Source organism: Penicillium antarcticum (genome assembly GCF_028974205.1).
Source record: "Penicillium antarcticum strain IBT 31339 chromosome Unknown utg000010l_segment0_segment0, whole genome shotgun sequence".
Classification (NCBI taxonomy): domain Eukaryota; kingdom Fungi; phylum Ascomycota; class Eurotiomycetes; order Eurotiales; family Aspergillaceae; genus Penicillium; species Penicillium antarcticum.
In genome coordinates this window covers 872,715-990,887 of record NW_026695308.1, presented here as the reverse complement: position 1 = coordinate 990,887, position 118,173 = coordinate 872,715, and the positions used below count along the sequence as shown (strand labels likewise).

General features: G+C 43.8%; 23 protein-coding genes across 23 annotated transcripts; 10 read left to right on the top strand and 13 right to left on the bottom strand.

Moving 5' to 3' along the window:
• Positions 1-2,385: 2,385 nt before the first annotated feature.
• Positions 2,386-3,775, top strand: N7508_011234 (uncharacterized protein; the record flags this gene model as incomplete). The annotated part of the gene is made up of 5 exons (XM_058469294.1): positions 2,386-2,636; positions 2,825-2,936; positions 2,991-3,323; positions 3,485-3,657; positions 3,712-3,775. 5 exons carry the CDS (start codon positions 2,386-2,388, stop codon positions 3,773-3,775), a joined length of 933 nt encoding a protein of 310 aa, XP_058314272.1.
• A 4,861-nt stretch (positions 3,776-8,636) lies between these two features.
• On the top strand, positions 8,637-10,416 carry N7508_011233 (Hsp70 family protein; the record flags this gene model as incomplete). The annotated part of the gene is made up of 6 exons (XM_058469293.1): positions 8,637-9,278; positions 9,335-9,395; positions 9,452-9,545; positions 9,787-9,993; positions 10,055-10,223; positions 10,282-10,416. The coding sequence occupies 6 exons, from the start codon at positions 8,637-8,639 to the stop codon at positions 10,414-10,416; spliced, it is 1,308 nt and encodes a 435-aa protein (XP_058314271.1).
• Positions 10,417-10,573: 157 nt separating this feature from the next.
• N7508_011232 (uncharacterized protein) lies at positions 10,574-10,775 on the top strand (the record flags this gene model as incomplete). The annotated part of the gene is given in 2 exon segments (XM_058469292.1): positions 10,574-10,663; positions 10,674-10,775. The coding sequence occupies 2 exon segments, from the start codon at positions 10,574-10,576 to the stop codon at positions 10,773-10,775; spliced, it is 192 nt and encodes a 63-aa protein (XP_058314270.1).
• A 2,701-nt stretch (positions 10,776-13,476) lies between these two features.
• N7508_011231 (uncharacterized protein) lies at positions 13,477-14,723 on the top strand (the record flags this gene model as incomplete). Its single annotated transcript, XM_058469291.1, has 2 exons — positions 13,477-13,942; positions 13,993-14,723. The coding sequence occupies 2 exons, from the start codon at positions 13,477-13,479 to the stop codon at positions 14,721-14,723; spliced, it is 1,197 nt and encodes a 398-aa protein (XP_058314269.1).
• A 1,673-nt stretch (positions 14,724-16,396) lies between these two features.
• N7508_011230 (uncharacterized protein) lies at positions 16,397-17,142 on the top strand (the record flags this gene model as incomplete). The annotated part of the gene is made up of 2 exons (XM_058469290.1): positions 16,397-16,960; positions 17,077-17,142. 2 exons carry the CDS (start codon positions 16,397-16,399, stop codon positions 17,140-17,142), a joined length of 630 nt encoding a protein of 209 aa, XP_058314268.1.
• A 2,202-nt stretch (positions 17,143-19,344) lies between these two features.
• On the top strand, positions 19,345-20,390 carry N7508_011229 (uncharacterized protein; the record flags this gene model as incomplete). The annotated part of the gene is made up of 3 exons (XM_058469289.1): positions 19,345-19,549; positions 19,616-20,182; positions 20,263-20,390. 3 exons carry the CDS (start codon positions 19,345-19,347, stop codon positions 20,388-20,390), a joined length of 900 nt encoding a protein of 299 aa, XP_058314267.1.
• Positions 20,391-21,000: 610 nt separating this feature from the next.
• Positions 21,001-22,484, bottom strand: N7508_011228 (uncharacterized protein; the record flags this gene model as incomplete). The annotated part of the gene is made up of 7 exons (XM_058469288.1): positions 21,001-21,275; positions 21,327-21,405; positions 21,454-21,810; positions 21,862-21,961; positions 22,014-22,057; positions 22,105-22,348; positions 22,390-22,484. The coding sequence occupies 7 exons, from the start codon at positions 22,482-22,484 to the stop codon at positions 21,001-21,003; spliced, it is 1,194 nt and encodes a 397-aa protein (XP_058314266.1).
• Positions 22,485-27,769: 5,285 nt separating this feature from the next.
• Positions 27,770-28,623, top strand: N7508_011227 (uncharacterized protein; the record flags this gene model as incomplete). Its single annotated transcript, XM_058469287.1, has 4 exons — positions 27,770-27,806; positions 27,859-28,142; positions 28,178-28,316; positions 28,367-28,623. 4 exons carry the CDS (start codon positions 27,770-27,772, stop codon positions 28,621-28,623), a joined length of 717 nt encoding a protein of 238 aa, XP_058314265.1.
• A 717-nt stretch (positions 28,624-29,340) lies between these two features.
• Positions 29,341-30,828, bottom strand: N7508_011226 (uncharacterized protein; the record flags this gene model as incomplete). The annotated part of the gene is made up of 5 exons (XM_058469286.1): positions 29,341-29,534; positions 29,587-29,755; positions 29,812-30,131; positions 30,178-30,527; positions 30,575-30,828. 5 exons carry the CDS (start codon positions 30,826-30,828, stop codon positions 29,341-29,343), a joined length of 1,287 nt encoding a protein of 428 aa, XP_058314264.1.
• Positions 30,829-31,376: 548 nt separating this feature from the next.
• Positions 31,377-32,032, bottom strand: N7508_011225 (uncharacterized protein). Its single transcript, XM_058469285.1, has 2 exons — positions 31,773-32,032; positions 31,377-31,712 (listed from the first exon to the last, which is right to left on the bottom strand). The coding sequence occupies exons 1-2, from the start codon at positions 31,925-31,927 to the stop codon at positions 31,562-31,564; spliced, it is 306 nt and encodes a 101-aa protein (XP_058314263.1). The 5' UTR covers positions 31,928-32,032; the 3' UTR covers positions 31,377-31,561.
• Positions 32,033-32,145: 113 nt separating this feature from the next.
• On the bottom strand, positions 32,146-32,451 carry N7508_011224 (Srpk; the record flags this gene model as incomplete). Its single annotated transcript, XM_058469284.1, has 2 exons — positions 32,146-32,186; positions 32,241-32,451. 2 exons carry the CDS (start codon positions 32,449-32,451, stop codon positions 32,146-32,148), a joined length of 252 nt encoding a protein of 83 aa, XP_058314262.1.
• Positions 32,452-33,080: 629 nt separating this feature from the next.
• Positions 33,081-33,528, top strand: N7508_011223 (uncharacterized protein; the record flags this gene model as incomplete). Its single annotated transcript, XM_058469283.1, has 2 exons — positions 33,081-33,290; positions 33,340-33,528. 2 exons carry the CDS (start codon positions 33,081-33,083, stop codon positions 33,526-33,528), a joined length of 399 nt encoding a protein of 132 aa, XP_058314261.1.
• A 60-nt stretch (positions 33,529-33,588) lies between these two features.
• Positions 33,589-35,672, bottom strand: N7508_011222 (uncharacterized protein; the record flags this gene model as incomplete). Its single annotated transcript, XM_058469282.1, has 2 exons — positions 33,589-34,682; positions 34,736-35,672. The coding sequence occupies 2 exons, from the start codon at positions 35,670-35,672 to the stop codon at positions 33,589-33,591; spliced, it is 2,031 nt and encodes a 676-aa protein (XP_058314260.1).
• Positions 35,673-36,235: 563 nt separating this feature from the next.
• N7508_011221 (uncharacterized protein) lies at positions 36,236-36,475 on the bottom strand (the record flags this gene model as incomplete). Its single annotated transcript, XM_058469281.1, has 1 exon — positions 36,236-36,475. One exon carries the CDS (start codon positions 36,473-36,475, stop codon positions 36,236-36,238), a length of 240 nt encoding a protein of 79 aa, XP_058314259.1.
• A 752-nt stretch (positions 36,476-37,227) lies between these two features.
• N7508_011220 (uncharacterized protein) lies at positions 37,228-37,530 on the top strand (the record flags this gene model as incomplete). Its single annotated transcript, XM_058469280.1, has 1 exon — positions 37,228-37,530. The coding sequence occupies one exon, from the start codon at positions 37,228-37,230 to the stop codon at positions 37,528-37,530; it is 303 nt and encodes a 100-aa protein (XP_058314258.1).
• A 6,859-nt stretch (positions 37,531-44,389) lies between these two features.
• On the top strand, positions 44,390-44,632 carry N7508_011219 (uncharacterized protein; the record flags this gene model as incomplete). The annotated part of the gene is made up of 1 exon (XM_058469279.1): positions 44,390-44,632. The coding sequence occupies one exon, from the start codon at positions 44,390-44,392 to the stop codon at positions 44,630-44,632; it is 243 nt and encodes an 80-aa protein (XP_058314257.1).
• A 2,524-nt stretch (positions 44,633-47,156) lies between these two features.
• Positions 47,157-47,538, bottom strand: N7508_011218 (uncharacterized protein; the record flags this gene model as incomplete). Its single annotated transcript, XM_058469278.1, has 2 exons — positions 47,157-47,277; positions 47,345-47,538. The coding sequence occupies 2 exons, from the start codon at positions 47,536-47,538 to the stop codon at positions 47,157-47,159; spliced, it is 315 nt and encodes a 104-aa protein (XP_058314256.1).
• Positions 47,539-47,857: 319 nt separating this feature from the next.
• Positions 47,858-49,016, bottom strand: N7508_011217 (uncharacterized protein; the record flags this gene model as incomplete). Its single annotated transcript, XM_058469277.1, has 2 exons — positions 47,858-48,558; positions 48,608-49,016. The coding sequence occupies 2 exons, from the start codon at positions 49,014-49,016 to the stop codon at positions 47,858-47,860; spliced, it is 1,110 nt and encodes a 369-aa protein (XP_058314255.1).
• Positions 49,017-52,366: 3,350 nt separating this feature from the next.
• N7508_011216 (uncharacterized protein) lies at positions 52,367-56,698 on the bottom strand (the record flags this gene model as incomplete). The annotated part of the gene is made up of 1 exon (XM_058469276.1): positions 52,367-56,698. One exon carries the CDS (start codon positions 56,696-56,698, stop codon positions 52,367-52,369), a length of 4,332 nt encoding a protein of 1,443 aa, XP_058314254.1.
• A 4,318-nt stretch (positions 56,699-61,016) lies between these two features.
• On the bottom strand, positions 61,017-61,253 carry N7508_011215 (uncharacterized protein; the record flags this gene model as incomplete). The annotated part of the gene is made up of 2 exons (XM_058469275.1): positions 61,017-61,027; positions 61,085-61,253. 2 exons carry the CDS (start codon positions 61,251-61,253, stop codon positions 61,017-61,019), a joined length of 180 nt encoding a protein of 59 aa, XP_058314253.1.
• Positions 61,254-70,817: 9,564 nt separating this feature from the next.
• On the bottom strand, positions 70,818-71,054 carry N7508_011214 (uncharacterized protein; the record flags this gene model as incomplete). Its single annotated transcript, XM_058469274.1, has 2 exons — positions 70,818-70,828; positions 70,886-71,054. The coding sequence occupies 2 exons, from the start codon at positions 71,052-71,054 to the stop codon at positions 70,818-70,820; spliced, it is 180 nt and encodes a 59-aa protein (XP_058314252.1).
• An 8,805-nt stretch (positions 71,055-79,859) lies between these two features.
• On the bottom strand, positions 79,860-82,605 carry N7508_011213 (uncharacterized protein; the record flags this gene model as incomplete). The annotated part of the gene is made up of 3 exons (XM_058469273.1): positions 79,860-81,233; positions 81,287-82,006; positions 82,075-82,605. The coding sequence occupies 3 exons, from the start codon at positions 82,603-82,605 to the stop codon at positions 79,860-79,862; spliced, it is 2,625 nt and encodes an 874-aa protein (XP_058314251.1).
• A 15,112-nt stretch (positions 82,606-97,717) lies between these two features.
• Positions 97,718-100,463, bottom strand: N7508_011212 (uncharacterized protein; the record flags this gene model as incomplete). The annotated part of the gene is made up of 3 exons (XM_058469272.1): positions 97,718-99,091; positions 99,145-99,864; positions 99,933-100,463. The coding sequence occupies 3 exons, from the start codon at positions 100,461-100,463 to the stop codon at positions 97,718-97,720; spliced, it is 2,625 nt and encodes an 874-aa protein (XP_058314250.1).
• Positions 100,464-118,173: the final 17,710 nt, after the last annotated feature.

Below are 118,173 nucleotides of genomic sequence, written 5' to 3'. Positions count from 1 at the left end.
GGCCTGGCGGAGGGAGACCTCCTCAGGTAACGCTAAACGAGAGTGAAAAGCTGCGGGGCGTGGTGTACAATGGCAGCCACTGCGGCAGGGTCGGGGCCTGTCAAGAGACTGTCTGTATAGCCTGAGAGGACGGATGCGCGTGTCGGTGTACAAAAAAGCCGGGAGTCAACTACCCCACTCGCACTGGGGGACCTGAGATCGACCTTTGGTCGGTCGAAGCGGTGTCGTCCTAGTTGGCCTGCCCGTGATGTATGCTTAAGGAGCAAACTGAGAGACACCCAGGGTAAGAGGTGGTGAACCTCAAAAGACCAGAAGCCCCATTTATCGGGTGAAAAACGGCGTAGTGGTCTATGCAAGTAGACCTGTCGAAGCTACTTAATGTCTTTTGGGATCGACTCGAAGACCATGTCGCCCACTAGCCAGATGAGCGACGATAGCACAACGACCGCGTATGCCGCAGAGCTACGCGCGATCGAGATGGCACTGGAGTCAGTTGTGAACAGTACAGAGTCTCCGGGTCGCGCAAGCAAAGAATGGACTGGTCATCTTTGTCGACAGCCAGGCTGCGCTAAAAAAGCGCTCCGCCGACCTCGCATACCCTCAGGTCAAGTATACCTGGTAGGATGCCTGGACCTCATCCGTCGACTAGGCGGAGAAAGGAATCACAACCGAACTCAGGTGGATCCCCAGCGCACCAAGGAGTGCTGGGCAACGAGATCGTAGACCAGCACGCAAAAGATGCGGCTCAAAACCTGACGATCCACAAGACCCTCTCAATCGATACATCTGCCTCGCGGCAGCGACAAAGCGTCGATTCTGCCAAGAGGCGAGGATCGAGTGGGAGAGAGCACGGGCATCAGAGAAGAAACCGGTCGTCCGACCAGAAGGCTGATCGAGACACCGAACAAGAAAACACTGGAATACTGGTCGGGTTTACGCAAAGCAACCGCTTCCATCCTGATGCAATTGCGGACCGGGCGCATCGGACCGAATGCGAACCTGGCTTACATCAATCGGCGCGAGACCGCAAGATGCGACAGTGACTCCTGGGTAACCAGACCGTGAGACACGTCCTACTTGGAGTGCCCGTTGCATCAAGAAGAGCGCGATGAGATGCGTACCGCCCCGTCTGAGCAGGGCATCACGCTTTGTCACGAAGAATTGTTGACGCGCCTCGAGGCGCGCACAATTGTGGCAGAGTTCATGATCAGAGCCAATCTCCTGGGTCAGTCTCCAGGGCCTGGATCCAATAGCTCCTCGGAGCAGAGAAACAATGATCCCTATGGACAGTGTGACGGAAGGAGATGAATATTGCCTCGTTAGGAGTGCGGTGCCAGGTCCACTGTACTCCCTTGAATCGAACGTGGACCAGAAAGGTCTGCTGACAGCGGAAGAGGAGGTGGAGAAAGGGGAGAGCTGGGGTCAGAGGTGGGACCAGGGGTCCCAACGAAAGCGGTGAGGACCAGGAAAGTTCTATTTTCATGTGGGCCAAGTGGCTGTGGGTCATGCAGGGCCAAGTGGCTGTGGTCATGCGACCAAGTGGCTGTGGTTGAACACTTGCAGCCCGCTTTCTTTTGTCTTAGTTTATTCTACATTCGATATGGTCAGAGAAATGCTCAAAAGATGAGCCTCTCTCTATCATGTACAGGGCTGGATACCCATTTTTAGCCGTGGGCAGGCTCGATAGCACTCCCGCATAGCAGCATTTACATAGAGCAAGCTACATCGGGCAAATGAATTCATCATCATCATCATCATCATCAAATAATCTAGCTACAGCAGGTTTTGGGTTGGATGATCTGGGCTTTCAGGGGGTTTAATAGACTATATGGCAATACTAAATTGTGTTATTGACCGCCATTTTCAAAATATTATTTATTGTTGCACATTTGAATTTTCGAAATTATATTCGAGCCCGCGAGCCCAGAAAAGATAAGCGATTGATTCTCTCTACCCCGACCACTTGCTAAATCGTCTTTTTTTACTGTATAACATGGCTACGAGGGATTTCTTTATATACGAGACTGCTGCGCACAGACTATCCTTTCCAAATCTTAAAAGCAATAAACGTGACAATTTGACATATCTGCTGACCCACCGGATTGGGCAATCAAGGGGAATGCCGAGGATGGCATTGCCACATAATTTTAGAGAGCGTATCGTCTAAAACGTGAGACAGCAATCTGAACATTTCGCGGACTCACTGTAGGGCGTATCTCGAATCTTTCCGCTCACTCCGATTTTGATTGGCCCGGTTTGTCATCCCAGCCAATCAAACATAATAGATTCTCTTGTCTGATTCGTCAAATACCCACTAGCCTCGCGGCCGTCTACTTTCGCCAGGAATTCGGCGCCAACTATCTCGGCAAAGGACACGGAACGCTGATGAAATCTGAAGAGACTGGTACATTTGGCTCTCACGACAATGGCTTGGACACGACAAGCAATAAAACGTTTGCTTCCAGTGTTCAATCATGGCTTGACAGGTGTCCAAACACCCTCGAGTCAACCGTGTTCAGCGCGTTGTCCGAGAGCCCAGCCAGCCACCCACGGGAAAGCCTTGCTTCGCAGCCCCGATTGAAGAATTGCTATCCCCACGAGGACCAAATCGCGAGATTTGGACGTCAAATAGGAGAGTAAGTCGAGCATGCGACATTTGCCGTGAGCAAAAGGTCAAATGTAGCGGCCATCGGCCCGCATGTCAACGATGCCACGAAGGCGACATCACTTGCATCTACACGGACGGAAAGCGAGAGCAAGAAGCCAGGTTCAGTAGCCCAGTCTCAGAAATAATTTACGTATGATGGGCTGACACTATATTCAGAAAATCGGCGGTTCTCATGTCTCAGGTTCGGGTGTATGAGGACCTCTTACGTAGTCTGCATCCTCGTCTTGACCGTCAATCAGCAATACAAATTGAGAAGGTCATTAGTGAAGTAAGCTAACACGGGATAGATGAAACTTTCTGACAAGTATCTAATGATAATTAGTTTCCAGGCGCACCTTTGACATCCCCGAGCACAACCCCCGATAGCCAGCAAGTGCAGAGAAACCCTATACAGCCGACCGATCATACCATTGAGGACCTCAACCGTGACAGAAATACTCAGGTCGCAGGGCTCTTGGGTAGGCCATCAGAGGTAGCGTGGCTCTCTAGTCTCCAATGTGAAATGGACCAACACATGAAACCTGAGTATCCATTGAGAAAGTCGAAACAGATGCTGCTCTTGTCTGCCAACTACTTCCTCGACGGCTTACAGAGTCCTCTGGCCCATCTGGATGACTTTCCGGATTGGCCCACGGAAGAAGCTGCTAACCAATTGGTGTATGGTTACTTTCATGTTGTGCACGCGTCGTTTCCATTTGTTGGGAAGTTGTACTTTTTGAAACAATTTCGCGTTTTTTATGCGAATCCGGGAAAGCGACCGGGCTGGGCATGGATGGCAGATTTCAATCTAGTGTTGGCTATCGCAACACGTCATAGCTCTCTAATGAGAAAGGAACCGGAAGCTGGCACTGGCGCACACATGTATACTTCACAAGGGCTTGGCAGCTCTACACGAGGGATTCTGCTGAACGCGACCACCCAAATCTACAACAGGTGCAGGTCGAGTCCCTTATTTCACTATACATGCTTTCAATAGGCCATATCAATAGGTATGTGTATTCAACTTCTGCGCTTTGAAAATTCGGGACTGATGTGATGAACAGGGCGGTGGCGAATGTGCGGCGTCGCAATGAGATCAGCAGTGGCCATGGGAATCCATCTTCGTAGTGAGAGTGAAAGCATTTCTTACATATCCAAGGAGACAAGATATCGTCTTTGGTGGGCATTGTATTTGCTTGACATTCAACTATGCTCGATGACTGGACGCCCACCCAACATGAGCCTGGAATACTGCACGGCCTTTCTCCCAGCACCCCACCGAGAGGAGGACTTTCAAGGAAGACCGTGTTTCACAGTTCATTGCAGACGACGATACTCGGAAGGCTCTACTTGCATCTTTCATCTCACGAGCGTTCAAACCAGACGGGGAAGGGAATAAGCAACATGCAGAACCTTCGCTTCACTCAGCTATTAGCGAACGAGAAGACGATGATCCACCCATAGCCTTTGTGACAAACAGTGGTAAGCCTAACACGTCGCTATACTTTCTGTATCGTTTAAGCTTGACTTGCATTGGAAGAGCTGCCTTGGACGAAATCCACTCGCCTAGCACGGCATCTTATTCATGGGATGAGTTAGAAGGTACAATCGCGAGAAACAATGCATCTGCTGATAATTGGTTGGCCAAACTACCATCCATCTACCATTTCGAAAAGCCATCGCCGAATTGCCCATTTGTTCGTCAACGCACTAGCTTGGCGTTTCAATTCTACTCGATCAAGCTCATCATCCTTGAGCCGTGTTTGCGACGTGCGATCAAGGCATCGTTCTCATGCAGCAAACACTGTCATTCTATGGCCAGTATGTGCATGCAGGTAGCAGGAAGTGTCATCAACCTTCTTCCCGATAAAGCAGACGTCCGCTGGCTATATGGGGATTGCCCATGGTGGTCCATGGTCCACTACATTATGCAATGTTCTGCCATCCTCCTGGTCGGCCTTGTGGGTCAAATCGACCTCGGGGCATTTCAGAATGCGGCAATAGTGCACAACATCAAAAAGGCTTGCCGATGGTTATATGAAATGTCCAAAACCGATGATTATTCCAAGCGCTCCTGGGGTATCTATAGTGGTTTAGCTGCACGTCACAATCCAGATTTAGTGCTTGTATCAACTTCAATCAATTGACTTCATCATTGATATGATCAAATGATACCCTATCAATATCTGGTCTTTCCGTTGTCGAGCTACGGCTTCATATCACGACGGTAGTACAGTAGTTTGTAATACTACCAAGCAATTATACGCGATTCATACGAGTATTATGACGACGGCTCATTTATTGTACCTGAAATGTGGCGCGAGATAGAAATACGATGATCGCACGAGACGGCAGAACCATAGAAAATACCGGCCCAAGTTGCACGAATGGCTAAAAAAAGTCCACTTTCATGGCCGCAAAGACCGGGCCTTACCAGAGACGACATAGCGAGGCAGGTGCTAATGACTGGAAAGTTATTTCAGTTTGAGCGGTCAGCAAGGGCGTCAGCGCGACATATTCTGGATGACCCTTGGTCAAGTGAGCAAATTGCCAACGACAAGCGGTCATTATGTCGACATTTTGCGTGAGGTCGCTCGCAAGCGAGTGTCGGAACTTGCTGTCTTCCTGTAACTTGCTCAGCCAATGAGGGCATTGAAATCTCTGTCATTTATTACTTGCTATTTCTTGCTATTTATGCTATGCTCATCCTTAGTAATCCGCTCATTCGGAGTTACTATAATTCCGGTTCTCAATCCGTATTCATGAATGCAGCACTGACAGCGAGACTGTGCCTAAGGCATTTCTAGAATTTCTTCGATCTTCAAGCCTGCATGCCGAAAATGGCCTCTGGCGCTTTCTTCCTTTGCACCAACCACATCAATACACCATGTGAGGAAGGCATCAAAACCTTGTTCGGGATTTAACTCATAATATGTCCAATTGCGTTTAATAAAACTTTTAAGCTCAGCAAAGAACCCTTCAATTAGGTTCAAGTCCGGCGAGTAAGGCGGGAGATAAACCAATCTCACCCCGGCGTCCGCACACATCTGCGCAATCCGCTCTGAGTGATGAAATGATACATTATCCATGACCACAACAGATTTAGGCTCAGGCCATTTCCGCAGTGCTGAAGAAGCTGGGTTATGAAATCCTCGAACACAGTGGAGTCCGTTGAACCGCGGAAGACACGCGACAGAACGATTCCATCCTGGGCATATGCAGGCAAGATCTGATATCGCTGATCACGATGGAACTGTGCTACTTGCATTGGAGCCACGCCAAGTGGGGACCATCCTGTTCGCCTGAACCCAATTCGTTTATCGCATCCAGATTCACCAACATAAACTAGGTGATATGATTCAAATTCTGAAAGATTGTGCAAATAACATTCTCGCAGGTCCGCATTCCTCTCCATGGCTTGTTGTTGAGTGATCTTTCTAGACAAGCCTTTGGCAACCAGGGCTCTCCTGATGCTGGAGGCTGTAATTAAGGTCTGGAACTCATCTAAGAGAAAAAAAGCCATCTCATCGAGGTATAAGCCGGGTTTTTCGGATAGGTGGTCGCAGAGCGCTTCGATCATTAGCGGTGTCGCAGTCCGTTTCCGCGATATTTGAGTTGGAGGTGCGTGGACACTTCCAAATTGCAAGTTTCTGCGAATATTTATAATCGTAGTCTGGCTGCATTCAGCTTCTGCGGCCATCTGAGATGTGGTAAGTGACTGGCTCTCTATCAACTGTCGATTCCAAGAGATACGGTACACGCTAGTTCTACAATAGACCATTGATCGGCCTGTTATCATAGAAAATGAGTGTAAATTCTAGGACAAGCTGATGCTGCGCTATTTAACCAAAGCTCATGAAGCGGTGTATGGCTTGGCGAAGTAGCCATCTAGCAAATGAGTAAGCAAAATGGGTGCTGCTAAAACTCGAGTAAGCTAGTACTGTAACGACCACATTTCTTGACAAGTTAACGTGATTCCCAAGCGAGCGGGCATCCCAAGCGAGCGGGCACCCCACCTTAAATTTCCATCCCCCGAGCAACCCACTGTTTTCAATCACGCATCATGCCCCCCAAAACGAACTCAAAAAGCTCAAAAATTGCTTGAGCAAGAGGGCAAGATCCTACTGGCTATAAAATCTATTCAAAATGGTCAAATTACCACGATTGCTGCAGCAGCACGCTCTTTTGAGGTGCCCTGCTCTACTCTCCAAGCCCGGATCAATGGGAGAACCAATCGGTCTGATACACGGGCTAATGGCTATAAACTCACTAAAATTGAAGAAGAATCAATTAAGAGCTGGCTAATAAGCATGGATCAACGAGGTGCTGCTCTTACGATCAGTATGCTAGCAGATATGGCCAATTTATTGCTAAAAGAGCGCGGAGAGACCCCGGTTCAGAGAGTGGGCAAAAATTGGCCAACAAACTATCTAAATCGGCACTCCGAGCTTACTAGTCGATTCTCTCGCAAATATGACTATAAACGTGCTCTGATGGAGGACCCAAAGGTCATCACGGAGTGGTTTAACCTCTTTCAAAACACTATCATCAAGTATGGAATATTATCAGATGATATCTATAACTTTGATGAGTCAGGGTTTGCGATGGGAATCAGTGCGACGACTAAGATCATTACTCAGTCAGTGTATACTGGTCGGAGAGGTGTTTTACAACCTGGAAATCGTGAATGGGTGACTGTGGTTGAATCAATTGGCGCCTCTGGACACGCGCTTCCACCATACATAATCTTCAAGGGAAAAAACTTCATGTTACGATGGTTTGATGACCTTCCAAAACACTGGGCTATCAATCATAGTCCAAACGGATGGACGAGTGATGAAATAGGTGTTGATTGGCTCCAAAACACTTCATTCCGCATACAACAAATCAAACCAAAGGAAAATATCGTCTTTTGGTCCTTGATGGGCATAACAGTCATCTCACACCTCAATTTGATCAAATTTGCGCTCAAAACAACATCGTACCTATCTGTATGCCTGCGCATACTTCCCATCTTTTGCAGCCTCTTGATGTTGGTTGTTTTGCTGTTTTGAAGCGATCTTATGGGAGTCGGGTTGCAGGATATACCTGATTAGGCATCAATTCTATTGAAAAAGATGACTTCATTGATATCTTCCCTAAAGCCCGTGGCGATGCATTTAAAAAGACTATTATTCATAGCGCTTTCGCTGCTACTGGTCTTGTGCCATTTGACCCTGATCGGGTGTTGTCTCATCTCAATATTCAGCTTGCATCACCTACGCTCCCGGATCGTCCATTGTCACAGGGGTCAACCTCAGATAGCAATATCTCAACTGGTATCCCTCAGAACTCCAACCAACTAGCAAAACGCAAAGCTAGGATTGATTCGCAATTGAGTGGGGGTCAAATAAGCTATCTAGCCCTACAAAACGTGAACTTGCGCAATATCACAAAATGACAGTGAAGATGCTGCATACGGTCGTTTTACAGGGTGATGAGATCAAGAGATTACGGGCAGCGAATGCAAAACAAATGAAAAAAAGGGCCAAATCCACAAAGCGGCTATCCTACCAGGGTAGCCTGACAAGTGATACGGTCGCTAAAGTGAGTGGTGGTAGTGGTGATCAGATATATATATCTAATGCACCACCTGGTCCATCACTCCCAGAGGAGCCCCTCTTGCCTGTTTTACCCCCTGTACGTCGTCAAATTACCTGTTCTGGATGTAATCAGAAAGGGCATTCTTTTAATAAATGCTTTAAAGCATAGTTAAGTTAAATATATTCTGTTATGGTTGTTTAAATGGTGTTTAAAAATTGAAATTATTGATGGGGTGCCCGCTCGCTTGGGATGCCCGCTCGCTTGGGAATCACGTTATCAAGATTAGCTTGATTACATAATGTGCAAGTCATTGCTCGGGTTTCCGGTCTTTGCGAAGATGTTTGTTTGTTTTACCGCGGTCGCCAGAATCCTGCACGACATCGGACAGCGTCATTGCTAGCGCACCATGCATGGAGGGACCTCGAAACTGGTGGTTGCGGTTGATATTGGGACCACAAGCACCGTCGTTTGCTGGAAATGGTCGGACAGTAATGACTCCTACGTTCTCAAATTCCCTTCCGACGGTAACGCCAAGACCAACGAGGAATTAGAGGCCGTTCTTGGATGCTCGCAACAGAACTGGTACTACGGGGACGATGCTCGGTATCGGTCTGAGGTCGTTGTTTTTGAACACCCCAAATTGGCGGCTATGGGCCAACAGCCATACACAAAGCTGCTTGAGGAGGCTCTACGTGGGGCTACGGAGCAACGTGGGCTGGCGGTGACCTTAGGGGACTTGTACGAGAAAATTTTCTCGTACATCTGGGATACTCTCAAGGGACAATTTCTCAAAACACCGGAACGCGACCGCTACTGCGGTGATCGAAATTTCGACGAAATCCCCAAGCATTGCCGGGTAACATACCCGGTGCAGTACAATGCATGGCTCAGAATGATACTCGCCGATGCGGCAAAGAATGTGGGATTTCACGAGGTAGATGGAGTTCCGGAGCCTGTAGCAGCGGGCTATTTTGTTAGATCCGAAGCCACCCCCGTCTTGTCGGGCCTGAAAACTATCTTGATACTTGATTGTGGCGGTGGAAGTACTGTGCGACACGCGGGTTCCTATCAATGTTGATTACGTTTGGCTGATGGTGGTCACAGGATGCCGCGACGCTATCCTTTGACGATGAAGGACGAATCAAGCTGGTCTGTCCTACGGATGGTGAGAGCCACAGCATACACATCCTGCACGAGCCGCCGTGCTAACACGCGAGTTAGGGTTCAACGGCGGTAGCCAGATGATCAATGACGCTGTGCGCGATGCGCTGCAGGCACGGTTCCCAGATAATAACTACCTGAGGGACGACTCGCGGTGGGCGAAGCTCTCTCGCGAGATTGATGGACAAAAAACGACGATTTGAAGCCGAAAAGCCCGTCGAGATCGACCTCTTACTCGAGCGCGTATCGATAGACATGTGAGTGTTCTGGGAACAAAAGGTCTTCGAGACTCTGCACAACCCGTTGTGGGTATATCTCGAAACGAATAGATAGCAGGCGCTTTTCACTAAAATCCAAATTTCTGGGCCATGACACGCTAACTGGAACCTCGATAGTGCGGAAATGAAAACATTTTTCCACCCACTGGTCCAAAATACCCTAGCACTATTGCAGAAGCAAGCTACCAGTGCTTCCGAAAAAGGCTTCCCACCTACCATCTTCGTCATGACTGGCGGTCTGAGCCGAAATATCTGGGTTCGCGAGACGATTTTCAGTGAGGCTCGAAGACTGATACCTGGGATTGAATGTTCCTGTGAAATCGCGTAAGTCGGTCCTAACTCCCGCCACCAAAGATGGCGGATTATGTCTAATGCATCTTTCCAGGGCGGAGACTGTTGCCAGAGGAGCTCTTTACTATGCCCAAAACCCAGTCAAAGAGGAAACCGTGGCTAGGGTAGACCTGGGCCTGACTTACTTGGAGGATCGCTCCCCACGTGGAAGACCACTTGGAGGGGACCGGGTGGAAGAAGCGATCGCCTGGGTGATCGTGCGGGTACGATGCTCTTCTACTTTTTTTCGCAAATGTGGATATGTAATACTAACCGTGTTAGGGTCGAGCCGCAGGACCAGAGAGTCGCGTGGAACTTATCAAAATTGTCTATCGGGAGAGCTTGGAGCCTGCGAATAATATCATTTCCTCCAAAGTTTTTACGACAAGTGATCACTTCGATCAAGACCGAATCTGAAGCGAACACAAGGAACGAACTGGATTGTCCAATCACATATCCGATTCCGTCTAATCAATCGCATTTGGACTACAAAGGTATCATTGAGGGTAGGATTCCACACAATGAGTTATTTCCCCACGGAAGTAGCCACAAGAAAGTGGAAGCGCGATTCATCATGTCTGTCAAACCCAAGGGCCAGCTTCTTGAAGCCGTAGTCTATCTCAAGCGTGACAGCAACCCTCCGTTGGAAATTGGAACGAAGCTTGTGAGCGCAGCCAGCTGGGTTCCTAGATCAGAATTCGACGTCGAAACGGAACGCTACGATGGGCATCGAATGTTACCCATTTCTAGCCAAGAGCCAGGAACAGGGGGCGTGAAGCGAACACGGAAAAAAAAGATTTCGCTGGGTAGAAAAAATTACTATGATTCTCCTGTACCGCGACAAGGAAAGTCAAACTTTTCAGCGGCAACTGGACCTGGTCGAGAAAGTATCCATCCGTCTCCCACTGAGGAGATGCCACTGCCTCGTCCTTCCGCTGTTTTGTTCCGAAGACATCTGCCCTCAAGAGGGCGTAAACGTTCATTATCTCTTTAATATTAGTTTCACCATTACTCACAGATATTCTTTCCCGAACCCCCCTTCTTGGCAATATTCCAATACAACTGTAAATGACTGTAAATAATCGTACAGACATAACTTCCTTATCATACGGTCTTGACCCAGAACGTTGATCCTGCAGAAAAGCCAAACAGATGGATGTCTGCTCGTCTGGAGGCGTGACAGAATCTGAATCCCTGTTCCGTCAATCCATCACCCTCTGCATTATGGACGAGGTAGGTGTACCCCATAGAGACAGTACGGTTTTGAACTACGGTTAAAAGTATGCGCTGTTAAAAGTATCAACAGCACAGACTTCGGACACTTTGCTAAATGCTGCAAATGATCCTCAACAGAATATTTAGAACCCGAGGCATCAATTGAGCCCCAGTATACTGGGATGGATCGATAAACCCTAGACGAGCCTGTGCCATTGAATGTAATAGAATTAGAGATATGGACCGGGAAATCGCCGATACGTAATCAACCTGTTCGCCTGAAGCCAGTACGTGTGACACAACATTACTCGTTGATATTCTAGATGACACAACTACAGTCGCTAGTAAAATTGTCCTCACCAGGAATCTCAAGGAAATGAATCCCCAACAATATATGGGTCCACATCTACGGCAACTGGGTTCAAGTCATCTGCCTCTTTCACTTCTCACCAAAGCTAGCCCAGCAATCCGCAAGATGCCTTCCATACCAATTGATCCGTTTTTCCTTCCATAGTTCGTTTGAAGCCACCAAGTGACAAATTCTGCGCTCATGCCGACGGTATAAAGAAGGATTTCGTTGACACGGTCGGGTCTAGTACGCGTAATGTTGTTAGGCACTAGAGGTGCGAGCTGTGGAGGGAAGCGGTCGTTAGGTACTGAGTCGAACGTTCGTTAACTTTGAGATAGAAACGGAGTAGTGCATAGAGTGTCATCAGGGACAATAAATTGCAAAGTCTAATGAAACTCCCCTCGAAGTTCGAGGATGAGTAGATGCCAGAGAGCTCAGACATGATGATCAGAGTAAAAGAATTTAAATAGACCGCGTAAGGAAAAGGGGAAGAACATACAGGATTATTTGACACCAAAAGGTTGCGAATAACTGGGGGCTTCCGTTTACACTGGGCACGCGTAGATGAAAGTTGATCTATCGTCGAGTAACCCTACTTAATCATTTATCTTCACTTTTTATTGGGGATTGAGGGTCACTGCGGGTCGGTGAGGGTGATCCTCTGTAGGGAACAGAACGTCTAAGTCTATCCTTTGGAATGTTTAAACTAAATAAACCAACCATATCTCCAGGATATTTATACTAAGGACTAGACCTGGCTAGGCTTCCGCAAAGCCCAACTTTGGGCCCGGACCCTGGGCCCAAAGCCCAACCCACAGTGGGCCGGGGGTCGAACCTTTGGGCCCAAAGCCCACGATTGCATAAAAAGCTGGTCTTGGCGTTCATAAACCTACTGAGTCATTAAAATAAATGACTGTTTTTTTACAACTGTTCTGGTTTGTCTATTGAATATTGCTATTTCCTTCCGCCTTACATGTATATCAACCAGACAGCTGGTCATATCCATGGCAAGACAAACTCCAGCGACATTTCGGAAGTTATGGGTGTGAGATTCTCAGCAATCAAGTTGTATAATCGCATGCTTATGTATCGCAGCATAAAAATATTTTCAACCTCCCCTCCTTCACTGTCCCTTTTGTCAAAGATAAACAACGCTATCATTGTCGATATGATGGCCTCACACTAGGGCCCCCAGCTCACCACGGCATTGCGAATTTGCTGAATTTGATACTCTAAGCCTACCCACAGATTAGTCATCATATACTGGTCTCGAAGCATGTCTTAAATTGGATTAAATAGACTGGATAGACTGAATGTTTGGCTGATGGCCCCTTGATCGGTAATATATTGTCGAACTGAGGGGTGGTATTTTACCACTAAGAACAGGGATATTCATCAAGTACCCATTCTGTCTCTGTCTCTGTATGGTAAACGGGGTACGCTCGGCATACCAGCGTCGTAACACGCTAGGAACGACTCCTGAGATCTGATAACGCTTCAACAGCAAGATCCCGATAGAACAACATCAATGCATCTCAATGGGACACCTCAATACTAGCACATACCAGTATCTGTCAATCCGACAAGGTACATAATTCTCGTAAGCCTGAAAGAAGGATACCAATAATACAGCCCTCTTCTACGTACAATATGCATATCGCAAGATCGTCGATGTTTGTCATGTTTGTAGAACCGCAAGGTCTACCCACAACCTTGAGGGGCGGGGCGGGGCGGTTCGCGGTTCTTTGCGGGTCCATCTCGAGGCCTAGTCACGTTACTGTTCAGACCGCGATTCACTGGAATCTTACCGACTCCGCTTTCGTTGACCCGGCGACGTGGATTCCCCATGAACCACGACGCTAATCGCGCAGCTTCACCCCTGCACACTAAAAACACCGCCATGCGAATCTATAATGAGTGAAAGATCTTTTGTATCTGTTGTTGAATGGCTTTCTGGCCTTGAAAACCCCCTTGGCGAATCATCGCCATCTCTCACCACGCCTCCTCCAAACCCGACCGGCAAATATCATCACCCTTTGTCGCCGCCCGAGTCACGCAAACGATACGCCTCGATGGCGACCGACCCCGATCTGACACCAAAAAGGCGAAGGGTTGCGCTGCCTGCTGGCCATCACCTTGAAGGGACGCCGAGAGCAAACAGCGTTCGTGATGGAATACCCAACCTCCCAACAGCGTCGCCATCTCGATCGGATCGCTCTGAATCATGGTCTGAATCACAAGCCTCCGGACGGTCCTCGCCCTTGAAACGAATGGTTGCGATGGAATTGGCACCCAATGGACTCGAGACAAAGAGGATGGAATCCGGGGACCCTGGCATGCCTTCTGCGCTGGCCCAATTTTCCTCCGAACTCGATATGTGTAGCATTGGCGTTGGCGTGATATCGGATACTCTACAAGAGGCATTGCAGCAAGATCCCCGCTTTCGTCATTGTTTGCCTTTCATGTTCGCTTCCCCGCGGATCGTGATCAGTACGGACCAACGCCATCACTCGATCGCGTCGACTCGTTGGTCAAGAAATCCGTCAGATGCCAGGACTCGCAACAGGATGAGTCAGGATGGAATATGCTGGTGCACTGTCCACTGTTGGAGCAAGCCCTCGACAATATAGAAACGCAGAATCAATCAATCGGGTTTGAGCCATGCACCACCGCCAAGATCATACAAGAATACCTCCCTACAGGCTTCATGCCGAAAATGGTGGACTTTTGCATGTATGTGGATATAGGAACGGACAAGGCTACGCGTGATGTCAGCAAACGGCTTCGTCAAGAGCTGCCATGCGGTGTCATCAACCACACAGAGTTTCATGCTCTTCGGCAGCGACCCATCACCGTCAGCATTGAGACCAAAACGCCACGTGGAGCGCAACCTGCAGCGGCAGAATTACAAATAAGTACTTGGCACGCGGCACAGTGGAGACTACTCGAAGATCTTGTTGCTCGGACTGGTGGTTCCTTTGTAGACTTAACTTTTCTTCCTGCCGTCATTGTGAATGGGGATGAATGGAGCTTTGCCGCTACGACTAGAGAAGAACAAAACACGGTGCTTTGGCTTGAAAAAAGTTCGGGTCGACCAACAGCCATCACGGAGTGTATAAAACGGTCTGGGGATTGCAGCGCCTCGCAAAGTGGAGCATAGAGGTCTATTGGCCGTGGTATCGAAAGAATGCTTTGGGTCTTTGTGACGGGTGAATCAAAGCTACTTGATTGGTTGATAACGAGTAAGGTGATTTGTTTTAATAATACAAGATACCCCTATTGAATGGATGAAAACACACTGAGGATCGTGATTCTACCCAGTAATTCTTCTGCAGTGTAATCGATCGAGGTAGAAGCACTACCCTAGTGGCAATGGGCAGCGTGGCATTAGAGATACTGTCAGGATGAGGAATTGATGTACTGGCTGGTACTGAACATGTCCAATAGAATCAGGTGATTGATTGTAGGTGTTCAAGATCGGTTGAACGATCTCAGGGGTCTATACAAATAAGCTTCGGCGTGTTACAACACCATACCTCGAATGTGCCCGGAATACCGTACAAATACTAGGGGGAATTGGGTGAACGATGAATAAGCCTGTCCCAAAGGGACCTAGTGGTATTTGACCACTCTCTCAGTTCGTCAGATACTACCGAGACCATGAACAGCCATATCGCAGAGTATGATTGCCAAGCCAATCGTGTCCTTTCTACTGTACTATGCCGCACGGGAATGGGACCCATTCCACGCATTTCGTCCGTGCACCCCACGGTAAACCGTCCGGTGGACAGCAGGGACCTGTCCTGCCATTACACGCAAGTTGTCCGTGCGTTGTCAACCAATCGCAGCGGCCTATATCGCCGTTTCCCGCGCGTTCTTGTCAATTCGTCCGAGATATAGTCGAAAAAGCAATTTGCGTCTTCAAATGCGACGCGTCTCTGAGAATAGGGGCTATCGCGAAACATTTCGTCAAGAGTTCTACAAATTAGTTGTTACAGTATTCAATTCTTACAGTATTCAGTTCTATACCAACTAGGCCTCGGCAGAGCCCGCCCATGGGCGGGGGTATAGAGCCCACAGCCCATGAATGCATAATTTTTCCCAAAAGGATGGATAAAGTGCTGATTCAGCCAAATAAAATACTCATTGTTTACACTTGTTCTGGTCATAACAGCATCGACCACCCCAAAGCAACCCAAACTCCTGTGAAATTTCACGAAACGGTCAAGTATTCAGACTTTTCAAACTAGCTATCCATAATTCATTTCATTGGTCCATAGCTCTGAGTGCTTTAGTGGTGAGATAACATGCGGAGGTCCTAAAGCCATGAAAAACTGTGAAAAGATATATATTTCTGCGCTGCATTTGATAGCCTAGTGCCCATGCATGACCAAAAATTTGCATAATCCTGATCTTGTAAATGATTCCTAGTGAAACCTTCTAGAATTTACTATTTATTACAAACAAATTTACAATTCTAATCCCCTACCATATTGGTTGTGTTCATTCATTGCCTACTATTGTGTCTAAAGCCGAAAATCCTTGGGCTTTGGGACCGGGGGCATCTCTCTGACCTCTAATTGAGGGAAATGAGCGCATTCGTGGGCGGGCCCATGGGCCCGCCCATGAATAGTGGAGGTCCTTTGTTGACAATAGCCAATCAATATAACTAGCAACTATATGTCAAACGGCTCTATCAGCACTTTTAATTAAAAGTCAAAATTGCTTGCTCCTAGAACTGATGCGCCCCTAAGTCTCCGATTTGGACTTATTTACAGAAGAAAGGCGAGTTCTCTACCCTCTGATTTTCCTGTACCCTCAAGGTATCTCACCATGTCTCAATTCTCTGACGCTGGCCCCTCTTCCCAATATGAAGGTGATACAGATAATCTCTCCTTTCCTCGGTCTGACGATGCCTATCTCATTGCCACCGAGCGGCCAAGCAGTCAGCAAACAATCGTTTCAGTCTCAGGTTCACCCTTCCTTCGACCACCACCACCTTCGATTCCTCAGTGCCTTGAGCACGTTGGCCCCAGACGAACAAAGAACTTCATTCTTTATTCAATCATGAACAAGGTGGACTTTATGGAGTGGTGGCTCCAGACAATGGCGGCAGCTGAGAGAGATAATGCGCCGAAAGTCGATCCTAGACGCAAATTTGAGTGGGATGGAACCAGAAAGCACTCGACAAGCTGGGAAAATTTGGATCAGGTGGCACATATTTCCACGGGTACACCAAGCGTGATGTGTAAAAGATGCGGAAACATTCTTGATCACCCGAACTGGAGATCGAATGGAACAAAGTCTGTTAACCGGCATCGGACGACTAACAGGTGTAAATTAGCCTCCAGTCAAAAAGGCCAGCAAGCAAAACTACGTCAGCTTTTCAAGAAACCGGTATGTGCTATCTTCTAACCACTTACTTCAAAATTAATGATTTTAGGACTCTCATACTCGCAGTGAGGTTGAGAACTTCACCAAAGAGCAGTGGGAGCAGCAGATTATCCGAACAGTCACTGTACTCCGGCTTCCGTTCCAAGTTGTCGAAAATCCAGAACTACAAATGCTTTGCCGCCTAGCTCGGGCAGCACCATCAACCCCAGAATTTCCTTCAGCGAGAACTGTTCAACGTCGGCTACAGGAATCCGTGAATCAGGCGAACCAAATAGTCCTTGAAAAGCTTCCTCCAACTGCGAAGCTTTCTATTGCATTGGACTGCTGGACTTCACCATTTCAACAAGCATTTATGGCTATCACTGGCTACTTCATCGATCAAGACTGGAACTATCGTGAAATTCTTCTTGGGTTTGAGCCACTGCATGGAACACACTCAGGGGCAAATCTTAGCACTGTTCTTCTCGAAAGGCTTCAACATCACAAGATTGAGGGTCGAGTATTGGCTATCACAACAGACAATGCATCAAACAACAAAACCTTGCTGAAGAAAATACAAGAGACTTTATCAGCCCTCGAGCTTCATGATCAGTTGTCTATCATCCGGATTCCATGCCTCGCTCATGTTATCCAGCTGAGCCTGAAGAAACTCCTTGGCGAAATGAAAGCCAATCCAATAAACAAGGATCATAAAAGGGAATGGCCTGAAGCGCAAACCGAAGCCCTTCGTGCTGACCGACGACGCAAGGAGATTTCCGGTACCCTGAATAGGGTAAGACCTCTATTCTATGTCTCTTTATCTTGATTCATAAGGGAACATCTATTGATTTACTATTCCACTAGGTCCGTGGCCTCGCTATCTACATCAATGGAAGCCCTCAACGCCGGGAAGCATTCCTTAGTCTTCAGACTAAACCACCCAAGCTGGTTCCTATTCAAGGTGTCAGAACTCGCTGGAACTCGACCTACCTGATGCTCCGCCGTATTAAGAAATTGCAGCCAGTGATTGATAAATACTGCACGGAGTATAATCTCAGGGACTACGAGTTAGACAAGGAAGAGTGGCAACAAATTGATTATCTTGTTTACATCACACTGCCTTTCTATGAGTTTACAACTGCTCTCTGCCAGACTAAGGATGCCACTGTCCATGGTGTCTTTGCTATCTACCACCGCCTTTTTGAACACCTTGACGATTCAATCAGTCTGCTTCGGCGGAAAAAGGTTCACTGGAAACGATCGATGTTGACTGCCCTGCAAGCGGCAAGGGAAAAATTAGAGGATTATTATGGCAAGACGAGTGGGGATCATGGCAACCTTTACGCGATGGGTACGATTCTTGCGCCACAATACAAGCTACAATTCTTCACACAGCAGGAATGGTCAGATAATGACTATGAATGGCGAGACAAATATCATCAACACCTCAAAGATTACCTTGAACCCTACAAGCAACGTCTTTCTGATCTTCAATCCCCAAGAGCGCAGACACGAGTATCGAGGTTTCACCAAATCCTAACACAACCACGGTCTGAAAATCCAAACTCGATATCAAACTATCAGGATGAGCTTCAACGGTTTTTACAGAGAGGTAGGTGCTACTATATATCCTTTTGACAACACTCAGGACCTAATCCTATTATAACCTAGAACCGACTAATATTGAGCCTCTTCTATTCTGGAAGGATAATCAACATGAATTTCCAGTACTAGCAAGTGTTGCACGGGATATTCTCTCTATCCCTGCTACTGGTGCTGGTGTTGAGCGACTGATTAACTCTGCTCGGGATATCTGTCACTATCGTCGAGGCTCGCTCAAAGCAACAACAATCCAGGACCTTATGATGCACATGTGCACTACAAGGTTAGATATTGAGGAGGGACAACTTGGGCTTGCTAAGGAGTTCTGGAGCAATGAAGAGATCGACCTAGCAGAGGAAGAAAAGGATATCCCTCAAGATGATCCTATTGCTCTTATCAGTGACGATGAGGAAGATGATTCAGCATCTACCCAGTATCAGGTCACTATTGAGAAATTTAGCCAGCGCACCCTTAGCAAGAGGCGACGAAGTATTGTGCCTAGTGCGTCGGATTCTGAGAAGGGGAACATGGATGTTCAGGAACGACCTAGTGATGGAGAAGATGACGATGACGGTGATATTCCGTTGCCTCCTATTACCCAGAGGCGTACATCAGGGAGGATGCCGAAGCGAGCAAGACGGGACGAAGAGCTTTTTGTGTATTATGACCCTAGATAAGGAGTAAAATTTCAAATATAATGTCTTTAATCTGACTGCACTATATACAGTATATGATCCTCTCCCCTACTTGGGACTGAGTCTGTAATCCAAATACTCAAAAAAATTCAGCCAAAATTTGCATAACTTATGAATGTCACGGGCTGTTCTTGTCTGACCCACATTTGGGCTGTTGGGCCGCCCATCGTGGGCTCTGGGCGCGCCCACGACCCTTATGGCCCCGCCCATGGGCCCCAGACTAGAGCCCAGCCGCCCACACAGTACCGCCCATGGGTTGTGCCGAGGTCTAGCTATAACCACTGTTGCGAAAATATTGGCTTTATAGGGCTAAGTGGTATGTTTCCATTGATTGTTGCTTAAGCCTGTATTGACCTCAGGCTCACGCGTTCTGTCCTTTAAGGGTATGGTGGAGGGATGTCCAAAAAGATTGTGGCGCCAGCGGGCCATTTCTACCCAATCCCCGAAAATGTTTCATCAGAGGCGGCCTCGTTTATTGAACTGCTTGCTGTTGCGTGGCACTCAGTCAAAATTTCGCTTTTTGAACCTGGGAACTCGGTACTTATTGTGGGCGGTGGTACTATCGGACTAGGCTTATTGCAAGTGCTGAAGCTGCAGGGCGCCAAGAACATTATCGTGGCAGAGCTAATGGATAGTCGCAAAGACCTTTGTTTATATTATGGCGCAACCCATATAATCGATCCAAGGAATACGAATTTTGCCCAGCAGACACGTCACCTAACAGATGGAGTCGGCGCAAATATTATTTTCGACACAGCTGGCGTGGAGAAGGCACTCTTAATTGCGATCCCGGCTTGTCGTACTCAAGGCAAAATCGTCAATATTGCCGTGTGGGAGAAGCGTCCGTCCTTCCCCGTAAACCAGTTGATGTACAATGAGGTCTGGTATGTGGGTGCAGCATTGTACGATGAGGTTTCTTTCTTAGAAACAATTCAAGCCTTGAGCAAGGGTAAGTTGCGCAACGTCTTATCCCCATGAGCCTGGTTGGGGTGCTCGATCACTTCTATGAGATAATCTGACACAATCTAGGTCACCTGAACTCCGAAGCAATGATTACCGCACGTATCTGCCTCGATGAAATAGTAGAAAAAGGTTTTCAGGCTTTGCTAGAGCATCGTGATCATCACTGCAAGATCTTGGTGGATGTACAGTCCTGAAGAGGCAGCTTAGGGAATGTAATAGAAACGGATTGTGTATGTTATATACGTCTATCTTTCTATTGTAGTGGCTGAACGAGGCCGTAGTATATTGCCAGAGATCAAATGTCAGGTGATACCATAAGCTATTTTGACCAACTGGTCCCGGGGGGCGTCAAGAAGTCTATTATTACCCCTTATTTCAGGTGCTAATATAACATTTCTGAATATAACGAATATCTGGAGTATCAATACATCCGATCTCAGAGAAGTATTTGCAAGGAATGCCTGACATATAATTGTTGCCTGGATTATCACAAATTCTTTAGAAATGGCTCCTCTTCCTCGATCAGAGGGGAGGATCATTCAAGCTTCATCCACCGTCCCCATATGACAGAAGATCGAGTACCGTTGTCATCTACATAAGCTACTCCTACCTTGTGACTGAGAGCGGGAGTGGTTGGTTGTGTGCTTTCATCATTAATATCGACCCATCTGAGATGCCAGACTGCTATCTTACCACCCCCATTTCACCATGTCATTAAGGATGAAAACAATTGATTATAAGCCTAAAAGGTGTGTCCGAAGCCATGTCTCTTGCTTCCCGACGTCAGGAGTTGGATAGTAAATGCTAGCTACTTGTATCCATTTCATCAACAGAATTTGTCACTGCACTCGAGTTCTCGCTTGATTTGTCGTGAAAAGCGAGAATCGCCGAATATATGACCGTTCTCCACTCAGCAGTGGAGAGACCTGCTTCACAGTAATCCCAATTAAACTTCTCTGCCGCTGTAGGTTCGTCATGCGGATCATGATACGGTGCGAGATATTGTGTTTTGAGGGTTTCTTCTGCCGAGCAGCGCTTTTCTACGTCGATTTGAAGCATTCCCTCGAGCAAAGAAACCGCTGGATGAGGATTAATTGGGGTTGAAATGTAAAGGACATATCATGACGTACCATCCTCGTTCTTGGTAGGAATCAATTTTTTGAGAGGCTTCTTCGCTTGCTTCGGTAAAGAATGAATGAATTTCAGCGTCTAAAGCTGTCAGTGTCAGGCCCATAACTCGAACATGGTGTCACTTACATTTTCACTGCTCACATTTGCAATTATGTCTTCTGAAGGGCTTCCAAGTAGCTCTGTGATTACACAGTACTGGTCAATATGATTTTTTCCTGGAAACAATGGTCGTCCTATAATCATCTCGGCGAAAATGCAACCTGCACTCCAGATATCGACTTTCTCGTTATAGCGCTTCCAAGTAAGCATAATTTCTGGAGCTCTGTAGTATCGAGTCGAGACATAACCGGTCATACGGGAGTCCTGGGTGCGTGCTAGGCCGAAGTCACAAATCTTTAGGTCACAGTTCTCGTTAATCAAGATGTTGCTCGGTTTAAGATCGCGGTGTATGATGCCCGCTGAATGGATATATTTGAGTCCGCGCTTGTTTCATCTTAGCATTGAGGCTGATTGGATTAGTTCTGAGAACCTCACCATGATTTGATAAACGAAAAGTTGAGTGAACTGGCCGTCGACCTTTCTGGTCTTCAGCAGAGTGTGGAGATCTGTTACCATGAGTTCTGTCACGAGATAGCTTTACGCCTTTAGCTGTGGTCATGTAGAACAAGAGTGGGAGGAACTCGTACATCTGTTCGGAAGGCGAAACAAATATGTCCTGCATATTGATAATCTTTTACTGATTAAGCCACGATCCAAATACCAGGTTGGGTGACGAACATTCTCATGTTTAAGCTCGATAAGCAGCTTAATCTCGCGGAACATGTGTTTCGCAACTACTGCTGTCCTAAATGGGTCGCAAAGCTTTTTGACGGCGACTGTTCGATTTAAGATTTGATCTTTTGCTGAGCTTTGGTCGAAGGGCTCATCAGACATTGCATATGAGGTGATAGGAGTTGACAGCATACCAGACGAGACCAGATATCCCCATCCCAACGGGTTCCAACCCGTCGTACCTAGCTTGCTGTTCAGCATTCATCTGTTGGCCAGCGTAATGGGGCTAACCTCTGTGTGATTTCGAATCTCGAGCCCATGATGTCCTTACGCGTGAATTGGGCCAGCGATGGCGTCTCATACGGCACGCGATGGAGATCCAACATACTTAAAGATAGTTGTCATCACAGTATTCCAGAAGTGATTTGAAAAGATCTGAACCATGTGGTGACTTTCACCGCCATAGTTCTATATACAAGCGAAGATCAGTAAGCGGAAAAGGACTCCGATGGATACGAACAATATGATTCCTCACAGCCATGAGGTGGCAATCATCTATGACATCAGCGATTAGGTCAACGACTCTGTACCGGAATACCTGCGGAAATCAAATGTGCCCCACTCCGCAGATCGCCTCACATTATTGGTGGTTAAATCTTCCGAACCAGTCGAGACCCTCCATGCGTCCCTTTGACAGTCGCAAGAAGAGTGCTAATCGATAACGAGGTGTGTATTTCTCAATTCACAGGCTGTCGGGATGCGTGGCTCGGTAGTTAGGGTCGACAAATAATTTGAGGATGTAGACACGGGTCACATTGTCAATCAGTCCAGCTAAGAAACTTTGTAATAGGCTACTATCCTGTCTAGTGCGTCATGAAATAGATAAATTGATACTCTTAATTTTGTCGTGAAGCGAGAACTCCATTTCTTTTTCGGTAGATCAATGTAACAATCAAAGTTTTCGGCACAAATCACGGTGTCATGCTTCAAAAGCGCTAGCGAGGCTGTAGACAGGTCTGCGCTCTCCTCTCGGGCCTTTCCAAAGTAGGAAACTGCAACAAACCCGACTTGAAGATAGTTTGGGTTATGTTGTGATTTGTAGGTTGATCCGGTGATCCCCGCATCTTGCGTGCGCAAAGACCCCGTTTCTGAGCCTCCAGACTTCTTCTTTCAATTTGTTGACCACAGCTAGGAATGTTTCTCATTTTGTCGGCTCTTGGTGCAGTATACGCTAGATTTCCCCGCTCTCTTGCTTCCTTTGTAAGGGGCATCTGTTTGCTGTTACCCGATTCCGTTCGAGATACCGGGCCCTTTCTGGGGTGACAACTTCTTGGGCGTGCTGGAATTTTGAGCCGCGTCGCTGAAGAAACAGAGTACCACCCCAAAGACTGTCCCTCCCTTGCGTCGCCGCTCCGAGCCCGTCGCAGCCACTAATGCCACACCCGACTCTTATGTGGAGCTCGGCCAAGTGCAGCACATGACGTTCCTTGCTACATTGCCGTTTCTCAAAGGGAATAGTGAATAAAAGTATACTTGGGCAGGCTCCACAAAGCTTAGAAAACTTTTACCCTGAAACCCCTCACTTGGCACCCGGATCCGTACTAGCTGCCATCGGTTATGTACTTTGTCACCATATGATGGATAACGTGATTCCCAAGCGAGCGGGCATCCCAAGCGAGCGGGCACCCCATCAATAATTTCAATTTTTAAACACCATTTAAACAACCATAACAGAATATATTTAACTTAACTATGCTTTAAAGCATTTATTAAAAGAATGCCCTTTCTGATTACATCCAGAACAGGTAATTTGACGACGTACAGGGGGTAAAACAGGCAAGAGGGGCTCCTCTGGGAGTGATGGACCAGGTGGTGCATTAGATATATATATCTGATCACCACTACCACCACTCACTTTAGCGACCGTATCACTTGTCAGGCTACCCTGGTAGGATAGCCGCTTTGTGGATTTGGCCCTTTTTTTCATTTGTTTTGCATTCGCTGCCCGTAATCTCTTGATCTCATCACCCTGTAAAACGACCGTATGCAGCATCTTCACTGTCATTTTGTGATATTGCGCAAGTTCACGTTTTGTAGGGCTAGATAGCTTATTTGACCCCCCACTCAATTGCGAATCAATCCTAGCTTTGCGTTTTGCTAGTTGGTTGGAGTTCTGAGGGATACCAGTTGAGATATTGCTATCTGAGGTTGACCCCTGTGACAATGGACGATCCGGGAGCGTAGGTGATGCAAGCTGAATATTGAGATGAGACAACACCCGATCAGGGTCAAATGGCACAAGACCAGTAGCAGCGAAAGCGCTATGAATAATAGTCTTTTTAAATGCATCGCCACGGGCTTTAGGGAAGATATCAATGAAGTCATCTTTTTCAATAGAATTGATGCCTAATCGGGTATATCCTGCAACCCGACTCCCATAAGATCGCTTCAAAACAGCAAAACAACCAACATCAAGAGGCTGCAAAAGATGGGAAGTATGCGCAGGCATACAGATAGGTACGATGTTGTTTTGAGCGCAAATTTGATCAAATTGAGGTGTGAGATGACTGTTATGCCCATCAAGGACCAAAAGACGATATTTTCCTTTGGTTTGATTTGTTGTATGCGGAATGAAGTGTTTTTGGAGCCAATCAACACCTATTTCATCACTCGTCCATCCGTTTGGACTATGATTGATAGCCCAGTGTTTTGGAAGGTCATCAAACCATCGTAACATGAAGTTTTTTCCCTTGAAGATTATGTATGGTGGAAGCGCGTGTCCAGAGGCGCCAATTGATTCAACCACAGTCACCCATTCACGATTTCCAGGTTGTAAAACACCTCTCCGACCAGTATACACTGACTGAGTAATGATCTTAGTCGTCGCACTGATTCCCATCGCAAACCCTGACTCATCAAAGTTATAGATATCATCTGATAATATTCCATACTTGATGATAGTGTTTTGAAAGAGGTTAAACCACTCCGTGATGACCTTTGGGTCCTCCATCAGAGCACGTTTATAGTCATATTTGCGAGAGAATCGACTAGTAAGCTCGGAGTGCCGATTTAGATAGTTTGTTGGCCAATTTTTGCCCACTCTCTGAACCGGGGTCTCTCCGCGCTCTTTTAGCAATAAATTGGCCATATCTGCTAGCATACTGATCGTAAGAGCAGCACCTCGTTGATCCATGCTTATTAGCCAGCTCTTAATTGATTCTTCTTCAATTTTAGTGAGTTTATAGCCATTAGCCCGTGTATCAGACCGATTGGTTCTCCCATTGATCCGGGCTTGGAGAGTAGAGCGGGGCACCTCAAAAGAGCGTGCTGCTGCAGCAATCGTGGTAATTTGACCATTTTGAATAGATTTTATAGCCAGTAGGATCTTGCCCTCTTGCTCAAGCAATTTTTGAGCTTTTTGAGTTCGTTTTGGGGGCATGATGCGTGATTGAAAACAGTGGGTTGCTCGGGGGATGGAAATTTAAGGTGGGGTGCCCGCTCGCTTGGGATGCCCGCTCGCTTGGGAATCACGTTAACGTATTTCCCTACCGAGCGGGCCACCCAACGTAAATCGCTCGATTAATTAGACCTTCCTTCTTCAACCACCCACTATGCCACCAATTCGTACTCAATCCTCTCAAAACCGTACAGAGCAAGAGGGTAGGATCTTATTAGCTATTCAGAAGCAAGAAATCCTATCAATTCGTGATGCAGCGCGTCAGTTTAACGGGGTACTCTGCGGTGACGGCGAATTACCAGTTTTGGTTTAGCGTGCCTCTTTGGGTCTAGCTCCTTCCACGTGACTGACGTCGCCGTGCGTGTCTCTATAAAGTCGCCTTCATCGCCCCGACTGTTGCTCGCCGAACGTTTCGCCCGTTACGGCCCCTTTCTTGCTATCTGCGTCCTGTGTGCGTCCTGCCAGTGAGGCATTTTTGCCATTGATCTAGCTCGCCGAGCCCCACCGCCCCTCGGTCACCGGCGCGAACTGACCAGTCCTTTGCCCTCGTTCGGCCTCTCGAGCGCTCTGTGCGCAGCTTTGCCTCACCCATGTCCTTTTCTACGCAGAATCGCCGAACATGCTCGACATGAGGCAATTTTGCCTTTGGTCCGCCACGCCGAACCACGCCTCTGCCTCACGGACACGTTAGCCGGCCGGTCCATCGTCGATCCATTGCGCCCTTTTGGTTTTAGTCGCCCTAGACCCTCTGTGGACAATTGCCTGTGTGCGGCGGGTCCGTGGATCTGCCTTGGGGCGCAGTACGAGAGTGAGAGCCTTGTGGCTGATGGTGTCCAATCGATTTCGGACCGAGGGGAATGTTGGTTAAAACGCATCAATTGCATATTCGACCGGACGCTCCTCCCTACAATTCGCGCAAGCCAGCGATACAAGCGTCTGCGAAAGCTGGATAACATGATCAACTCCTCCTTTCCCTGCGCTTCATGATGTGAAGCTTCCACAGCGGCCATGTTGAGGCGCTCCAATGCTCCCCAGACCGTTTGCACGCCTCCGTTCCCCTCGATCCTTCGTACCGTCGTTCCATTTTCAGAAATAGCTGAGTGGAACTCAGCTCGCCAAGTACGCCTTGTCCTTGACGACCCCTTTGACGTGGTTATCCATTGGCAGACACGCTGAGATGGACGGATAAGACAGCAGGGGGTGAATCCTTCAACACGAGCTACCTGTGGGACTGGAGGCGATCAGGCAGCTTTGATCTCTCGGTGAGTACCTCATGAGCGTCTCATCCACAGCAATTGGTTACGTAATGACTGGCAAGTAGAGCTCAATTGACTGGACGCCTTGTGACCGAACTCATTGACTTCACGATCGATTGGCACAGAGGACCAGATAGAAGGACAAGGAACAGGTCATGCGGACTGGAGATGGAGGTAGCGTGTGTCTCCATGTTGGTCCGCTCTTCCGCGTTTCGTCTTTTGCCCCGAGTTATGGAGCGACTGGCGAGCAGAGCTCAATCAATCCAATGGTGATGACATTGGGCGCAGACGATGCGCGTACTTGCAGTTCTCCAGGAATAGCAGCATCATTATGGTATCATCTCGGGGTCGCGGTCGTCCTCATCCCGGAGATCTACGCAGTCCCGACCCATGTCATCGAAGGCGCTCTGTGTATCTGCGTCGCGCGGACTGGGGATGATGAGGGGGTCCTTAGTCTCCGTGTTGGACCGTTTTGCATGTTTCGTCTTCTGTCCTGGGCCACGGAACGACTGACAAACAGAGCTCAGTCGAAACGGTGGCGATGTTACTGGGCGAGGTCGATGAGCAGGAGTGCAGTCCTCCGTAAATAGCAACAGCGCTGTGTGATGTGGTCTTGGGCCAATGGACGAGTAAGCTGGTCATTCGTGTGGTACCTTTACTATGCACTGTGCATTGGACATGGAGACGATTGGCAGACAGGCCTCGTCTGGAAGCGATCCTGCTGAGCCTTGCCGTCTGAAGTTGAGACTTGGACTAACGTGCCCGCATCAGCCTGTAGGCTGAACAAGGCGCAACCGGTCAGAACGAAGGTATAAAGCCATGTATCCCGCACTCTGTTTCTCCGATAAAAAACAGTCAAGAATTGGATTAGGTCTTGAGTCTTGATCACAGCCCTCAGCCTTGCCGTACATCAATCATTAAGCATTCATTTCCGCCTCTTCTTCCCGCTCCAGTCAGTATGAGCTCTTTCACAAACAACGTGCACGAAGCCATCGGTGAGGGACCTTCCATAACCATTGTTTATTTTGCTAACTTGACATTGCGAAGTATCAATCCCCGATGAGCGTTCGGACTGGCCTACACTGGTCATACACGAACTCATCGATGCTCCTGAGTCAGGCACTGAGGCCAATCCCATAGTGATTGGAGATGATCCTGCTCCTTTGGGCTCGGCTTCCAACCCTATAGTGATTTATGTTGACGAGGATTGTGGCTATGATGAGGCAGAGCAGCTTGGTTCTGACGCCGACACTGAGGTCATGGCTACACCAGAATTCTGGGAGAAATTGATCGATGAAAACTTTCCTGCCCCAGCAGACGAGCGTGCAGACGTTAGCTCTCTTTCTGTTCTATCCCCACTCCACAGCTAACCTGCGAGTGTCCCGAAGAGCCTCGAATCCTTGAGCAGAATTGTCCCCGCCTGGATGATAAAGCAACCAAGGACAGAGCGCCTAAGGTGATGGAAGATCACTCCGTAGTTCTCTATGGCCAAAGTAGCCAAGCAGGTACGTGTTAGGCCCTAGCTCGTAACATGTTTTTCGTTGACCATTGCTAGAAGTTGATCAAAACAACTACGAAGACAATTCGCAACCGAGTTGCGGTGTGTTTGACACCTGCTCGAGAACGGATCAATTTCATACGCAGGAAACACTAAATGGCACCAATGAGTGTATTGCAAAAGAACCACAGCATGGCTCTTGTGGCAGATGGTCAACCAAACGCAATCTTTCAGATACCGATGGCCTCTCCCTTAAACCGAGACGATCTGAACGATTGATCAAAAGGGCCAGACAGTCAGTAACTCGAATGTGAACTCGTCTTGCGTTGGTTCGTTGCAATTTATGGCAATGCTCGTCTCCGTATTGTTTTTATCCTTTTTATCAATTCCGATTTTTCCTAACACCCCAAACTCATTCCAACTAGATGGCAAAATATTTATTGCTAGCATTGAGTCTGGAACAAAATGTGAATTTGATTTGACCAAGTTGGCCACGTCCTCCGTTTTCGTTGTTTGATGTCAATTTAGTGAGATGATTTGTCGTCATGCTTAGTGCCACATAAGGTAACCAACAGTGGTCCCAGTGAATGTGGACAGTAGCTAGATACTAGGGTCTTTATGATTGTTTATCGAATATTGATTTTTGTCGAGTTGTGCTGAGTTCCGATATTGGCTAAAGATATCCAGTACTTGGAAGCTGCCTGCTCGCATGAGAACTGCCCGATCTTACATGATTTCAAAAGTTGCTGAATTTTCACAAGTACTTTTTGCTGTTTCTTTTTTTTTTAGGAATATAGCTGACACTGGTTTAGCTGGGATAAAGAAGCATGCAGACACAAGATTGCCGAACCAACGGAGATAACGAGTGCCAGCCCTATTTGGAAAGTGTAGGAATGGTAGAATGATTACTCGGAACTATGTACATAAGATATATGCGTCGCCAGACTAATTCCGCAACAACGCCCCTCAGATATTAGCTTACCATCGCCGGGTTTGACGGAATAATCGCTGAACAAAGATGGAAGACAGCCTCATATTTGCGGATAATCATTATGAAGCCATGGATCCTGTAGTAGCTCCTTCGCCGTACTTCGCTCTTCGGGTTTCCATTTGATCATCCGGTTGACGAAGCTAATAAACATCCTCTTTTCTTCCCCATCAAACTTGGAGATGGTGCTTTCAAAGCTAAAGTTACTAGGGACAAGATCTTCCTTTTTGAGTGTTCCTGAAATGTAGTGTTAGTTATATATAAGATATTGATTGAAAGACTCACTTACCAGTAGCCGTATAAAACATTGATGTCCTCTTGCCGCGGCGAACAAAGTCTTTAGGGGCAGGACCCAAAAGCGACGTTATATACAAAAGATGCGTCTCGTCATCATAGAATTCAACGGTGCGTGGATCAACTGATTCAAACAGTGTCCGTCCTTCTAGAAAATCCCATAGCTTCATTCAATAGTTAGTTGTCTGTGCTAGTATGTTGAAGGGGGGATACTGTGTACCATAACTCCCAGACTCCATATATCAGCACTATACGTGTACCCTCTGTCAAGGATGACCTCTGGCGCACGATATACCTCCGCCTGGATACAGCCATCCTGAAGAATATCACCTTGGACTGCTAGGTCAAAGTCGACGACTTCAATCAGTCCGATGATGTCCTTTAGCGGTCCATAGTCCTTACGGGATAGATAGATGATGCGTCCGTCGTTGCAATGCTTCTGAGGTAGCGGGTTTTCAAACTCATCTCGAGCATTCTGGGATAAGAGCTCACGATCTTCCAGTCGTACCATGATGTTATCCGGCTTTAGGTCTGTTACTCCTGAATGAGAACCATATCGTTAACTAAGACAAATAAGAATTCTTACCGGTATGAATGATATGACATTCAGTGTGGAAATAATCAAGCGCTTGGAGTATTTCTTGGAGGATTATTTTGAAAATCTCCGGTGGCATCACGTGATCTTGCCATCGTTGGCAATATTTTCCCAGTGACTCACGTAAAGGTTCGAAGACGAGACATACATGACTCCCTGACATCCCCTCGACAGAAAACGAGTCAAGTAATTTTCGAACGAAACGCCAACCCTCATGTTGAGGGTTCGCTCTCGTTATATGTCGCAGAACCTCCAGCTCAACGCCACCAGCAGTTTTCCGTGCGTGGGAATTATTGGAGTTAATCTTAAGAGCCACATATCGCTCGTTCGACCAGCGCCACCTAAACTGTCAATATGTACCTCAAAATGTGATTAGGCTAATACGAACTGGTGAAGGTCCCTTGCAAGCCACACACTCGATCTGCTTCCGTGGCCAAGCTTGGTCGCAATTTGATACCGGTCATTAAGTATTTCACCGATCTGCGCCGGATAAAAATAGGCTGGTTCGTAGTAGGGAGAGTTCTCCTCTTCAATCAGCAAGGACGGGTCGATTCGGGATGGAAGGGCGGACGAAAATGCCCAGGGCGACTGGCGAAACGCCTTGAAGGGATGCATGAGAATATTAGGAAGATTCCGCGTCATTATGCTGCACAAAGCCAAAAAGACTGACACAGGTTCATATGGTTTTATAGAGAGAAGGGTGTAGTCAGAACTTGGAGCGAATATGGCTTGTTTTGGATCCCGTAGGCGGTGTAGTCCGAACTTTGAGCCTGAGTATGGCTAGTTTGGGATCCCGTAAGCTCGCGCCGCAAGTGGAACGCGGGCGGTTAAGGATTGGCTGGCTAGTCATATGTCGCATTATATCTTGTGCATTAGCGCAGCGCTAAAAATATGCGGGTCCAATCACTAGGGAGCTCATGTCAAAATCGCGGCAAAGGGCCCAGCATCAACTCTCTGTCAAAATACGAAGCACTTCAGCATACAGGGGCATAGTGCCCATGCTTTGAACAAAGTCTGTGGGCATGTCTGATAGCAGTATAGTACGGTGTTCTTTTTGACTCGGTCCTAATTTCACCATCAACACTGCTGCACAGAAAGAGAACTACCATTGACAACGACGAATGGGAAACTGCTACATATCCATTCTTCCACATCTATGAACATCAACAATCTGTTATATAAGAATGTCACAGCACGACTTATGATAAGGCTTCTTTGCCTCCTTCGAGATCCATGTTCACGCTATGGTTGGGTAAATTATACGTCAAATGACCTTGTCCACAGTAGGCCTGGTTCCCAGCAGCATTATACAAGCCCGTATCAACCACCCTATCATTCCGAGGTATACAAATTGTTGTCACTTCGCATTTGCAGCTTAGTCCTCTTGTGCTTTGTTGATACTGTCCTTGGAGTATATGATCGTTCCGTCGTGATATGCGTGGAGAGACGTAAGTCGGCGGTTGTCTTTGAACACTTGCCCAGACACGCGAGGCTTAGGGTCTGCTGGCGAGGTGTGTTCGTCGCCACTGAGATTCATTAGTACTCGGCGAATTCAGTAACACTGTGACACTCTTCGAGAGACATACGCAATTTCCACCTTATCAGCATCGACTAATTTCGGATTCTTGGCAAGTTTTGCTTTAATACGATCCTCGTATTGGGAGTTAGAGCCCGTCCCCTTCCATATGAATTTAAGGAGAGCGCGAGCTGTAGTCGAGAAGTTCCGACGTATCGATGACATTGCAAGTGAAGCTCGGAGATAGCGTGCGAGTAAGATGGAGACAAAATATAAGGAATATTAGACAGAATAAAATTTTGAGGATAATAAGAAATTAGTTGGTCGTCTCCAGGGCTGCATTGAGCCTTAAGTATTGCGGTGTTGCCATAGAAATAGACATTACCACGTCCTATGGAGCAAAGCAAAATCATAGACTCATAGTCCCAGATTATGACTAGGGATTAGTGAAGTTTCAGTAGGCGCTGTGTATGAGTATGTTCCACTAAAAAATAAGTAGCTTATAGGCTAACAATATGTGGATGTCAGCAGTGGCTACTATAATGTGGATTATTGAATTGTTCATCACGGGCCAGCCACGCAGTTGAATATGACCCATGTCCTAGCTCATGAACAACTCGATATCGACCGTGAAAGTGATCCCCGATTTGAATGGGGTGATAGCCCCCTGGTCGATAGTTCTCAAATCTCTCGACTCCCTCAAGAGGCTCGTAGACGAGACGTGTGTCAAAATCTTCGTTAGTCTCCATTAATTTGAATGCAGTTAGAGTCAACACGCAGCGGGGTTGCTGGTGATGAAGCAGTGGCATGTGTCCCTTACGAAGGACAGGAGAAATGACTAGGGAACATAAATAATGCGGGCGCAACAACCGAATGGCCAATGACAACAATTGACTCACCGTCGTATCACGCAGAGAATTTGAGCCAAAAGAAGTTCCATAAAGGAGATAAAAATATTTCACAGTTCTTTTGAGTTATGTCGCCGACGCGAGACTAATGCTCATGATGAAATGTAACGCGACACCATATAAGTATCGCCTTGCTCGAATGCATTGTGTGTATTCTTTAGTAGCTTTCAATAACAAAGGTGATATGGATCAATTCGCAGCGCCTACATCTCAGGTCTGGTGATGCGACATCACGTGCTTTCATGCCCAACTTCCGTTACCCCTCACAAGATACAAAATTGGTCTTTGCTGCCCCTCACTTCCATATCGACATTATCGTTCTAAATGGAAGCTACGACTTATGTCCCTTTCGTTACGTATTAAAGGTATGTGAAAGCGTAGTTTCCAATGTGACCTTTTTGTTGTTAATATATGAGGCTTGCATTGCCTCTTCCTAGTGACGGTCCCGCTAATCTTACACCCCTGACAACATGAATCCATCTAAAAGACCTCTCCCGCCTCTCGCGGAATCTATTCGCATCAAAATCAAATCGATGATTCCGGATTTATCTGGTGAACCTGCTGAGAATCATGCGGAACTTCTGAAAACGGAGGCAAACGGGAACAAGACGTACGGAGGAACATTACTTGCGGAACAGATCTCTCTCATGTCGGGCCAACTGCCTATTCCAGATCCAGAGGTATGTGTCTCGAGCACTCTAGTGGTAATGGAGATTAATGTTCGAATAGAACTGGCGTTGGCGTTTACTCTACTTCGCAGTTCCTACAACAGTCGGAACCGCGGGAAAGAAAGGATTTCTCATTCCACTTTCTGAGAATGTTATGCGCGAAGGGGCCTTGGAAGAGTGCTTTTACGTTGAGATCACTGATCCAGAGGTTCGCATGCACACAGCAGCTATATTTTTTGTACCCAAATGATCTCATGTAACAACAATTCTGTTCCTCTGATTCAAATAAATGAGACCAAGCCAACTACATTTACACTGCGGAGACTGGCAGTATGATCGGGCTATGTGGAGTAGCCATATTGTGGTTATGTTTCTCCAGTTGCATAGCAAGAGGACCATGTATTATCGGATTCTGTCTTTCCACAGCCGGTGTTGATTGGAACGGATAATGAAGTTGCGTATTTGATGGATGAACAAATCCTGCTGTGGATATTGGTTGACAAATGTCGTGAAATCTCGTCATATTGGTTTCACTTCGACATTGCTCCTCAGCTAATGCAGAAGCCTGCGCTGGCGGGATTTGTTGAAGCATGTCGTATATGTTGACTATGTTGGTATTTTCGAAGGACTCGAGATTCTGGGCCGGCAATATTTGCTGGATCATGTCATAAGCATTAACCATTCCGGTCGTCTGCATTTGTTGCTGCTCTCCGAGTGATATATATGTCTGTGGCAAAATTGGCTGGACCATGTCATAAACATTGACCATTCCGGTCGTCTGCATTTGTTGCTGCTCTCCGAGTGATGTACATATCTGTGGCAAAATTGGCTGGACCATGTCATAAATGTTGACCATTCCGGTCGTTTGCATTTGTTGCTGCTCTCCCTGTGACGATACGGCTTGTGCCATCTCAGGAACGTTGATCACGGGAGCGACACCAGCCTGAGGCGGATCCCCATTTGAAGGTAGGCGACAGACCTGCGCTGGGATTGGCAGAATTGGTTGCATCATATCCTGTACATCAACCATATTTATCATGCCGGCCGATGTCTGTTCGTGGTCAGGATTGCTGATACCACCGAGCCGGCTTGAGTTGCTGCTTTCCAATCGGTCTTGAAGTAGAGAACTCTCCAGGCCGATGCTTGAAGGAGACTCAGAAAAATTTGACCCAGGCTGTTCAAGCACCCTGTTGAACGAATCTGGACTCTTTTGTGGACTGTTGGGTGGGTGACTTTGAGTTTCATCAGAGTCAGGTGAAGACGGTTCTATAACACTCAGCCGATCCGAAAATGATTGTGATTCCGTGGAGCGGGTCGCAAGGCCATCAACAGAAGATTTGGGGCGTTTACGTGTCCGCTCGTTTAATTGTTGTTCGTCGAAGTCATCCCGAATATCGAGAAGTGCTGAAAAGAAAAGAAAATCAGTGACACATCAAATTCGAAGATATCAAACTCACTATTATAATATACCTGCATTTCATCCAGCCATTCTGAAGACTTTTGAATAACTTCTTTGATTGAAACTGGTAAAGAATGCTCCATCCTTGGTTCGTCCACCAATGCAGACAGATTCATTGAATCAGACTCCAGGAGGCGATCCAAGAACTCTGGGATCTCTTCGTGCTTCAGATATCGGAACGGCCTGACGGCAAGAGCTGTGAAGGCAGAAATTCCCGATGCACTCCCGTATTGCCCTGTCTCTTCAAGCCTTTCTCTAAGCAGTCGTTCCGTAACTAATTGTTTGATGCCACCTGAAATTGCTTGGATAGCTAAGACTTGGTCTTCCTTCTCAATTTCAAGTTCTTCTCTCACATATTCGGCGATCGTCCCCCCACGCCCTCTCTTGGCCTTGTCCTTTCCCCTTGAAGAGGCCACTTTGCAATAATTTTCGACATCCAAGTACCCGGCCTTCTCACCTTGAAGAACCAGAGATCGCTGAGCGAGGACTCTCAATAATTTGTATTTAGGTTCGGCCTGGGAAGAACCCTCAATCCTGCGAACATCGGCAATCCTTCTATCGCAAAATCGAGGGCGTTTGATACCCAGAACCTCGTTTGGTCGACGCTTCGTAGATTTCCACACCCAGGAAGCAGTTTTATTTAAGGTAGTGAGAAGATTCATCGAATGACTTGGTTTGCTTTTGTCTTGAACAGTTAAGGTGGGCTGCTCGACTGAAGATGGTAGTTGAGTGGAGGCGGCCCTCCCGGCTTCATGACTACCAGATCCATTGGCAATCGCTGTGAAAGCTGGGATAGATGAATCTGACTCTGGGAAATCAAGCTCATTTAGTCGCGCTTCAATATCTCGAAACGCTTCAATAGCTTCTTGTCTGTGATTTTGCAAGGCTTCAGGTGGCGCATTCCGAAGAACTTCAAGGGCTAAAGAGATGTCCATTGTGCTCGAGGGTGGTTGCGAGAAGCAACTTGCTGTTCCATAGTTGATTACGAAGGGGCGTCCGAAGCGACCGTACTGAAATATATGAGGTAATTCAAATTGCAGAGAACTCCTGCGCCTCTCAACCGGCTGAGAGGGGAACCCTGTCAGAGCCCTCTTTTTTTAGTATAGTCACAAAATGAGCAGCGAATAAAGTCAGAGTCGACATGTCGTCCAGAAAGCCTGGGCCATTTGGGTCAAGATCAAAAGCAATTATGTTGGTGATGTTGGGGGCCAAACGATTCCAGACCAAAGCTACGGTGTCCGGTTGGTATTTTTTCCATCCGTAGACATGTCTCATCGCATAGAGACGGCTCGCTTCTAGGAAGCTTACCAACCATTCATCTAGCGCCGGTTTTCATGTTGCGTGACGCTGCGTTTTGGGCGCAGCATCATACAGTAATACTGTGCGTTTATGACCTCACTAAACTGGCATGCAAACGTACCACCATCGAGTTGAAGGTGCGCAGGGCACTCGTAATTATTCTGGTAATCTGTTTCACGACTATTCTTGGCTACCCTTCTCACGTATAATCTTCCTCGCTGAAGTCATCGAAAATCCAATTTTCTCGAATCCTTGTTCTCTCCTCCTCTGTTTCAGCCGCATCGAGAGCGTCCGCTCTCAATTTTCTCTCGCACGCTTTTGCTTCGTCATAGTGTGCAACAGGCACCCACCCCTCATGTCCAACTCCAATAGCTTCCTGGCAAGCCTGATACTGCTCATCTGCCTCAGACTGCGCCTGTTCGAGTCGCAGACATTCCATCGACTCATCATCTGGTTCCTTGCCGCCGAAGTCTAGTTACATGCCCGTGGTGGGATCTAGAACCAGTAGTACAAGTATCGTATTTTATTGGTCAGAATATTGAGGGGACGTATCACCCAGCTGACCTCAGGTGGCCCAATAAAAAATCCGTGAATCATTACCGGATTGGTTGCTTAATTGTCGGATTGACAGATACTGGTATGTGCTAGTATTAAGGTGTCCCATTGAGATGCATTGATGTTGTTCTATCTGGATCTTGCTGTTGAAGCGTTAACAGATCTCAGGAGTCGTTCCTAGCGTGTTACGACGCTGGTATGCCGAGCGTACCCCGTTTACCATACAGAGACAGAGACAGAATGGGTACTTGATGAATATCCCTGTTCTTAGTGGTAAAATACCACCCCTCAGTTCGACATTAATATTTGACTGGTCAGAGTCTCAGAGCTAGATTTCACCCTAGCTCTGAACCACTGCCGGCAGTGGTTTCAAATAGGATCTGTCTCGTGTTTATAAAATACTAGGGCATTGAAAGTCCCAAACAGCCCCAGGTGAAAGTTTTCCAGTACTATAATTAGGAATAGTCTCTCTTGAGTCACAGACAGGAAAACCCAAAGTTGGAAATACCACGACAATATTCTACCCCTGGACTCTTTGTAAGATTCCTATGCGACAGTATCTTTGTTCATTTAAGAGAAGATATATCTATATCTATGAAATCTCCCTAATTACATCCATAATTATTTTCAGCTAGAATGGCAGCGCATCTGAATATGAATGACACGAGACCGGATCAAGCCCAGCAAATCGTGACCCTGGTTGATTACGCCATTAAGCTTCAAGACAAGAACGAGAAGGAAGTTGAATCTATGTCGAAGCTTCGAGACGAAGTACGAGAGCTTCAGGAGCAACTTCATCACGCCAATATAACCATACAATGTCAACGAGAAAATCATCTCTATGAGCGCGAAGCATGGATGGCTTTCTCTCGCCGGAATTGCTGTGACCGTCATTCAGCCACATTTTCCAAGTTTTTCAAAACTCAATTGCAGGTGTGATCAATAGCGGCTATAGGAACTATGACTACAGATTGCTGACCGCAGTTTTTGGCTTTTGAAGGTGGATCTCATCGACGGAGTTATCTTCAGAGAAATAAAAAATTTTCTGGGGTTTGTTGGGGTAGAAGCCGGCATTGAAGATCCTCACACTCTTTATGCTGTGTTCTATGTGCTTTTTAACGATAGTAATCCGGGTTATGTTAAGTGGAATCTCAATGAGACTCTGTTCCTGGACAATGTTTCTTGGGAACAACAAGAGACTCTTCATAAAAAGGCAAACAACGTGATTCCGGTCGCGTATAGAAAGTGGTTAGAGGCAGTTGGTTATCGCTCAGCGCTTAAGATATCTTTTAATACACTTGTCTGAGGATTACAAGCATGTAATTTGTGTTCAGGTGCTGCCTGCTTCCTGCTGCCTAATGTTGTGCGTACATACATTATCAGAACGGTGATATCCTATAAAAGAATCGAATTCACATTTTCGCATATTCCTATAGGTATTCATAATGTAGGTAACAGTAGGAAAGAGCTGTAGATAGTTTTCCCCTTCATCATAAGGTTCGTTCCCTCCATATTAACCGAAGTATGTCGCAGAAAATTTTGATTAGCATTATCTTTGTACAATTTGAAGGGCTGTGTCATGTGATTAACTGAACCATCGTGATAATTGCTATCTCTAGCACGTATCAAGTCAATTAAGACCAGAATCCTCAGCAGAGCTGTATGTCTGCCTATGGGGATTTGTTCATCTAGGAACATATAAATTGTTCCCTCTTCCCCCATCTGCATCGATAACGCAATTACATCTATATAATGGATGATTCTAAAGCTCCCTTCGTGAGAAGCCCATGAGACCTGAATCCCATACCTGCAGTCGAAGCCCAGAACAGTCCGCAATCTTTCGGCTCCTATGATTGGCAAAATCCACCTCCACGTCATGATTTCACTCTGTGGCAACACAATGAATGGGGGCAGCTGAGTATGTGTTATAGACTTTGCAGATATATACGAAGCTAATGAAAACAGTGCCCATTGTCATTTTCACAAATATTGGTGAACGCAGTTATGGTCTTATGTCCCAGCAACAACTTACAAATTGTTGCAACCGGTTATATAACACTAAGGGCGAGACCCTGTTTACCGCCCCTCAGATCTATGGGGCGATGATGACGATGTGCCCCGCTTCCGCGTTAAACGGCCAGGCTGGAAAGTCCCTTCGGGAACGTCTGAATTCCATGCTTCACGACAGCTGCCAATGCACAGAAGAACGATTTCTTTGTTATATTACAGCAAACCTTCAAAGCCGTGTGGTGCTTCGTTTGGATGGATCGAATATCCTGAGCTATCGTAGGACTGATCTACCAGAGCGATCAGGTATGCTCAAAGTTATCCGACACAAAGATGGAATATGGAGGATCGATATTGCGTGGGAAGACTTTTCCGGTTACGGAGCCATTGTGGGAGGCATTCAAAAGGTGATGGGATGCTTTAAGTGGGATCCCATAACAAACTATTCATGCACAGATGATTTGGTCTCAGAGGATATATCTGTATCATATGATATACGCTCGGAAACTGAGTGCGAGAAGGATCCGATGATTTGGTAGATGCTCATACATAGCTTACTTCTTTCTTTTTATTCTTCTTCTCTCTTGCGTTGCTTAGTTTTAGCATTTTTGATAGCAGAGATAATATACTACGTTGCTTCTTATATCGGTCAGTTCATGCCTAGTGCATGTATTGTCCAAGAGAATACTCTTATTCGCTGTCCTTTGCGAGCCAAGACAAAGAATCTGCTCAGCCCAAAGACATAATGATAGGACAAAAAACGCTTGGGCTATTGCAGGCCACGGCAAAGTGGCTTCCTAGTTCAATCCTATTGGCTAATAACACATTCAAATCGGACTCGATCTTCCGCAACTGACAACATAATGATCCTCCCTTGACGTTCCTCCATGATATTTAGGATTATCGGCTGATTATAAAGAGCAGCAGCCTAGCGTTAAATTTCCCTCTCTGCTTGATAATAGAATTTCTTAAAACGTTCCCGTATTTGTCAATATCATTTTGAGCAGTCAAGACGGACCAGGTGGTTATAAAGGGTCTATTTCTACTGCTTAGGCGGCCTTTGATTGCACATTGTCATTAAACCAAACATCCAGTTATGGTGAGTACCCGCCTCTCTCGCTGGTGACGATGACATGCTCACAAAGGAAGCCCGCTCCGCTTCACGTCCATCTCCTGTATGGGCCGGCAGGAATAGCTTTGAAAAAAATACTCTCTTTGAGAATTGAATCTCCGCCACTCTTGAGATTCAGTCCAGAAAACCCTAGTGGAGATGTTAGAAAGTTGCTAGATTTCTGTGACATTTTCAGGAGCAGAAGATCCCAGGAACCTCGTCTCGACGTCTACTTGGGAGATATATTACGCGTTCTCAGTTATGATACTGTTCTTATGCTAGCGCTGATGACTTGGCATTTTGATGCTTCATCTTCTGAAGCATCACCGGGCTTGATTGATTTCCTGAGATCGCCTTACGACAGTGTGAAGACAATGCTTCAGGAGAAATATCAAAGGATGAGTGGAACGAGCTCTTCAGACTTTGACTTTTCGCTTATCCTAAATTGAGTCTTTTCTGGTGATCAAGTGTGAATATGAAATGAATCGTATTTGCTTTGTTCAAAAGTAACCGAGCATTCTAAGGCGATTCCAAATCTTCAGGGAAGGAGGAACAGTACGAAAAGGGGCGACTTGGTATGTATGATCTATTCTTACACGCATATAATACATAGTGACCGACGTCTTAGATGTGGACAGCTCTGTCCAAATTGGTGGATTACTACTTGAACCTGACTCCTTTTCACAAGGTGAAGCCCTTTATGGAGTATAGATCTGCTATGTCAAATATTGTTAATACGTCAAAGTCAAGTAAATAATCGAGTATTATAGTTTCCGATCATGGTATCGGTGTGTCTGTTATACTTTACTTTATTATTGATTGGATGAATAGAAAACATATTATATTTTCCAAGCCAAGTGATAATTGTTGACTTAGGCTGAGTCCATAGGTCAAAACTAAAAACTATTCCATTTCAAACAGGGAGAGTTGATTCCCATATTTTCGGGGTATTCAAATAGATGAACAAGATACTCTACATTATCAAGACCAAGAACTTATAACAGTACACCTTTGATAGCAAGAAGAAATCCGAAAACACATTCAGATAAACAGCACTCATGTATCTCGCGATGAGACTTCTGAGTTTCTTCTTATGCAGAGATACACAAAATCCTAGCAGGGATACAGAAAGCCCAGCGCCCACTGTACGTTGCGATAGAACACCATATCCACTATCTTCATCAGCCCGATCTTCCGCAACATTGATTCTCCCTGGACATTCCTCTATGGAGATATATTTGCAATCACCTCAGAGAGCGTTTGTTCCATCAAATGAACATGGAGGGTATAACCCCGTCGCCCCCATGAGTTTAGAGGAGAATTCTTTCAACCGCACAGCACCTTTGGAGCCACTCCTCCCTTCTTAAGGCCTATTTCCAAATGTATGTCTTTCTCCCTTCTATTTTTCTCCCTTCTGTTTGGCATCATTCTCCCAGCCCCTCTAAATATCTCATCATAATGGGAATATGCACACATGAAAATCCCAAAGAGCCCTCGTGGAACATTGAAATATTTATCTTAATTACCCAGCCAAATATTGCCCATGGATCAATGCTAATTCAAAAGTAGCATTGGATTATACGCACGTCCTGCAAATCGCACAATAATCTACCGAACAGCAAATCGTGAGTCTAAGCCGGATTATCAAACCTATATTATCCATATTTATTCAATGATTTGACGAAAGCTTCTAGATTCTATCCAATGTGTTGGGAGGTGTATTATATCTACCTATCCTGTGGGGAGCGGGAGGAGTATGCATGCAGTTCTGTTTCGAGGATCCTTGCCAGGGAATAAAGAGACGATACCAGGAGCTTCGTAAACCCTGTGGGAATAAGAAATGCAATTACTGCACAAAGATACAAGATAATTAAGCATCGAGATATCGTGTGACTGAGAGTTGACTTTTGAACCATTTTTATGCCTGTTCTATATATCAGCAAGCGAAATTGGACGAATAATTACATTGGTGTGGGAAAACTATTCCGGCAACGGAGCCGTTGTGGGATGCATTCAACGCATGATGAGATGCGGGATCCTCTTAAAGAGTATCCACAAACAGATGATGAGCTCTCGGAGGATATATGATACATTCTCGGAGGCTGAGTGCGGGAAGGATCCGGTGATTTGATAGCGGAAAATAATGTACTACGTTGCTTCTCTCTCTATTTTCGCCGTCAATTCAGAAAATTAAAGTCTTTTCAACAAATTCCATTATCAAGCGGGGAAAGAAATATACCGCTAGGCTATTGCTCTTTACAATTCTGAAAACGGAAATTGACGACGTTGTTATCCAAATTAATCACTATTTCAATAAAAACGGTCGATTGGCCAGTATATAACCCCATTGGCGCTGTTCTGCTAGCCAAAAATCCTCATATCTACATCGCCAGATAGATCAGCTTGTCAGAAAACACTCATGGATTGTATTCCACCTTCCTCGCTACGAGGACTGCTCCCCAGCTGGATTAAGTCCTTTTTATTTATTCAAGACAACTCCCCGTCCGCCAGAGAAACTCAAGAGCAGGGCACAAAAGGCGGAAACAAAGAAACTGTGAACGACAATAGTATAATCCACTCCTCCGAATATATATCACTAATGTGCTCCCTTGCTAAATACGATTTGTCTTCCTTCCAGAACCCTTTTCTACCCCAATTCACCTTAAGTACCCTGAGAAGGCAAGGAGGCCAAATTCACTATCAATTGGCTATTTCAATCATATAGAGCCTTGTAAGTAAAGACCAGGTAGCTCAGCGGGCATTTCTGGAAATGCTGACAATGTAGATCTAAGCGATGTCCCAGCTACAAGGACCAGTCTTGAACGTTCAAATCCTCGACAAAATCGCTGAATTTAAGAGATACGACTGTACAGTTTGGACGCAAAACAATGTTTCTATGAAGTTCTATGTCAGGTACAACGACAACTCTAAAGGTTATGTTTATGGCTATCACTTTATTGATGGAATAGTGCCATCAATGTTTGACATGGTGAAACTTCACTTCAAGATTGAAAGAGCAAAAGATCTTATAGAAAAGGAGGAGTAGGACTATGTTAAGCGGAAATATGGTATTAAAAGAGAGAAAGTTTTAATTTTATGTCCCGGAAGGAACTTAAAAAACTAGTTGAGTGCTATTGTGCGATCAAATAATAGCGCAAGCCGAAGCCAAGAGAAATGTCTGTATTTCTATAAAATACTAGCTAATTTCTATTTTGTCGGAGTCGCAGGAGAACTTTATATTGTATTAATTATAAAAAATAGTCTGTAGTTCTATTATAAAAGCACCTTGACTTCCTAGTACATCAACCATCTGGAATCCAAAGAAAATAATTTCATCTATTCTTAATTATGGATGACGACACATTTGGCAACCTCCTAGTGTCCACCCTTGTGGGCTATTATATTTTCCTCATTTTCTGTTTTCTTATACTTCCGCTTACACTTCCGCTTTGGCCTATAGTAAGGTATTACTTCACTGGCCGTGTTTGTATGTCTGTTACGATTTTTTAAATTATCCAATTATCCTATTAAAGAAACTGATCATATCACAGGACTAAGATGTCTCTCAGTCTCTATCTAACTACTATATTGATATGTGGAACCTGTAAGTTCGAGAGTGATCTATATCGTTTACTCCTATTAATCAAGGAGTATAGTTGTTTTGGACCAATTGAACACTAAATGTTTATCACTCCAGAAATTGTTTTTTTCTTTTTCTGGTTTTTTGGTTGTTGGTAAATTGACAAACTAGAAGAATTTCCTGATTTGATTTGAATATTCTGGATATCAAAGGTGTACTTTATGCCCGAGGCACCAATTAACCAAGAGCCAACGAAAGCTATAAAGTGTCTCTTTTCCCAGGTAATTTTTCTGCGAAGCATTGCAGTCAATTGGCTTTTTACCTCTTTTTCCTAAGCCATGTCAATAACACCTCTCACTTCACGATTACCACGCCTTATAAGACAATTCTGTATGTTATTCTTTGATCTCACGTGTAGCAGATATCTAACTAACTATTTAGTCGATGAAATGGACAACCCCCAGTTCATGATTGAATACAGCGCTGTCACCTCGTACATCGTTTCTTTGACCCGATGTGATGATGGGCCCATTACTGCCCATTTACTATCCAGTATTCTTTCTCAGCATATAGGGTATGCCCCTTCGGCATTTATTGAGGATCTAGTGGGGCAGAGTGTTGGCAATACGGACTTGGAATGTATGGTCTTGCTATACAGTCTTCTGATGATGGATTTCCTGCCCCCCAGTGACATGCGCATATCAATCAACCGCATGATTTATTCGCATAGCGGGGAGGACCTTAAGCGTCATCTTGTGGATAATTTGGACAATAACGCTGGTGATTGGCTACAAAATCAGCTACAAAGAATTTTGTGATCGCTGTTAGCCCAACGATGTGAATTTGGCCACCGAATATCTAGCCGTTGATGAACAATTCTCTCTTTCTTTTCTTTTCAATTATGGAAGTACTAGATAAGGTATATTTTGCTTGAATAGTAGAGTTTTGATGTCAACATCACGTGGTCCCATTGAGCCCTAGCTGTCGCTACGTTGTGTTTATCAGACCGGCGCGTTGACCTGTAATTACACCAGACGAACAGCGAGCAAATCACACACTCGAAATGTTTATTAGGCTAAGTTTCTTGCTCAGCCGCCAGGATGTTCCTGGACCAGTTCGGCGGCCCTTTGCCCACTCTGGCTGAGACGAGCGAGCAAATCACCTGCGTCGAATCGTTGCCCTCTAGAGCCCCTCACGTCGACTGGAAGGTCAAAGAGCGTTTGCAGAAGCTGATACAGATCCCCCCATACGGCGACGCTGTGATCAAGAGGCGCCATCTTAAGCAATTTCCTTCTGATAGAGATGACTGTTCGAACCCTGTGTGCGGTAGTCGTACGGCATAGAAAGGTGTACATCAACTTGTAAGAGATCAGATCGGATAATAGCCATAAGATAAATACAGAACGGCAACATACATCTATTATCGAGTCTGAGGGGAATTTGGATTCAATTACACGAATTGAACCGGAATTCTTTCGAACAATAATGATATAGACTCCTAACATCCCGAGTTTCCGGGCAATGCGTGAGAGTAGCTTCGGCATTTTGACAAATTGTTCCTCAGTTGTGTATAAGACCAGAGGCATTATGTAGAGCTAGGGAGTTTAAATATTATTGCTGTGTCACGCATGATGGGCAGAAACCACTGTTCTGAGCAGAAAGTCGCGGGGAAATCGTGGTCATGGAAATCGTGGCCATGGAAATCGTGGTCATGGATATTGTGGTCACGGAAATCGTGGTCATGGCGTGTCGGCGCTTAGCATCCTAGAGGTGTCTCTACCATTCACCACCCCCGTACTTTATTAATAGGTATCGAGGGCAACAAGACCTAAATGTATAGGATTGAATGTCAATATCAAACGGCAAATAGGCATAGAGCCTTCCCATAATCTAATCCGTGTTGTCGTCAATGAGTGGGCCACAGAGTGTGCATGTTAGCGACCCCGCCACCAAATATTTCCATGAAGCAGATGACCCCAGTGACGGAGAATGAGTGGCGCAGGGGAAGTGCATTCTTAGCGCCTGCAATCTAGGCCGGCCGGTCGGTCGAAGAGCAGGTCCAGTTGCGGCTCCTCGCACGACCACATCTTTTCTGACGTGGCCGGAAGATAAACTCGAGGGGCATTCCCACCATGTGCAGTCAGTGAATTGAGGCTGCACCGGGTCCTTTACTTGAGCAAAATATTAGTCCACTGCCCCGTAGTGCGAACAAACCACAGTAGTTCCTTCTTTAGCTTCCGAAATTGCATAAATCGAAGGCCCCATGAACTTATATGGCATTGTACATAATTCCATTCCCTTGTCTAACTTTTAGCCGATATCTCGAGCGTAATTAAGCACCATCCTGTTCTATCATGAAAAGAATATATTATATTAAGCGGTATAGCATAGCGATCTCGAGCTACTAGATCCATACATTTCGACATCTGTTCTATACTAAGGCTAGTGGAATTGCACGACTTTTAAGCGATTTAGGTAGAAGTCGACCAATTCCTTACTCGGTCTTTATCTTGTTAACTCCATGCGTCTCTGCTGGCTCCCTAGGAGGTAGACAGGCCCATGCGCTTGGATAGTCGTATTCTTTGCACATATCTGAAAGGGCGAGCATAAATGGTTTTGTTTCCGGTTCTCCGGGCTGGGGAGTGTTTAACATGAAAAGGATTGTTTTCCACTTTGCGACAAAGGGCTGCCACTGGATTTGACCGAGGCCAAGATCTAAACCATTGGCAATGTTTCTGTCCATTAAGCGGCTATTGATTCTGTCAAGCTCCCTGATGGCGTCTCTTGCTGCTTTAGGTGGAATTTGGCTTTCTGAGATCGGGTTGTAAAAGCAAACAAATGGATTGTCGACCATGGTGAAATATAGGGTATATAGGTATGGAGTCGCTTTATGGCGTGCCTCTAGATGATATTGAGATAGTTTTGGTTTATCAAGTCTCTGTGAGCGACCTTTTATGTGGTTAGAGCCAGCATCAACGATCGTAGTGAAGAAGGCTTGCCTTCGGAAACTTTGACTGCTTTAGCCTTTTAATCGGCGTTCCGAATCTGGTCTTGATAGAGACCGGCCAGCATTTGGCCGAAGTTTGTAGGAAGGCTTTTCAACATTCTCGGTGTATTGAGAGGAGTTGAAAATAGCAGTGTCAACCTTAAATAACTGTTATGCGAGGAACATAAAAACCGTGGTCAACCACGGTTTTCAGACCACGGTTTCGCAAGCCGTGAGACTCTTCCTTGGTGGTCGCCTACATGATGAGCCCGTCGTATATATTTTTGCGTGGCCGGTGACTGAGTTCTACAATGGCTTTAACGTGCTAGGCGAGGATAAATTGCGGCTAGCTAACATCTTTCGCGAAAGGGTCCGTGAAGATCTTGCCAGGTGTGTCATCGAGGACGGAATGGCTCAAAGGTTTTTCTTCGCTCATGGGTCTGAGAGCTCTTTCCTAGATATGCAGACACTTCCGTATAACTTCGCAGGACTCAAGCGGGCCTTGAACCTTGGAAAAGAGGAGTGGGAGGCATGGAAGACCACGGCTCTTTAGAACTAGAATAAAATGAGGGGGGAAGGTGAGAGGGCTTTGGACTGAATAGATTGTGCAAATCCCATTTAGCTTCGGAATAAACCTTGTTACGAATATATTTATGTGCATATTGGACAATCATCCTTACTGGTGGTTGGGTTATGAAAGGCGATGAATGGATTCTCCAAGATAACTAAATAGAACACAGACATGTATTGAGTTCCTCCGTTGTGTTATTCAAGGTGCTCCATGGCAGCTTTATGGTTTTCCTTGTATGACCATCAACGTGGCTAGAAGTACTGTTACTATCCTCGAGTTGGAACTTATCTAGCGCATAGCCATTAACGACTCACAGCTCCTCTTCCCGCTGTGGAATTTGGGTAGCGGGTGCCTGTTTCGAAAAATCGAAGAAGGGCTGAGGAGCAGCGAAAGCGCCTGGGTAGAAATGATTGTTGGAACTGTGGTGGTAACTGGAATTGGGTAGGAGCTGATGGCTGTTGATATTGTGGTGAGAATGGGAATTGGGCAGAGGCTGACGGCTGTTGGAAATGAGGCACTTGCGGCGCATTCAGAGCAGGAGGAAACTGCTGAGGCATGGATGGGAACCACGGATAGAAATTTTGCTCCTTGTCGGGAAGTGCCAATGGTGCTCCTGATCTGTAATGACTATTCGCAACAGGGGAAAGGATTGCAAGTGCCTCTTTCACGGAGTATCCAGGGTCACCGATCATGTTTTCGGCAATCAGTCTGTCTGCCTCACGGGGTGCGAGTATCTTTTTGAGAGCAGACCGTGGAACACCTTCCCCCCGCAGCGGAGTGGTTGGCCCCTGGTGCCAAAAGCCAGCCACGATGAATGGAAGCCTGCTTTTTCCCGGTTCTAATTCTCCGACAGCCAGCCAGTTAAGACCTTATTGACCACCGGCTCTGACTTGATCGCGAAGTTCTCGGATATGTTGTTCTTCACGAAGTGTGCTTGGGATATTAGCCCTGGTAGCTCCGTCCAATGCCGGTTGACCCCCTGCGGCAGCGCTTGATACAAGCCGCACCCTACTACTGCGCACCTTCCACCACAAAGCGGGCACTTATTTTGCCAAGCCATTGAATCATGCGTATCGTTTCACCGCTTGATGTGTAGCCGGGATTTATAGAGCGCGTTGTCTTTCTTGGTACGATAGCGATTGTACGCGTCTGTCCACCAGTAGAATTCCAAAGCTGAATACTGTTTCCTGGTATGTCTGCGCCAGCCTGCGGCTGCGAATTGGCAGACGAATTGGCAGAAGACTCCGATGCGCCGAAATTGGCCCATTCATTTGGATAATGAAATTTCTCACACCATTGTAAATTCGCAGCGCTTTGCGTAGGTATCAGCTCCGGTTGCAGGAAAAATACTCTCCAGCGCCCAAATAAATCAGGGTACCGGATCGTCCCGAGATCAGGGTCTTTCTTCATTCGTTCGTTTCCAACCCTCATCTCGGCGTTGATGCTGTCAAGCGCGGCAACAGCGGCCTTGGCCTTTTCGTCTAGGCCTTCCAAGTTCGCCTGAGGATTCAGTCTTGTATTTTTTTCTAATGCAGAAAAAAGCACTTTGAGATGCGGGGTTGCTCGCTCATGCGCATCTTTGTGGTACGAGGATAGCCGGCCTTCAACATGTTCTACTGGGCGGCTCGCATCATTCCCGTAATAGAAATTAGTATGCCTATCGGCCTCGCCCGGGAGAAGACCTCCAGACTTTTCGCGAAATGATAATAGCTCTGATGTAATTAGTCAATATTCCAACGACATCTGTAACGGTACACATACTTTGGAAAGCCTTTTGAGCTTGAATCTTTTCCTCTCCGTGATATTTGTCGGGATGGAGAAGCGCTTGTAGCTTTCTGAAATCCACGGCAAACGGAAGAGCATTATCAAGTGCGTTCTTAAACGTGGTTGGGTCGTCAGATGCGTCAGAGATTGCTCTGATTATAAGCAATTTCTCGTTGTGACTGAGATCCTCCTCATCCTCCTCCATGTCAGTGTCTGCGGAACTAGATCTCTGATGCTGTTGGGGCTCGGGCGTGACAAGAGCGGGAGTCTGGGCAGGAGCTTGGGCGGCAGCCTGCACGGGTACATGACCCGTGGCTGTTCCCTGAGCTGGAGCCTGGGGTGTAGGGCGCTCAGTGTCTGGGGTTTCCAATTGTGCGCGAAAGTCTTTGAGATCGGGCGTCGGCATATTGTCTTTTCTCAATAAATTCTCCTTTTTTTTGGTGTTTCTTTTTTTCGTGAAGTCCGGGGGCAGGGGCAGCTGCTTTCAGATGTCTTTTTTTTTCTTTTTCTTTCAAATGACTTGATTGAGAGCAAGTAGGATAAGTAAAGTATTAAACGTGACAAAAGCCAATTGTTGCTGCCGTTCAAATGAGATCCGAACAGACTTAAATATATAGCCTCCAGTTAGCCTGACCACGATTTTAGAGATGACCACGGTTTTAGAGATGATCACGGTTTCGTCAGGGGATGTAGTGGGGCCAGTACTTCAGAAAAGAAAAGACAAGAAAAAGGTAACAAAAAATTCAAAATAAAATAAACAAGAGCAAGAAGACAACCTTAAAGAGTATATGAAAAGGACACATTCTTTTGCCGGGATGCCTCACGAAAAGAACTTCTGCTGGGCTGAATAGTTGCTCCGGTACCTTGCTGGCAAACTCACGAGCGAGCGTATTGAATGTCTCGTCATCATATTCATCGTTGCATTGCTTTTGGTTCGGCAATTGCGTGAAGACCGTGTGGAAGAGCTGAGTCGAAATGCTCTGATCGGCGAGTTTGAAGAGAGCGGAATAGGGTGCTTTAACTTGTGATCTTGACTGAAGTTCTCATACCTGGCAAGGTGCAGCTTTCTAGCAATTTCTTTGACAGGAATCTTTAGGGTTGTATATCCTCCACTATACATCAGGTTGTGGAAGGTAGTCAATCTGAACCATACTATTTTAGGCATAGTGACCTGCTACGGGCACTTATAGAATTGCCTCCTAACCTCGGACACTGGAAGCCGAAGTCAGTTGGAACATCACGAAACTGCTCTAGGGAGGGCAGTCAATCTGAACCATGTCATTTTAAGAACGTAATGCTCGGCTACGGTTCATCGAGTTGTCACCTTAGACTCGGTCATAGTCTCCCATCACATCGGTCAAATAGTCACACTCTCGGCCATCCACTTTCAGGATATCTTAATCCATGTAGATATTGTCCTCTATCCATAATTTTAGTGTCCATTCACTTTTAATAACACAATTCCTATGGAAAAAAGTAGCTCATATCAGAAAAACATCGGAATTTCCGGAGATAATAGGGCTCATCAAGGAGCTAAGAAGGGTGTTGGAACAAATAACCGCTAAAAATCTAGAATCAATAAGACTCAACTAAACTGAATATAGTATATAATTCATTTAAGTAGCATTGGTAAACCTATAGCATTCTGAACATATCATTCGCGACCTAGCAGGTTTCCAACCTCAATACAGATATATCAGGGATAGTGTGGGGGTAGCTTTGCCCATCCATATGGATATACGAATCTTTCAACATGGTTCAGCAGTTTCTCCTCCACTTCCTTCTCAACTTCCTGCCTATCTGACTGTAGAGGTGGATCAAAAGCCAAATGCCATAACTCACCAAATCTTTCCCACTCGATACAGAAAGGGCCCGTCTCTCCTCCAGCGTGCAATTCTTGCAATTCTCTCGATTGCATTCCCCCACTGATGCGATCGAGTTCCTTAATGGCTGCAGACGCTGCCGCAGAACGCTTTCTCTCTTTACTAAATGTCCTTTGGAGCGTCACTTTTGGGTTTTGGACAAATCCTTCGTACAGTATACGTAGATACGGGGTGGCTCTCTCAAAGGATTCATGATGATCCGGTCGCAATCTTTCCCGCGGCAACTTCACAACATGTACTGTGTCGTTGGATGTTGACTTGGGCGAGCTTTCGTGAGGCTTGGAAAAGGCCGCAGGGGCACCAAAATCTGTACCCCCAAATGAAGGCTTGGAAAAGGCCGCAGGTTTACCGATATTCGAACCCCCCAATGGAGGCTTGTAAAATGCCGCAGGGGCACCAAAAGCTGAACCCCCAAATGAAGGATTGGAAAGGGACGCAGGTTCACTGAAAAAACATGGCATGAAACAGTGAGGGCAGGTAAACCCCTGCATAGGCATACCAGAAGATGGAGACCCGTGCATTGATGATAATTTGGTATTTTATGAAAAAAGGAAATCAAGCTTTGCCGCCTTTCAGAGATTCAGACCGACTTAAATAGTGTAGTTGTGATTTACCTTGACCATGATTTCCAAGCTGACCACGGTTTTCTCGATCAAAGTGACCATTATTTTTCTTCGTTATGTCCACGGTTTTTAAGATCATGTGCGACTCACTTTATTCCGGAAGGATCGAAAGCATTCTCTGTCATAACTTGTTTTAATTTAATCGCTTCTCAGCATGCAGTACAGACGGATGGATGGATGGATGGATGGATGATATCATTTACCCTGACCTCTCGCAAAGCGATATACAGGCTACAACAACTATGTATCACCGTGTATGTACATGTCTGATGTTCCACTTCCTGAAAACGAACTTGGAGCCTCGTCAAGGCCTCTCGTGGCCTGTTTGCCGTTCATGTTGTTAGGCTGCCCTCATGGCGCGCGGCTTTTGAATCGTTGTGACGCCTCAGCGAAGTCTAGGACAGCTTTGACCGTCCTAGCCCGCGACACGGTGTCTGGTTTACCTTTCTCACCTTCAGTTGAGCCTCCCAGCAAACTTGATACGCTGTTAAACGCGTCCCCAGCTTCAGTCCTTAACTTTCGTCGAATTTCCCTCAAATTTGGGCAGTCCACCAGCACGTGGGTGTAGACCTCGACATAGAACCGCCAAGACTTGTCTTGGCGGTCCTAACCTTCGAACTCTAGGAACCGCCAAGAAATTTCTTCAGTATAAAACCTCCTAATAAGGAATTTATTTGCTTATGAATCGTGTTTAATGCACTTTTATACCACTTGGCGGTTCTCCTAGCGGTTCTCTTGGCGGTCCGGGTCTCAAATCATGGAACCGGAACCGGACCATGTCGAGGTCTACGTGGGTGACTGTTTTTTGCGCGCCACACACGCACTGATCGTTGTCGCGGAAGCTGAAGGTCTTGGCCCAAAAGACATTAAGTAGCTTCGACAGGTCTACTTGCATAGACCACTACCCCAGTTTTTCACCCGATAAATGAGGCTTCTGGTCTTTTGAGGTTCACCATGTTGTAGTTCAGAGGTATGAATTGAGTTGTTATTTCCGAGGGATACATGAGCCTATATATACAACAATGAGCCAAGTTGATTAGAAATCAACTTAGTCGTCTATATAGACACTTCGGAGCTAATTCCGACGGTACGGCTTGGTTCCTGATCTGCACCAGCCTCATATCACAACATTCCCCCTCAGGATCGCTTTGCTGGCAAGGCGATACTGGATTAACGCTGTGTAGGCAAGCCTCGGTAAAACCACTCAAAAACCTTCGTGGGAAAATAAAGTGGAAAGAGCGCCTGCGCTGTCACGTTTGTTGCCTCCGAGTCTCCAAGGCTTCGATTCCTAGAAGACTACAGAACTTGGCAAAAGCCGTAGGTCCCAACGGCTTGGTGAGACCGTCAGCGGCCTGTTCCTGAGTAGGAACATATTGAAGACCAATCTCGCCAGCATTCAGCACTGCTCGCTGATAATGGAATTTCACGTTGAAATGTTTGGTCCGTTTGTGGAACTCGGGATTGCGCGAGAGGGCAATAGCGGACTGGTTGTCAGCCATGATGTTGGTGACCGGGGACCGGTACATTTGCGTTTCTGCTAGGAAGGTGCGGAGCCACTGCAGATGTAGAAGGGCATTGTATTGTCCAATGTACTCGGCATGAGTCGTCGACGTGGCCACTTCCCCCTGTCTCTTGGACGACCAGGAGACTGGTGCGCCTGCAAGTTGGAACACATAGCCAGACGTGGAGTATGCCCCATCAGTGACGACGGAGCCACCGAAGTCGGCATCTGTGTATCCGATCAACTGACCACTGCGGTATGTAATGCGATGGCATTGCGTGGCTTTGACATAGCGAAGCAATCGCTGCAGGGCAACCTGATGGTGCGATTGCGGCTGAGACGTGAAGCGACTCAACGTGCCCAGCGCGAACGCAATGTCCGGCCGCGTTCCGACCATCAGATACATCAATGAACCGATGGCGGTTGCGTATCGTGCTTTTGTTTCCTCATCCGGAGGTTCTTCGTCTGGGCGGCGATTCAAGTCTTGCTTGGGATTCATAGGGGTAGATTTCGCCTGGCAGGTTTCCATGCCAAAGTCGGAAAGAACCTTTTGGATGTACTGTTGTTGGTGAATGGAAACGGCTCCGTCGGCATGGTAGTCTAATTGGATCCCGAGGAACGAACGTGGAGTTCCAAGGTCGTTCAATCGGAATTCTTTTTCCAGTGCTCGTTGCACTTGGTCTATCTCGTGCGAGGTTGATGCAGCAACGAGAAAGTCATCGACGTAGACGCAGATCACGCAATTGGATTTATAGAACACGCAGTTGTCCGATTGTGCCATGGTGAAGCCATGAGCGGCCAGAACGCGGTGGACGCATTGGTACCAAATCCGCGGGGCCTGCTTGAGTCCATACAAGGAACGACGAAGCCGGCAAACATATCCCGGTTCTTCGAAGCCTTCAGGCAACTCCATGTAGATGGAAGAGTCAACGTCACCATGTAAGAATGCAGTGACCGCATCAAATTGGTGAAGCTTCCATCCTCGTAACACGGCGCTGGCGATGATGCAGCGGACCGAGTCCATCCGTGACACCGCAGCAAATGTTTCATGGTAGTCGATGCCGTGCTTCTGCCGGTAGCCTTTGATGACCAGTCGCGCTTTGCGCGTTCCGTTGGTTTTGGTCTTAAAGACCCATTTGCAGCCGATCACATGATCTCCGGCGGGTACGTCTGTTCGTAGAACCTTTTCCCATGTTCCGTGTTCGAGAAGAGACGCATATTCTTTCTGGATGGCTGCCCACCATTCCAGTTGATTCGGGCACGACACGGCCTCGTGGAAAGTCGACGGATCGACTGTGCGCGCAGATGCAGTATTCAGTGCGCCTGCGGTGTACACTTTGCCAAGTGATTCCAGTAAGCGCCGTGAGGGTCTTCTTCTGCGGCCATAGATGGAATAGCCGAGGTCCTGTGTGGACTCTGCTTCCTGTTCGATTGGATTGACCGGTGGAAATGTTTCCACATGCTGAGATGGCGTTTTCAGTCGTTCAGCCAAACCTGGAGGCGATGCTGGTGGCGTAGGCAGTGCGCTAGATGGAGGTGGCACCACTGGTGAAAAGACAGGTGATGGAGGAGCGTTGTCCGGGAGGTCGTTGCCTGTTTCCCCCTCGATGAGTGGCGCCACTGGGGTCCTCTCATCGAACTCGACATCACGGGAAAATACTGTCTTACCTGAATGAATTTCATACAGCTTGTACTGGTTCGGTTCACTGTAACCTAGCAATCGGCACTCGGAGGATCTGGGTCCAAGTTTGGCTCGATGCTCTTTCGGGATCAACACCCATGCGCGGGAGCCAATCCGTCGCAGATGCAACAGCGAGGGCGGCTTCCCGTAAATGATTTCGTACGGGGTCTTCTTCTGCAAAATCGATGCTGGCGCGCGCAACTTCAGATAGACCACCGTGTCCACAAGCTCGGTCCACCAGGAAGGAGGAAGGTTCGCATCAGACAGGAGCGTGTTGATCCGCTCCCGGATAGTGCGATTCGTGCGTTCGGCCAGACCATTCTGTCCTTTGCAGTATGGTGGCGAGGTGTCAAACTCAACTCCCTGGGTCTCGAGGTGTGCTCCGATCGGCAGGTATTCTCTCCCGTTGTCGGTGAGGAACCTCTTGATCTGGGCACCGAACTGTCGGTGCACCCAGGCCGCAAATAGTCGGAACTTCTGGAGCGCTTCATGCTTCCATCTCATGGCATATGCCCACGAGCCACGAGAATAATCGTCAGTAAAGGTGATCACGTACCTGGAGCCATCTTTGGCGATCGGCATCTCCATGATGTCCGAATGGATCATTTCAAAGATTCTCGTTGAATGCAGACGTGGCCGTCTTGCACGGGAGTTCCTCTTCTGATGCTGCTTACCCGACATACACGCTGGGCACTGCGGCGTTGCCAGCAGCTGCGCCTGCGTTAGCGGTCGGTACGGAGTGCCGGTCTGCCGGAGGACCACCCTCAAGTCTCCCCGGTTCAGATGTCCCATCCGAGCGTGCCACAACGCTTCGGAGGCCTGGTCCACTCCTTTGCACGCATCTTCCTCGAGTATCACAGCTTCACCACCGAGTTCAGAGGTTGACGTTGCGCATTCTGCGTCACTTGACTCCTGAGGGTCGTCGACGTCCATGGCCACCGCCTGCGGTTCCAGGGAATCTGCATGGCCACAGGTCGCCGGCGCCCTCGCCAGTTGGACTCGCTCTCGAGATCTTCTGCTCACATGGCACCGCAGGATCAACAGATCCTCCTCCGCATGGTAGGCAGTCCCCACGGTCCGTCCTCGGCGTTGCACAAAGACGTTCTGTGGGTGCGCCACCACCGAGTAGCGGTCTCGCAACAGCTTCGGCACGCTGATCAGGTTCATCCCGACGCGTGGCGCGAAGTATACATTCTTTAACACCAGGGGTTGGTTGAACTTCCCCCGGAGCGTGAGCTTCACCGTACCAATCCCTTCGGCTTCCACTGGATCGCCCGCCGTGTCCAGCATCTCGCGGTGGGGCCGCAGACTGCTGAAGCAGCTCCGGTCCCAGCAGATGTGGCTGGTGGCGGCCGAGTCCAGGATCCACCGGGGTTGCGGTGCGTGGGTATAGAGGGTCGTCACCCTCGCCCTCACGATATTGATCCTCGGTCTCTTGGAAGTCGGCGGGCCCTGCCGATCTTCTCTCTGGCTTGACAGTATATTTTGCATGTTGTTTCTTGGTGAGCCGGAAGCACTCCGTTCAGCCTTCAGGGCATGGTCCCTAGGCGGGTGAATTTCGCGCTGTTTCTTCCAGCACTCCGCGACCACATGGCCGCGCTTCCTGCAGTAGGTACATTTCTTGGGATTTCTCTGCACTGCATTTATTGACGGTCCTGGGACTCCCTGCGGGGGCACGGGAGACTCCTTTCGTCGGACCGTCTGCTCGGCGTTGGACAGCCGATTTCCGATCGTGGTCGGGTTGACCGGATCCTTGTCATTCTGGATCGCATCCACAACCAGGATGTATTCCGGTCCGATCTGCGTGAGCAGAATTGCAATATGTGTCTTGTCACCGATTGATCCTGGAGCAATGGCATTCAATCGATGTACAAGCAGCCGTACGCGATCAACAAAATCACGCGCACTGGCACATCGTTCGCCGGTTGTCTCGCGAAGTTGAGCAAACAGTTCGCAGAAAGTGGCGAGTTCCATTCGCCGGTACCGTTCTTCAAGTTCATTCCAAAGGTCACGGGACGTCTCTAGTCCCGCGACATGAATGCTGATGTGGGGGGACAGGTACCGGAAGATGGTGTGGTAGGCCTCGGCTTCGCGGCGCGACCATTCACGGTGGCGCTCGAATGCCTGGACCTCCACTTCGAGGCGCGCTTCAATGGCTCGCTGCCTCACCGCCCCATTGAGGTGGGGCTCCACCAAGGGGTGGATGTCCGCCGTAATAGGTTTGGCGTACTTGAAGAGACAGTCGGGACGCTGAAGGTCGCCCGACACGACATCCCAGACCTGCCTGGCTTTGAGGTAGGAGGTCATGAGACGTTTCCAGGTCGCGAAGTTATCGCTTCCCGTCAGAGGTTCGATGGCCGTGACGGCTCGGTCAGGAGAGTCATGGACCAGAGCAGACATAGTGATGATTGCGAAAGCGGGGTAGATATATAATCAAGATTGATGAGATGATTCTCAGATGAGTAGAGACGGCAGCCGAGATTATGCTCCCGGGCTCATAACCTGTTGTAGTTCAGAGGTATGAATTGAGTTGTTATTTCCGAGGGATACATGAGCCTATATATACAACAATGAGCCAAGTTGATTAGAAATCAACTTAGTCGTCTATATAGACACTTCGGAGCTAATTCCGACGGTACGGCTTGGTTCCTGATCTGCACCAGCCTCATATCACAACACACCACACCTCTCACCCTGGGTGTCTCTCAGTTTGCTCCTTAAGCATACATCACGGGCGAGCCAACTAGGACGACACCGCTTCAACCGACCAATGTCGATCTCAGGCCCCCAGTGCGAGTGGGGTAGTTGACTCCCGGCTTTTTGTACACCGACACGCGCATCCGTCCTCTCGGGCTATACAGACAGTCTCTTGGCAGGCCCCGACCCTGCCGCAGTGGCTGCCATTGTACACCACGCCCCGCGAGAGCTTTCACTCTCGTTTCGCGTTACCTGAGGAGGTCTCCCTCCGCCAGGCCGACCGTGTCTTGCAGAAAGTCCTCCATACGCTCCATCCGGCAGTAACGTATTCGATAAGCGAGCTGACCACCCCATGCGAGCTGGCCACCCACCTATTAAATCTACCATTATTATTGAATTTTTCAACCACAACATAAATTCAGTAAAATTGAAGCTATTCAGACATCTCCGGGCACCTATTTCTCCTATGTCCTAGGTTTTTACAGAGGCTGCATCGTTGTGGTCTCCTCTTATTGGTCCGATTCGGCGTCGGCGATACAGCTCCATCTCGACCTGAGCTAGCTTCATGAACTATTTCCGGTCCTGAAACTATTGACATAGCCTCTAGAACCGATATTCCACCTTTATGAGCTATTCGCTTCCTCGTACGCTTCCTTTTCTGGGTTGTTTTCGCATTGGCGGCACGTAATTCGCGGTTTTCCTGGCGCATAATCGTAGCGCCATGTATAGCTAGATGGCAGCCTTTCACGATCTGCTCAAAGGCTTTTTCGGCGCGCGAGGGGTCCTCTTGTAGCATTTTCTTAATAGAGGAAGCTTGCCGGCGTACGCCCTTCACTGTATACGGGGTTTTCGGCGTAAAATTGCGGCTAGAATCGCTTCCTCGACTCGGAGGAGGTGGAGGAGTAATAAGGCGTATATTTAGCTTCGAAATCACGCGATTCGGATCAAAAGGAGCGATGCCAGCAGCTGCGAAGCTATTAAGAATAGTTTCCGGCTTAAATGCCTCTCTCCGGGCCCGAGGATAAGCTGTAAGGAAGTCGCATTTATCGATACGACTAATGCAAAGCTTCATTTGCGAGTCTACTAGCTCCCCGTACGCCCGTTTTAGTACCCCAAAACAGCCGATATCGAGAGGTTGTAGGAGGTGAGAGGAATGCGACGGCATACAGATTGGTATAATATCGTTTTGAGAGCAAATCGAGTCAAATTGAGGCGTAAGATGGCTGCCATGACCGTCGAGGATAAGAAGACGATACCTCCCCTTCGTCCGGCTTGTAGTCGATGGAATAAAAAGCTTTTGGAGCCAGTTAAGACCTATTTCATCGGTTGTCCATCCATTATTACTCAATTCGAAGCGCCAGTCTAATGGGAGGTTGGTATCCTTGAACCATGCCTCCATAAGGACCTTGCCTTTGAAAATGACGCATGGCGGAAGCACCCACCCTCCCGCACTAATAGCTTCAATTGAGGTCACCCATTCGCGGTTTCCAGGTTGCAAAACGGCTCTCCGACCGTACGTTCTCCTTGTAATAATCTTCGCAGTAGCCGTAAGGCCGAGGGCGAAGCCAGTTTCGTCGAAATTGTAGATATCGTCGCCGACAATGCCGTACTTTTCGATCGTAGCTTTCACGAAGTTAAACCACATTAAAATCGCCTTTTCATCCTCGCATTGAGCCCGCCGGTAGTCGTACGATCGCGAGAATCGAGTAGAGAGGTCAGGGTGCCGTTTAACGAAGTTTTCGACCCATTTTTCGCCGACAGTAATAGGTGGAGTTGACCCGCGCGCTTTAAGTAGTAAATCAGCTGCTTCTCGTACTGTACGAGGCCGAGGAGCAGCTCCACGATCGTCGAGTGAGAGGATCCAATTATAAAGCGATTCCTCCTCGAAAACAGTCAATTTATGGCTGTTGGCGCGAGTTTCGGCGCCATAGGTGATGCCATTAAGACGCGCCGAGAGCGTGGAGCGGGGGACATCAAAAACCGCTGCAGCTCTACGTACAGAGCTAAATTCTTGTTTCTGAATAGCTTCAATAGTAATAAGATCCTACCCTCTTGCTCTACACGTTTTTGAGAGCATTGAGAGCGAATTGGCGGCATGGTAGGTGGTTGAATAGAGACAGTCTAATTACGCGGCGCGTTTTTGATGGGGTGGCCAGCTCGCATGGGGTGGCCAGCTCGCATGGGGTGGCCAGCTCGCTTATCGAATACGTTATATCTTGTTAGGATAATTTATGAATAAAAATATTGAATACTTTAGTTATTGGACCTAATCATAAGCGTTTAAAACTATTACAGCTGGACTATATTCAATCAATGGTGATGATCTCACTACTAAATATACTCTTCCTGTAGCCGTAGTAGCTGTATGTATTAAAGCTGATGCTAGTGTAGGACTTTCTATAGCTTGAGGTAGTCAACTATGTAAACTAACTTGAAAATTTTAGCTTTAGCACCTTTTAATGAACATATATATATATAATTGTAATTATAATTTCATTATCATAATATGGTGCTAATACCGTACTAAAATCTATATTTTCAAAGGATCATAAAGTAGCAAACATGCCTACATTGAATAAACAATCACCTGCTCTATTAATTAATAGAGCTGATAAAGAACTTTGATTTGCTGCTATTCTAGTGATTCGGAAGTTTTATAATAAATATGAACTAACATGACTAAATTGTTTCCCGTTAAAAATAGCATAGATATGAACAAACTTAAATGACTAAAAACTGTAACGGGCCAGGGCCCGTATACATCACGTGCTAACCACGTGACTGTGCATATTTACACCGCTGCACGGCCACGTAGATCTTCTTTTCCTTAAGCTTTTGAAAGACAGCATGACGGCTTAGCTAGTTTGAATCAAGACTTGCTTCGACCCATCACATATCAAAAGCTTCTTTTCTACCCAACAAGACTAACGAACGAACGGCGTGGGCGACGGTGATATCATCTGCTTAGACCTCGCTTTGGGTCGGGTTTGGGTACGACTTCAGGAACCATACCCATGGGTCGGGTATGGACCCAAAACCCAAACCCAAACCCACGGGTTTACGGGTTCTTGGCGGGTACCCGCGGGTTACCCGCCAAGAACCCGTTGCAGCATAACTATCCTAAAATAGGCCGTGCCAAGATGGATAAAGCTGCTGATTAAGTCAATTAAATTACGGTTATTTACCTCTGTTCCAGTCACGTCTGCTGTTCTTCCCCGAAAGCCTCTCTTTCTTTTGTGAAATTTCAGGAAATTGCCTTGTTTTCAGAATAGTAAGTCGTGGACTCGTGGTAATGCTATAGACATTGCTCTCGGCGTTTTTCTATATAATTGTGGTAGTGAAAAAAATGCTTGTTGGAATACTGCTCTGTAGATAGGAAATATATATATGAGACGTGCAGTGAACTCAGTGGATATTTATAACAAAGGCATCAAAGTTCTGACGGCCGTCACAAAAAGGGTGCTATAGACCATAAGCAATCGCACTAGTACTTTTGACGGCCGTCAGTTAATACGCTTATTAAGTTATAGTGTTCTACAAAGCCTTCTATATACCGTACAAGCTTTTTTCGATGGCCGTCAGTACTTCGGGACCAACTTGAAGGGAATGTATTAAGTGTAGCGGGTAACCTATGGGTTTATGGGTTCTTGGCGGGCTAGACCTGGCACTTACCCGCGGGTGAACCTGAAGAACCTAACCTGAACCTCCATTTGGGCGGGTCAGGTTCTGGGTTTTCGAACCTGAGGGAGGTTCCAACCGAGGAACGAACCTCATCAGGTTCACCCGCGGGTGAACCTCAGGTTAAACAAACATGACAAACACCTAAAAAACGTGACTCGGGCTTAGTTGCATAAAATATGTCGAAACAGGCTGTATTCTATTGTAACTGCAAACCAAAATTTGATTACTGTATAGCCTTACAGAAGCATACTGTATGTCTTATATTGCATGTTATAGCTTTATCTTCGATAGGGCTTTTAGATATCAGTAATTCACACATTATATCTAGAACATAGATTTCTTAGACTTTACCTGTTAAAACTTAAACTATATATCCATCCAAGAGTCTCGACCTCTTCCGCATTCTACCTGATACACGCTGCTGCGTATCAGGTAATGGTAATGCTGAGGTCTCTTCTGGATCCGTAATGTCATCGGCATCAGAGTCTTCCTCGTCTTCAGAATTGATAGCCGGCCGCTTTCCAGCGGCAACGGCTGAGAGTGGTGCTATGGCCGGGGTATGAAGGTGCATCTCCATGTCTTCCTCAGTGTCACTGATAGCCTCGGCACAATGTGTTCCAATATGAAGTTCTTCGGACGAAGCTGCGATCTCTTGCTCTGAAAGATACTCTTGGAGAACCTGTCGCTGCTCCTCCTTGGTATCAAACCTTGTTGTACACATGTATAACATGATATCGCGGATAGTCTCTGGGCTCAACGACCCCCGGCGATAGTGGCAAATGTCCCGGGCAGAGTTGAAAAGACGCTCAACACCGGCACCAGTCGCTGGGATGGACATCACATCACGAGTAATGCTTGCAAGAATAGGGAACTCTCTCTCGTGGTTTCTCCAGAAGACCTGAGCGGATTCATTGACGGTGGCTAAGAACATTAGTATTATGATTTATATCGGCGGCTCACTCACTTACCACTCTGGAGGTACTTGGTAAGCTCATCCTGATATGGACTGGTTGATCGCTGTAAGGAATTGTCCTTAAGAATCCTTTCGAGCGCTGATTTGGCTGGGAACGATATACCATCCGATAGTGATATATTTGATGGTGTACGTAGGCGGTATTTCTCGAAAAGAGACTGGAGGCTCTGACGATATTCCTTTGTGTAGTCTTTTCCTGTGTCATCTGGGGCCCAATCACTTGTTGAAAAGAACTCCATTTTATTAGACGGATCTAGGATCGTTCCAATAGCATAGAGATCACCTTCAACAAGGTCCGTCATACTATAGTACTTTGACAGTTTATCTTTTGCAGCCTCAAGGGAGGAAAGCATAAGCTGTTTCCAGGCAACTCTCTTTCGACGAAGCTGATGCATCGATCTTTCGAGATGATCAAAGAGCCTGTTGTAAATACTAAAGATAAGGTGAATACTCGAGTCATTAGTCTGGCAGACTAGTGTGCTGTATGTGAAAAAGGGCTGGAGTATATGAAGTAGATAGTCAATCTGCCGCCACCCCTCCGCATTTAATGCAAAATAGGGTTGGTGATAGAGCGAACAGTACTCGTCAAAGGTGGTAGAAAGCCTTTTAGCCCGGCGGAGCATAAGAAACGTTGAATTCCACCGCGTACAAACATCTTGGATTGGAATAAGTTTTTGCCCATTGGACTCAAGTTTCAGAAATGCTTCTTTGCGTTGAGGACTTCCATTAATGAAAACCGCAAGGCCTCGAACCTGTCATAATAGTTAGCGTATTAAATATAGAGAATGTTATTCAAGAGAAGCCTACCTTGTTCAGGGTATCGGTGATATCTCGCTTCTGCTGGCGCGCACGCAGTGATCTAACACGATCCTCGGACCATTCCAATTCAGTGTTGTCATTTTTTGGCGAGGCCTTTATTTTACCAAGTAATTCAACCAGACTTAACTGGATGACATGAGCAAGACAGGGCACTTGAATAATCGTTGAATCCGTCTTTAGCTGTAGTTCATGGATTGAATTATTAATCGCAGTGATAAGCGTCTTGTTATTAGACGCATTATCAGTTGTTACCGCCAGTACACGATCAGTGATTTGATGATTCTGTAGAATCTGGAGAACAATTTTGCCAAGATTTACGCCAGAATGAGTTCCAGAAAGTGGCTCAAACCCAAGGAGGACCTCGCGATACTCCCATTCCTTGTCTAGGAAGTATCCTGTGATAGCCATGAACGCGTCCTGGAATGGTGAAGTCCAACAGTCCAGTGCGAGTGATAGCTTTGCACCAGGTGGAAGCGTTTGTAGTGTCTCCTGTTGATACTGTAGCACGAAACCCCGGAGGCGCTCGCGAATCACCTTTCTTGACGGAAAGCTAGGTGGTTCGGGTGCTAGCCGTGCGAAGGAAAAGAGGTCACGGAATTTTTGATGCTCGACAAACAGAAAGGGTAAATTCGATGTAGTGATTAGATCAAGAAGCATCTGCTCCCATACTTGTTGTGTAAAGGTAGGCGCTGGTCTTTTCCCGGCCTATAGGATAGTGAGTTCATCGTTAGTACCAATATAGGATTCAGACCCTGTAGAACATACCGCGTCACTAAGTAGTTGTCGGATACTACTAGCACCTTTCTTCGGTAGCTGCTTTCGGCACCTTGGCCCATCGAGATGTTTCTGCATCGATGAAGTTCCAGTATGATTTGTAGCTGGATGCGTGAGAACTGTGCAGCACTTATTACACATAACGCCTGGCTTGCCATCTTTGGCATTTGCAACTTGTTGGAACCCTTTCCAGCACTGTGCTCGACGGCTTGTTAGGTTCCCATCCCAGTTGATCCGCTTCGACTTGCCATAGCCAGTATCAAGCCACCACTTAACGAATTCCGCGGTCATTTCTGGCGCGCAAACAATGAATTCGTTAATACGATCGGGCTTGATTCGCGGTAGGGTGCTTGGGGCCTGATAAGCCACGCAAGATCGATAGTCTGGAAGGTCTGGAACTGAATCAAGCTGGCTTTCGGATAGTAGTTGGCTCTGGCTGTCGCGCTGGGATATGGAATCGTCGGGGAGAAGGTATTGGAGCGCGTCTAATGGTAAACCGTCCGTGGTATCGAAGCTAGACGACGTGTAGGCGCCGAAGGGCTGAGACATGATAGATTTAGTAAACCAGTAGAAGGTATGATTACTGAGGAGGAAGAGAATAAGAATCTTACTTATTCGTTCTTTCGAAAAGATGCGCGATATTCTTGGGGGATCCGTTTGACCCTGTTCTGCGTGCTAGAATTGATCTATCGTCTTTTATATCTACCGACCTGTGTCTGATTGGCTATTATAGTGGATCATTTTAGAAGAGAACCTCGCTTACCCGCATAGAACCTGAAAGTTAACCTCATCTATCCGTACAGAACCTAGAACTTAACCTGACTTACCCGCATAGAACCTGGAGGTTAACTTTAACTTAGGAAAATCGTCTTGTTTAAATGGCTAAGTCTAACGATGAGAATCTTTGAACTGGATTCACGACAGATGTAGATAATTTGACCTAAATCCTTCGAGACAAGTTCATAGAGGGAGGCATAACGATTTGTTTTGTATAAAAATGAGGGGATTTCATCTAAATTTTCGTGGTTTTCTCGATAACATGTAGTTCTGCTGGTCAAGATACACATGGGTTACAGTGTTCAAAATATATATATCTGCATCTTTACATGCAATTTCGCCGATGACCACTACTGACCACCTACCACGTCGATATCATCGAATATTACTTGTAATTTATCAGTGGCTTTGTCTTCTGTTTACTTCTGAACAATTATTTCCTCATAATTCACCACGTTGACAGAGTAATCAGACGAACGCCGGCAGGTCAACAAAACAGCTGTAAAAATCCGAGATGAATCATCACTTTTATCCAGCCAAAAGAGGAAAAGCGTCAAAAAATTATGCATATGCAGGTTCATGTAGGTTCATGAGGTTGAACCTCAACGACCCTCCTTGAGGTTAAGGTTAGGTCCAGGTTAAAAAGTTTGGAACCTAACCTCAAGAGGTTAGGTTCAGGTTCTGAGATTTGGAACCTATGGGCGGTTCAAAGCCAGGTCTAACTGTAGTTGAGTAATCTCGAGTTTGCAGAGATCTAGGTTCGTAGCTCAGATGTTCCTATTTCGGCTCTTAAATCCGAAAGATTGATTATGTGACTATCTGTATATATTAATTTTTTGCTCCTTTAAATCTAAAACCTGGAATGAGTAATCACAAGTGATATAACGTAATTCACAGGCGGAGTGGGCCACCGCAGAACACCATATTAAATGTTGATTTTGACAATCTTATATCTCAACAACTACAACTTTAGTCTAGCATAAGTATACTACTAAAGGTAGGCTCTCTCTATAATATATATGGATTTCAAAAGATTCTAAGATTCGCATAATAATAATACCATAAATTACGTCGTAATTTAGCCATATAAGCTAGAAATATATATATCGTGTATTTTCACCCCAGAATCTCCTAAATTTCACTTGGGTACTAAACCATATATGACCTTAAAGATTACCATCTAAACGGGTCCTGATAGTTGAGGTACAAGATTGTCAAAAACAGCATTTAACGTGATGTTCTGCGGTGGCCCATTCGCCCGTGAACTACGTTATAAATTTTTATAGTTAACTAAATTTTGAAGGTATTATCTAACAAACAACAAATTCTCCTTAATTAAAATCCATTGTTGTTTCGAAATAATCTAACACGATATGTGTCTTAACCTGTTTCCTCCTTAAGAAATATTCTTTAGTAACATACAGTTATACTTAAATTTAACTGAGACAAGATATGGTCTTATGGTTTTCAATATATGAATTACTTCAATGAAGAAATATATGTATGTAAATCTAACAGGCTATACCATACCAGCAAGCTATCATGGTTTTATAATTGAATCTTATATATTTAAAAAGAAAATTGGCACTATTTTCTAATTGTGATATATTTAACTATGACTTTTCGCTCATAATTTAAAAATTAAAACTAACACCAAATTTTAATATGTTTCTCATTTCCTTACGATTGTGTTATTCAATATAGAACTATCATTAATCTCCATTACTATAAAGCAAAAAGGAAATACAAGAATCTAAAACTATTGTGTTCTACAATAGTTCTGTTAAAAAATAATGCATTTCTTTAACTAATTGAAATAACTGAGCTACCTAGGTAGACTTTGAAAGGAATAAGGATAGCTATATAATGATAGTAGTATTGAACTAGGGTATGGAATTATGTGCCACATATAGCCTGAACTATACCCACCTAATATAATTACTTATATTAACAATGCAATTATTAATAATAAACAGGGAAGGCATTGTATAGATGGAATAGATATAACTTATATTGTTTAACATAACTTATATAAAGGCTACATTAATTTGTGCTAATCGCTTATATATGATTAATCTATTTTAATCTAAGGGGAATTTGAACCCCCGCACTGACAGTGAAAGTGCTATGCCTTTACCAGTCTTGACCATTACCCGGGTCTCTTGTTTTAGTAAAATAAGATTATGATACCTATTCCCGAGTTTTCCGAGTACAGAACAGAATATCTGTATCACGTCTTAAAGGCAGAGCATTAGATAGTATTTGTTGAAATTGGATGTCTACTGAATTGGGACGCATCAATATCAAGGCCAACGAGATTGTTTAAATCTGATCTTTCTCTCCATAAGTGAAAGACCCTATATAAATGAGAACCCTTCTCCTGATCCATACTCTGCTTGGTAGGTCTAATGCTGATCACTAGATTCATGCCTTATATGTCAGGCATCTAGCCTGGATGCGCCATGAATCTCAATAGTATTGAGCATAAACTTCATTATGAGCGCATATCTGATTAAAAAGAAATATAACTAGGTAAAACAAAATAATAGTACATGTCATTTATTAGATGATAAGTTATCATTTAATAAAGTAAACATAGCACCTATAATAGCTATATAGTAAACCATAGTACTAGCTAAGTAGAATTGACCGTAGAAAAATTCCCATGTAAAATGTTTAGAATAAAGTCCTGTGTCCTGCCATGAAAGGTACAACTATCAACCTTATTGAAGCTAACGTAATTCACATGCGAGCCGCCAATCCCCAAAACACATAGTAAATGCGTTAGATTGCAGCTTCATGTTTCAACCACGACAATTAAACTTAATTCCCACTGCTAGTGGATGTGTATCGATGAGCATTTATAGTAGCGCAAAGCATTTTTGAAGCAATCGAACACTTTTGGAGATGGCGGCACGCTTGTGAAATACGTTAATATAACTGAGTATGTCAGAGGTAAGAATTCTCTCAAACCACTGTATTTTCTAAAATCTTGAATTTCTGGTACAGCATCTAGAACTGATCCAGCACCTGAGAATAATTATGCTTTATCAAAAGCATAATTGATTGAGTGAAACAAAGCTTTATTATAAATATCTCAACGTATTCGATAAGCGAGCTGACCACCCCATGCGAGCTGGCCACCCACCTATTAAATCTACCATTATTATTGAATTTTTCAACCACAACATAAATTCAGTAAAATTGAAGCTATTCAGACATCTCCGGGCACCTATTTCTCCTATGTCCTAGGTTTTTACAGAGGCTGCATCGTTGTGGTCTCCTCTTATTGGTCCGATTCGGCGTCGGCGATACAGCTCCATCTCGACCTGAGCTAGCTTCATGAACTATTTCCGGTCCTGAAACTATTGACATAGCCTCTAGAACCGATATTCCACCTTTATGAGCTATTCGCTTCCTCGTACGCTTCCTTTTCTGGGTTGTTTTCGCATTGGCGGCACGTAATTCGCGGTTTTCCTGGCGCATAATCGTAGCGCCATGTATAGCTAGATGGCAGCCTTTCACGATCTGCTCAAAGGCTTTTTCGGCGCGCGAGGGGTCCTCTTGTAGCATTTTCTTAATAGAGGAAGCTTGCCGGCGTACGCCCTTCACTGTATACGGGGTTTTCGGCGTAAAATTGCGGCTAGAATCGCTTCCTCGACTCGGAGGAGGTGGAGGAGTAATAAGGCGTATATTTAGCTTCGAAATCACGCGATTCGGATCAAAAGGAGCGATGCCAGCAGCTGCGAAGCTATTAAGAATAGTTTCCGGCTTAAATGCCTCTCTCCGGGCCCGAGGATAAGCTGTAAGGAAGTCGCATTTATCGATACGACTAATGCAAAGCTTCATTTGCGAGTCTACTAGCTCCCCGTACGCCCGTTTTAGTACCCCAAAACAGCCGATATCGAGAGGTTGTAGGAGGTGAGAGGAATGCGACGGCATACAGATTGGTATAATATCGTTTTGAGAGCAAATCGAGTCAAATTGAGGCGTAAGATGGCTGCCATGACCGTCGAGGATAAGAAGACGATACCTCCCCTTCGTCCGGCTTGTAGTCGATGGAATAAAAAGCTTTTGGAGCCAGTTAAGACCTATTTCATCGGTTGTCCATCCATTATTACTCAATTCGAAGCGCCAGTCTAATGGGAGGTTGGTATCCTTGAACCATGCCTCCATAAGGACCTTGCCTTTGAAAATGACGCATGGCGGAAGCACCCACCCTCCCGCACTAATAGCTTCAATTGAGGTCACCCATTCGCGGTTTCCAGGTTGCAAAACGGCTCTCCGACCGTACGTTCTCCTTGTAATAATCTTCGCAGTAGCCGTAAGGCCGAGGGCGAAGCCAGTTTCGTCGAAATTGTAGATATCGTCGCCGACAATGCCGTACTTTTCGATCGTAGCTTTCACGAAGTTAAACCACATTAAAATCGCCTTTTCATCCTCGCATTGAGCCCGCCGGTAGTCGTACGATCGCGAGAATCGAGTAGAGAGGTCAGGGTGCCGTTTAACGAAGTTTTCGACCCATTTTTCGCCGACAGTAATAGGTGGAGTTGACCCGCGCGCTTTAAGTAGTAAATCAGCTGCTTCTCGTACTGTACGAGGCCGAGGAGCAGCTCCACGATCGTCGAGTGAGAGGATCCAATTATAAAGCGATTCCTCCTCGAAAACAGTCAATTTATGGCTGTTGGCGCGAGTTTCGGCGCCATAGGTGATGCCATTAAGACGCGCCGAGAGCGTGGAGCGGGGGACATCAAAAACCGCTGCAGCTCTACGTACAGAGCTAAATTCTTGTTTCTGAATAGCTTCAATAGTAATAAGATCCTACCCTCTTGCTCTACACGTTTTTGAGAGCATTGAGAGCGAATTGGCGGCATGGTAGGTGGTTGAATAGAGACAGTCTAATTACGCGGCGCGTTTTTGATGGGGTGGCCAGCTCGCATGGGGTGGCCAGCTCGCATGGGGTGGCCAGCTCGCTTATCGAATACGTTATATCTTGTTAGGATAATTTATGAATAAAAATATTGAATACTTTAGTTATTGGACCTAATCATAAGCGTTTAAAACTATTACAGCTGGACTATATTCAATCAATGGTGATGATCTCACTACTAAATATACTCTTCCTGTAGCCGTAGTAGCTGTATGTATTAAAGCTGATGCTAGTGTAGGACTTTCTATAGCTTGAGGTAGTCAACTATGTAAACTAACTTGAAAATTTTAGCTTTAGCACCTTTTAATGAACATATATATATATAATTGTAATTATAATTTCATTATCATAATATGGTGCTAATACCGTACTAAAATCTATATTTTCAAAGGATCATAAAGTAGCAAACATGCCTACATTGAATAAACAATCACCTGCTCTATTAATTAATAGAGCTGATAAAGAACTTTGATTTGCTGCTATTCTAGTGATTCGGAAGTTTTATAATAAATATGAACTAACATGACTAAATTGTTTCCCGTTAAAAATAGCATAGATATGAACAAACTTAAATGACTAAAAACTGTAACGGGCCAGGGCCCGTATACATCACGTGCTAACCACGTGACTGTGCATATTTACACCGCTGCACGGCCACGTAGATCTTCTTTTCCTTAAGCTTTTGAAAGACAGCATGACGGCTTAGCTAGTTTGAATCAAGACTTGCTTCGACCCATCACATATCAAAAGCTTCTTTTCTACCCAACAAGACTAACGAACGAACGGCGTGGGCGACGGTGATATCATCTGCTTAGACCTCGCTTTGGGTCGGGTTTGGGTACGACTTCAGGAACCATACCCATGGGTCGGGTATGGACCCAAAACCCAAACCCAAACCCACGGGTTTACGGGTTCTTGGCGGGTACCCGCGGGTTACCCGCCAAGAACCCGTTGCAGCATAACTATCCTAAAATAGGCCGTGCCAAGATGGATAAAGCTGCTGATTAAGTCAATTAAATTACGGTTATTTACCTCTGTTCCAGTCACGTCTGCTGTTCTTCCCCGAAAGCCTCTCTTTCTTTTGTGAAATTTCAGGAAATTGCCTTGTTTTCAGAATAGTAAGTCGTGGACTCGTGGTAATGCTATAGACATTGCTCTCGGCGTTTTTCTATATAATTGTGGTAGTGAAAAAAATGCTTGTTGGAATACTGCTCTGTAGATAGGAAATATATATATGAGACGTGCAGTGAACTCAGTGGATATTTATAACAAAGGCATCAAAGTTCTGACGGCCGTCACAAAAAGGGTGCTATAGACCATAAGCAATCGCACTAGTACTTTTGACGGCCGTCAGTTAATACGCTTATTAAGTTATAGTGTTCTACAAAGCCTTCTATATACCGTACAAGCTTTTTTCGATGGCCGTCAGTACTTCGGGACCAACTTGAAGGGAATGTATTAAGTGTAGCGGGTAACCTATGGGTTTATGGGTTCTTGGCGGGCTAGACCTGGCACTTACCCGCGGGTGAACCTGAAGAACCTAACCTGAACCTCCATTTGGGCGGGTCAGGTTCTGGGTTTTCGAACCTGAGGGAGGTTCCAACCGAGGAACGAACCTCATCAGGTTCACCCGCGGGTGAACCTCAGGTTAAACAAACATGACAAACACCTAAAAAACGTGACTCGGGCTTAGTTGCATAAAATATGTCGAAACAGGCTGTATTCTATTGTAACTGCAAACCAAAATTTGATTACTGTATAGCCTTACAGAAGCATACTGTATGTCTTATATTGCATGTTATAGCTTTATCTTCGATAGGGCTTTTAGATATCAGTAATTCACACATTATATCTAGAACATAGATTTCTTAGACTTTACCTGTTAAAACTTAAACTATATATCCATCCAAGAGTCTCGACCTCTTCCGCATTCTACCTGATACACGCTGCTGCGTATCAGGTAATGGTAATGCTGAGGTCTCTTCTGGATCCGTAATGTCATCGGCATCAGAGTCTTCCTCGTCTTCAGAATTGATAGCCGGCCGCTTTCCAGCGGCAACGGCTGAGAGTGGTGCTATGGCCGGGGTATGAAGGTGCATCTCCATGTCTTCCTCAGTGTCACTGATAGCCTCGGCACAATGTGTTCCAATATGAAGTTCTTCGGACGAAGCTGCGATCTCTTGCTCTGAAAGATACTCTTGGAGAACCTGTCGCTGCTCCTCCTTGGTATCAAACCTTGTTGTACACATGTATAACATGATATCGCGGATAGTCTCTGGGCTCAACGACCCCCGGCGATAGTGGCAAATGTCCCGGGCAGAGTTGAAAAGACGCTCAACACCGGCACCAGTCGCTGGGATGGACATCACATCACGAGTAATGCTTGCAAGAATAGGGAACTCTCTCTCGTGGTTTCTCCAGAAGACCTGAGCGGATTCATTGACGGTGGCTAAGAACATTAGTATTATGATTTATATCGGCGGCTCACTCACTTACCACTCTGGAGGTACTTGGTAAGCTCATCCTGATATGGACTGGTTGATCGCTGTAAGGAATTGTCCTTAAGAATCCTTTCGAGCGCTGATTTGGCTGGGAACGATATACCATCCGATAGTGATATATTTGATGGTGTACGTAGGCGGTATTTCTCGAAAAGAGACTGGAGGCTCTGACGATATTCCTTTGTGTAGTCTTTTCCTGTGTCATCTGGGGCCCAATCACTTGTTGAAAAGAACTCCATTTTATTAGACGGATCTAGGATCGTTCCAATAGCATAGAGATCACCTTCAACAAGGTCCGTCATACTATAGTACTTTGACAGTTTATCTTTTGCAGCCTCAAGGGAGGAAAGCATAAGCTGTTTCCAGGCAACTCTCTTTCGACGAAGCTGATGCATCGATCTTTCGAGATGATCAAAGAGCCTGTTGTAAATACTAAAGATAAGGTGAATACTCGAGTCATTAGTCTGGCAGACTAGTGTGCTGTATGTGAAAAAGGGCTGGAGTATATGAAGTAGATAGTCAATCTGCCGCCACCCCTCCGCATTTAATGCAAAATAGGGTTGGTGATAGAGCGAACAGTACTCGTCAAAGGTGGTAGAAAGCCTTTTAGCCCGGCGGAGCATAAGAAACGTTGAATTCCACCGCGTACAAACATCTTGGATTGGAATAAGTTTTTGCCCATTGGACTCAAGTTTCAGAAATGCTTCTTTGCGTTGAGGACTTCCATTAATGAAAACCGCAAGGCCTCGAACCTGTCATAATAGTTAGCGTATTAAATATAGAGAATGTTATTCAAGAGAAGCCTACCTTGTTCAGGGTATCGGTGATATCTCGCTTCTGCTGGCGCGCACGCAGTGATCTAACACGATCCTCGGACCATTCCAATTCAGTGTTGTCATTTTTTGGCGAGGCCTTTATTTTACCAAGTAATTCAACCAGACTTAACTGGATGACATGAGCAAGACAGGGCACTTGAATAATCGTTGAATCCGTCTTTAGCTGTAGTTCATGGATTGAATTATTAATCGCAGTGATAAGCGTCTTGTTATTAGACGCATTATCAGTTGTTACCGCCAGTACACGATCAGTGATTTGATGATTCTGTAGAATCTGGAGAACAATTTTGCCAAGATTTACGCCAGAATGAGTTCCAGAAAGTGGCTCAAACCCAAGGAGGACCTCGCGATACTCCCATTCCTTGTCTAGGAAGTATCCTGTGATAGCCATGAACGCGTCCTGGAATGGTGAAGTCCAACAGTCCAGTGCGAGTGATAGCTTTGCACCAGGTGGAAGCGTTTGTAGTGTCTCCTGTTGATACTGTAGCACGAAACCCCGGAGGCGCTCGCGAATCACCTTTCTTGACGGAAAGCTAGGTGGTTCGGGTGCTAGCCGTGCGAAGGAAAAGAGGTCACGGAATTTTTGATGCTCGACAAACAGAAAGGGTAAATTCGATGTAGTGATTAGATCAAGAAGCATCTGCTCCCATACTTGTTGTGTAAAGGTAGGCGCTGGTCTTTTCCCGGCCTATAGGATAGTGAGTTCATCGTTAGTACCAATATAGGATTCAGACCCTGTAGAACATACCGCGTCACTAAGTAGTTGTCGGATACTACTAGCACCTTTCTTCGGTAGCTGCTTTCGGCACCTTGGCCCATCGAGATGTTTCTGCATCGATGAAGTTCCAGTATGATTTGTAGCTGGATGCGTGAGAACTGTGCAGCACTTATTACACATAACGCCTGGCTTGCCATCTTTGGCATTTGCAACTTGTTGGAACCCTTTCCAGCACTGTGCTCGACGGCTTGTTAGGTTCCCATCCCAGTTGATCCGCTTCGACTTGCCATAGCCAGTATCAAGCCACCACTTAACGAATTCCGCGGTCATTTCTGGCGCGCAAACAATGAATTCGTTAATACGATCGGGCTTGATTCGCGGTAGGGTGCTTGGGGCCTGATAAGCCACGCAAGATCGATAGTCTGGAAGGTCTGGAACTGAATCAAGCTGGCTTTCGGATAGTAGTTGGCTCTGGCTGTCGCGCTGGGATATGGAATCGTCGGGGAGAAGGTATTGGAGCGCGTCTAATGGTAAACCGTCCGTGGTATCGAAGCTAGACGACGTGTAGGCGCCGAAGGGCTGAGACATGATAGATTTAGTAAACCAGTAGAAGGTATGATTACTGAGGAGGAAGAGAATAAGAATCTTACTTATTCGTTCTTTCGAAAAGATGCGCGATATTCTTGGGGGATCCGTTTGACCCTGTTCTGCGTGCTAGAATTGATCTATCGTCTTTTATATCTACCGACCTGTGTCTGATTGGCTATTATAGTGGATCATTTTAGAAGAGAACCTCGCTTACCCGCATAGAACCTGAAAGTTAACCTCATCTATCCGTACAGAACCTAGAACTTAACCTGACTTACCCGCATAGAACCTGGAGGTTAACTTTAACTTAGGAAAATCGTCTTGTTTAAATGGCTAAGTCTAACGATGAGAATCTTTGAACTGGATTCACGACAGATGTAGATAATTTGACCTAAATCCTTCGAGACAAGTTCATAGAGGGAGGCATAACGATTTGTTTTGTATAAAAATGAGGGGATTTCATCTAAATTTTCGTGGTTTTCTCGATAACATGTAGTTCTGCTGGTCAAGATACACATGGGTTACAGTGTTCAAAATATATATATCTGCATCTTTACATGCAATTTCGCCGATGACCACTACTGACCACCTACCACGTCGATATCATCGAATATTACTTGTAATTTATCAGTGGCTTTGTCTTCTGTTTACTTCTGAACAATTATTTCCTCATAATTCACCACGTTGACAGAGTAATCAGACGAACGCCGGCAGGTCAACAAAACAGCTGTAAAAATCCGAGATGAATCATCACTTTTATCCAGCCAAAAGAGGAAAAGCGTCAAAAAATTATGCATATGCAGGTTCATGTAGGTTCATGAGGTTGAACCTCAACGACCCTCCTTGAGGTTAAGGTTAGGTCCAGGTTAAAAAGTTTGGAACCTAACCTCAAGAGGTTAGGTTCAGGTTCTGAGATTTGGAACCTATGGGCGGTTCAAAGCCAGGTCTAACTGTAGTTGAGTAATCTCGAGTTTGCAGAGATCTAGGTTCGTAGCTCAGATGTTCCTATTTCGGCTCTTAAATCCGAAAGATTGATTATGTGACTATCTGTATATATTAATTTTTTGCTCCTTTAAATCTAAAACCTGGAATGAGTAATCACAAGTGATATAACGTAATTCACAGGCGGAGTGGGCCACCGCAGAACACCATATTAAATGTTGATTTTGACAATCTTATATCTCAACAACTACAACTTTAGTCTAGCATAAGTATACTACTAAAGGTAGGCTCTCTCTATAATATATATGGATTTCAAAAGATTCTAAGATTCGCATAATAATAATACCATAAATTACGTCGTAATTTAGCCATATAAGCTAGAAATATATATATCGTGTATTTTCACCCCAGAATCTCCTAAATTTCACTTGGGTACTAAACCATATATGACCTTAAAGATTACCATCTAAACGGGTCCTGATAGTTGAGGTACAAGATTGTCAAAAACAGCATTTAACGTGATGTTCTGCGGTGGCCCATTCGCCCGTGAACTACGTTATAAATTTTTATAGTTAACTAAATTTTGAAGGTATTATCTAACAAACAACAAATTCTCCTTAATTAAAATCCATTGTTGTTTCGAAATAATCTAACACGATATGTGTCTTAACCTGTTTCCTCCTTAAGAAATATTCTTTAGTAACATACAGTTATACTTAAATTTAACTGAGACAAGATATGGTCTTATGGTTTTCAATATATGAATTACTTCAATGAAGAAATATATGTATGTAAATCTAACAGGCTATACCATACCAGCAAGCTATCATGGTTTTATAATTGAATCTTATATATTTAAAAAGAAAATTGGCACTATTTTCTAATTGTGATATATTTAACTATGACTTTTCGCTCATAATTTAAAAATTAAAACTAACACCAAATTTTAATATGTTTCTCATTTCCTTACGATTGTGTTATTCAATATAGAACTATCATTAATCTCCATTACTATAAAGCAAAAAGGAAATACAAGAATCTAAAACTATTGTGTTCTACAATAGTTCTGTTAAAAAATAATGCATTTCTTTAACTAATTGAAATAACTGAGCTACCTAGGTAGACTTTGAAAGGAATAAGGATAGCTATATAATGATAGTAGTATTGAACTAGGGTATGGAATTATGTGCCACATATAGCCTGAACTATACCCACCTAATATAATTACTTATATTAACAATGCAATTATTAATAATAAACAGGGAAGGCATTGTATAGATGGAATAGATATAACTTATATTGTTTAACATAACTTATATAAAGGCTACATTAATTTGTGCTAATCGCTTATATATGATTAATCTATTTTAATCTAAGGGGAATTTGAACCCCCGCACTGACAGTGAAAGTGCTATGCCTTTACCAGTCTTGACCATTACCCGGGTCTCTTGTTTTAGTAAAATAAGATTATGATACCTATTCCCGAGTTTTCCGAGTACAGAACAGAATATCTGTATCACGTCTTAAAGGCAGAGCATTAGATAGTATTTGTTGAAATTGGATGTCTACTGAATTGGGACGCATCAATATCAAGGCCAACGAGATTGTTTAAATCTGATCTTTCTCTCCATAAGTGAAAGACCCTATATAAATGAGAACCCTTCTCCTGATCCATACTCTGCTTGGTAGGTCTAATGCTGATCACTAGATTCATGCCTTATATGTCAGGCATCTAGCCTGGATGCGCCATGAATCTCAATAGTATTGAGCATAAACTTCATTATGAGCGCATATCTGATTAAAAAGAAATATAACTAGGTAAAACAAAATAATAGTACATGTCATTTATTAGATGATAAGTTATCATTTAATAAAGTAAACATAGCACCTATAATAGCTATATAGTAAACCATAGTACTAGCTAAGTAGAATTGACCGTAGAAAAATTCCCATGTAAAATGTTTAGAATAAAGTCCTGTGTCCTGCCATGAAAGGTACAACTATCAACCTTATTGAAGCTAACGTAATTCACATGCGAGCCGCCAATCCCCAAAACACATAGTAAATGCGTTAGATTGCAGCTTCATGTTTCAACCACGACAATTAAACTTAATTCCCACTGCTAGTGGATGTGTATCGATGAGCATTTATAGTAGCGCAAAGCATTTTTGAAGCAATCGAACACTTTTGGAGATGGCGGCACGCTTGTGAAATACGTTAATATAACTGAGTATGTCAGAGGTAAGAATTCTCTCAAACCACTGTATTTTCTAAAATCTTGAATTTCTGGTACAGCATCTAGAACTGATCCAGCACCTGAGAATAATTATGCTTTATCAAAAGCATAATTGATTGAGTGAAACAAAGCTTTATTATAAATATCTCAACGTATTCGATAAGCGAGCTGACCACCCCATGCGAGCTGGCCACCCACCTATTAAATCTACCATTATTATTGAATTTTTCAACCACAACATAAATTCAGTAAAATTGAAGCTATTCAGACATCTCCGGGCACCTATTTCTCCTATGTCCTAGGTTTTTACAGAGGCTGCATCGTTGTGGTCTCCTCTTATTGGTCCGATTCGGCGTCGGCGATACAGCTCCATCTCGACCTGAGCTAGCTTCATGAACTATTTCCGGTCCTGAAACTATTGACATAGCCTCTAGAACCGATATTCCACCTTTATGAGCTATTCGCTTCCTCGTACGCTTCCTTTTCTGGGTTGTTTTCGCATTGGCGGCACGTAATTCGCGGTTTTCCTGGCGCATAATCGTAGCGCCATGTATAGCTAGATGGCAGCCTTTCACGATCTGCTCAAAGGCTTTTTCGGCGCGCGAGGGGTCCTCTTGTAGCATTTTCTTAATAGAGGAAGCTTGCCGGCGTACGCCCTTCACTGTATACGGGGTTTTCGGCGTAAAATTGCGGCTAGAATCGCTTCCTCGACTCGGAGGAGGTGGAGGAGTAATAAGGCGTATATTTAGCTTCGAAATCACGCGATTCGGATCAAAAGGAGCGATGCCAGCAGCTGCGAAGCTATTAAGAATAGTTTCCGGCTTAAATGCCTCTCTCCGGGCCCGAGGATAAGCTGTAAGGAAGTCGCATTTATCGATACGACTAATGCAAAGCTTCATTTGCGAGTCTACTAGCTCCCCGTACGCCCGTTTTAGTACCCCAAAACAGCCGATATCGAGAGGTTGTAGGAGGTGAGAGGAATGCGACGGCATACAGATTGGTATAATATCGTTTTGAGAGCAAATCGAGTCAAATTGAGGCGTAAGATGGCTGCCATGACCGTCGAGGATAAGAAGACGATACCTCCCCTTCGTCCGGCTTGTAGTCGATGGAATAAAAAGCTTTTGGAGCCAGTTAAGACCTATTTCATCGGTTGTCCATCCATTATTACTCAATTCGAAGCGCCAGTCTAATGGGAGGTTGGTATCCTTGAACCATGCCTCCATAAGGACCTTGCCTTTGAAAATGACGCATGGCGGAAGCACCCACCCTCCCGCACTAATAGCTTCAATTGAGGTCACCCATTCGCGGTTTCCAGGTTGCAAAACGGCTCTCCGACCGTACGTTCTCCTTGTAATAATCTTCGCAGTAGCCGTAAGGCCGAGGGCGAAGCCAGTTTCGTCGAAATTGTAGATATCGTCGCCGACAATGCCGTACTTTTCGATCGTAGCTTTCACGAAGTTAAACCACATTAAAATCGCCTTTTCATCCTCGCATTGAGCCCGCCGGTAGTCGTACGATCGCGAGAATCGAGTAGAGAGGTCAGGGTGCCGTTTAACGAAGTTTTCGACCCATTTTTCGCCGACAGTAATAGGTGGAGTTGACCCGCGCGCTTTAAGTAGTAAATCAGCTGCTTCTCGTACTGTACGAGGCCGAGGAGCAGCTCCACGATCGTCGAGTGAGAGGATCCAATTATAAAGCGATTCCTCCTCGAAAACAGTCAATTTATGGCTGTTGGCGCGAGTTTCGGCGCCATAGGTGATGCCATTAAGACGCGCCGAGAGCGTGGAGCGGGGGACATCAAAAACCGCTGCAGCTCTACGTACAGAGCTAAATTCTTGTTTCTGAATAGCTTCAATAGCTAATAAGATCCTACCCTCTTGCTCTACACGTTTTTGAGAGCATTGAGAGCGAATTGGCGGCATGATAGGTGGTTGAATAGAGACAGTCTAATTACGCGGCGCGTTTTTGATGGGGTGGCCAGCTCGCATGGGGTGGCCAGCTCGCTTATCGAATACGTTATATGTCGGTTGCTCTCCACTAACCAAGCTTGGTCCCCGGTGTCTGAACAGGATCGACGGGTTGCCCGTGGCGAAGCCTTAACGAGTCCTGCCGACTGCCACCAGTCAAATACCAATATTTTCCAGATTGCCCGTGTGTCTCCCAAGAGGGTGCCCGTGTCTCGGTGGTGCCCGTGTCCCGAAGAGCACTCGCCCTGAAGCTTGCCCGTGGCTGAGCCTTAACGAGGTCTCCAGCGAGCGCTCTCTCCGAGCCTTAACGAGTTCGAGTCTTAACGAGGCCTCTGGGCCTTGAACGAGGTCTGTCCGATATCAGCTTGACTGCCTGTGTCACCGGTTCACTACCGCCTCGCCGCATCTCGCACGATGCGATCCCAGACCGTATGCAAGCTCAGGGGTGTCCTGTCTTCTCCATAGGCGACACCACTTCCACTGGTAATGCAAGACCAGTATCGGGCCCGAGTGCGAGTCAGGTAAGGAGAAGTCGGATGGTTTTCATATGCCGTTATCCCCTGATTTTGGTGTGGTTGTGCGGTCGCTTCCCGCACCGGGCCGGACCGCACAACCACGGCGGATTCAATTCGGTCTCCCCAACGGGGATATACACCGGACACCACGAGAAGGTAAGAATCCATCGTCCCAGCAGCCTGGCAAGGACTGCTGCCCAGTGCGAGCTCACTGGGGGCATGCAGTACAGACCCGCCCAGGTTTGCCTTCCATATTAGAGACAACAGAGATGCTCTTTCGAACCCTAATTATATAATTTAGGCTGCGGCAACATCCTCAATATCCACGGATATCCACATATCCTCTCCGCAGATTGCGGATATAGTATGTCACCTAATATCCGCAATCCTCAATTTTGTGGATATGGTATGCAACCCAATATCCTCCGGATATTTGAGGATATCCAATGGATATAAAACAGGCCAAACATGCCAAGACTCATGACCTTTTTGAGCGTGCATTATTTATGCGGATTCTATTGTATTTTTCAAGTACTCATAGTGTAATCATTATTGAAGATTTTAATTTGGTAAACAAAATTGTAGCATATTCATGTTACGCAGACTATCTGAGATCAAACTGAAATCCATCAGGTAATCTTGGTTGCTTCCGAATCCGCCCCGACCGTCCTTGTATGCCCTCATCTATTAGCATTTCTGGAAGGCCATCGTCATCGTCATCGGAAGCCTCGGATAATCGTTTCCTTGATCGTTTAAGCTGTAGTTGCTTACTTCGATTATCAGTCTCCCCGTCTTCTGAGTTCTCATCGTAGCTTTCTATCCGTTGTGTATCCTCAATGCCTAGCTCTTGTTCCTCCTCTTCATTATCACTAATAGGCTCGACAGTTTCAAGCTGGGGTATTGGTTTCCGAGCTTGATCTAACAATACAGCTTCTCCGGCGGAAAGATGCTCCTTTATAACCTCAAACTCCTTCTGCTCAACTTCAAATTTAGTGGCGAGCTGATGAAGCATCAATCCTCGGATCGTACTTGGTTTCAATTGGCCACGACGATAGTGGCAGATATCGCGAGCGCAATTGAATAATCGCTCAACGCCTGCACCACTAGCTGGGATAGAAAGAATATCCCGTGCCATTCTTGCAAGAATAGGAAACTCGTTCTCATGCTCTTTCCAGAATGCTCGGGGCTTTTGTCTCTCAATCCCGCGGGCAAGATACCTCGCAATCTCATCATCTTCAGGCTTTGAGAGCTTATCCTGTGGCTGGTTCTGAGAAGCGCAAGCGGTATCAAGATCATAATAGTCGTCATCTCGGGCCTCTCCAGTGGCATCTTGCACGACCATAGTATCTGAATCATGATGAAGCATATCTTTATATCGATGAAACTCTCGGTTAAGGACTCCATGGTAGTGTTTGACGTAGTCAATTTCACCTTGCCAGTCTGTTGATGCAAAATATCGAAGCTTTTTTGATGGGCAAAGGATCGTTGCAAGTGCATATATTTCACCGTACGATTCATGATCAGTAGCAGTGTAATACTTTGATAGCTTCTTCTTTGCAGTCTGAAGAGCCTGGAGCATACTCTTCTTCCAGATAACCCCTTTATTCTTCAATTTTCTCTCAGCTTCATCAAGGTGAGAGAAAAGCTTGTTATAAATACTATAGATGTTATGTGTAGTAACATCCCTAGTCTTTGATAGCATAGTAGTGAAGTCAAAGAAAGGCTTGGTAAGAAGAAGAAGATATTCAATCTGTCGCCACTCTTCTTGATCAAGTTTGAAGTGGAGATATTGATGATGTGTACAATACTGATCATAAAATGGTTGTAGCCTTTTAGCACGGTTAAGCATCATAAAGGTTGAGTTCCATCGGGTTTGGACATCTTGGATAGGGATCAAACGAGGCTCCTTAGTTTGCAGGGCCATAAATGCCTCCCGGCGTTGTGGGCTTGCATTAATAAACACAGCAAGACCTCGGATCTTAGACTTTTTATTAGTATGAATTAAAAGACTAAGGATGAGAAGTAATTCACCTTTTTTAGAGTATCCGCAATTTGTCTAGTTGAGCTAGATTGTTTAGTCTGAAATGAATGGGTTCGTTCATCAGACCACTCCAGCTCAATCTCTTTATTCGGTGGCGTCACTTTCAGCTTCCCAAGAAGCTCATTCAAGCTTAACTGGATCACATGCGCAATACATGGAACTCGGAAGATCAACGTATCCGATCGGCTTTGTGACTGAATTGTCTCTTGGATATTCATCATCAGGGTGTTATTATTAGTTGCATTATCTGTGGTCACGGATAATACGCGGTCGGTGATTTCATGATCAGTCAGAAGCTGAATCACGGTCTTACTTAGATTCTCACCCGTATGTGATCCGTGAAGATGCTCAAATCCAAGAAGAACTTCACAGTAATTCCAATCTTGATCAAGGAAATAACCTGTGACAGCCATAAATGCTTGCTGGAATGGCGACGTCCAGCAATCAAGGGCTATTGAAAGGCGACTCCTATCTGGAAGCCTTCTAAGAATCTCTTTTTGGCTGCTTTTGACTGTGGAGTCGAGATAACGCCGCATACTTCGCGCAGATGGGATATTGACCTTGCTCGGGGCTTGTTGGATAACCTCTACTAGATCCTTGAATTGGGTATGCTCAATGATTCGGAAAGGTAGGTGAGCGGTAGAGATAAAGTCTAGTATCGCTTTTGCTAGACGCTCCTGGGAGAAGGATGGGTTTTGTGGGAAAGTCGGCTTTAGGATAGTATATAAAGATAAGTAAGAGAGATATTGAGAGTCCAGGTTATAGATGAAAAACATACCATTTGTTTGAGCATCTGATCAATCTTCTGGACAGGCTTCCGAGTACAGGAGCCTGCCTTGATATGTGCATTCATTGGCGATGAACCAGCACGGCGGAATCTTGGATGAACAAGGGTACAGAGACATGTTGTACACATAACTTTTGGCTTGCCAGTCTTTTCATGTGCAACTTGATTGAAGTTATCCCATATATTAGACGTCTTTTTTCCATCCCAACGGATAGAGTCTTGTATATCTGGCTTTGATCCAAACTCTGTGTTTAGCCACCAAGTTACAAAGCTCTTCCGGGATTCATCCATCTCCCGACTAGGCTTAGAGGAATAGAGGACCCAGTACTGCTGAAGAGGGGGGCCAACACGAGGAAGCGAGAGAGGTGCAGTTAGAGATGAAACTTGCGACACAGATGTCAATACAGTCTGGCTGCTAATAAGAGCGGATATGTCATCGGAATGAAGTATGTCGGGATTCAGACCTAGATCTGAATCGGCGTAGAAGGAGTACTGGGACTGAGATGCCTGTGAGTAAGACATATTGTACTTGATCACGGGTTACCTAGGAATAGGCATTAAGAGAAAAAGAGAGAGAGAAACGTACATGTAAGACTAGCTGGGAGTATCAGGGGTATAGCAAACAAAGTCACGACTCACGGGCGCGTTTTCCACATATCTTGAACTTTCAATGGCGATGATTGGCTGTTACTAATCACTAGTGCGGATATTTGAGGACAATTGAGGATATCCGTGGATATCCGTGGATATCTGTGCGGATATCCGCTATATATCCTCAATTATCCTCAGGCATTAATTTCAGGGAAAATAAATCAGAAGTCTATAATATCAGAGCTTCCGACCAAGATTTCTTCATAATGTTATACAAATTACACTTTAAGAAGTTAATACACTTTTAAAGGTAGATCAAACCATTTTTTTCATATCGAGCTTATTAGATTCAACAGATAAACAGCGATTTCAATCGTATCTACTGAGTTCAGCTAAAATATTCTCTACTACTATATAGAGTAAATATATATTTCTACGGTAAAGTACTATAGAATAACAAAAACTCACCTATATCCTCTAATACATTTAAAAGTGAGATTAATACTGTAAGTAATGATAAAGGCGATATATGTTGCTCAATACAAGACTATTTCTTATTATTTCATTGCCGAATAGGATAAACAAGGTCGGAATTATGGTCATGACCGAACATGTATATCTTTTGTTCTGAAAAATAAATTGGTAAGCTGTATAAGAGGCACATGACTACCTCCAAGTAGATGATTTATGCTAGTGCGGATATCCGCAAAATATCCTCATATCCAAGTGGATATCCATGGATATCCCCATTGAGGATATGGTATGTGACCCAATATCCAATGGAGAGGATATGCCGCAGTCTATATATAATCAAATTTACCAGATAACGTATTTCCCGGTCGGGCTGCGCACCCGGCCGAGCTGCGCACCCCACCAAAAACGCGTCAATTAATTAGACCTTCCTTCTTTAACCACCTACTATGCCACCAATTCGCACGCAATCCTCTCGAAATTCAATTGAACAAGAGGGTAGGATCTTATTAGCTATTCAGGCTATTCAGAATCACGAAATCTCCTCTATACGCGAAGCAGCGCGGCGTTTCAATGTACCCGAATCAACCCTTCGTACGCGTCTTCGAGGCACCAAAAACCGCGCTGAAACCCGCGCTAATGGCTATAAATTGACGGAAATTGAAGAAGAATCGCTTCTAAAATGGATACTCTCAATGGATTCTCGCGGAGGAGCCCCTCGGCACTCAGCTGTACGAGAAATAGCCAATATTTTACTCGCGTCGCGTGGATCTACCCCGACTACTTTAGTCGGCAAAAATTGGGTCACAGAATTCGTAAAAAGGCATTCCGATCTATCTAGCAGATTCTCACGACGCTACGATTATCAACGGGCTAAATGCGAAGATCCAAAGGTTATTGGAGAGTGGTTTTCTCTCGTCCAAAAGACTATCCTTTCGTACGGTATCGATCCCGATGATATCTATAACTTTGACGAGACTGGTTTTGCAATGGGCTTAATTACGACCGCGAAGGTTATCACGAGAAAGGAATTCTACGGTCGGAGATCGCTTTTACAGCCCGGAAATCGCGCGTGGGTGACTACAATCGAGTGTATAAACGCGTCGGGGTGGGCGCTTCCTCCGTGCGTGATTTTTAAAGGCAAAGTCTTTATCGAATCTTGGTTCGATAGCCTTCCGATCAATTGGAGACTCGAGGTTAGCTCTAACGGGTGGACTTCCGATCAAATTGGACTTCGGTGGCTCGAAAGCTCTTTATTCCGTCTACTTCTTCGCGTACGAAGGGGAAGTATAGACTTTTCATCCTCGACGGCCACGGAAGTCATTTAACCCCGAAATTCGACGAAATTTGCGAGAAGAACAATATTATCGCAATTTGTATGCCTTCGCACTCGTCTCACCTTTTACAGCCTCTCGATATCGGTTGTTTTGCGGTATTAAAACGCTCGTACGGTCGGCTTATCGAGTCAAAAATGCGTGTCCAAATCAACCACATCGATAAATTAGACTTCCTCGAAGCCTACCCGTCCGCACGAATCGAGGCATTTAAATCGGAGACTATTAAGAATAGCTTCGCCGCCGCCGGTTTAGTGCCTTATAACCCCGATCGAGTGATCTCGAAGCTTGATATTCGCCTTCGTACGCCGACACCCCCCTCGAGCCAGGGAAGCGAGTGGTCGCTAAAAACGCCTTCGAACTACGTACAATTACAAAAGCAAGCTTCCTCAATTAGAGCTTTACTTCGTACAAGATCGCGAAGTCCACCGAGCCCTTCAGATCGCGCGTTAAATCAGCTTGTTAAAGGCTGCCAGCTTGCAATGCATAACGCTACTATACTAGCGCAGGAAAATAAGGAATTACGCGCTGAAAACGAGAAAAAGAAGCGAAAAAACGCTAGATCTACAAGGCAAATAGCTATCGAAGGCGGCCTCTCAGTTTTAGAGGCCTCTACCTTAATAGCGCAGCCAGATCAAGCAGTTTTAGCACCAATACCCTACGAGGCAGGGCCAGCTCCGGCACCTTCTCAGCCGCGTACGAGGGCAAAAACGAAGTGTAGTGTATGTGGAATTCAGGGTCATAGAATGACTGTATGCCCTACTAGACCTCGAAGTTAGCTAATTGAATTTAATGGCGTTTTGGTTAAGATAATTGCATTTAAAATCGATAGGTTTGGTGGGGTGCGCAGCTCGGCCGGGTGCGCAGCCCGACCGGGAAATATGTTAATAAGACGTATAATTACATAACGTATTTCACAAGCGAACTGGACACCCCAAAACACCATAGTAAATGTGATCAATTACAAAATAGTATCACAACAACCATAGGTTATAGGGACTTTTCCTTATAAACAAATATTTCTTAGGTGCTATCTAGACTCCATGAGATGTGTAATGAATTTCTATGCCTTCATGATTGAGATATATATATTTCTAGCTCCCGGCAACGTAATTTTTGATACCGCAGCATTGTAGGCTTTAATTCTTTTCAAAATTAATATATAATGATAAAAAGCCTCATCAAAGGCTATTGGAAAATAATGAATTAAAATAAAACCGTGGTTATTGAGATATCAGTGTAGAATATATCGCATTTACTATGGTGCTCTGGGGTGTCCAGCTCGCATGTGAAATACGTGAAGTCGAAAAGTCGCACCCATATTCCGCTACTTAGTAATCAGTGTAAGACCTTAATAAGTGATTGTTCAAATAACGGTAGGATAGTGATGATACCTAAGTGGTGATAATATAAAGAGAAAAAATATTTTAATAAAAGACATCATTCAAAAGCTTCTTTTCAAAAAATATTGTATGCTACTGATCGGAAGGATTAGAGCTGCGTTCGATGGGGTATTAATCAAGAAATATGAACTTTTCCCTTCTCCGCAAAACTAACCTATTCGCGGTAAGTCTAAAGCAGTTTTCGGGTAGCTACACGCTGTTTAATTATACCGTCTCACCTCACAGCGTTAAGACTGTGTCGAATTATAGTCCGACTAAGGGCACCTAGTATCTTGACATGAATCGCTTAATAGGACTACGTAGGATATCAGGGGGCTATCTAATAGAGATAGCGCCTAGTATAGGTACTAAAATTCCTAGGAGTGCTAGACTAGAGTCTGGACGTAAATAATTTAGGCTCTCATAATGGTCACGCGTATTATAGACAGTTAAGCACACGACATAGCAATTGGCCACTATTTCACCTATTAAATTCTTTATATCATGAGCTCCTACTATGCTAGCACGTATCGTACTAGAAGAGTCGTTAGTTCGACCGGCATTGTTATTATTTGCGGTTTTAAAAGTTTTATTTTATATGAATTTATCAATAGATTTAGGAAAACCTAGTCGATCTAGACACCTTCGATGTTAAATCTCTATTCCTCAAGTATGGTTAGTACATGACTATAACCCTAAACTTTATATAAACTTTTTTCGATACTAAAAGCATGGCTATATTTAAAGTACTAAGAACTTATTTTAGGGTATTTACTTATTTAGTATATAGCATATATGCTATAATAGTTATAAGCTATTAATTACGATATTAGGCAATTTATTAGGTATTCTTTTACGCTCGGTATTAAGAAAACTAGAACTAGAAAACGCTACCGTTATACTATCAGTATAATGTATTGGATTAAGCCTCGTAAGTGGGAATACTTAAATAGAATATAGAAGATCTACTTAACCTAATTATTATTGTTTACTCTAATAGCGAGGGAATAAAGAACTAAATAAGGAAGACGCTTAAAAAAAATATGCAAAGCATATATACTAGAGCAGCCGAACTAGGGACCTTAATTTACTATAAAGTATCGTAACATGCTTGATTTAAATATGGTAACTTTAAGCGCACCTTTAAGCGCACCTTCATCAGATAGCTTACTTAATTCTCTATAAGATGCCATTGTTGAAAAGTCGACTAGGGGTCTAGGCATTAAGATATTTAGCTATAAAAATTGTATACTGACTAAGGCGAGGACTAGAGTGTAAGTAAGTTAGGGTCATGGAACGGGGATAAGAAGTACTACGTACTATAAATGTTAAATGTATCAAATATATTGTTTAAGTTTGAACTTTTCTAGGAAATTTTAGTAATAAGTTTATTATAGTTATTCCGTAGATAGACTTGAAGTTTTCTATAACATAATATCTTTTTTATAAATTAATACATGAATAGAATACATCAATTAAACTTCTAGATTTTACCCCCGCTTCTTTGTTAAAAGGAGTAAATACGCTTAGGGACGTGGTTATCACGATAATTAAAAAAAGTCCTCTTGAATATCTGGTAGGCTATAATCTTGTAAAACGGGGAAGTCCTAGCTGTACTTACGAAAAAGGAAATGATCAAGTTAAAACTACAAAAACTTGAGCTTCAATAAGTGCTAACTAATTCTAAACAAGTTCTTACCATACGTACATTAATTAAATAAAGTTCCATCAGCTTGTTGTCGAAATAATATCATATCGGTTCCTCGATTTAGTAAAAAAAATCAGAAAAATACCTCTAGATAGCGGGTAATAAGTTTATGGTATTTACGTTCTGTTCGTTTGAATAGCAATAACATTCCTCTTCTTCTTATTTCTTTTATACTCAGGAAAGGCTATCGAAATCCTTATTCAGGTATTCTCCGAGGCTATTTGGATAGCCTATCTTTATTTTAAATGGTCCTACTGGTATTTTTAGATATATACTCTGAAATTCTACCTTTGTTTGAGACTTTAATGATAAGGATAGTAGGCTTCAAAACAACCAGAATACTACTTATAAACTTATAGCTACCCTAATAATAACTCTTTATAGTAAATACTAATTTACTTTATGGCCTATTGTCGCTAATAATTATTATAAGTTTTGGATATGGTTAATAGAGACTAATACATTAATTTAGTTACTTAGTCTTCGTGGTTAATTAGAAATAGCAAATCTTAGTTTATCTAAAATTCTAAAAGAAAAACAATAAATATATTCCCCCAGTATGATTTATTGCCTTGAACCCATATATCGTGAATTAAATCGATTGATTATATTATAGTAATTAGGCATTCTATTTGAATAAGTTATATAATCAAGGTATTCCATTGAATACTTAAATCTTAAATCTATTATCTATCTATAATTCTAATAATTTTAATAGATTTCTTTTACTGAACGTTTTTAAATTAGGATGAAAAACGAAAACTGACGACTTATAACGTATTGTGTAAACGAGTGGAACAGCTCGAACACCACCTTTAAGGTGATAAATTACAATTTTTAAGTTCCACGCTCGTAGCATAATTAGAAGTCTAACACTAAAAATATATTACATATAAGTTATTAATTATATTCATACAATCTCAGATAATTTGGACACCCTAGGGCCGAGAAATATATATATGCATATAAAAATGCAAAAATACACTGTATTTTACCGTAATAACTTCAATCATTATTTTATTCTATTAAAACTCTTTAAGTTATCTAGTTTTACTACAATAATATACTAACCACAATAGTGGATTATAAAAAGGGTTGGTTATCGGTATATATCGTCAATAAATTTCGCATTTAAGGTGGTGTTCGAGCTGTTCCACTCGCTTACATGTTCCAATCGTTTACACAATACGTTAATCTATTTACCGATTTATAAAAGCAATTTAGTGTGTAGCTCTCAAGTTCATTATTCAAATCACATTAAACGTATTACCACGTTCCAGTACGGCAAATCAATAAATACAATGGCTAATTAATATGATAGACACATGTGATCGTCAGGCATAAGCGTAAATAAAAGTATAATTAGAGTAAATATTGCAATGTTATTGTTAATGAACCAGATAAAGCAAAGTCAAAATTGAATTAAATATACCAACTATTTAGTTTCTCTAAAAGCAGGAAACCCTCGTCGTAGAACACAGTCTTTACAATAGAAGAATAATATACAGGACTTAAAATACTGATTAAACCACTTGTAAGAATAAATATTCAAAAGGCTTCTTGTAAAGCAGCTGAGAACACATATTTAGCAAAGAAACACACTAACGGTATAGATAAAGAAACTCATATCTAAAAAAATATAACATTTAGCTAGAAGTATAACGCATTAAAATTAGCTAGATTATATTGAATAAAGCACCGAACAAAAGATTGTATAGATTCCACAACATTAATACTTAATGTCAGCAAATAACAAAAAACCTAAATGAAATTATGTGCCACAACATATCTATATTTAATTTTTAATTATGATTATTCTTACATGCTTAAATATAAATAAAGATAGAACGTAATTATATAAAAAGAAAGCAAAAAGTAAATAAGAGATGAGAACAATTAATTACCTATGATTAGGACTGGTTACTTCAAACTTCATTAGTTTGCCAACACCAGCAAATATTAGTTTAGTTATTCCTGACAATCAGCATCATTATCAGCTTTCATGTTTGACGATTCAAATTATAACAGGAGTTACATTAGCTATGAGTTATACATCTAGTGTGTAGATATAAGTCAAAGCTATTACCCACTGCCACACTGAAAAATTGCCCCCCACCCCCCAACCACCCACCATTTTATTTTTTTCTTCCTACACCCCTACGTATCTAAGTCATGAGCATAAGTCAGCTATTTACCTACGCTAATAAGCCAGGGGTTTTGCAGTCTAAACTGGACAATGATTTCGGCTGTACGCTTAAAAGTGTCTTCAATACGCTTCAACGCTATAAAGAGCAATAAACCTTCGAATCACTTCCTCGAGCCGGCTGTCCCACTAGGCTAGGCTCTCGAGGTTGTCATTTTTTTGTTTTGCTAGTTCGCCGATCCCCGGTTATCCGTCTCGGTCCACTATACGGCGGATTTTGAAGCAATTGGGTTTATCAAAACGCCGGTTGAAAAGCAAGATACCAAATAAGCCTTCTCTTGCAAAAGAATCGCTAGAACTTGGAAGAAAATGGCGCCGTAAAAGCTTTCAGTCGTGGTTCTTCTCGGACGAGAATTCGGTGCAACGAAACTCAAACTTTCGATCACAATGGTGCTTCCGTAAGACCTCGGAAGGCCTTCGAAAAGATCTTGTAAATGCAAAGGTTTATGTAAAGAATATTTTGCAAATATATTGGGCTAAAACCTGGCTTGGTGGTCGAACAGAATCCATATTTGTGCAACGGGACGAAAACTCGCATTTGGGGAGGGGGTATACTGCAAACTCGGTTATCGAATCGCTCCATAAAAGACTGCTACCAATCTACACCTCTGGAACAGTATTTCAGCAAGATAACGCGCAGAGTCACCCAGCAGAGTTAACAAAAGTGCGGTTTAAACCGCGGGGAGTACACTTTGAGGATTGGCCCGCGCACTCGCCTGATTTAAACCTAAGTGAACCGGTATGGTGCTAGTTAAGATTGAAACTTTTTGAGGTCTTTCCAGAGCTTATTGGCACGGGAAGAAAGGAGATTTGATTGACATTTTTTTTAAAAAAAAATGCTTGGTGGAAGCTTGGAAAACATTAGATCAATCGAAGACAGATATCCTTTGAGGATATTAAGTAAGGGTAGACGTTTGGAAGCAGTACGGAAGGTTAAGAGTTATTATACAAAGTATTGAGCGAGATTTTGAAAGTGCGGCCGGCCATTAAGCTTGTTGATAGAAAAGAAAGGTCTGCATAATCATGGACCATAAAACGGTGGAGTTAAATAGGAAGCAAGTGATATATATTTTTTTGGAAGGGGAGCCCCAAAAAGTGGAATGGGTAAACAGTTTTGGACGGGTATGTATTATAAGCATGCATTTCTGTGGAACACAATATCAGAAACCTTGAATAACGTATTTCCCGGTCGAGCTGCGCACCCGGCCGAGCTGCGCACCCCAAAACACCATATTAAATGCGATAAATTACAACTTCATATCTTAATAACCATAGGCTATTATGGGGTCTTTTGGTAATTTTAAACACTTTGTAGCATGTCTCGCATGATTCTAGGGCCCCACTGAATCTTAGAGGTGTGATTGTTGAATGATATATATTTCTAGCTGAAATAGTTAAAATACAGTGTATTTTATTGAAACGGAATAAAAGAATCATTGAATCTACCTTAAACTCTTATATAGAGTTTATTACATCCTGAATACCCAATATACTAGATATGAAATAGGGCAAGCTTGTCGTTGTCGAGATATACGGTTCTAAAATATCGCATTTAATATGGTGTTTTGGGGTGTGCAGCTCGGCCGGGTGCGCAGCTCGACCGGGAAATACGTTAACGGATAATTGTTACGTAATTTCCATGCTAGCGAAGCTTCAACGTTTGTTAATTTATTTGCACATAACCTCAACATGAGCTATAGGCACAGTAATACCTATAGTCATGATGGCTATATCTTTTTATGATTACATTCCACCGTACAGCCAAAAACTTAAATAGGTCAAGATAGAGTTGAATTTATATGAGGGGGCTTCTCTATTAATATTGCTACTTCAGATAGATTCCCTGCCTTCAGTATCTAAATACTTCAACTCCTTTGTATTATTATCTATATCTGTTGTTCTTATGCCTAATTATTTACGAGATATTGGGAATCATGTTATGACCCACACTATACAAAATTCAACTGCTATTGTACTAAGAAACCTGAAAATAAATTAAATACAGAGTTCCTATATAAACCAGCAATTTTGTTATACAAAAATATTATTTAGCTTTTGATATCATTATTATCAGCATTATCCTTATCTATCTTTGTAGCTATAATATTTACATTATCATTACCCAGATTAGTTACTGTAGTTGAGTAATCTCGAGTTTGCAGAGATCTAGGTTCGTAGCTCAGATGTTCCTATTTCGGCTCTTAAATCCGAAAGATTGATTATGTGACTATCTGTATATATTAATTTTTTGCTCCTTTAAATCTAAAACCTGGAATGAGTAATCACAAGTGATATAACGTAATTCACAGGCGGAGTGGGCCACCGCAGAACACCATATTAAATGTTGATTTTGACAATCTTATATCTCAACAACTACAACTTTAGTCTAGCATAAGTATACTACTAAAGGTAGGCTCTCTCTATAATATATATGGATTTCAAAAGATTCTAAGATTCGCATAATAATAATACCATAAATTACGTCGTAATTTAGCCATATAAGCTAGAAATATATATATCGTGTATTTTCACCCCAGAATCTCCTAAATTTCACTTGGGTACTAAACCATATATGACCTTAAAGATTACCATCTAAACGGGTCCTGATAGTTGAGGTACAAGATTGTCAAAAACAGCATTTAACGTGATGTTCTGCGGTGGCCCATTCGCCCGTGAACTACGTTATAAATTTTTATAGTTAACTAAATTTTGAAGGTATTATCTAACAAACAACAAATTCTCCTTAATTAAAATCCATTGTTGTTTCGAAATAATCTAACACGATATGTGTCTTAACCTGTTTCCTCCTTAAGAAATATTCTTTAGTAACATACAGTTATACTTAAATTTAACTGAGACAAGATATGGTCTTATGGTTTTCAATATATGAATTACTTCAATGAAGAAATATATGTATGTAAATCTAACAGGCTATACCATACCAGCAAGCTATCATGGTTTTATAATTGAATCTTATATATTTAAAAAGAAAATTGGCACTATTTTCTAATTGTGATATATTTAACTATGACTTTTCGCTCATAATTTAAAAATTAAAACTAACACCAAATTTTAATATGTTTCTCATTTCCTTACGATTGTGTTATTCAATATAGAACTATCATTAATCTCCATTACTATAAAGCAAAAAGGAAATACAAGAATCTAAAACTATTGTGTTCTACAATAGTTCTGTTAAAAAATAATGCATTTCTTTAACTAATTGAAATAACTGAGCTACCTAGGTAGACTTTGAAAGGAATAAGGATAGCTATATAATGATAGTAGTATTGAACTAGGGTATGGAATTATGTGCCACATATAGCCTGAACTATACCCACCTAATATAATTACTTATATTAACAATGCAATTATTAATAATAAACAGGGAAGGCATTGTATAGATGGAATAGATATAACTTATATTGTTTAACATAACTTATATAAAGGCTACATTAATTTGTGCTAATCGCTTATATATGATTAATCTATTTTAATCTAAGGGGAATTTGAACCCCCGCACTGACAGTGAAAGTGCTATGCCTTTACCAGTCTTGACCATTACCCGGGTCTCTTGTTTTAGTAAAATAAGATTATGATACCTATTCCCGAGTTTTCCGAGTACAGAACAGAATATCTGTATCACGTCTTAAAGGCAGAGCATTAGATAGTATTTGTTGAAATTGGATGTCTACTGAATTGGGACGCATCAATATCAAGGCCAACGAGATTGTTTAAATCTGATCTTTCTCTCCATAAGTGAAAGACCCTATATAAATGAGAACCCTTCTCCTGATCCATACTCTGCTTGGTAGGTCTAATGCTGATCACTAGATTCATGCCTTATATGTCAGGCATCTAGCCTGGATGCGCCATGAATCTCAATAGTATTGAGCATAAACTTCATTATGAGCGCATATCTGATTAAAAAGAAATATAACTAGGTAAAACAAAATAATAGTACATGTCATTTATTAGATGATAAGTTATCATTTAATAAAGTAAAAGAAGTGGAAAGACTTTTAGCTGTTTGACCCCCTGATTGAAGAACGCCTATAGCATAGTGTATTTCTTACAGCATAATTCTATATAGAATCTTTGATTAAAATAAATGAAACTTTCCAACCAAATCTTGAGAATTCAAAATTAATAAGTGATTTAGGTGAAAATTCAGAGAATAATACTGAATCATTATTTAAAGAAATTGTAATGCAAACGGTAATAGTAAACAGAATGCAGATATGGCAAATTCAGTACCTATGTATAATTGCATAGCTAGGATAAACAAATAAGCTTTTACCAATAAACAATGTGTACCCGACCTGTAAAAATACCTTTATTTAGATAGCCACAGAATGTAGACAGAATAGATAAGATCGTTGAAGGTAAATTTGAGGGTATATTACCTTCATATGCATGTTTATAACTAGATAATGGTCCATTGGGATTAGCTAGGAAAGTTATTACATATAAAACTTTAGCTGAATAAAGTTCAGTAAACATAGCACCTATAATAGCTATATAGTAAACCATAGTACTAGCTAAGTAGAATTGACCGTAGAAAAATTCCCATGTAAAATGTTTAGAATAAAGTCCTGTGTCCTGCCATGAAAGGTACAACTATCAACCTTATTGAAGCTAACGTAATTCACATGCGAGCCGCCAATCCCCAAAACACATAGTAAATGCGTTAGATTGCAGCTTCATGTTTCAACCACGACAATTAAACTTAATTCCCACTGCTAGTGGATGTGTATCGATGAGCATTTATAGTAGCGCAAAGCATTTTTGAAGCAATCGAACACTTTTGGAGATGGCGGCACGCTTGTGAAATACGTTAATATAACTGAGTATGTCAGAGGTAAGAATTCTCTCAAACCACTGTATTTTCTAAAATCTTGAATTTCTGGTACAGCATCTAGAACTGATCCAGCACCTGAGAATAATTATGCTTTATCAAAAGCATAATTGATTGAGTGAAACAAAGCTTTATTATAAATATCTCAACGTATTCGATAAGCGAGCTGACCACCCCATGCGAGCTGGCCACCCACCTATTAAATCTACCATTATTATTGAATTTTTCAACCACAACATAAATTCAGTAAAATTGAAGCTATTCAGACATCTCCGGGCACCTATTTCTCCTATGTCCTAGGTTTTTACAGAGGCTGCATCGTTGTGGTCTCCTCTTATTGGTCCGATTCGGCGTCGGCGATACAGCTCCATCTCGACCTGAGCTAGCTTCATGAACTATTTCCGGTCCTGAAACTATTGACATAGCCTCTAGAACCGATATTCCACCTTTATGAGCTATTCGCTTCCTCGTACGCTTCCTTTTCTGGGTTGTTTTCGCATTGGCGGCACGTAATTCGCGGTTTTCCTGGCGCATAATCGTAGCGCCATGTATAGCTAGATGGCAGCCTTTCACGATCTGCTCAAAGGCTTTTTCGGCGCGCGAGGGGTCCTCTTGTAGCATTTTCTTAATAGAGGAAGCTTGCCGGCGTACGCCCTTCACTGTATACGGGGTTTTCGGCGTAAAATTGCGGCTAGAATCGCTTCCTCGACTCGGAGGAGGTGGAGGAGTAATAAGGCGTATATTTAGCTTCGAAATCACGCGATTCGGATCAAAAGGAGCGATGCCAGCAGCTGCGAAGCTATTAAGAATAGTTTCCGGCTTAAATGCCTCTCTCCGGGCCCGAGGATAAGCTGTAAGGAAGTCGCATTTATCGATACGACTAATGCAAAGCTTCATTTGCGAGTCTACTAGCTCCCCGTACGCCCGTTTTAGTACCCCAAAACAGCCGATATCGAGAGGTTGTAGGAGGTGAGAGGAATGCGACGGCATACAGATTGGTATAATATCGTTTTGAGAGCAAATCGAGTCAAATTGAGGCGTAAGATGGCTGCCATGACCGTCGAGGATAAGAAGACGATACCTCCCCTTCGTCCGGCTTGTAGTCGATGGAATAAAAAGCTTTTGGAGCCAGTTAAGACCTATTTCATCGGTTGTCCATCCATTATTACTCAATTCGAAGCGCCAGTCTAATGGGAGGTTGGTATCCTTGAACCATGCCTCCATAAGGACCTTGCCTTTGAAAATGACGCATGGCGGAAGCACCCACCCTCCCGCACTAATAGCTTCAATTGAGGTCACCCATTCGCGGTTTCCAGGTTGCAAAACGGCTCTCCGACCGTACGTTCTCCTTGTAATAATCTTCGCAGTAGCCGTAAGGCCGAGGGCGAAGCCAGTTTCGTCGAAATTGTAGATATCGTCGCCGACAATGCCGTACTTTTCGATCGTAGCTTTCACGAAGTTAAACCACATTAAAATCGCCTTTTCATCCTCGCATTGAGCCCGCCGGTAGTCGTACGATCGCGAGAATCGAGTAGAGAGGTCAGGGTGCCGTTTAACGAAGTTTTCGACCCATTTTTCGCCGACAGTAATAGGTGGAGTTGACCCGCGCGCTTTAAGTAGTAAATCAGCTGCTTCTCGTACTGTACGAGGCCGAGGAGCAGCTCCACGATCGTCGAGTGAGAGGATCCAATTATAAAGCGATTCCTCCTCGAAAACAGTCAATTTATGGCTGTTGGCGCGAGTTTCGGCGCCATAGGTGATGCCATTAAGACGCGCCGAGAGCGTGGAGCGGGGGACATCAAAAACCGCTGCAGCTCTACGTACAGAGCTAAATTCTTGTTTCTGAATAGCTTCAATAGCTAATAAGATCCTACCCTCTTGCTCTACACGTTTTTGAGAGCATTGAGAGCGAATTGGCGGCATGATAGGTGGTTGAATAGAGACAGTCTAATTACGCGGCGCGTTTTTGATGGGGTGGCCAGCTCGCATGGGGTGGCCAGCTCGCTTATCGAATACGTTATATGTCGGTTGCTCTCCACTAACCAAGCTTGGTCCCCGGTGTCTGAACAGGATCGACGGGTTGCCCGTGGCGAAGCCTTAACGAGTCCTGCCGACTGCCACCAGTCAAATACCAATATTTTCCAGATTGCCCGTGTGTCTCCCAAGAGGGTGCCCGTGTCTCGGTGGTGCCCGTGTCCCGAAGAGCACTCGCCCTGAAGCTTGCCCGTGGCTGAGCCTTAACGAGGTCTCCAGCGAGCGCTCTCTCCGAGCCTTAACGAGTTCGAGTCTTAACGAGGCCTCTGGGCCTTGAACGAGGTCTGTCCGATATCAGCTTGACTGCCTGTGTCACCGGTTCACTACCGCCTCGCCGCATCTCGCACGATGCGATCCCAGACCGTATGCAAGCTCAGGGGTGTCCTGTCTTCTCCATAGGCGACACCACTTCCACTGGTAATGCAAGACCAGTATCGGGCCCGAGTGCGAGTCAGGTAAGGAGAAGTCGGATGGTTTTCATATGCCGTTATCCCCTGATTTTGGTGTGGTTGTGCGGTCGCTTCCCGCACCGGGCCGGACCGCACAACCACGGCGGATTCAATTCGGTCTCCCCAACGGGGATATACACCGGACACCACGAGAAGGTAAGAATCCATCGTCCCAGCAGCCTGGCAAGGACTGCTGCCCAGTGCGAGCTCACTGGGGGCATGCAGTACAGACCCGCCCAGGTTTGCCTTCCATATTAGAGACAACAGAGATGCTCTTTCGAACCCTAATTATATAATTTAGGCTGCGGCAACATCCTCAATATCCACGGATATCCACATATCCTCTCCGCAGATTGCGGATATAGTATGTCACCTAATATCCGCAATCCTCAATTTTGTGGATATGGTATGCAACCCAATATCCTCCGGATATTTGAGGATATCCAATGGATATAAAACAGGCCAAACATGCCAAGACTCATGACCTTTTTGAGCGTGCATTATTTATGCGGATTCTATTGTATTTTTCAAGTACTCATAGTGTAATCATTATTGAAGATTTTAATTTGGTAAACAAAATTGTAGCATATTCATGTTACGCAGACTATCTGAGATCAAACTGAAATCCATCAGGTAATCTTGGTTGCTTCCGAATCCGCCCCGACCGTCCTTGTATGCCCTCATCTATTAGCATTTCTGGAAGGCCATCGTCATCGTCATCGGAAGCCTCGGATAATCGTTTCCTTGATCGTTTAAGCTGTAGTTGCTTACTTCGATTATCAGTCTCCCCGTCTTCTGAGTTCTCATCGTAGCTTTCTATCCGTTGTGTATCCTCAATGCCTAGCTCTTGTTCCTCCTCTTCATTATCACTAATAGGCTCGACAGTTTCAAGCTGGGGTATTGGTTTCCGAGCTTGATCTAACAATACAGCTTCTCCGGCGGAAAGATGCTCCTTTATAACCTCAAACTCCTTCTGCTCAACTTCAAATTTAGTGGCGAGCTGATGAAGCATCAATCCTCGGATCGTACTTGGTTTCAATTGGCCACGACGATAGTGGCAGATATCGCGAGCGCAATTGAATAATCGCTCAACGCCTGCACCACTAGCTGGGATAGAAAGAATATCCCGTGCCATTCTTGCAAGAATAGGAAACTCGTTCTCATGCTCTTTCCAGAATGCTCGGGGCTTTTGTCTCTCAATCCCGCGGGCAAGATACCTCGCAATCTCATCATCTTCAGGCTTTGAGAGCTTATCCTGTGGCTGGTTCTGAGAAGCGCAAGCGGTATCAAGATCATAATAGTCGTCATCTCGGGCCTCTCCAGTGGCATCTTGCACGACCATAGTATCTGAATCATGATGAAGCATATCTTTATATCGATGAAACTCTCGGTTAAGGACTCCATGGTAGTGTTTGACGTAGTCAATTTCACCTTGCCAGTCTGTTGATGCAAAATATCGAAGCTTTTTTGATGGGCAAAGGATCGTTGCAAGTGCATATATTTCACCGTACGATTCATGATCAGTAGCAGTGTAATACTTTGATAGCTTCTTCTTTGCAGTCTGAAGAGCCTGGAGCATACTCTTCTTCCAGATAACCCCTTTATTCTTCAATTTTCTCTCAGCTTCATCAAGGTGAGAGAAAAGCTTGTTATAAATACTATAGATGTTATGTGTAGTAACATCCCTAGTCTTTGATAGCATAGTAGTGAAGTCAAAGAAAGGCTTGGTAAGAAGAAGAAGATATTCAATCTGTCGCCACTCTTCTTGATCAAGTTTGAAGTGGAGATATTGATGATGTGTACAATACTGATCATAAAATGGTTGTAGCCTTTTAGCACGGTTAAGCATCATAAAGGTTGAGTTCCATCGGGTTTGGACATCTTGGATAGGGATCAAACGAGGCTCCTTAGTTTGCAGGGCCATAAATGCCTCCCGGCGTTGTGGGCTTGCATTAATAAACACAGCAAGACCTCGGATCTTAGACTTTTTATTAGTATGAATTAAAAGACTAAGGATGAGAAGTAATTCACCTTTTTTAGAGTATCCGCAATTTGTCTAGTTGAGCTAGATTGTTTAGTCTGAAATGAATGGGTTCGTTCATCAGACCACTCCAGCTCAATCTCTTTATTCGGTGGCGTCACTTTCAGCTTCCCAAGAAGCTCATTCAAGCTTAACTGGATCACATGCGCAATACATGGAACTCGGAAGATCAACGTATCCGATCGGCTTTGTGACTGAATTGTCTCTTGGATATTCATCATCAGGGTGTTATTATTAGTTGCATTATCTGTGGTCACGGATAATACGCGGTCGGTGATTTCATGATCAGTCAGAAGCTGAATCACGGTCTTACTTAGATTCTCACCCGTATGTGATCCGTGAAGATGCTCAAATCCAAGAAGAACTTCACAGTAATTCCAATCTTGATCAAGGAAATAACCTGTGACAGCCATAAATGCTTGCTGGAATGGCGACGTCCAGCAATCAAGGGCTATTGAAAGGCGACTCCTATCTGGAAGCCTTCTAAGAATCTCTTTTTGGCTGCTTTTGACTGTGGAGTCGAGATAACGCCGCATACTTCGCGCAGATGGGATATTGACCTTGCTCGGGGCTTGTTGGATAACCTCTACTAGATCCTTGAATTGGGTATGCTCAATGATTCGGAAAGGTAGGTGAGCGGTAGAGATAAAGTCTAGTATCGCTTTTGCTAGACGCTCCTGGGAGAAGGATGGGTTTTGTGGGAAAGTCGGCTTTAGGATAGTATATAAAGATAAGTAAGAGAGATATTGAGAGTCCAGGTTATAGATGAAAAACATACCATTTGTTTGAGCATCTGATCAATCTTCTGGACAGGCTTCCGAGTACAGGAGCCTGCCTTGATATGTGCATTCATTGGCGATGAACCAGCACGGCGGAATCTTGGATGAACAAGGGTACAGAGACATGTTGTACACATAACTTTTGGCTTGCCAGTCTTTTCATGTGCAACTTGATTGAAGTTATCCCATATATTAGACGTCTTTTTTCCATCCCAACGGATAGAGTCTTGTATATCTGGCTTTGATCCAAACTCTGTGTTTAGCCACCAAGTTACAAAGCTCTTCCGGGATTCATCCATCTCCCGACTAGGCTTAGAGGAATAGAGGACCCAGTACTGCTGAAGAGGGGGGCCAACACGAGGAAGCGAGAGAGGTGCAGTTAGAGATGAAACTTGCGACACAGATGTCAATACAGTCTGGCTGCTAATAAGAGCGGATATGTCATCGGAATGAAGTATGTCGGGATTCAGACCTAGATCTGAATCGGCGTAGAAGGAGTACTGGGACTGAGATGCCTGTGAGTAAGACATATTGTACTTGATCACGGGTTACCTAGGAATAGGCATTAAGAGAAAAAGAGAGAGAGAAACGTACATGTAAGACTAGCTGGGAGTATCAGGGGTATAGCAAACAAAGTCACGACTCACGGGCGCGTTTTCCACATATCTTGAACTTTCAATGGCGATGATTGGCTGTTACTAATCACTAGTGCGGATATTTGAGGACAATTGAGGATATCCGTGGATATCCGTGGATATCTGTGCGGATATCCGCTATATATCCTCAATTATCCTCAGGCATTAATTTCAGGGAAAATAAATCAGAAGTCTATAATATCAGAGCTTCCGACCAAGATTTCTTCATAATGTTATACAAATTACACTTTAAGAAGTTAATACACTTTTAAAGGTAGATCAAACCATTTTTTTCATATCGAGCTTATTAGATTCAACAGATAAACAGCGATTTCAATCGTATCTACTGAGTTCAGCTAAAATATTCTCTACTACTATATAGAGTAAATATATATTTCTACGGTAAAGTACTATAGAATAACAAAAACTCACCTATATCCTCTAATACATTTAAAAGTGAGATTAATACTGTAAGTAATGATAAAGGCGATATATGTTGCTCAATACAAGACTATTTCTTATTATTTCATTGCCGAATAGGATAAACAAGGTCGGAATTATGGTCATGACCGAACATGTATATCTTTTGTTCTGAAAAATAAATTGGTAAGCTGTATAAGAGGCACATGACTACCTCCAAGTAGATGATTTATGCTAGTGCGGATATCCGCAAAATATCCTCATATCCAAGTGGATATCCATGGATATCCCCATTGAGGATATGGTATGTGACCCAATATCCAATGGAGAGGATATGCCGCAGTCTATATATAATCAAATTTACCAGATAACGTATTTCCCGGTCGGGCTGCGCACCCGGCCGAGCTGCGCACCCCACCAAAAACGCGTCAATTAATTAGACCTTCCTTCTTTAACCACCTACTATGCCACCAATTCGCACGCAATCCTCTCGAAATTCAATTGAACAAGAGGGTAGGATCTTATTAGCTATTCAGGCTATTCAGAATCACGAAATCTCCTCTATACGCGAAGCAGCGCGGCGTTTCAATGTACCCGAATCAACCCTTCGTACGCGTCTTCGAGGCACCAAAAACCGCGCTGAAACCCGCGCTAATGGCTATAAATTGACGGAAATTGAAGAAGAATCGCTTCTAAAATGGATACTCTCAATGGATTCTCGCGGAGGAGCCCCTCGGCACTCAGCTGTACGAGAAATAGCCAATATTTTACTCGCGTCGCGTGGATCTACCCCGACTACTTTAGTCGGCAAAAATTGGGTCACAGAATTCGTAAAAAGGCATTCCGATCTATCTAGCAGATTCTCACGACGCTACGATTATCAACGGGCTAAATGCGAAGATCCAAAGGTTATTGGAGAGTGGTTTTCTCTCGTCCAAAAGACTATCCTTTCGTACGGTATCGATCCCGATGATATCTATAACTTTGACGAGACTGGTTTTGCAATGGGCTTAATTACGACCGCGAAGGTTATCACGAGAAAGGAATTCTACGGTCGGAGATCGCTTTTACAGCCCGGAAATCGCGCGTGGGTGACTACAATCGAGTGTATAAACGCGTCGGGGTGGGCGCTTCCTCCGTGCGTGATTTTTAAAGGCAAAGTCTTTATCGAATCTTGGTTCGATAGCCTTCCGATCAATTGGAGACTCGAGGTTAGCTCTAACGGGTGGACTTCCGATCAAATTGGACTTCGGTGGCTCGAAAGCTCTTTATTCCGTCTACTTCTTCGCGTACGAAGGGGAAGTATAGACTTTTCATCCTCGACGGCCACGGAAGTCATTTAACCCCGAAATTCGACGAAATTTGCGAGAAGAACAATATTATCGCAATTTGTATGCCTTCGCACTCGTCTCACCTTTTACAGCCTCTCGATATCGGTTGTTTTGCGGTATTAAAACGCTCGTACGGTCGGCTTATCGAGTCAAAAATGCGTGTCCAAATCAACCACATCGATAAATTAGACTTCCTCGAAGCCTACCCGTCCGCACGAATCGAGGCATTTAAATCGGAGACTATTAAGAATAGCTTCGCCGCCGCCGGTTTAGTGCCTTATAACCCCGATCGAGTGATCTCGAAGCTTGATATTCGCCTTCGTACGCCGACACCCCCCTCGAGCCAGGGAAGCGAGTGGTCGCTAAAAACGCCTTCGAACTACGTACAATTACAAAAGCAAGCTTCCTCAATTAGAGCTTTACTTCGTACAAGATCGCGAAGTCCACCGAGCCCTTCAGATCGCGCGTTAAATCAGCTTGTTAAAGGCTGCCAGCTTGCAATGCATAACGCTACTATACTAGCGCAGGAAAATAAGGAATTACGCGCTGAAAACGAGAAAAAGAAGCGAAAAAACGCTAGATCTACAAGGCAAATAGCTATCGAAGGCGGCCTCTCAGTTTTAGAGGCCTCTACCTTAATAGCGCAGCCAGATCAAGCAGTTTTAGCACCAATACCCTACGAGGCAGGGCCAGCTCCGGCACCTTCTCAGCCGCGTACGAGGGCAAAAACGAAGTGTAGTGTATGTGGAATTCAGGGTCATAGAATGACTGTATGCCCTACTAGACCTCGAAGTTAGCTAATTGAATTTAATGGCGTTTTGGTTAAGATAATTGCATTTAAAATCGATAGGTTTGGTGGGGTGCGCAGCTCGGCCGGGTGCGCAGCCCGACCGGGAAATATGTTAATAAGACGTATAATTACATAACGTATTTCACAAGCGAACTGGACACCCCAAAACACCATAGTAAATGTGATCAATTACAAAATAGTATCACAACAACCATAGGTTATAGGGACTTTTCCTTATAAACAAATATTTCTTAGGTGCTATCTAGACTCCATGAGATGTGTAATGAATTTCTATGCCTTCATGATTGAGATATATATATTTCTAGCTCCCGGCAACGTAATTTTTGATACCGCAGCATTGTAGGCTTTAATTCTTTTCAAAATTAATATATAATGATAAAAAGCCTCATCAAAGGCTATTGGAAAATAATGAATTAAAATAAAACCGTGGTTATTGAGATATCAGTGTAGAATATATCGCATTTACTATGGTGCTCTGGGGTGTCCAGCTCGCATGTGAAATACGTGAAGTCGAAAAGTCGCACCCATATTCCGCTACTTAGTAATCAGTGTAAGACCTTAATAAGTGATTGTTCAAATAACGGTAGGATAGTGATGATACCTAAGTGGTGATAATATAAAGAGAAAAAATATTTTAATAAAAGACATCATTCAAAAGCTTCTTTTCAAAAAATATTGTATGCTACTGATCGGAAGGATTAGAGCTGCGTTCGATGGGGTATTAATCAAGAAATATGAACTTTTCCCTTCTCCGCAAAACTAACCTATTCGCGGTAAGTCTAAAGCAGTTTTCGGGTAGCTACACGCTGTTTAATTATACCGTCTCACCTCACAGCGTTAAGACTGTGTCGAATTATAGTCCGACTAAGGGCACCTAGTATCTTGACATGAATCGCTTAATAGGACTACGTAGGATATCAGGGGGCTATCTAATAGAGATAGCGCCTAGTATAGGTACTAAAATTCCTAGGAGTGCTAGACTAGAGTCTGGACGTAAATAATTTAGGCTCTCATAATGGTCACGCGTATTATAGACAGTTAAGCACACGACATAGCAATTGGCCACTATTTCACCTATTAAATTCTTTATATCATGAGCTCCTACTATGCTAGCACGTATCGTACTAGAAGAGTCGTTAGTTCGACCGGCATTGTTATTATTTGCGGTTTTAAAAGTTTTATTTTATATGAATTTATCAATAGATTTAGGAAAACCTAGTCGATCTAGACACCTTCGATGTTAAATCTCTATTCCTCAAGTATGGTTAGTACATGACTATAACCCTAAACTTTATATAAACTTTTTTCGATACTAAAAGCATGGCTATATTTAAAGTACTAAGAACTTATTTTAGGGTATTTACTTATTTAGTATATAGCATATATGCTATAATAGTTATAAGCTATTAATTACGATATTAGGCAATTTATTAGGTATTCTTTTACGCTCGGTATTAAGAAAACTAGAACTAGAAAACGCTACCGTTATACTATCAGTATAATGTATTGGATTAAGCCTCGTAAGTGGGAATACTTAAATAGAATATAGAAGATCTACTTAACCTAATTATTATTGTTTACTCTAATAGCGAGGGAATAAAGAACTAAATAAGGAAGACGCTTAAAAAAAATATGCAAAGCATATATACTAGAGCAGCCGAACTAGGGACCTTAATTTACTATAAAGTATCGTAACATGCTTGATTTAAATATGGTAACTTTAAGCGCACCTTTAAGCGCACCTTCATCAGATAGCTTACTTAATTCTCTATAAGATGCCATTGTTGAAAAGTCGACTAGGGGTCTAGGCATTAAGATATTTAGCTATAAAAATTGTATACTGACTAAGGCGAGGACTAGAGTGTAAGTAAGTTAGGGTCATGGAACGGGGATAAGAAGTACTACGTACTATAAATGTTAAATGTATCAAATATATTGTTTAAGTTTGAACTTTTCTAGGAAATTTTAGTAATAAGTTTATTATAGTTATTCCGTAGATAGACTTGAAGTTTTCTATAACATAATATCTTTTTTATAAATTAATACATGAATAGAATACATCAATTAAACTTCTAGATTTTACCCCCGCTTCTTTGTTAAAAGGAGTAAATACGCTTAGGGACGTGGTTATCACGATAATTAAAAAAAGTCCTCTTGAATATCTGGTAGGCTATAATCTTGTAAAACGGGGAAGTCCTAGCTGTACTTACGAAAAAGGAAATGATCAAGTTAAAACTACAAAAACTTGAGCTTCAATAAGTGCTAACTAATTCTAAACAAGTTCTTACCATACGTACATTAATTAAATAAAGTTCCATCAGCTTGTTGTCGAAATAATATCATATCGGTTCCTCGATTTAGTAAAAAAAATCAGAAAAATACCTCTAGATAGCGGGTAATAAGTTTATGGTATTTACGTTCTGTTCGTTTGAATAGCAATAACATTCCTCTTCTTCTTATTTCTTTTATACTCAGGAAAGGCTATCGAAATCCTTATTCAGGTATTCTCCGAGGCTATTTGGATAGCCTATCTTTATTTTAAATGGTCCTACTGGTATTTTTAGATATATACTCTGAAATTCTACCTTTGTTTGAGACTTTAATGATAAGGATAGTAGGCTTCAAAACAACCAGAATACTACTTATAAACTTATAGCTACCCTAATAATAACTCTTTATAGTAAATACTAATTTACTTTATGGCCTATTGTCGCTAATAATTATTATAAGTTTTGGATATGGTTAATAGAGACTAATACATTAATTTAGTTACTTAGTCTTCGTGGTTAATTAGAAATAGCAAATCTTAGTTTATCTAAAATTCTAAAAGAAAAACAATAAATATATTCCCCCAGTATGATTTATTGCCTTGAACCCATATATCGTGAATTAAATCGATTGATTATATTATAGTAATTAGGCATTCTATTTGAATAAGTTATATAATCAAGGTATTCCATTGAATACTTAAATCTTAAATCTATTATCTATCTATAATTCTAATAATTTTAATAGATTTCTTTTACTGAACGTTTTTAAATTAGGATGAAAAACGAAAACTGACGACTTATAACGTATTGTGTAAACGAGTGGAACAGCTCGAACACCACCTTTAAGGTGATAAATTACAATTTTTAAGTTCCACGCTCGTAGCATAATTAGAAGTCTAACACTAAAAATATATTACATATAAGTTATTAATTATATTCATACAATCTCAGATAATTTGGACACCCTAGGGCCGAGAAATATATATATGCATATAAAAATGCAAAAATACACTGTATTTTACCGTAATAACTTCAATCATTATTTTATTCTATTAAAACTCTTTAAGTTATCTAGTTTTACTACAATAATATACTAACCACAATAGTGGATTATAAAAAGGGTTGGTTATCGGTATATATCGTCAATAAATTTCGCATTTAAGGTGGTGTTCGAGCTGTTCCACTCGCTTACATGTTCCAATCGTTTACACAATACGTTAATCTATTTACCGATTTATAAAAGCAATTTAGTGTGTAGCTCTCAAGTTCATTATTCAAATCACATTAAACGTATTACCACGTTCCAGTACGGCAAATCAATAAATACAATGGCTAATTAATATGATAGACACATGTGATCGTCAGGCATAAGCGTAAATAAAAGTATAATTAGAGTAAATATTGCAATGTTATTGTTAATGAACCAGATAAAGCAAAGTCAAAATTGAATTAAATATACCAACTATTTAGTTTCTCTAAAAGCAGGAAACCCTCGTCGTAGAACACAGTCTTTACAATAGAAGAATAATATACAGGACTTAAAATACTGATTAAACCACTTGTAAGAATAAATATTCAAAAGGCTTCTTGTAAAGCAGCTGAGAACACATATTTAGCAAAGAAACACACTAACGGTATAGATAAAGAAACTCATATCTAAAAAAATATAACATTTAGCTAGAAGTATAACGCATTAAAATTAGCTAGATTATATTGAATAAAGCACCGAACAAAAGATTGTATAGATTCCACAACATTAATACTTAATGTCAGCAAATAACAAAAAACCTAAATGAAATTATGTGCCACAACATATCTATATTTAATTTTTAATTATGATTATTCTTACATGCTTAAATATAAATAAAGATAGAACGTAATTATATAAAAAGAAAGCAAAAAGTAAATAAGAGATGAGAACAATTAATTACCTATGATTAGGACTGGTTACTTCAAACTTCATTAGTTTGCCAACACCAGCAAATATTAGTTTAGTTATTCCTGACAATCAGCATCATTATCAGCTTTCATGTTTGACGATTCAAATTATAACAGGAGTTACATTAGCTATGAGTTATACATCTAGTGTGTAGATATAAGTCAAAGCTATTACCCACTGCCACACTGAAAAATTGCCCCCCACCCCCCAACCACCCACCATTTTATTTTTTTCTTCCTACACCCCTACGTATCTAAGTCATGAGCATAAGTCAGCTATTTACCTACGCTAATAAGCCAGGGGTTTTGCAGTCTAAACTGGACAATGATTTCGGCTGTACGCTTAAAAGTGTCTTCAATACGCTTCAACGCTATAAAGAGCAATAAACCTTCGAATCACTTCCTCGAGCCGGCTGTCCCACTAGGCTAGGCTCTCGAGGTTGTCATTTTTTTGTTTTGCTAGTTCGCCGATCCCCGGTTATCCGTCTCGGTCCACTATACGGCGGATTTTGAAGCAATTGGGTTTATCAAAACGCCGGTTGAAAAGCAAGATACCAAATAAGCCTTCTCTTGCAAAAGAATCGCTAGAACTTGGAAGAAAATGGCGCCGTAAAAGCTTTCAGTCGTGGTTCTTCTCGGACGAGAATTCGGTGCAACGAAACTCAAACTTTCGATCACAATGGTGCTTCCGTAAGACCTCGGAAGGCCTTCGAAAAGATCTTGTAAATGCAAAGGTTTATGTAAAGAATATTTTGCAAATATATTGGGCTAAAACCTGGCTTGGTGGTCGAACAGAATCCATATTTGTGCAACGGGACGAAAACTCGCATTTGGGGAGGGGGTATACTGCAAACTCGGTTATCGAATCGCTCCATAAAAGACTGCTACCAATCTACACCTCTGGAACAGTATTTCAGCAAGATAACGCGCAGAGTCACCCAGCAGAGTTAACAAAAGTGCGGTTTAAACCGCGGGGAGTACACTTTGAGGATTGGCCCGCGCACTCGCCTGATTTAAACCTAAGTGAACCGGTATGGTGCTAGTTAAGATTGAAACTTTTTGAGGTCTTTCCAGAGCTTATTGGCACGGGAAGAAAGGAGATTTGATTGACATTTTTTTTAAAAAAAAAAATGCTTGGTGGAAGCTTGGAAAACATTAGATCAATCGAAGACAGATATCCTTTGAGGATATTAAGTAAGGGTAGACGTTTGGAAGCAGTACGGAAGGTTAAGAGTTATTATACAAAGTATTGAGCGAGATTTTGAAAGTGCGGCCGGCCATTAAGCTTGTTGATAGAAAAGAAAGGTCTGCATAATCATGGACCATAAAACGGTGGAGTTAAATAGGAAGCAAGTGATATATATTTTTTTGGAAGGGGAGCCCCAAAAAGTGGAATGGGTAAACAGTTTTGGACGGGTATGTATTATAAGCATGCATTTCTGTGGAACACAATATCAGAAACCTTGAATAACGTATTTCCCGGTCGAGCTGCGCACCCGGCCGAGCTGCGCACCCCAAAACACCATATTAAATGCGATAAATTACAACTTCATATCTTAATAACCATAGGCTATTATGGGGTCTTTTGGTAATTTTAAACACTTTGTAGCATGTCTCGCATGATTCTAGGGCCCCACTGAATCTTAGAGGTGTGATTGTTGAATGATATATATTTCTAGCTGAAATAGTTAAAATACAGTGTATTTTATTGAAACGGAATAAAAGAATCATTGAATCTACCTTAAACTCTTATATAGAGTTTATTACATCCTGAATACCCAATATACTAGATATGAAATAGGGCAAGCTTGTCGTTGTCGAGATATACGGTTCTAAAATATCGCATTTAATATGGTGTTTTGGGGTGTGCAGCTCGGCCGGGTGCGCAGCTCGACCGGGAAATACGTTAACGGATAATTGTTACGTAATTTCCATGCTAGCGAAGCTTCAACGTTTGTTAATTTATTTGCACATAACCTCAACATGAGCTATAGGCACAGTAATACCTATAGTCATGATGGCTATATCTTTTTATGATTACATTCCACCGTACAGCCAAAAACTTAAATAGGTCAAGATAGAGTTGAATTTATATGAGGGGGCTTCTCTATTAATATTGCTACTTCAGATAGATTCCCTGCCTTCAGTATCTAAATACTTCAACTCCTTTGTATTATTATCTATATCTGTTGTTCTTATGCCTAATTATTTACGAGATATTGGGAATCATGTTATGACCCACACTATACAAAATTCAACTGCTATTGTACTAAGAAACCTGAAAATAAATTAAATACAGAGTTCCTATATAAACCAGCAATTTTGTTATACAAAAATATTATTTAGCTTTTGATATCATTATTATCAGCATTATCCTTATCTATCTTTGTAGCTATAATATTTACATTATCATTACCCAGATTAGTTACTGTAGTTGAGTAATCTCGAGTTTGCAGAGATCTAGGTTCGTAGCTCAGATGTTCCTATTTCGGCTCTTAAATCCGAAAGATTGATTATGTGACTATCTGTATATATTAATTTTTTGCTCCTTTAAATCTAAAACCTGGAATGAGTAATCACAAGTGATATAACGTAATTCACAGGCGGAGTGGGCCACCGCAGAACACCATATTAAATGTTGATTTTGACAATCTTATATCTCAACAACTACAACTTTAGTCTAGCATAAGTATACTACTAAAGGTAGGCTCTCTCTATAATATATATGGATTTCAAAAGATTCTAAGATTCGCATAATAATAATACCATAAATTACGTCGTAATTTAGCCATATAAGCTAGAAATATATATATCGTGTATTTTCACCCCAGAATCTCCTAAATTTCACTTGGGTACTAAACCATATATGACCTTAAAGATTACCATCTAAACGGGTCCTGATAGTTGAGGTACAAGATTGTCAAAAACAGCATTTAACGTGATGTTCTGCGGTGGCCCATTCGCCCGTGAACTACGTTATAAATTTTTATAGTTAACTAAATTTTGAAGGTATTATCTAACAAACAACAAATTCTCCTTAATTAAAATCCATTGTTGTTTCGAAATAATCTAACACGATATGTGTCTTAACCTGTTTCCTCCTTAAGAAATATTCTTTAGTAACATACAGTTATACTTAAATTTAACTGAGACAAGATATGGTCTTATGGTTTTCAATATATGAATTACTTCAATGAAGAAATATATGTATGTAAATCTAACAGGCTATACCATACCAGCAAGCTATCATGGTTTTATAATTGAATCTTATATATTTAAAAAGAAAATTGGCACTATTTTCTAATTGTGATATATTTAACTATGACTTTTCGCTCATAATTTAAAAATTAAAACTAACACCAAATTTTAATATGTTTCTCATTTCCTTACGATTGTGTTATTCAATATAGAACTATCATTAATCTCCATTACTATAAAGCAAAAAGGAAATACAAGAATCTAAAACTATTGTGTTCTACAATAGTTCTGTTAAAAAATAATGCATTTCTTTAACTAATTGAAATAACTGAGCTACCTAGGTAGACTTTGAAAGGAATAAGGATAGCTATATAATGATAGTAGTATTGAACTAGGGTATGGAATTATGTGCCACATATAGCCTGAACTATACCCACCTAATATAATTACTTATATTAACAATGCAATTATTAATAATAAACAGGGAAGGCATTGTATAGATGGAATAGATATAACTTATATTGTTTAACATAACTTATATAAAGGCTACATTAATTTGTGCTAATCGCTTATATATGATTAATCTATTTTAATCTAAGGGGAATTTGAACCCCCGCACTGACAGTGAAAGTGCTATGCCTTTACCAGTCTTGACCATTACCCGGGTCTCTTGTTTTAGTAAAATAAGATTATGATACCTATTCCCGAGTTTTCCGAGTACAGAACAGAATATCTGTATCACGTCTTAAAGGCAGAGCATTAGATAGTATTTGTTGAAATTGGATGTCTACTGAATTGGGACGCATCAATATCAAGGCCAACGAGATTGTTTAAATCTGATCTTTCTCTCCATAAGTGAAAGACCCTATATAAATGAGAACCCTTCTCCTGATCCATACTCTGCTTGGTAGGTCTAATGCTGATCACTAGATTCATGCCTTATATGTCAGGCATCTAGCCTGGATGCGCCATGAATCTCAATAGTATTGAGCATAAACTTCATTATGAGCGCATATCTGATTAAAAAGAAATATAACTAGGTAAAACAAAATAATAGTACATGTCATTTATTAGATGATAAGTTATCATTTAATAAAGTAAAAGAAGTGGAAAGACTTTTAGCTGTTTGACCCCCTGATTGAAGAACGCCTATAGCATAGTGTATTTCTTACAGCATAATTCTATATAGAATCTTTGATTAAAATAAATGAAACTTTCCAACCAAATCTTGAGAATTCAAAATTAATAAGTGATTTAGGTGAAAATTCAGAGAATAATACTGAATCATTATTTAAAGAAATTGTAATGCAAACGGTAATAGTAAACAGAATGCAGATATGGCAAATTCAGTACCTATGTATAATTGCATAGCTAGGATAAACAAATAAGCTTTTACCAATAAACAATGTGTACCCGACCTGTAAAAATACCTTTATTTAGATAGCCACAGAATGTAGACAGAATAGATAAGATCGTTGAAGGTAAATTTGAGGGTATATTACCTTCATATGCATGTTTATAACTAGATAATGGTCCATTGGGATTAGCTAGGAAAGTTATTACATATAAAACTTTAGCTGAATAAAGTTCAGTAAACATAGCACCTATAATAGCTATATAGTAAACCATAGTACTAGCTAAGTAGAATTGACCGTAGAAAAATTCCCATGTAAAATGTTTAGAATAAAGTCCTGTGTCCTGCCATGAAAGGTACAACTATCAACCTTATTGAAGCTAACGTAATTCACATGCGAGCCGCCAATCCCCAAAACACATAGTAAATGCGTTAGATTGCAGCTTCATGTTTCAACCACGACAATTAAACTTAATTCCCACTGCTAGTGGATGTGTATCGATGAGCATTTATAGTAGCGCAAAGCATTTTTGAAGCAATCGAACACTTTTGGAGATGGCGGCACGCTTGTGAAATACGTTAATATAACTGAGTATGTCAGAGGTAAGAATTCTCTCAAACCACTGTATTTTCTAAAATCTTGAATTTCTGGTACAGCATCTAGAACTGATCCAGCACCTGAGAATAATTATGCTTTATCAAAAGCATAATTGATTGAGTGAAACAAAGCTTTATTATAAATATCTTATATCTTGTTAGGATAATTTATGAATAAAAATATTGAATACTTTAGTTATTGGACCTAATCATAAGCGTTTAAAACTATTACAGCTGGACTATATTCAATCAATGGTGATGATCTCACTACTAAATATACTCTTCCTGTAGCCGTAGTAGCTGTATGTATTAAAGCTGATGCTAGTGTAGGACTTTCTATAGCTTGAGGTAGTCAACTATGTAAACTAACTTGAAAATTTTAGCTTTAGCACCTTTTAATGAACATATATATATATAATTGTAATTATAATTTCATTATCATAATATGGTGCTAATACCGTACTAAAATCTATATTTTCAAAGGATCATAAAGTAGCAAACATGCCTACATTGAATAAACAATCACCTGCTCTATTAATTAATAGAGCTGATAAAGAACTTTGATTTGCTGCTATTCTAGTGATTCGGAAGTTTTATAATAAATATGAACTAACATGACTAAATTGTTTCCCGTTAAAAATAGCATAGATATGAACAAACTTAAATGACTAAAAACTTTTTGATTGTATGGATCATGACTCATATAGCTTATAGACTATATATATGTACTAGACTATATAGTATTAAGACTATATATGATGATGAATTTATTTGCCCGATGTAGCTCGCTCTAAAAACATGCTGCTTTGCGGGAGTGCTGTACTAGTACAAAAGAAATGCATGGACGCAAACGTGACAAACACCAGGAAAAGCTTAAATAAACGTCATTTACCCCTGGCCCACCTGCGACCAGGGTCCCGCGGGCCTCATCAGGTACACACACCATTTCCACACCTTCCCACCGTTCCCAAATCTGCTTCTCCGTAACCATCCAGTCCGTCGGCTGCCACTCGCGTGCTCGCTTGGATCGAGGGAGTACAGTGGACCTGGCACTGTACTCCTACTGGGCGCCATCCTTCTTCTTCCGTCACGCTGTTCCAGGGGATCATTGTCTACGCTTCTTTGTTGTCTCTTTCCTCCTCGCCTAAAGTCATTGAATCGACTGTATGAAATTGGCCTGATAGGTCGGTCTTGACCATGAATTCGGCCACAATTGTGCGGGCCTCCGGTCGTGTCAGGAGTTCGTCCCGGTGGAGACCGACTCCCTGGCTTAAGAGAGCGCTTCTCATCCAGTCTCGCTTGTCCTGGTGCAACGGGCACTCCAGCAGGGCGTGGGCCACGGTTTTGACTGCTTCAGGTCACAACCATATCGCGCTGTTTCGTGTCGTTTGATGCGGCTCAGGTAGGCTGCTAGGCCGATTCGTTCGGTACGGAGCTGCATCAAAATCGAATTGGTTGCTTTACGCGAACCCGACCAGTAGTCTAGCGTCTTCTTGGTTAGTGCTTCAATCAGGCGTCTAGTGGGTCGCTTAGTCTTTTCCTTTGACCACGTCGTGTCCCACTCCAGCTTCGCTTCACTGCGAATTCGGCGTTTAGCTGCGGCCGCAAGGTGCAAATACCTGTTCAGGGGGTTCTGTGGCCCATCCGTTTCCTGGGCTGCATTTTTCTCATGTTGATCCACGATCTCGTTGCCGATCACTCCTTAATGCGCATGGATCCATTTGAGTTCACTCTGAATGCCTCTGCCCTCAAGCTCCCGGATCAGGTCAAGGCACCCGGTGAGATAGACTTGGCCCGAAGGCATTCGCGGTCGACAAAGTGCTCTCAGCGCCGCTTGGCTGTCCACGAAGATGACGACCCCATGTTTCGCCTGCTAAGCCCACGGCTCTGTATTTCCCGGAACCATCGCGAGTGCCAACTCAATGGCTCGAAGTTCCGCCGCATACACAGTGGACGTTCTATCGTCTCTCATCTGGCTGTGAGCGTTTCGTTCCTCAAGATCAACGACAGCTGCAGCTCCGGTCTTTGCCTTGATCCCGCTCCCGTCGGTGTACAGAATCAGCGGTCTTTCTCTTGGGTCTTTCGTCAGGATCTGATTAGGATGTTCCACTGCAACCTTCTGTCGTCGATGATCACTTCTGGTGGTGCTTGCCATGGTGCTGGACGAATGTCCTGCGGCTCTCTCATTCTCTCCCCAAAGTGTCCAGGGGAGCGTGAGGCATCCGCCCATTTTCCAAGTTTGCGCTTCCATCGGTGTTCATCCAGCCCAGTCTCTCTCGTACCCAGGTAGACGTCGCAGCATCAATGGTGGAACAGCAAATACCGGTCCTGTTCGTAGCCGTAGGGCTGTCTCTCTCACGAGCCAGTTCATGTGGATTGCAATTGGAGGTAGGTGCAGTTCTATGTTTAGTGCCTCTGCTGCCGTTTGGAATGCTTCACTGATCAAGCACGCGGCCCGCTTCTGGATGCCCACGAACGGTTGGCTCATTCTGCGAGCCTTGGCCTTACTAACGAGCATAGGCTGATACCATGCTGACACTCCAAAATGCATCTGCGGGATAATCACCGCTTGATAGATTCTACGCATAGCCGAAGTAGAGGCCCCCCACGTTGAGCCTGCCAAGCTTTGTAACGCTTGGAGGGACACGTTTGCCTTTGCAATCGCCTTTTCGCGGTGGTGATGGAATTCCAGTCTGGAGTCCAGCCAGTTGCCGGGTAGCGTTCGGCTGTCCTTGTCGCTGATACTGTATGCCCCCGTAGAGATAGCGGCGTGTATTTTGGGTCGATCTCTCAAGTGTTCACGAAGTGCATGAGGGGCGTACTGTTTCGGGTCAAAGACAAGAGGCATGCGTTCTGGCCACTGATCGGCGTTTTGACATGCCGTTCTGAGTTTCTTAGTGATATCGCGCTCACTGTCTCCCTTGGCCATGAAGCAGACATCATCCACCCACCCAACCATTGCTGGTTATGCCGTTCCCGCAGTTCTCAATAAGATCTGCGTTGTAGAGGAGATAGATAATTGGCGAAATGGGCGATTCTTGCGGGATCCCTGTGAGTATCGGAATTTGATGGGAGATGCCCTCGCCCATACGAATTCTCGTGCTTCGATTAGACAGGAAGTGTTTCACCCAAGGGGCAAGTTGGCCTGGACGGCTTTGCCCACGGGGTTGACAGTTCGATTGCCGATTGAACAAGGTCGAGCAGTGTTCGGCATTGTGCCGCGATCTGCGGTGGGCCTGCCTCAGACAGGTCACTTGCTTCTAACCTCTGCTCGATTGTCTGAATCAGCTTTTTATTGTCAGTCGCTTTCCAGTTTCTCCGCTTCTGCTGTGTGGGTATAGGCGTGTTAATACCAAGCACTGTTCTGATCGGGAAGTGGTCGGGTGAGTGTTCAATGCCATACGCTCGCTCGCAGCGGACAAGTCTGCTGGTGAGGCACGGGCTGATGAAGATAAGGTCAATCACCGATGACTGGTCGTTTCGAGACCAGGTTGCTTCCTCTTCCTCGTTAAGCAATTCGAGGTCTTGTTCATCAGTAATCTCCAGAAGTTGCTCGGCTTCCTTGTCAACCTTGGTCCCTATTCTGCCCATCTTGGATGACGTGCGTTCATGTCTTCAGCACAACATGTTCTGCGTGAGGGCGTTTACCCATTTCATTTCCTAGCTGGGCCAAAGTATTGCTTCCTAGCCTGTTATACATGCTGTATACGATAAATCTGACCCCTTTCTACCCATGTGGGCTCTTATGAGCTTCAACAGCTGGTAGTCCTGTGAGATGAGTTGGCAAGACCAAGTGCCTGGGTCGATCTTCCTGGATACAAATAAACATACGCCCGGCTGGCGACGGTCTGAATCCTGGTTCTCATCCCCGCTTCGGTCTCCTTCGCGTTGTGTTTCCTTTGCTGGGTATAATAGTTGGAATGTTGCAGTTGCTGATTGGTGGGTCGTATGTTGCTGTTCGTTTCTCCACGGTTCCTGCACTGCGACGATGTCCGCTTCTAAGCCCTTTTTGCCTCTGAGAAACGTGGCCATCACCGACCACGACTTGTGTGCGTTGTATTGAAGCATTACGGTTTCATTGATGAGTAATTTCGTTATCACTGTGTTCACTGGTTTCGTGCCACACATCATCCATTGGGTCTTCTGTGGGTGCATCGGTTGTGATCGTAGGAGGAGAGGATCTGATTGGCACCGTTTGCATCCGGTTGTATCTGAAGATAACGATTTTATGGTATTCTGGGCTCTCCGGGTCCAGATTCTCTAGCTTGAAATATATCAAAAAAACCTTTGTTTTGGTCTAGAATGGTACATTGTCGGAAGATTAGGCGGTGGCATTTCCGCAAGGATCCGCGGGTTCATCCTCTTCGTCTCCGCAAATTTGGAGATCGGAGACCATAATACGATCACAAAATCCACGTGGAGCTCATGAGAGTCCTATGGTGCCCTCCGCGCGATAATGTGCGGAGCCCGGCGGATATGCAAGCACTACAAACATGCCTAGGTTGCTTTCGCCTGGTTCGTGTTACTTGGATGTCGAGTCGTGTAGCAGATAGCTCATCCCCATCTCATTCTCGTCCTCCTCTTCATCATCTTATCCATCGCTGATGGGCTCGTACTGATCGAGGTCTCTTGAGTGGGTAAAGAGAAGGTCGTTCTTGATCAATTGTAGCAGCCCCCCTGCTAAAGGAATTCCTTTGCCAAACCAACCTTTCCTTGTTTAATTTTGAACCTTGATGCGCATTGATGTATCATCAATTCTTTCTTAGTGTCTGACCCTAGCCGTGACCGGCGATAGAGACATATATCACGGGCACGGTTAAAAAGACGCGCCACGCCAGCGCCACCTGCAGGAATAGACAAAGCCCCACGAAAAGGCCCTAGTATGAGCAGAATTAACCCCTCAGATCTGCATGAATATTCCAAAAGGCCATTCAAGAGTACAAGCGCACTGATGTTTAGCAAACGACAAATCTTTTCCGAGATACCGTGCACCTTCGTCATCTTCGTCTTCGCCTGGCTCCAGCATCACACTGGTCTGGGAATCCAAATTGTTAGACAACTGTATTGTCCCAAGAAAGTTGGAGGTAGTCGAAGTTAATTTACAGACCAGACTGGACGTCGTGGTTGATACTGTTGCGATAAGATATTATCGTGTTGTGTGTCGAGCGAGAGCTCACGCCGGACGAATGGCGGACCCCCACAGTCATTCCTAGAAGACACGACTATTTATTATTGCCCAAGCTACCCCAAACCCGCGATAACCCAGTCCCACCCATAGAATGTCAACCTTAGGCGAGATATCTCTAATCATCGTTGGTAACCTATTCCATATTCTGATATTGAGACAAACAAACTGCCTTGCAAGCATATCGCCGCTTACAAATACCCAGCAATACACCATTGGGGCTACGCCAATCTTTCGGCAAAGGATGGGGTTCTTTCGCCACAAAACGCATTGAGCGAGGATCCCGAGTATTGAGCGAAAGCCACTCTTCGTTATCCCAAGGCCGCATACCGAAATCATGTAACCGCATGTTATAATGGTCTTTCGAAAACTACTACGCACCCAGAAAGAAAAGTTTCTACTTCTTCGGGACAATGGGTTGAGGGGTTTTCGAATTTTCAGTGAAGCCTTCGCCGAGAACTCTTCGACATCACGGCCTCAGATCCAAGCAAGCCTTCAGCC

Coding starts and splice junctions, on each gene's coding strand:
- N7508_011225 (XM_058469285.1), bottom strand. CDS start 31,927: ATGTCATCGATACGTCGGAACTTCTCGACTACAGCTCGCGCTCTCCTT. Junction 31,713..31,772: donor GCTGATAAGGTGGAAATTGC/GTATGTCTCTCG, acceptor AATGAATCTCAG/TGGCGACGAACACACCTCGC.